Source organism: Balaenoptera acutorostrata, chromosome 16 (genome assembly GCF_949987535.1).
Source record: "Balaenoptera acutorostrata chromosome 16, mBalAcu1.1, whole genome shotgun sequence".
Classification (NCBI taxonomy): Eukaryota; Metazoa; Chordata; class Mammalia; order Artiodactyla; family Balaenopteridae; genus Balaenoptera; species Balaenoptera acutorostrata.
In genome coordinates, this window is record NC_080079.1 from 76,999,403 (window position 1) to 77,143,581 (window position 144,179).

Genomic DNA, 144,179 nt, shown 5'->3' on the forward strand with positions numbered 1-144,179 from the left:
TGCAGCTCAGCCCTTTCATCCTAAAGAGCATTTTGATGGAAAAGCTGGGTGCTCCTTTATGTCTGTTTCACAGGTGAGGATGCTTAGGCTGGAGAAGGGGCCAGATGGTGCCTACCCCATGGTGGGCCCTCAAAAGACATTTATTCTCCTTTATTTTGCTTGACCAAAGCCATGAACAGAATGTAACTTTAGGTTTCTAAGAGCTGATCTTGCTTAAAACCTCATTAAAATCCCTCCCCATTCCCTCCACACTCCATCAAGTATTAAGAAAACTTATTTATATTATATATATAATATATTATATATAATATATATTATATAAAATATATATTATATATTATGTTATTATATATTATATATTATAATATATATTTCTATATTATATGATTATATATTTTATAGTATATATTTAATATATATAATATTTTATATATTATATGGTATGTAATATATATTATATAGTATATATTATATTATATAGTGAATAATAATATATTATGTAATATATAATATATATTATATTATATAGTATATAATATATATTATATTAATCAGGTGACATCAAAGGCCTGTAACCCTTCTATCTTTTTGACCCTTGGCTCTTTGCCCTGTTTGGAAAAGCAAAGTTGTAGTTATCTGATGCTACCAAGTGTGTCTGGTGCTGCATCCCCAAAGACTGTGCAGTTGGGTCCTTTGAGTCCCTCAGTGACGGCTTCGTGGAGGGTCCAGTGGACACTGCTGCCTTGGTTAATCACACGGGGAAAAGCCCGATGATTTAGACGTAACTTCACTGCTAACAAACTGTTTCCCCCGCACAATTCTTGTTCACTGTCAAAAGTGAACACTGCAATCGTGTTCAACTGGGAAAAACTCACTGAGCTGGACCCTTCTGATCTGCACGTTTTTGGTACATATGTTATTTCTCGAGAGAACGTTTACTTAAAAAACAACTTTATAACGACAGATAGACCATGATTACCACTGAAGACCAAAGGATGGTCATTATTTTAGAATACCGGGGTTAGTGGTAACTTTTTTCTTGTGTCTATTCTTCAAGTGTTCTGTAATATCATGAAATAACTTGTATTAAAAATTGGAATAATTTATCTTAGATGGAAATACCCATTTCCACCTCTGTCCACAGCTTGTCACAGATGTGGCATGTATTTGAAAATCAGGGTAAAGGTCTTACTTTAAGATATTATCTAATGATACACAGACACACCTCTTTTATTGCCCTTCATTTTACTGCACTTCAAAGATACTGTCTTGCTTTGTTTTTTTACAAGTTGAAGGTGTGGGGCAACCCTGCATCAAGCAAGTCTATCGGTGCCATTTTTCCAATGGCATTTGTTCTTTGAGTCTCTGTGTCACATTTTGGTAGTTCTCACAGTATTTCAAAATTTTTCATTATTATTATATTTGTTATGATCTGTGATTAGTGATCTTTGATGTTGCTATAACTCACTGAAGGCTCAGATGATGGGTAGCATTTTTTAGCAGTAAAGTTTTTTTTTTTTTTTAAATTTATTTATTTTTGGCTGCATTGGGTCTTCGTTGCTGTGCGCGGGCTTTCTCCAGCTGTGGTGAGCGGGGGCTACTCTACGTTGAGGAGCATGGGCGTCTCATTGCGGTGGCTTCTCTTCCGGCAGCACATGGGCTCTAGGACCGCAGGCTTCAGTAGTTGTGGCGCACGGGCTTAGTTGCTCCGCGGCATGTGGGATCCTCCCAGACCAGGGCTCAAACCCGTGTCCCCTGCATCGGCAGGCGGACTCTTAACAACTGCACCAGTTGGGTGCAGGGAAGCCCAGTAAAGTATTTTTTAATTAAGGTATGTACATTGTTTTTTAGACATAATATGACTGCACACTTGATAGACTACAGCATAGCGTAAACACGGCTTTATATGCACTGGGAAACCAAAAAATTCATGTGACTGCTTTAGTGCGATATTCACTTTATTGGGGTGGTCTGGAACCGAACCCACAATCTCTCTGAGGTATGCCTGTATAAATCTTTCTACTCCAATTGGCTGATATGATTTCATAGTCCAAGATTTACAATGACTTAAGAAAACGAATGTGTTTTATTTTACTTTCCACGAATCCTTGCTAGCATGTAGATTTCAGCTGCTATCTATGGAAACAGGACTTAGAATTCTTTGCCTCTATTTTCAGTTTTCAAAAAGGCTCTGGCATCACTGATGGTAATGGGGGTGATGATACATTTCAGAACCTGCCTGTTACTTCAGTTTTACTTTTGTTTTTTTTTCTCCTGGACCTTTGAGGCAGGAGCCAGACTACACACCTGGGCATGGGGACAAGGAAAGGAGGACAGGAACTCAAGAAAGCCAAGAGAGGCTACTAGCTCCATGCTGAGAACGTCTCAGAGCTGTGCCCTCCAAGGGCAGGAGAGGGCAGGATGAGAGCCGTGAGTGGGTACCAGTCATTCTGGGAGGGAATCATGGGCCAGTCCTGCCCTTTAGCCTTCCTGCAGGGTAGGCAGGGGTACAATTCATAATTAATGCTCATTCAAGGCCTCAGGGATGGAGTTCTAGGAGTCCCACGCTTTCCTGTCCCCCTTAAAGAGTGGCCCATTGTTGACAACCCTGTCTGAGATTCCTGAGTCCCCTGACCCTTGCACATCCTCTTCTTGGTGTCTGGAATGCCCTCTCTTCCTTTATCTGCTTCGCAAACTCCTCTTTCCCTTCAAGACTCAGCTCAGGCCTGGCCCTCCCAATCCTCCTGTTTATCTCTGAATCCTGCTTCTATCCCCAACATCTGGCACAGAGTAGGTGCTCAAGGAATACACAGGATGAACGAACTTTCACGCAAGATGGTTGGATTACGGAGACAGCATGGGTTCTGGCACTGGAGAGAGGTCCATTTGCATGTCATACCTGAAATGCACTAATGGTGAGACCTTAAACAAGAGACTTAACCTTCTTCCTGTGCCGCAGTGCAATCACACAGGAAGCAGGACAGAAGTATTTACACTGCATTTCCCACAGCTTAGCAAAGGTGAAAGCATTACGTGGATTTTTAAAGTGCTTTGCCAAGGTCAGAAATAGCCAACACTTCCCGTGTTCTCGCTGCACACCAGGCACTCTCACCTCCCATCCCAGGGAGCCCCACAGTGACGAGGAGATGGATATTCATACCCGAATTTCAGACAGGTGCAGGGACTTGTCCCAACACGTGGCGGACCCAGGCTTCACCCAGACCCCTCCCACTCCTGGAACGCACGTCTGCTTGATGTACTGCAGGAAGGGGCACCTCCACAAACAAGGACCCCAAAGAGCTCATCTCCAAATGGCTGTAGCCGAAGGGCCAGCAAACCATCCCTCACTTATGAATTATTCAAGCCCAAACCCGAAACCCCAGTGAACCTCTAAACACACCAAACGCTGCTGTTTATCTCAAACTTCATGATCAGTTTATTTTTTTCCCCTCCCGAAGGATCCCACTTGCATCTCAACGGCACAGAGGTGTTTCCTACTCAAATCCGGTTATTTCCCGGTTGGACCAAGTGAACCAGGACACAGAGCAGTTTCAAATCTGACCATCTGCTAAGATGTATTCCATGACTGGCAGAGACGAGGCGGCCGCTCTTCCTCTTCTTGTTTTTCCCTTTGAGTGGAAGGAACCAGTTGTTTCTCGAGAGAGGAGAGCCTGCCTGCCGCTTACAGGTTGTGCTGAAGAGCCACTCTGTGCGTCACCCATGCACGGCAGGGTCAATCAAGGGTTCAAGTTCTGCGGCTGTGATGTGCTGCCCAGAGAGCGGGATCCTGCTTGCTTTGTGACAATTCACATTTTCCAAATAACAAAACTGGGTAAGGGCCAGGGCAGTGCATGGTTTCAGGGCTTTTACTGTCAGTCATCCCCAGCAAATGCCAGTTATCCATTTCTCTGTAACGAGTTCTCCCCAACACTGGGCTGAAAACAATAATCATTTTATTATCATCTCTCGTGGTCATGGGTGTGGACTGGGGTCACCTGGGCTGTGCTCGTGGGATTGCTGTCAGCCAGTGGCTTGGGCTGCACTCGTCTGGGGGGTCTTCTTACCTGCATGTCTGGTAGCTGATGCCTGCTGTCGGCTGGGACCTCAGGATGGGCTGCCGGCCCAGACACGTGGCCGCCCCGTGCGGCCTGGGCTTCCTCGCATCATGGAGGCTGGGTTCCTAGAGAGAGAATCCAAGAGGACCAGATGGAAGCTGTCCCACCTTGCAGACCTGGCCTCAGAAATCACACCGTAGCCCCTCTGTAGTCACAGACGTCCCCCCCACCCAGTTCAGAGAGGGAACGTGGTCCTGCTTCTCAAAGGGAGGAATGTCAACATCACATCAACACAACTCTTTAAGAACATGTGGGATGGGAGACGGTGCTGAGGCCGTCTCGGAAAATATTATCTACAGGGTAGAACCTGGACACACTTGGCCTCATGACTTCTAGGTCAGTGCTTTAACTCTAGTTCACGCTGCTTTGGGAAGATGTGGGGTAGTAAAATTGACTACCTATAGATTAAACCCTTCTATATGGTAAAGAAACCACAAAAACAAAAACCGAAAATCCCTGGGATATATTATTTGCAATATCTATGACAAAAGGCTAATTAACTTTAAAATGTATAGGGCCCTTATAAATCAGTAAGATTGTCCCAATTTTTTAAAAAACTAAGGACTTGAAGACTCAATTTACAAAAGAAATTAAAATAGGAGTATACATTTAAAAAGTTCAACTCAACTAAAAGAATTAGGTTTTAATAAACAACACCCCCGTGGGTATCTTCTAATTGTCAAAGATTAAAAAAAAAAAAAAGAAGAAGAAAAATAAAGAATCACCCAAAGGCAAAAATATAGGGAATGGGCCCTTCCAAACACTCCTGCTGGTGGGTGTAAGTTGGTACAAACTTTCTGAGGGGCAGCTGGGCAGTATTTATTAAAAGCCATAAAATTTCAAATAATAGTGAGTTGGAATTTATCCTAGAGAAATGAATAAGGACACTTTGGTACACCTGAAACTAATACAACATTGTAAATCAACTATACTTCAATTAAAAAAAAGGTTAAAAAAAGAGTGCTGGGGCTTCCCTGGTGGGGCAGTGGTTGAGAATCTGCCTGCCAATGCAGGGGACACGGGTTCGAGCCCTGGTCTGGGAAGATCCCACATGCTGCAGAGCAACTAGGCCCGTGCGCCACAACTACTGAGCCTGCGCGTCTGGAGCCTGTGCTCCGCAACAAGAGAGGCCGCGACAGTGAGAGGCCCGTGCACCGCGATGAAGAGTGGCCCCTGCTTGCCGCAAATAGAGAAAGCCCTCGCACAAAAACGAAGACCCAACACAGCCAAAAATAAATAATTTTTTTAAAAAAAAAGTGCTGTTCACGTGCACATTTAAGTGGAAAACAAAAATACCTAAAAGTATATTTAGCAGGATCCCACTTTTCTTATGTAATTTTTACAAAATATATATAACAATTTTTAGAACATTTCTGGGATAAGATACCAATGTATGAATGAGATGATTGCTGAATAATGAGATTTCTGGTGATTTCTTTTTCTTGTACCTTACGTTTATTTTCCAGTTTTCTAAATGAGAATGTGTTAAATACAAAGAAATAATAAAGTAAGATAAAGTAAAAATAAATTTCCACTTAAAATATTTTGTAAGGGAAAGGTGGGAAGGATGTGAAAGCACGGCCTTTAGAGCAAACCAGATCTGGAGTTGGACTCTGCTCTGATACAAAGTGCATGATCTTTGCCGCGTTTACTTCACTTTGGGCCTCAGTTTCCTGAGCTGACCAATGGGCACAGTAAATTCTACTTCACAAGGTTCTAATGAGGAGGGACCCCATTTCCCATTACATTCAGCAAAGGAAATCTTCTCACTCCGGGATCCCTGCTGAGCCCTCTCCCTTCTTTCATCTCTTTTTTTTTTTTTTTTTTTTTTTTTAGATTAATTTGCTTTTATTTGCCAGTATAACTACAGTAACCTGCAAACTTTTTTATTCTAAAAATCACATTTTACATCACAGTCCAACAAACACACACATATATAATGTGTATACATATATAAAAGTGAAACAAAAGTTTTGCCAATAACGTCTACCCTGAGTGTTAATTCTTTTTAAGACTTTTTTTTTTAACTAAGGCTGAACTGCACTGACACATCATAATCACCAAAGTCCCTAGTTCATCTTAGGGTTCGCTTTATGAAGTGAATAGTGTTGCACGTTCTATAGGTTTGGACAAAAGTATGACGACATAAAATCATTATAATGTCATACAAAGTATTTTCACCGCTCATAAAAACTTCTGTATTCTATGTATTCATCTCCCCTCCCCCCCCAAACTCCTGGCAACCACTGATCTTTTTATTGTCTCCATTGTTTTGCCTTTTCCAGAATGGCATATAGACGGAATCTATTTTTCTTTTTTCCTTGAAGAGAGGGGTTCAAAGCCTTTATGCCTGTAACACCACTCATGGCCCAGCCACACGTGGACCGGACAGGCTCCAGGTGGCAAACAACCCCACTAAATACTGTAGCTTTCCTTCCAGTACTGAGCCCCGTCCCACTGGTCCTGCCCAGCGGCCACGTGGAGGTGAACGGGGGACACGTGTTGGGTATATGTTCACAGGAAGGCCACAAGTTTTGTGCCCCTTGTCACAATGAACCCTGATTCCTGTCGGGTGTGTTGTAAACAGACGAGCCACTTCTTCAGACCCCCTGCTCTGAGCACACCCCCCCTTCTTTCATCTCTTAAAGGCCTGAATGTTGGAACTCATCACTCAGCACCACTTGGTACCCATGTTGACTAAGCAACGAGACACAGTTGTGGGTGAGGACGACGTCTTGTTTGCAAGGGGCCTGCATTGTCTGGAATTAACCTTGTATTCTGTGTCATTCTCCACTGAGGTACACCGGGAACCTGGTCCCTGAAGAGAAGGGTACACTCACGTGTACACAGAGGCACACTTAGGAATACTTCTGTGTGTTCCTCATGTCATTGTGTGTTCCTCATGTCATGTATAGATGTCTATAAATGCTGACTGAATAGAGATGACAGACTCACAGACATAGAGAACAGACTTGTGGTTGCCAAGGGGGGGGTGGGGAGGGAGAGGGACGGACTGGAGGTTGGGATTAGTAGATGCAAACTATTATCTATAGGATGGATAGATAACAAGGTCCTATTGTACAGCACAAGGAACAATATCCAATCTCCTGGGATAAACCATAATGGAAAAGAATATAAAAAAAGGATGTCTATATGTATATAACTGAGTCACTATGCTGTACAGCAGAAATTAGCACAACATTGTAAATCAACTCTACTTCAATTAAAAAAAAAAAAAGGACTCTGGGAGGAAATGCTGGGCTGTTTGGGGGAAATCTGCAATAAAATGTAGAGGCCTGAACACATTTGGGACACCAACATTTAGACTTCCTTTGGTAGCAGGTTAGGCAACTGACTTTTAAGAAAGTTCCTTAGCAGGACGGTGGGAAAGCTTGAACCCCTCTTCTTTCGGAAAAGTTACGTGGGCCGCCAGGCCTGGGAGCCTCAACACCCCGCCCCCCATGCCCAGCAGGCATTGAGAGGTGTATCCTGCCCTCTAGTGGTCTCCTCTGGAATTGCCTCCAAGGAGAAACCTTGACGCAATGGGGCTGGAGAGCTCTCACACTGTCGTCTGGGCCCGTCTACCTTCGCCTGCGCTTCAAGCAACCAGGGCGTCAGTCTCAGAGCCTGTTTTTCAAGGTTTTTTGGCCCTTCCATCTCTTAATTGTGTCTTGTTTTAACAAGGGCCCCTTGTAAGGGTTCTTCTCCAAAGTAAGGGACTCTGTTAGGTATCCTGGCTCAAGAGGGGAGGGAGCAGGCAGTGCTGGACCTCAGAGCCATAGCTGGGCAGTGACCGTTCCACCAGGGGGGCTGGGGCCCTGCCTCCACCTCCTTCCAGCCCTCCTCAACCTGCTTGCTCCAGGATCTGTGAAAAGAATTCTGCAAAACCATGTTTCCTCTTACATTTTTATTCGGAACATTTTTCATCATAGGTTCGCTCAGTTGTGAAGAGATGTAACTTCAGGTGTATTGTCCATGTTGGTATTAAAAAAAATAAAACTGTTACAATCACTCCACACATGTATCCAGTGAACCCCAATACAAGAGCATTTCCGATCTACCACCAGCTGTTGAAAAGAGCTGTGAATAAGCCCTTTAGGACGTCCTTTCTCGCTTTGCACTTGTATTCCCATTCCCCATAAAATGTTATTGTAACGTGATGTGTTTTTGTCCTGGAAAGTCTTTCATTGACTACCTTGAACTGAATAACCCAGACTCGAGGGAAAGGAAAGGATGCCGGAGTGAGGCACCCCACGGGGACGGGCAGGGCACCCTGTCAGGTGGTGCGGACCCACACAGCAGGGGGCAGACAGGGCTCAGGGCCCAGGAGCAAGGCTGAGAGATGTGCAGGGCTGCATCCTCCTCGGACTATTCCCTCTTGTCCTCAATTCCCTTGCTTGCTTCCGGAGGGTCTGTCACCCTCAGTGCAGTAGCTGGGGCAGTACTGTGGAAGGAACTGAGGGGCATGGGGAGGCGGGGTCTGCTCCGTGCAATGCCCTCTCCTCGGAGGCCTTTGAGGAGGAAGACGGCAGTAATGGGCCTGGGAGGCTGCAGGGGGCACATGGGCATCAGCGCCAAGGACACCAGAGGCCCCCATGGAGCAGAGAGGAACACAGACCCACAGGCTCAGCAGCCAGAGGGCAAAAGACATGACAACTGGAAATGCCAGAGGCAGGAGGTATAGGTCCTGATTGCAGCTCCTTCCCAGTACCACCCCTGGCCCCAGAGAGCTCAGTTCCTGAGGGAATGTGCCTTAAAGCCCCTCACCTACTTCTGTTACGAGACCATTCATTTCATGCCTTCTGTAGTGTCAGAAATTCTAAATGTTGGAACTTCCCTTGCTGGTCCAGTGGTTAGGACTCTGCCCTTCCAGTGCAGGGGGCACGAGTTCGATCCCTGGTCGGGGAACTAAGGTTCCGTATGCCACAAGGCGCGGCCAGAAAAAGAAAAAAAAGAAAAAAGAAAGAAAGAAATTCTAAATGTTAACATTTCTATTATCTGAGGCCCAACACCATATGTGCACCTAACAGATACTCAATGCGTGGTGGTAGTTTTTAAACTAAATCCATGAGTGGATAAATGAAATAGTGGAAGCCCCAGCTTCCAGTAATCAGTAATCAGCCCCAGTAATCAGACCCCCAACATTTATTCCTCAGGTAAGAAAAGTTAGCTGCTATAAGTATTAAAATGAAATGGCTTAATAGAGAAGGAGATTCAATTGGCTTTGAGGATTGCTGATCAAAGCAACTATACTTGCATAGTGTGTCTGTCTTTTAAGACCCAACACCTTATTCCCTCTGAAAAGCCTTTCTGGATCAGTTTTACCCTTATTATTTCTTTTTTCTTTTTTTCCTGGCCGCACCGTGCTGCATGTGGGATCTCAGTTCCCTGACCAGGGATTGAACCCGTGCCCCCCCGCAGTGGAAGCACAGTCTTAACCACTGGACCGCCAGGGAAGTCCCATTTTTATTGGTCTCTTAAACTGTGTGTGTGTGTGTGTGTGTGTGTGTGTGTGTGTGTACGCATGCAGGTAAATCAATCATTGGAAGCATCAACCTATGGGGTGTCCTTTCTCTCTACACCCCGACCCTCTGGGACTACATTGGTCCCAGGAGGGCTGTTGTTGGAATAATGGTGAACAAGGTGTGAGACCGAAAAGACTGGCAAGGCCATGCCTGAGGGCAGAGGAGTCCCCACTCTCACCGCCCCCAGAAGAACTCAGAGCAGGGGGTGGGGGAAGGGAGGAGGTCAGGGCACTCCTGACCCGGGAGCCGAGCCTGCGGGAGTAGCGGAGTGGCCCCCGAGAAAGGGCAGTGAGGGAGGAGGGCAGCCCACCGACTGCCTTGTCTCCCTCGGGGAGGGGAGAACAGCGCAACTTACCCCGTCTGCAGAAGGGCCGGGGAGCCGCAGTGGTCCAGGCAGTCGGGATGAGGAGGCTGCAGAGCGACCCCCGAGGATCAGGGGACCAAAGACACCCACGGAGGGAGACCCTGGGGCAAGAGAGCCTCGGAGCACCGCAGCACCCCCGGAGGGCCACTCGGAGGGAAAGGCTGCAGGCATCCTAAAGTAGCACAGCCACAAGCTCCAGGTGTTACCAAACACAAGTTCGCGTGCCCCATGCATAGTGAGGCTAAATAAACCGAACCCTCGAAGTGAAACAGGAGGGAAGCGGGCAGTGCACAACCTTTAAAAGGATGACATAGCCACTGAGGATACAACGAAAACTGGTTTGAACCGATTAGGCCCAAGATGGTGGAAGATTCGACTTCCGGTAGACCTCGAGCCTCATTATGCACTCGTTGTAATATATTAGCATATGATAATGTCCCCCCCCCCACACACACACACAGAGGCGCCATGACAGTTCCGAGGCTGACCGTAAAAGGCCAAAAAGTGGGCAGTGGCCCAATTCCCGGAAATCCCTGCCCCTTTTCCCAAAATAATTGGAATAACCCTCCCACTTGTTAGCCTATGAAATTACGCAGCCCATAAAAACAAACCACTCCATATTTCGGAGCGGCTCTCGTCTTTTGAGACGGACCGCGTTCTGTCTATGGAATGTGTATCTCTTTAAATAAATCCACTTCTTACGTCTCACTTTGCCTCTTGCTGAATTCCTTCTGCGCTGAGACATGAAGAACCTGAGCTTCATTAAGTCCTGACACCAGGTGTGAGATCTCAATTAAAAGACAGTGGGTTAGGGACTTCCCTGGTGGCTCAGTGGTTAAGAATCCACCTGCCAATGCAGGGGACACGGGTTCGAGCCCTGGTCCGGGAAGATCCCACATGCCGCGGAACAACTAAGCCCACAACTACTGAGCCTGTGCTCTAGAGCCCGTGAGCCACAACTACTGAGCCTGCGTGCCACAACTACTGAAGCCCGCGCGCCTAGAGCCCGGGCTCCGCAACAAGAGAAGCCACCGCAATGAGAAGCCCGTGCATTGCAACAAAGAGTAGCCCCCGCTCACCGCAACTAGAGAAAGCCCTCATGCAGCAACAAAGACCCAACGCAGCCAAAAATAAATAAATAAATAATAAAATTTAAAAAAAAAAAAAAAGACAGTGGGTTAGAATCCCATCTGAGTTGTGAGGTTTCAGGAGTTTGGAGCAGAGAAAGGTTTATTGTAGGGCCAAGCAAGGAGAACAAATGGCTTGGTGCTCAAAAACCCCGAACTCCCCGATGGTTTTGGGGGAAAAGTTTTTACAGGCAAAATTTGGGGTGAGGGCTGCAGAGTGTGTTGTTTCTTCTGATTGGTTGGTGGTGAGGTAACAGGGTAATGTTCCAGGAATCTTGTGCTCAGCCTGAAGTTACCATCCTCCACCTGGATGGGGGCCTTAATTCCCGCAGAAGAACTCAAAGATATTATGTATATCCCTTGAGGAGGAACCAGGATCCTGCTTTAATGGCTACACTATAGTTTCTTGACTGGTCCGCTTCTGTTTCTGCATTCCTTTCCTTCCCTGATTAGTAATTGTTTGAATCTGCCCTGTGGTACTCAGGAAGATCTAGGCGGCTGAAGTCTTTATCCTGTAAATAAGAAACTGGGGACACAAAGGTTTTTGTGCCCAAGAGGACCCCATGGGGCCCTGCTCAGTTTCACAGGGAGCTTAGATTTGGCTCTGGGGGAGAACCTGAGGAAGGACAGGGCAACGATGCTCCTTAATATAACTGAGTTTGACCCCAGAGTGGCTGAGCAATTACTGTATTGAACTAGAATTCCCCAGAGTGAGGAAATTAAGTTTTCTGCCTGTTGCAGGCTCTGCGCCTGAAAATCAAAATGAGCTACAAAATAAATAGGACTTTTTGGTACGTTTTTCTGTACATCTGTATAATTCATACCTGCTAGTTACACTGTAACTAACATGTATCCTAATTGGACACAAGTACATGTGAGGTGTGGTTATAAAAAAGCTTTTTAAATTTTTTTTTTTAACTAAACTACAAACATTTAAAAACATACTCAAAAGGAGATCATAGAGTTATAAACTTACGTGTCAGGGTTTGTGCTCGAAGAATGTCACCTGCCATATCAGTAAACAAAGGATGTTGCTGCCATCAGCCACTGCAGTCACCCTGGACCATGCACCCTGAGGGGATTCAGGATGGAGAAAACCAGAACACTGGCCCTAAATACTAAGGTGCATATCAAATGAACAATTTCAAGAAGCCCAGATTCTTGCATCTTCCCATACATAGAAAAGCGCTCAATTCATTAACTTGGGATGTCTGGTTTTCTTTAATTAGCAGTAATCTTTTGATGCTCCGGCTCCCTGGGGTTTTTTTGTTTGTTTTTTGTTTTTGCTTTTTGTTTTTGCAAAAACTCCTATTTATCCAGCTCCTCCCTTGCCTCTTTGGAGCCGAGCTTCAGAGTGATCTGAGAGGCTGTGAAGTCCTCAGTAAGTCTGCTGAATAGGACATAATTCTCAGCTTTTAGGCTGTGCAATTTTTTTTCAGTCGCAGTCTCAACAAAAGCCAGATGTACCCATGTTAGGATAATATGAGGGAGGTTTAAAGTTATGGCTGGGGAGTGAGGAACCTCATAGGGAACAGAGCAGTCCTAGGGGAAAGTGCCAGGGGGCTGTTACCTCCCTGAGGTCCAGAGACCAGGGAAGGGAGTGGTTCCTGGGACCCTAGCAGACAGCATGGGAAGGGGGACACCTGGAGAGGGGCAGTGACCTTCGGTGGTCAAGGGGTAGAGATAGCCTTCAGCAACTTGGCAGGGAGAGGGGAATAAACACTTAGATTCACTCTCCTCTCTCCCTCCCTCCCTCCCTGCTAGGAAACCAGGGGGCAAGGGAGACACAGATATCCTTAGATGGACTGGCCTCTCGGGGTCCAGCTAACCAATAATCTTAATTCCATCTGCAAAGCACCTAGATTAGAATCTTGGAATCTTTAGAATTCAGCCAACTACAACAATGATCAGCATTTTGCCAATCTTAGGTAACTCGCCTTTCTTTAAATTACAGTGTATTTTTAGAAAGCAGGTTTATAGAGATTATAATTCATATGTCATACAATTCACCCATGTAAAGTGTACATTCAATGTTTTTTTGGTATATTACATTAGTAATTTTAAAAATTGTGGTAGAATATATATTACACAAAATTTGCCATTTTTAAGTGTACATGTGGCATTAAGTACATTCACAATATTGTGTAACCATCACCACTATTTATATCCAAAACTTTTTCATTACCCTAAGTAAAAACTCTGAAACCGTAAAGCAATAACCCCCATTCCTCTTGCCCCTAGCACCTGGTAAACTCTAATCTACTTTGAGTCTCTATGAATGTGTCTATTCTAGGTACCTCACATAAGTAGAATATTTGTTCCTTTGTGACTGGCTTATTTCATTTAGTACAGCGACTCCAAGGTTCATCCATGTTGTAGCATGTGTCAGAACTCCATTACTTTTTATGGCTGGATATTATTCCCTTGTATGTGTACACTAGCTTTTGTTTATCCTTTCATCTATTGATGGAATCTTGGGTTATTTTCATGTTTTGGCTATTGTGAATAATGCTGCTATGAACATTGGTGTACAAGTATCTGTTCGAGCTCCTGCTTTCAATTTCTTTGGGTGTATACCTAGGAGTGGAATTGCTGGATCGTATGGTAAATCTGTGTTCAACTTTTTGAGGAACCACCAAATGGACTTCCATGGTGGCTGCAGCATTTTACATTCCCACTGGAAACGCACAAGGGTTCCAATTCTCCGCATCCTCCTCAACACTGTTATTTTCTGTTTTTGTTTTTGATAGCCATCTGCCACCCTAATGGGTGTGAAGTGATATCGAATTGTGGTTTTGATTGGCTTTCCCCTGAAGATGAATGATGTTGACCATCTTTTCATGTGCTTATTGGCCATTTGTGTATCCTCTTTGAAAAAAATGTTTATTCAAATCCTTTGTCCATTTTTGATTGGGTTGTTTTTGCTGTTGCTATTGTTGAGTTATAGTTCTTTACATATTCTGGATATTAACCCTTATCAGATATAGGATTCATAAATACTTTCTACCCTTTCATGGGTTGGTTGTCATTTCACTTCTTTTTTTAAAAAAATATTTATTTGTTTATTTGTTTATTTGGCTGTGTCAGTTCTTAGTTGCGGCACGCGGGATCTTCGCTGCCGCGTGCAGTATCTTTTTAGTTGCAGCATGCGAACTCTTAGTTGTGGCACGTGGGATCTAGTTCCCTGACCAGTGATGGAACCAGGGCCCCCTGCATTGGGAGCGCAGAGTCCTAGCCACTGGACCACCAGGGAAGTCCCTCATTTCACTCTTTTGATGCACAAAAGTTTTGGATTTTGATGAAGACCAATTCGTCTTTTTCTTTTGTTGCTTGTGCATTTGGTGTCATATACAAGAAATCATTGCCAAATCCAATATCAGGAAGAGGTTTCCCTCTGTGCTGGCCTCCCAACAATTAAAAGCAGCAATCAGAACCCACAAATCTGATTTTTGGAGAGCAGTGTTGTTCTTATCGCTCACCCTGGCCCTAACAAGCTGCACCAGGAACGTGGGCTGCTGTCCCCACAGCTGAGTGTCTTGGGGCTGAGGGGTGGGTGATGGTTGCCACTATTAAGAGGAAATTGACCAAAATTTATCAGCCTTTCATCAAGCTCTCTCCTGGGTGCTGCAAGCATTCTACTAGACACAGAGTTCCAAAGTACTTTATTCAGACGTCTCCTGCCAGTTCAACTGCTGTTTTGACAGATGGATAGATTCCTAAACCTTCCTAACTCCACCATCTTCCCTGACATCACCTTTACGATTTTATGACCAGAATAAAACACTGGAAGTTTTAGCCCTCACGTAAGTTGTCCCTGTCAATAAATCCACATTGGCAGGCTGTAACTGATTCCACTCTGGTACCATTTTACAAGCAGGCCCTGACGTACCAGGTCCCTTCTCTACAACTTCAGCTCTGAGCACCTTGTTCCTGCTATTTCTGAGCCCCCTTCACTCTGTCCAAGTCAACGGTCCATTCTCATCCCCCCAGGGGTCAGCACGGGTGGCACTTCCCATCGGTGGCAGCTTCGAACAGAATGGGGGTCTCACTCCGTGGCCAAGGTCAGGAAGGTATCTTTGTTCCGGAGGGGAGAAAAGCACAGCTCATCTTCAGAACTGAATCAGGAAACCCTATTGCCTGTAGCTACAATTTTTCTAAAAAATGAAAACAATGTTTAAAAGGGTGATTTGAAGTCCACAATAGAATTAATTTTTAAGTCAAATATCAGCCCCTAAGTTCAGGGACTCACTTGGGAAACAAACCATCCCTTATAACACTGGGGACTAAATAGGTTTTGCAGATTATTAAATGGCTATCTTTCCATTGTGAATCCGCCTCCCGAGATTAAATATCTTCATTCATACAAGATAGAGGGAGATTTTTTAACAAAAAAAAAAAATTTATTTTCTGCACTAATATTTATACAGCTGTAAACTCAAAGAATCATCCAATACTTGTACAAATCTGGGGAACAGTTAATAAGCACCTTCAATGGTTTCCACAGTTAAAGAATTTATCATTTACAAAATTTTAGAATGAGTCTAATAAAATGAATAAGATAGTTATAAACATTATACAAAGTCATGACAAAACATTTGATATAGAGGGCTCAATATGGAATGATAAATATAAAATTAAACTAATTTATGGGGTTGGGCTATATAAAAGACCCATGTGTTCCCCAAACCTTGTGATTCTTGGGGATATATGTGCCTCTCAAAACAAACTCCAATTATTCAAGGAAAGGCTCTCTTGATTCAGATCTCATGTACTGCAGAAAAGGGGGTGGGAGGGGCTGAGTGTCCTGAGGTTTGCAGATAAGAAGAGGGGTCTCTTCCTTAAGGAGAAAAACAGGCATATTCTTCCATGTCAAGTGTATAAGTGTTCTCTGGCAAGGAACATACCATTTTTTTCTTTGGCGTTATTTAAGAGTTTTTCTCATTGCTATTGTTAAATCCCCTCCTCCACCCTTTCTCTTGGGCTTTCCATTCCTGCTCTTGGTCAATCTCTTTGAGATACTTCTGAGTCTTCTCTACTCCCTTACCCTGATCTTTACTGACTCAAATTCTTTATTCTCAGCTTTAAATCCAAAATTTCTATCATTTTAGGACACTGGGAAGCAGTTGACCAAAAAAAACAAGCAAACAAACAAAAAATCCCACTAGCTATATATAGTCAGGAGAGGTTTTCTAAACAAACTGTAGAAACATACACATGAAATGTGGCAATGGTCCTTTTAATTACACCAATGAGCAATAAACGGTCTGGATCACTAGTATAAATCTTCAGTTTGGCCCTCCTGGATTGTGATTTTGCATGAGAATACAGCCAGCAAGGGCCCTGGATAGAGGGAGAAACAAAGGAGAAGAAAGCTTAGGGTTGATTGTAGATTGGATCTCATGGGTGGAGGCCAGAGGTGAGGGACTATAGGGGTGTCGTCACTGGTACCAGCCCCAGCCTGTGTCTCAGATGGGTCTCCGCTAGGAGGCTGGACACAGGTGCCAGCAGTGGGGCCGTGCCGCCCCAGAGACCGGATGCTAGGATCCAAGTGCTCTGGTAATCTCTGGTATAATTTAAGGCACATCAATAGAATCCCCATCCTCAAACATCTGACTCTACACATTGAAATTCCTACTACTGGACACTCCTCTGATTGGAGCCTTTGACCACCAAAGACTACTGCTGAACTGCCAATAACTTATCTGGGAGAGGCTGCTCAGTATCATCCACCGAATACCCATGTATCCTTCGGACAAGATGGGTTTTGACCAAAAAGCGGGGCTTGCTCTCTATAATGTGGGCCTTGGGCAGGATGCAGGTGGTACAGAACTCAGGGGTTAAAAGCCAGGAGTACAAAGAGGGAAATCAGAGCACCAAGACGAAAGTGTGGGAGGGCTAACTCCCTCCTTTGCTCACAGCCTTGCCTAGACAATCCTGGCTGGTGTGTTCAGCAGCTGACGGGATGATGGGTATCTCAGAGTGAGGCTGAGCTCGTAAGGCCACAGGGAAGGGGCAGCTCAGGCCTGGGGAGGTTCTGCTCACCACTGGGGTGTTAAGGTTGGGGAGAGTTTCCAGCACCAGGATGGGGCATATAATCCTCACTCAGGGCTGTATAAGCTTGTCTGAGGGTTGGGGTCAGAGAGGTTTTCTGTCTTTGTGTAGGAGTAGAGGCTTTCCCATTCCAGAATTGCAGGGCATATGTTTTGGGGAACAGTGAGGGCAATGCTGTTGGGGCTCAGGCTGGGTTGGCCCTGGACCTGGTGGCCACTTAGCCACCAGGTCAGACAGTTTTCAGTCTGGACCCTTTCAAGTAGGGTGTTGCTGTGAAATACTTTAGAGAGGGAACGAGGCACTCTTGTCTTCATTTCCGCTCGATACAGTCAACGCCCAGGGTATTGTCAGGGCAACGGCAGGTCCTGCTTCCTGGGGTGGCCAAGCAGAGGTGGGTGCAGCCACCATTGTTCACTGAGCAGTAGTTGTGACCTGGAAAAGGCAGAAGTCAGCTCAACAGCTAGGAGAGTGGCCTCCATACTAGACCCCTTTTTGGTCTCTGGGAGGCCAAGCTTGTGGGGGCTCCTGGGGAACAGGGAAGGCTGCACAGGGCACTCAGCTCCGCTTATCTATCGGCTGTTTCCTCATCATTAAGGATTTGCCAGATGTGCAAAAACCTTGATTCCTGATCTGGGGGCTATGCAGATTTACCATTGAAGCTATTAAACAGATCTCAGGGAGGGTTTTCCAGCTCTGATCAGAACATGGAGTTGGAATTTTAAAGCACAATGTACTCTTTACCTAGCTTGGCCACGTGAGTGGGGGACAGGAGGGAAGCCAGGAAGGAGGCTGGGTTAGGGGAGAGAATTTGGAGAGGCAACCTAGCACAGACTCAAGCCAGGCTGCATAGCTCATCCCCAGTTCCGCCATCGTGAGCACCATAAGTGACCGTGTGACTCTGGGCAAGTGGCTTCAGTTTCCTTATTTATAAGGTGAGCATAATAATAGTACCTACCTCGTAGGGTTGCTACAAGGATTAAGTGAACTAGTGGATACAAAGCACTTAGTATGCTAAGTGACTTAATATATGTGATGCACCTAGCTCACAGTAAGTATCACATCCATGTTTGCCTGGTAATTATTATTATTATGAATTACTGTTGTTGCTGTCAGGCCAAATGGATGGATTTTAAAGCAGCAGAGATCCTAACACTGATGTTCCTCCTTGGAACCTGAAGACCGCATACTTTTAGACCCAGCCCAAGAGTTGATACTTTTCCTCACCCTTATCCTCTATCCACTTCATTCCTTAACATTTTCTATTGATTCATCTTGGCTCACCTACTCAATAATGAAGACCCTCGACGGAAGGGACTGTGTCTCACCTGCCATGTGATAAGGGCTACGAGAGGCCACATAGGTAGCAGCCAGAGTGTGGGCTCTGAGCCCCAGAGTGCCCCCAGCCCCCTGACCAGTTAGAGCACAGGTGAGTTACCTTCGGGACACTGAGACAGGGCGGTGGTGATGCCATACAGCCGGGTCTGTTTCTGGGGATGGAAGGAATCCGTCTCTTTGGAAATAGCAAGATCCACAGCGACCACGGAATTCCTACAGAGCACCAAAGGACGGGAGGTTAAAATACATCTAATGTCTTGAACTTTTCTCTAGGGGGCAGCCTCTTTTGTTGTTTGGGGGATAATTTGGAGGCCATAAACAGATTCACTGGCCTTGCTTCCTAGCCATCCCTCTCTCTTCCTGGGATGAGACAAGCGTGCAGTTCTCTGGCTTCTTAAAAAAAAAAAAAATGGACAAAGGTCAGCTAGCTCTTCCCTCCAGCTCTAAATTCCAAGCTGGGAAATCGGCTTTCTATACAGATGCCCTTGCCACATCTGCTTGCTTGGTTTAACCCCACCTTCCTGCAGGAAGAGCTGGTCAAGAAGGGGCTTTGGGAATACTGCAGTTTAAGAATTAAAATAAAATAGGGGCATGGTGCCCACCAGCCAAGTGACCGAGGTCGGCTCCTGGGGAGAGAACAGACATGCTCAGGAAGTCCAAGTCTGCACTTGAAGCTGCCCATCAAGGAGCATCCAGATGACACATGGCAACCCCTGCTCCCCTAGAGGCCCTGCCTCCCATTCCTTGCCCTCCTCTCTGACAACCAGAGGGCGAGGCAGAGGGGGCACTTCTGGAGGCGGGAAGGTCAAGCCAAGAGGCCACTTGGGAAGGGCGTGGCCTCCAGAGAGGGCGGCAGGGCAGGCCCCCCGCCCCCCGCGCTCCAGCTGCTGACGTACGTCTTCCAGTCTGTGTAATACAGATTCTTCCCGAAGCTTGTAACGGCGAAAGGATACTGGAGCCCTTCAAGAACCTTGCGTCTGCTGGGCTGATCGGGCTTCAGGCATTCGGCCTGATGGGTGCCTGTGTGGGGCAAACACAAGTCGTCCATTGTTCATATAAGAAATGGCCCCTTTGTGTCCAAAAACGAGAGTAATGAGGGCAAGGGTGAGAGTGAGCGTTACAGGCTCATATCCTAGAGAACACAAGTCTTGCTCTTCTAAACAGCAAAGTTGTCTGTTCATCCTCCCTGGCCCCTCATTGGTCCACACCCCCTCCATCCAGTACCCATACCCGGTTCGGATGGGGAGACAGAAGCTGGAGCAGAAGAAGAGCACCCCGTCTCACCAATTCCCGGGGACTTAGGAACGATGCCATCTTCCAGCTCCTGCTCAAGTCCTTCCTCCTTGAAACCTCTCCAAACCTCCCCTCCCTGCATTCAGAGCCCTTAGAATCGCCAAGCTGCACAGCCTCGCGTCAATACCCGCATCATGACCAACTTAAGGCTTGGGCTTTCACTTGACTGTGCACGCTTTACTCCCTGCATCCCCCGTGGCACCTGACAGTGTCTAGAACAAAGCAGGAACACAAGGGAGACTTGATGGATGACTGACATTCCTCCCCGACCAAGCATCCTGCCCACATCCCTCGCCCGAGGGACACCCCAAATCTGCCCGGGCAGGAGCACACATCAGGGCTGCATTACTTTATCTTCCTTGGCCTCAAGTCCTGCCTAAGCCCTTGGGGACAAGCGGGAGCTACAAGAACGTTAAGTTGTGACTTGCTTAATAGGTATCAGGATGAGGACAGGCTCTGGGGGGGTCAGCAAACTTTTTCTTAAAGGGCCAGTTAGTAACTAGTTTAGGTTTTGTGAGCCAAGAGGCAAAATCCAGGACATTATATAAGCATTTATATAACCTTTTATTTATTTATTTATTTTACAGTATCAATCTATTTTATTAGTGTAAACAAATATTTTACTGAAAATGCCAAGGTTTAGTTTGTCCCCAATCTGAAAGGTGGAGTATTTATATCAAATTATTTGGTCTTTGGGAGAAGACTTGACCGTACTGAAAATGAATATGACTAGGCCGAATGTGTGATTTGTACTGACATTTCTGAGATGTTCAGATTCTTGCACATGAAATATAAAATAAGCCTCAGCAGGAGTGTGAGACTAATACATTTGAGCCAACTAGTTTGTTTGCAAAAAAGTCTATGGATTAAAAAAAATTTTAGATAGCTCTAACGCCAAGTGAATTAAGTTGTCATTGTCTTAAATCTGAAACTCTGAAGTATCCTATAATAAGAAATTTTGCATTACCACTTGAGCTTGCCCAAATAGTCTTATGAAAATGCAAATTAAAATACACAGTGTTTTGGAGGCCTCGGTGAAATCGTATTATGGTGTAGTACTCAGTTAGAAATGACTATGTAGATTATACACTCAGTAAAAATGGGTAGAGTCCAGAGCACACGATGGCATTGGTAACTGCAGGCAGGCCCATCAAACTTTGCTTCCATCTTTTAAAGCATTGTACACAAGTACTATTGGATGTGGAGGAATGAGACACCTTCTTTATATCTTTGAAAGTTCTTTTCCCTTTATTTGGCCCTTCTCTTCCTATGTGAGGTGGGAACTTGCCATGGAGGCTTCCCTGTTTTCCAAGAGGCAAAGAGAATGCATGATCCTGGGCTGCTTCTTTAAGGCTCTTCACTGGGGCTTCTTAAAATGCTTGAGGGAAATGAGTAGGAGAGAGGGAGGGATCGATAGCGCATGGCTGATGGAAGATGCTGATAATTTTGTTGGTGGCAAATAGGAAGCTGAAGCTCCAGCTACATTCTTCTCTCTCCAAACTCCAGAACTCCCCACTCCAGAGGCCCTCCTTTCCACGTGCTGTATATAACCTTTTAAAATGTGAAAACCGGGGCTTCCCTGGTGGTGCCGTGGTTAAGAATCCGCCTGCCAATGCAGGGGGCACGGGTTCGAGCCCTGCAGGGTCCGGGAAGATCCCACATGCTGCGGAGCAACTAAGCCTGTGTACCAAAACTACTGATCCTGCGCTCTAGAGCCCATGAGCCACAACTACTGAAGCCACAACTACCAAAGCCCGTGCGCCTAGAGCCCACGCTCTGCAACAAGAGAAGCCACCGCAATGAGAAGCCCACGCACCGCAGCGAAGAGTAGCCCCTGCTCGCCGCAACTAGAGAAAACCTGTGCGCAGCAACGAAGACCCAACACAGCCAAAAATAAAAACAAATAAATGAATTAATTTTTTAAAAAATGTGAAAACCGTTTATAGCTCCTGGGTTATACCAAGGAGGTTGGATTTGGCCCAAGGCTGTAGTTTGCTGACCCCTGACCTGGAGGATTAAGACCTCTCCCTAGACTGTGTCAAGCCTAGAGAAACAATAAATTTCAGAGCAAAGATATGCAGCTATTGTTTGTGCAGGAAAAAAGCAGTTATCTTATGCTCTCTTCCCCATAACAGATAATCTTGATAGTACAGGGGGTAACAATAATTGGTAAAAAACAAAGCACTGTTCCAACCCCAGGAGCCAGGCCTGGGGCTTTCCTTCACCTGCATCCACCCAGCAGAGTTGAGATGAGTAGGCATCAAAGGTCAGCCCGTTGGGCAAACCCAGGTCATCCTGCACAAGGATCCTCCGGTTTGTGCCATCCATGTAGGAAGTTTCGATTTTGGGGCTATCTCTGTTCCAGTCTGTCCAATAAAGATTCCTGGAGGAGGAAAAGGAGGAGAAAGAGGAAGAAAAATATGAAGATGCATGAGAAAAAGTTCACTTAGAAAACACTTAAGACTCACAGACTTGGAGAATGAACTTATGGTTACCAGAGGGGAAGGGTTGGGTGGAGGGATAGTTAGGGAGTTTGGGATTGACATGTACACATTACTGGTGGCGCAGTGGTTAAGAATCTGCCTGCCAAGGCAGGGGGCATGGGTTCGAGCCCTGGTCCTGGAGGATCCCACATGCCGCAGAGCAACTAAGCCCGTGCGCCACAACTACTGAGCCTGCGCCCTAGAGCCCACGAGCCACAACTACTGAGCCCCCGTGCCACAACTACTGAAGCCGTGCGCCTAGAGCCCGTGCTCTGCAACAAGAGAAGCCACTGCAATGAGAAGCCCACGCACCACAACAAAGAATAGCCCCCGCTTGACACAACTAGAGAAAGCCTGTGTGCAGCACTGAAAACGCAACGCGGCCAAAAAATTAATTAATTAATTAATTAATTTAAAAACAATGGATAACCAACAAGACCTACTATACGGCACAGGGAACTCTGTTCAATACTATCTAACAACCTAAATGGGAAAAGAATTTGAAGAAGAATAGATACATGTATATGTATAACTGAATCACTTTGCTGTACACCTGAAACTGACACAACACTATAAATCAACTCGACTCTAATATAAAATAAAAAGTTAAAAAAAAAAAAAAAAAAAAGTTAAAAAAATAACAACAACAACAAAAAAAACACTTTAAAAGAGGGGAAAATCCTTGGCAGTCCAGGGGTTAGGACGCCACGCCTTCACTGCTGAGGGCCTGGGTTCCATCTCTGGTCGGGGAACTAAGATCCTGCAAGCTGCAAGGTGTGGCCAAAAAAAATTAAAGTTTAAAAAATAAGTTCATAAAGGAAAAAAAAAAACACTTAAAAAGAACCCATGGTGAAGACATTAGCAGACACTGAGACACAGAATGGCTAAAAAGGATCTGCAGGCGTCAAGACATGCTTTCCTTTGCAAAGACCCTTGGATTTGGCTCTTCGCTTGAATCTTTCTGTTACTCACGATTTTACTCCCCTTAAACGTAAGTTACATATTATATCTCGGCAAAACTGTTTAAAAAAACCCAGAACACCATAACTGACATAAACACATGGGAATAATTCCCATATGCTGTCACCACACAGGAAGGCACAGCAGACCCAGGGGATGAGGCCCAGAAGCAAGGCTGGCAGAGGCAGTGGTCAAGGCACCTGCTGTCAGGGAGGTGGCTGAGTGGCCACAGAACAAGAGACGTGGTCTCAAAGGGAAGGAGTCAAAGCGTCAAGGAGACACGGGCCTGGGGTGTAAGATGTAGAGCTTGCAGTAAGGGAAAGGGAGAAAAAGCACTGATACGCTGACAAAACCCATAGGGAGGGACTCCAAGGTGTTCGTGCTGGGTTGGCCCCCAGGAAGGAGCCCCAGGGGGACATTTATGCTACCTTGATACTCTTCTGGGGTCGATACAAGTCAGGTGTTGATTCACATTCAACCCAAGTGGAAATACCCAATTTCTGAGCTGTCAACTTACAAAGGCTCTTGGTAAAAGATTGGAAAGTGGAACATGGTATCAAGTCCATGATCACACGTAAACATACTGCCATTTCACCATGGATATCTGTAAGCCACCAACTGTAGACTCACTCATCCTAAACTCATTCATTTCAGGAGAGCAATGCTGGAGTTACAGCCTAACATTTGAGAAAATCCAAAAGGGCAGATGCAAATAGAAGAGACGCACACACAGATTTACGCAAAGATACCCTCTCACGGAATCCGTTACGATGCCTCTGGGATTCACCAAATCAGTCTCAAACAGCACCCGGCGCTGGGTCCCATCCAGCTTTGCAACTTCTATCCGATCCAGGTGAGAATCCGTCCAGAAGATGTTGCGGCCCAGATGGTCAAGAGCAATGCCTTCTGGGCTTCCAAGATCTAGAAGCAAACACCAAACACTCCTGATTTTTTTTAAAGCAAGCAAGATGAGGTTTTTCTGATTACTCAGTGCTATTTCACCTGGCATCCAATCCTTGCACTTTGAAAAAACAAATGAGAGTGTTAAATGCTTGTTGTTTAAGATAAGTAACACTTAGAGACAAATTGAAAAATGCTACTCATTCCCTCGATGGACATTCACATTGGGAGCCAGGCCCATAAAGATGCTGAAGCTGTGGCCCTGCCTTCAAGAAGCCCACAGCCAATCACAGTTCAGACTGAGTTCCAGGTTCTGTGGGAACATGAAGGAGGGACACTGGACTCAACCTGGGGAGACCAGGGAAGGATTCCTGGGGGAGATTACACCTCCTAAAGCTGGCTCCTGCAGAAACAACAGGACTTTGTCAGGCAAAGATCCTGGATAAAGGTTTTCCAGGTAGTGGGACCAGCACATAGGTCTAAAGGAAGAAAAGACATGGCCCGAAGTAAACCGTATGTCATTTTGCGTGGCTGGAGACCCCGAGGGTGGAGGGTGGCCAGAGATGAAGTTAGGACGCCCGTGTTAATGAGCTTAGCGCTTATCCCTTATGCAAAGGAGAGGCACAGGAAGATCTGAAGATGGGAACAGGACAGATTTACCTTATTCATCAATGGGGAAAAAAGGTCATTTCAGAGAACTAATATATGCTAGAAATCACAGCTGTTATTACTTTTATACAAGTATTAGGATTACAAAGAAGGGGTGTCAGGAATTGTGAATAGCACCCAGAAGTCCTTACTAGGCTATAAGCAACTGATTTCCAAGCCAGGGGTTGCCAGAGCATAAGCTGACTGCAATGGGAACCTTCAGCACCCACCTAACCTAATCAGGAGTTCAAGATTGCAATAGTTTCCTGACTAGAAATACAATCAAGCTAAAAGCTAAAACCCCACCAGGGTTTTACTGGTGTCATCTGGGATGCTTTCCCCTCTGCTGATTATAGAATCGAAGGTCATCTAGTACAGCTGGAAGTGGAAACAGGAAGGGGGAGAGCCGAGGATGGAGCTACCCTGCCCCAGGGGCCTGGTACAAGGAAACCATCCCAGCACTGTTTTTTTTTTTCTTCTTTCTTTCTTTATTTGGTTGCATCGGGTCTTATTTGTGGCAGGCGGGCTCCTTAGTTGCGGCTCGCTGGCTCCTTAGTTGTGGCAGGTGCAGCACTGTGTTCTTTCATCAATAGAGAAGCAATCCCGACCTTCAGCCCCCTCCACATCGGCTTTCACTAGACCCCTAATACAATCATGATTGTGAATGCCGGCAATGTCTAAGCCCCCTCAAAGGACCCCCACCAGAGGAAGTTTATTAAGAATTAAAAACAGCAGTTTCTAATTTTAAACAAGTTCTTTATTGTTCTAACCAAAAGTAAAGATTTATAAAGTATTAAAATATTTTCCATGTCCCTAGAGGCAAAGGGATGGTGAGACTGAACTCCAAAGGCCCCTTTCAACTTTCAGACAATATCAGAAGAAATCATTCTGGGGTATATTTGGAATGAGTACATCCTGTCTGAGAGGCATGAGCTATTCAGACACACACAGAACAGTGGGACCAGGGAAGGCTGTTCAATGAGTGTCTCTTTACAAGTTCCAGGAAGGAACTCCATGTCATGTTGTCTCTTTATAAACAGCCCTGCTCTTGACGTCAAACCCAAGAGCAACCATACCTCCTTCCCCAACCAGGAAAATACTTCTTTATGGGATAAGGAGCCAAAGGAAAGGCCTGGAAAACCTCATCTTTGCTGTGAGTCAGGGCAAGATGGGAAGACGTCAGGGCAATGTATTCCACACTGATTATGTTGAAAGGAAACAGATGATACTTATCAAAGATATTTGGCTAGGACTTTAACTCAAGGAAAGACAGAGAAACCCAGGATTCAGACGTTATGAAATTAGGAAGAAAAGAAAAAGAAAAGATACACACTGCCATTTTCACTCACTAGGAATGTACCAACACATACCATGATGAAGATGTAAGTGGAAGTTTCTTTCTCTCTTTTTGAAATTAAAAAAAAAATGTATCCCTAGGGATCTTTCTTCTACAAAGATCACATTCTGATTTAATTCTGTGTTTTCACAGTGGGCTTTTGTCTGGAATGTTTCTTACTGTGCTTATAGCTTTCTTGGATGATTATCAGTTCCAAAAGCAACAGGAAATAGCAAACGATGACCTACTCCCCTCTTCCACTGGGTTTTGAAGTTAAATCACAGACAATAGCAACAACATTTTTAACAGTGATAAGATACAAAAAGGCATTTTCAAACTTCTGTTCATTAAAGCAAGCCATGAAAACTAGCAGACATTATTTAAATAGCATACTGGATTCCAGAAAAGGATTTGAGGTCTATGTCCAAAGTCAGACATATTTAACTCAACCTCAGTTTAATTCCTGCTACATCATCTCTTGTGAAGGAGTCAAGGAAGGAAAAACATGCCTCAGGGGCTACTTCGCAGGCACAGGGACCCTTCCAGAGTACCAATTTCTAGGGAAATGTTAAATTGGAAATTAGAAAATCTACACTTGGCCCCAAGTAAAAAGAAATACCAAAGAGGCTCATATATTTTAAGGATGTATCTTTGATTTGAGTGTTTTGCAGAGGAAACAAGATGATTTTACACAGCAAATATCATTGGCATGACAATGTCTTTTGATTGAAAATATCTGCAAGTCAGCTGATGAGTCACGGACTTAGTAATGTGTAATATTTGACCTTTTCAGTACAGGAGAATTTTTACAGGTCCTTGGATTTTTGTCATAATGGACTTGAATCTTGAAAAAACATATCCACCTAAAATAGCCTTGACTTGTTGAAGGTAGGTATTAACATAATAGAGTCCTTGGCTTAAATCAGCATCCATAAGTTAAGGAATTGAGGTTAAATGTTGAGGGGTAAGCTGTGCCAAAGTGCCATGTGCTTTGTCATCAGTGATGCAACAAAACCAGAAATGTCTGTAAGAGTTCAGCCTGATTTTCTGTACTCTTCTGGCAATCTGAGCAAGGTCCAGTGGGGGTGAGGTAGAAGAGAGGAGACCCACCCCACCATGAGGTTACAGGTTGAAGTGACAGCCCTTCAACTGGAAAACTGTCTTGGGAATAGACTCACTTCTCAGGGACAATATCTGCCAATATGCTCGTGATCCTCCCATCTTTACGATTCATCTGCGTATTGCCTGATGGACCACCCACCCTGGGGCAGACAGTCTGAGAATCGGTTCTAGGCTCAGCAGCCAGAGGGTGAAATGTATATCCAAACTGGATGGTTGAGTTTGGCCTTTATTATTCCTTAAAACTGGCTACAGAAGCTTGCAGAGACAGGCATGGACACTTACCCTGTTTTAATTTTATTCTCCTCAGGCTAGCAACAAATCCCAGCTAAGATGTTCATGATTTAGTGATGAGTCCTCAGAGGACCCTTCAGAGAAGGCTGGAAAGGGCGATGTTTGAGGTTGAGAACCCAGCCCCTCTCAGATTACCATATCCTGTAAGCAACCATACACTGCACCCCTCCCCTCTCTCCCAAGAGCCACGTGGGCTGCTAGAAGCAAAACCGAAAAGGAAGAATGACATTTGCTTGCCCACCTTGTCGGATGATGGTGCTTGGCTCTCCACCGTGCAGACTGGCTCTCCCAATGGAAGGCTGACTGATGTCGGTCCAGTAAACAATCTTGTCCACACAGTCGAAGGCCAGTCCAATGATGACTTTATCCTGGAAGTGCAGACCAGTGGTGAGAGTGGTCCACCTACTAGTGAATGATGATGGCGGGACTCTCTCCCATGCTTAGAGGCACTTAGATACCTTTTGAAATGAATTGTCTTCAAGTCCTTGTCTTTTTTTTTTTTTTGGCTGTGCCACGCAGCATACAAGATCTTAGTTCCCCGACCAGGGATCGAACCCATGCCCCCTGCAGTGGAAGTGCGGAGTCCTAACCACTGGACCGCCAGGGAAGTCCCTCTTTTGTCCATTTTAAAAATTAAATTATTGAGTTGAAGGATTTCTTTATATATTTCAGATAAAAATCTGTTGTCATACACATATATATATGTATGTATGTATATGTATATTTTTTCTCAGTAAATAGCACTTTTTCATTTTCTTAATGATGCTTTTGGAGAGCAACAGTTTTAAATTTGTATTAAGTGCAATTTTATTTTTCTTTATGGCTAATGCTTTTTGTATATTATCTAAGAAATCTTTGCCCACCTGAAAATCATAAAAATTAAATAAAAGACATAAATATTGGAAAGGAAGAGGTAAAATCACTCTATTTTAAGACTATGATTATTTATGTAGAAATTCCTGGGGAATCTATAATAATATTTTAACTAAAAATTGAATCTAGCAAGGTTGCAGGATCCAAGGTCAATGTAAAATTGTATTTCTACATACCAGCAAAAAGTAGAATTTTAAAATAATAATGTTTCTAATAGCAGCAAAATATTTAAGAATAAGTATTTTAAAATGTGCAAGATTCTATACTGAATACTATAAAACACTGTAGAGTGAAATTAAAGAAGACCCAAATAAATGAAGAGATGTTAGTTTAATGGATCATAAGATTTAATATTGCTAAGATATCCTAAATAGAGTTTAGGCTATCCCTAAATAGAGTTAAAGATCCAGTGGTATCCATATCAAAATCCCAGCAGGCTTTTCTTTTCTTTTCTTTCCTTTCCTTTCGTTTCCTTTTCTTTTCTTTTTGGTAGAAACTTATAAGCTTACTCTAAAATGTATATGGAAATGCAAAGTGAGGCCCTGGGGACCATAGAAGTGTAAGACCAGGATGCTCTTTTACTGGGAGAATCAGGGTTATCAGCAGACACTTGCCCTCCAAAAGTCATGTCATAAAGGAACACAGATCCTTACCATACACCATATCCGAAAATTAGCTCAAAATGAAGCAAAAGTCTAAATGTAAGAGCTAAAAATACAAAACTCTTAGAAGAAAACATAGTTGAAAGCCTCATAACATTGGATTTGGCAATGATTTCTTGCATATGACATCAAAAGCAAAACTAGATAAATTGGATCTTATCAAAATTAAAAACTTTTGTTCAGTAAACAACACAATCAACAAAGTGAAAAGGCAACCAACCCATGGAAGGTGATGAAATATTTGCAAATCATGTAACTGATAAGGGGTTGATAGAATATATAAAGAACTCCTACAACTCAGTAACAATAAGAACAAAACAACCCAATTACAAAATGGGCAAAGGATATGAATAGACATTTTTCCAAAGATATATAAATTGTCCATAAGTATATGACAAGATGCTAACATCACTAATCATTAGAGAAATGCAAATCAAAACCACAATGAGATACCACTTCACACATATTAGGATGGCTACAATTAAAAAACAGAAAATAATAAGTGTTGACAAGGTAGTAGGGAAATTGGAACCTTTGTGCTCTGGTGGTGGGAATGCAAAATGGTGCAGTGCTAAGGAAAACCGTATAGTGGTTCCTCAAAAAACTAAAAATACAATTACCATGTAATTCCAGGTCTTGTTTATATCCAAAAGAAGTGAAAGCAAGGACTTGAACAGATGTTTGTAAATCCATGTACATAGCAACACTATTCACAATAGCCAAAAGGTGGAAGGAGCCCAAGATCTCCACTGATGGATGAATGGATAAACAAAATGTGATACATCCATATAATGGAATATAATTCAGCCTTAAAAAGGAAGGAAATTCTGACACATGCTACAACATGGATGAAATTTGAAGACATTATACTAAATAAAGTAAACCAGTTACGAAAGGGCAAATACTGTATGATTCCACTTATAGGAGGTCCCTAGAACAGGCAAATTCATAGAGATAGAAAGTAGAAGAGGATGCAAAGGGCTGGCAGGGGAGGAGGGAGTTATTATTGAATGGATCCAGAGTTTCAGTTTGGGATGATGGAAAAGGTTCCGGAGATAGATGGTGATGATTGTTGTACTTAATGCCACAGTGGCATTAGCTACAGTTAAAATAGCTAAATGGTAAAGACAGATAGATAGATAGATACATACATACATACATACATACACAGAAGGACAGACAGATAGATGATACATAGATAGGAAGGACGCAGTGAATATTTATAATGTTGTTTCAGCACTCTCCCTCCACTGATCCCATCTCAATTTCCTGCTTTTCATAGCCTCATTTGGCATTTAAGCCTCTCCCCTTGGTCTTGGGGGAAAACGACTTTCACACGGAATTTAACCCACTCCCACTACCCGGGAGTGTGTGCTAGTGGATACGGAGGAAGAATGATGATTAGCCCTTGAGGGCTGTGTGCTTCAGTGAGGCAACAGGAAATCACAAAGATCACTTACACATTTGTTCAGCAAATACTTTTCAAGTGCCAAGCACTGTTCGGGATCTTCGAATACCACTGTGAAACAAACACCTCCATGAAACAGACGGACAATTTCTGATCTTGCTGTGCTTATATTCTTGGTGGGAAGAGATACATCAGACATAGAACATGTACCCTGATATACAATGTTTCGAGTAGTGCTGGGTGCCTGATGAAAGACAAAGCAGGGTAGGTGGAGGCTGCAGTCTGGATAGGGCAGCCAGGACAGGTTTCTCTAAGAGCTGACGTGCCAGCAGAAATTCAAGTGACGTGCGGCAGTGAACCGTGCAAGTGTCTGGAATGAGAGAACTCCAGGCAGGGGGGACAGCAAGTGCAAAGGCCCTGAGGTGGGAGTGTGCGTGGTGAGTTGAGGACCAGCTAGAAGGCCAGAAGGCTGCAGCCGGTGAGTGAGGGGGCAGTGGTAGGGAATGGGGTGGGTGAGGTAGCCGGAGGCCATGGAAAGAACTGGATATTTTTCTGGGTGAAGGGAACCCATCAGAGGGTTTTGTGTTGGGGAAGAACATGAATCCAATCAAGGCTGCTTTGCAAGAGGCTTCTGAAAAGCATTTTTACCATGGGTGGACCTAGAGATTATCATCTCTAGTAAGTTAGTAAGTCAGAAAGAGAAAGACAAATACCATATGACATCATTTATATGTGGAATCTAAAATATGACACAAATGAGCTTAACTATGAAACAGACTCAGACAGAGAACAGACTTGTGGTTGCCAAGGGGGAGGTGGTGGGGGTGAAGGAATGAGAGTTTGGGATGAGCAGATGCAAACAATTACATGGATAAACAAAAGGGATAAACAACAATGGATAAACAAGGTCCTACTGTAGAGCACAGGGAACTATATTCAATATCCTATGGTAAAACATAATGGAAAAGAACATGAAAAAGAATGTATATATATATATATATATATATATATATATATGTATGTATAACTGAATCACTTTGCTGTAGAGCAGAAATTAACACAACGTTGTAAATCAACTATACTTCAATAACATAAATTTTTTAAAAAAGCATTTTTATTTTGCAGACTTTTTTTGATCATGTTTCCTCCCTGGTCAAAAAGAAGAGGGGGTATGGCAGTGTGTAGAGATCCATGCAGGAAGAGAAAATAGGGCAGGTGGGAAAGACAGGGGAGTAGGGAAAGGAAAATGAGAAAAAAGTAACATTTCTACCCGGAATCTTCAAGCAGGCTCTGCAACCAGCACTGAGGGGTAAAGAGGATTCCTGCTGGACTTTCATCTCTAAGAGCTGGTAGCCCACTCGCTGCTACTTCTTCACTCCTTAGAGAACCCTGACGGGCCCCACTGCCCTGGCAACCCTGAGTCCACAGCCAGAAGCCTCCACCAGGTCTCAGGTTTGGTTTCCTGGCAGGAGGTCAGGATCCCAGATAGAAAAGCTTCTCAAAAGTGTCTGACCTGGGCTTCCCTGGTGGCACAGTGGTTGGGAGTCTGCCTGCCGGTGCGGGGGACACGGGTTCGAGCCCTGGTCCGGGAGGATCCCGCATGCCGCGGAGCAACTGGGCCCGTGAGCCACAACTACTGAGCCTGCACGTCTGGAGCCTGTGCTCCGCAACAAGAGAGGCCACAATAGTGAGAGGCCTGCGCACCGCGATGAAGAGTGGCCCCTGCTTGCCGCAACTAGAGAAAGCCCTAGCACAGAAACGAAGACCCAACACAGCCATAAATAAATAAATAAATAAATAAATAAAATTTAAAAAATATTTATTAAAAAACCCACTAGGTTTAAAAAAAAAAAAAAAAGTGTCTGACCTCTAACTAACAGACAAAAATTCCCCGACTCACAAAATGCATCTTTGAAGCTTTGAAAAGCTCTGGTTACTTACTGCCTCTGGGCAGACAGGAGCATCTTGAGCTGAGCGGCTGCCGAAAGATGATTCATGTTGCTAATTTAGCAGGGATGGCAACATCAAACCTGGCAGATGCTCGCAGACAAGAGAGCAAACTCACATGACGCGCCCACCTGAGGGGTCAGATACCAAAGGGGTCTCTCTGGAAGCCCTCCTGTTTCTGCTCCCACCCTCGAGCCTCATGGGGGTGCTTAGGAATACAGTGGCCCCATTTAGAGGTGGACACCCAGGGTCACACAGAATGAAGAGGTCCTGGGTCCAGGGGTCCAGCCCTGGTCCCTGGGCTGACTGCACCCCGCTCGTTGCTCCAGGCCATTGAAGCAGAAATTGTCACCAAGTGCCATCGGCCAGCACTCACCGGGGCGTGAAGCAGCGCCTTGGCTTCCGTCTTGGTCATGGTGCTTCCCTCCAGGGGGAGGTGCTCTATCTTCCCGGTCTGGGCGAAGAGCAGGTGGGTCCCAGGTGGCAGGGGGATCACGGCGGTAGGAACTGAGGGTCCGTGGTGAACCGGGGGAGCCACTGTACTCAGACCTGGGTGGTGGGAGACGGCAGTGAGTAAGGCCCGCGTGCAGTAGGAATGCACAAACGTACGCGTGTGGGCGCGTGCACGGACTCACACACATGCACCCACACCCGGTCACGTCACCTTCATGGCACCACAAACTGCACCGTCACACGTGCACATTTAATATCCGAAAGCACAAGGAGCAGAAAGACCTCAGTCAGTCAAAGGGCATTTGTGATGAAGATGATGCAGGGCCAGAGTTTAACATTAAAGGTCGATTGGAAAGAAACAATGGCTCGGTCTCCCCCTTAATGGAACTAACCTGGCTATCGGTGCCCTGCTCTGCACACGGGCTGCAGCAGTGAAAACAATGCAACAGTAGCAACCCTGAAACCCTGGCCACAGGGAGCTCACACCCCAGCAGGAAGCTGCTGAGTATTTTCATGCTCGAGGAGACCGTCTGAGTGGACTAGCCCCACTCACCCCATCCCACGGGGGTGGGAGGGTCTCAGACGCCACAAACGGGAACACAGGCCTTCTGGGCTTTCCAGAACGAAATGATGGGCAGGGCTAATCCTCCCTCAGACTCGGCCTTGCCTCCTACCTGCTGACCTGGTGGCCCAGCACAGCTCCTGGCTCACCTGACAAGATCATGTCCCAGGAGGGGACAGGCAGCCTGGGCTGCGGGTAAGGAACATGCAGTGGCTGTCGGGAAACCTGGGTCCCAGACCTGGCCCTGCCACTCGCCGTGTGGACACGTCGTGGACCTTCCTGGGCTCGTTTCCTGCTCTCTGAAGTGAGAGAACGGGACCAGGTCATCACCAAGCTCATTTTCAGTTCTTTTCTCTTGTCCATCTTGCCTGTTATACCCAATCAATGATATAAACCAATCTCGTGGACCTTTTTAATATCTCTGGAATCTATCCCTCCAAACTCACTGCCAGCACCTCAGGTCAGACCCTCGCCGTTTCTCACCTGGATTAATTAGAAATACTGCAATTAATTAATTGCACCTGCCTCCCCACCACCAGGGCCTCACTCCTCCCTCTCAGCTCTTCTAAAACTGAAACCTGGTCACATCAGCGCCTGCTCGAAACCCTTCCTGGGCTCCCCTCTGCCCTCAGGACCAATCCAGACCCCTCAGCGGGGCATCTGATGTCCTTACCTCCATTCTGCTCCCCTCCCACAGGACACAAACCCCTGAGGGTTTTTTTCCTGCCTCTCCGCCCGTTCTTGCTGCCTGGACCATGGGCCTCCTCAACCCCTACTCCCCAGCGCAGCTGACTCTGGCCCTGCTCAAAACCTTGGTTCTCACGGTACTGCTCTGCAAAGCCTTCCTGGGCTAGCCCGCAACCCCCCAAGCCACTGTGCTTCCTGGCCCACCTACTCTCTCTTAAGGTTCCTTTCCCTACCCTGCACCTGTTTACCTGTCCTCTGAGGTTCTGGGGCTGGCACTGGGGCTTCCCTCTGTGGGCTGCCAGCACTGACCACACCAATCTGACACTCAGTTAATGCTGGCTGGCTGGTGTAATGAAGTTTGTGAGTGATCACTTCTCACTTCCTTTTTTTTGGCCACCCTTCGCAGCATGTGGGATCTTAGTTCCCCGACCAGGGATAGAACCCACGCCCCCCTGCATTGGAAGCGCGGAGTCTTAACCACTGGACCGCCAGGGAAGTCCCTGTGAGTGATCACTGCTTACTCAGCAGCCTCTTAGCAGCTTTGGGAAACTATCTGGTAGGGGATCAGTTTATGATTATTAGCTAAATGGAGAATGGAGAGGCAAGGACTGATTGTATTAGATTTTGGTAATTTGTGACAATTACCACTTTCTATGCCTGTGACAGAATTTTAGAGCTGAGAAGCATCCTAGAGATTATTTTGCTCGAATCCGATGTTGAGGCCGAGGATGCTGAGACTCAGGCAAGTATCTGTCCAGTGTCACACAGCCTGGCCCACAGCTCGGCACCTTCCCACCGTCATCGACTGTCGCAGAACTATCTTGCAGAAACCTTTGCGGCTGTTTGCTCCTGCCGTTCTAAATGGACCGAGTACCTAAAGGTCCAGGCGCAACTGTGAAAGAGGCAAGTGTACCAGGAGGAGAACAGTTCCACGCCTGAGTTAGCCCCTCCATGCCTGCGGAGGGGCTCCGGTTGGTCTCTCCCGTCCCTGCGCTGTGTGCCAGCGCAGAGCCGCTGGAATGCTGGGCCACCCACGGCAAGGTCTACCTCGGGGACCCCTGAGCACACACCCTCTCTGCTACCAATTGCAGCCTCAATGCAGCGGGTCCTGCCCATCATTTGCACAGAACAGGTTTGCACAAAAAAGAAGAGGAAAGGGTAAGAGGGAGGAGAGGGAAAGTGGGGAGAGAGATGGTGGGGGTGGGCAAGTGATGGGGAGACGGAAAAGGGGGCTGAAGAGGGGAGAAAGGGAGGGAGGGATGGGCTCCGAGCCAGTGGAGCAGGTCAGGATTTAGGGCAGGCAGAAAGTGCCAACTGCACCTTTGGCAAGGGTCCCCGGCAAGGGTCCCCAGCGATGCTTGCAGGTGCTGAGACTTCCTGTCTCCAGCACTGTCCTCTGACTTACACGGTGGCCTCATCCCGGGCGTGGTCCTGGTGCCCTCCACCTCGCGGCCGTCGCGGTCCACACACCAGCAGTAGCCAGTGCTGCCGTGGCACTGGGTGGGCGCGTAGTGTCCGTGCTCATCACACTCGGGAACAAACAGTCCCGGAGGCCGGGGGCGCTGGGGGTCCACCGCCCCGAGGATGTGTTCTCGTTCATGCTGGCATCGGGTCTTCTCCACTTCTATTAGAGAGGCGAGCAAAAGGAGGGTCATCAGCTCAAGTCCCCACATCCCACTCAGAACCTCAGGAGCTGCCGGTTCACTACTGAGTTTTGTTTCATTAACTTAAAAAATTTTTTAATTTATTTTTATTGAAGTATAGTTGATTTACAATATTATATTAGTTTCAGGTGTACAACATAGTGATTCAAAATTTTTATAGATTATACTCCATTTAAAGTTATTATAAAATATTGGCTATACTCCCTATGCTGTACAATATATCCTTATAGCTTATTTTAAAAATTTTTTTAATTTAATTTTTATTTTATATTGGCGAATAGTTGATTTACAATGTTGTTAGTTTCAGGTATACAGCTAAGTGATTCAATTATACATATACATATATCTGTTCTTTTTCAGATTCTTTTCCTATATAGGTTATTACAGAATACTGAGTAGAGTTCCCTGTGCTATACAGGTCCTTGTTGATTGTCTATTTTATATATAGTAATGTGTATATGTTAATCCCAAATGTTTTATTAATTAAAAAAAATTTAAACATCATTATTATTTAGTGAATTTAACGGTCAAGAAGAGTATACCTACATTTTCTTTTCCTTCCTAGGCCATGCTTTTTTTGTTTTGAAAAACTGAGGCAAACTGACATAACATAAAATCAACCTTTTTTTTTTTCTTTCTGGCAGCACCATGTGGCTTCTGGGATCTTAGTTCCCAGACCAGGGATCGACCCCAGGCCCTCGGCAGAGAAAGCACCAGGTCCTAACCACTGGACTGCCAGGAATTCCCCAAATCAACCATTTTACGGTGAACAATCCAGTGACATTAGTACAGTCACAATGCTGAGTGACCACCTCCTCCCTCTAGTACCAACGCATTTCCTCACCTCAAAAGGAAACCCCAGACCTATTAAATGGTTGTCTCCACTTCCTCCTTCTTCCCAGCCCCTGGCAACCATCAGTCTGCATCTGTCTCTATGGATTTACCTATTCTGGTTATTTCACATAAATGGAATCGTACAATATGCGACCTTTTGTGTCCGGCTGCGTTCACTCAGCAGAACGTTTGCAAGGTTCATCCGTGTTGTAGCCATGTAATAGTACTTCATTATTTTATTTTTTTAAGATTTTTTATTTATTTATTTTTGGCTGCACCACGCGGCACGTGGGATCTTAGTTCCCCGACCAGAGATCGAAGCCGCGGCCCCTGCAGTGGAAGCTCAGAGTCTTAACCACTGGGACCGCCAGGGAGGTCCCAGTACTTTGTTCTTTTTTGTGGCTGAATAATGTACTATTGCAAGGCTACACCACATTTTGTTTATCCATTCATCACTCGATGGACAGCACTGACATTTGTTTTAAGAAATTTTAAGTGTTTCTTAAATGTGTCCTTTTTATCATCACCAGCTTCTTGATTACCCACACTGAGTCCGGGTCAAAGATTTGGGGGACCAAAGACCACAGGGCACATTTACCAACATTTGTATGTTTCCTTTTAATTACATGCTAGTGTTTGGCATGAAACATGGCCTTTTGACTGTGTAACTCAGATCCCAAGGCTGGGAAATACTGCTCTATCTTTGGGAAATTGCTGATGAGAAGCTATGAACTGGCATAAACTCCCATGTTTATAGAGTTGTAAGTGGCAGAGTTGTAGCTGCTTCCACACTGGCTAGACTCCAGCCACCACAGCATCCAGCCAGGCCAGCGCTGCCATCACCTCTGCGGCATCCACCACCCAAAGCGATGCCCAGACACTGCCGAGAGCCACACTTCAGCCAAACTGAACCACGTCTGCTGCCCCTCTCCTGCGGGCCTTTCCATGTGCCGTTCATTGTGTGACTCCCCGCCCCCCCCCACCGCCCCCCACCCTCCTGCCCGGTGAATCCTTCAAGCATCAGCTCAGGCATGTGCTTCTTGGGCCCTCCAAGAGCTCCCAGGATGCTCTGGCCTCGCCTGCCCTGTGACTCTCATCACACTGATGCTGAGACTCTAAGGCTGTTCCTGGTCTGTCTCCCTGAGCACATTCTAGGCTCTGAGAAGGTAATGAGGGACTGCATCCCCTTAACCTTGACTTAGGAAGCCCCTCCTGGGCTGGAGCGGGGATGGACATGGGAATAAACCCCAGGCCCCGCCCTCAAGGAGCTCCCAGTCTGGAGGGAAGGGAACAAGCAAACACACAGTAACCATCCAATGAGTCAGTGTCTTGACAGAGGAGCCCAGGACACAGCACATACACACAAGAGGTCCTCTCTGTAGCGCTTGGAGAGCAAAGGCGTGCTGGAGTGCGTTTTTTTGATCTTTACTGGAAGATTGTGGTTATATAATTGAGGGCAGGGCTCCACTGACTTTTCCTGCTAAGGAGCAGAGAATAATTATTTTTGGTTATGTAGGCCATGTGGTCTCTGTCACAACTCAACTCTGTGGATGTGGCATGAAAGCATCCAAGCTTAATACATATTGTAAATGAATGAGTGTGCCAATAAAACTTTATTTACAAACAGCGGGCCAGATTTGGCCTGTGGGTCTGTAGCTGTCAACCCCTGCTCTAGGGCATTGCTAGTTATGTTAGGGAGAAATCTTATATAAATACTCTAATTAATATATTAATGTATATTAATATATTGCTGTGTTCATAATATATATATTGTAATAATAGAGTATATAATAATATATTACATATTTCACAGAATTTTGTGTCTGAAAAATGTTTTTGATGCTCAGTTTCCACCACATCTGGCCCTGTCAGCAATGCTGGTTGACCAGCGATGGCAGGAGTAACTAATCCCACGGTATTATTTGAGGCGTGAGTAGAATGTGATGAGACAATGTAAACGGCTGGAATTTTAAGTCTTGCACTCCAGCGTTCATCTGTGACTGTATCTACACCAGATGACAGAAGGAAAACAAGTCTGTGGGCCACAGGTAATTTCGGGGAGTGAGTTAAGCTAACGTGTGTGTGTCACCGTTGCCATAACACGTTCAGTGAGCAGGGGGTGTCCTAGGCACTGGGCATGTGGGTGCAGAGGGCCCGGGGCTGGGCTAGGAATCCAGAGACCTGGGTTCTAGCGTTCATCTGTGACTGTATCACACAAGAGATCCTCTCTGCAGGGCTTGGAGAGCAAAAGCGTGCTGGAGTGCTTTTTTTGATATTTACTGGAAGCTTGTGGTTATACAATCGAGGGCAGGGCTCCACTGATTTTTCCTGCTAAGGGGCAGAGAATAAATATTTTTGGTTATGTGGGCCATATGGTCTCTGTCACAACTCAACTCTGTGGATGTGGCATGAAAGCATCCAAGTTCAATACATATAGTAAATGAATGAGAGTGCGTTCATCCGTGACTGTATCTACACCAGGCCTTCACAGTGTGTTCGGTGATGTGCTGCCGATCAATGTTTAAAGTGCCTTTGTGCTGCCAGCTTTCACATCAGACTGCTGGACATGGCTGGTCCCTCGATTAGAAACAGCGAGCCTGCCAGGAAAGTGTGTGTTGAACCTGGGAGGGGAAACTGGGTCTGCTTTCTCTTTTGTCCCAGAGGCTAATATAAAAAACAAAAGGCCCTACTGTACAGCACAGGGAACTATATACAATATCCCGTGATAAACCATAATGGAAAAGAATATAAAAAAGAATGTATATATGTGTGTAACTGAGCCACTTTGCTGCACAGAAGAAATTAACACATTGTAAATCAACTACACTTCAATTAAAAAAATAAAATTAAAAACAAAACAAAAACAACAACAACCACAAAACGTATTTGATGTAGGAAGAGCCAAACAAAGACACAAATAATACCATCTGGTTGATGATAAAAATGTTGGTTTTTTGGGCTTCCCTGGTGGCGCAGTGGTTGAGAATCTGCCTGCTAATGCAGGGGGCACGGGTTCGAGCCCTGGTCTGGGAAGATCCCACATGCCACGGAGCAGCTGGGCCCGTGAGCCACAACTACTGAGCCTGCGCGTCTGGAGCCTGTGCCCCGCAACGGGAGGGGCCGCGATAGTGAAAGGCCCGCGCACCGCGATGAAGAGCGGTCCCCGCACCGCGATGAAGAGTGGCCCCCGCTTGCCGCAACTAGAGAAAGCCCTCGCACGAACTGAAGACCCAACACAGCCAAAAATAAATAAATAAATAAATAAAGTAGCTATTAAAAAAAAAAAATGTTGGTTTTCTTCACTCTTGGATGTAGGGCTTGTTTACTTCCTCAGTATCTTACATTTGTACAGGGCTTTAGTTTCTGTACAAGCTGTCTCTGCTCACACATCGTTCACTTAATTCTCACTATAATCCTATGCAACAGGCAACTACGGTTTTTACGTCAAATGAGAGAACGGAAGGTCAGATTGGCTTCCCCAGGCCACGGCACTAGCGAGTGGCTCAGCTCAAGCTAGAACCCGGGTCTCTGGATTCCTAGCCCAGCCCCGGGCCCTCTGCACCCACATGCCCAGTGCCTAGGACGCCCCCCGCACACTGAATGTGTTATGTCAACGGTGACACACACAAGTTAGCTTAACTCACTCCCCGAAATTGTCTGTGGCCCACAGACTTGTTTCCCTTCCATCAACATATGTATATAGTGCTGCCTTTCCAACTAGAAAACAGGCCTGGTATTCTGTGTACTGTCAAGCAAATCAAACTTTTAAGGGAGGAAGGGGTACCTCCCTTGTACGTGGCTGACAGTTTTGGGTTAGCCAATACACAAAATCTCAAGTGATCTAGAATTTCCAGTGGAGCTGTATCTCAACTGTATCTTAAGTGCTGTTATCTTGAACTTATATTAAGGTGGGGGAGACCTCAGCTGTGACTCAGGAAACAGAATTTCAAGGGTGTGTTTGTTTTTTGTTTTTTGGCCGCGCTGCATGGCTTGTGGGATCTCAGTTCCCCGACCAGGGATCGAACCTGCGCCCTCGGCAGTGAAAGCGCCGAGTCCTAACCACTGGCCCGCCAGGGAAGTCCCCAAGTGTGTTTATGGAAAGCTGTGATATCACCGTGTTCCCTGGGATGGCTTCTCAGCCTGGCCCACAGCAGCCCCTGTGGGCGCCTCCTCTGAGGGCTCCAGGCTCCCACAGGGAATGTCCCACTGTGGGTGGGGTGGGGAAGGGATAATAAGGACACGTCGGCCTTGCTTCTGGTTGATAAAATAACTGAGGCAAGATTCTCTTTACTCACCTAGTTTAATCTGCTCGGGGGAGGAAGCATTCGAGACCTGATATTTATCCAGGGAACAGCAGGGAGTCTGGGGTGACTTTTCTCAAATTGGGGACAAAGAGAATGAGAGGAAAAGGAAATAGATGGAGAAGAAAAAAAGCACATGTTTTTGTCTCTTGATTTGCATCCCATTCCCTTGCCTGATTAAACTTTTTCCTAGGTGTTAATTCAAATAAATAACTCTTGTAGCCTCTGATATACTCAGTGGGATGGAGGAACTTGTTGGGGGGGTTCCGTTTATTCAACCTCTTCCTGAACAGTCCACCCCGCTCCGTAAGGGGCCACCTGATCCCAGTGGCACTGCCACACACACGTATCTTGGGATGAGCTAACATGGGCGTGGTGAAACCATGCCTGGTCTCTGCTGGGTTTGAGATTTTTGGCTCCTGGCCTCATCTCCTGAGCTGCCAAATGGACCCTTGTTAGTCCAAGATTGCCAAACTTCCAAGAATGGGAATTTACAAGTAAGAGAACAATACCCATCTGATGTGAGGTTTCCTAAGGACACCACCACAATCTCCACCACCAATGATGACGATGGTGGTAAAAATCTCTCTACTTATGAACTCTCTTCAGGTCCCTTCCCAACATTTGCCCCCAATTCTTACAGGACTGGTGAGGAAAGAGAACGCCCAGAAAGGGGGAAATAAACTAGCAATTAGCAAAGGGCAAAAGGGGAGGGGAAAGCAGAAAGGTCACAAAGCAGCAGGAAGAGAAAATGCACCTCTAGCCTGTGTGCCGTCTCATCGTGTGAAACTGCGTCTTTGGGTTTTACTCCCGTCTCCTCGGTCCACCCCCTGCATCCTTCCTCTCCTGACACCCTATTAGTGTGGGCCTTTTTTTTGGGGGGGGGGGCCTACTGTGCGGCTTGCAGGATCTTAGTTCCCCGACCAGGGATCGAACCCGGATCCCCTGCAGTGGAAGCACAGAGTCCTAACAACTGGACTGCCAGGGAATTCCCTAGTGTGGGCTTTTTAAATTGGTGTACCTCTCAGAACAGGAACCCCATGGACCCTTGAATCATTTATGTATTTGTGATAAGCATTTACTGAAACCTCTGCGAGCCAGGTGCCCGGCAGGTTGTGGGCATCTTCGCTAGATACGAGGGCCCTGGGAGTTCACAGGACCCCACCAGGGTAACGCATTGTGAGAAGTGGCTGGTAGTGGTCGAACAGGCTGCTTGGGAGCCGAGAGGAGGACCACCTCGGTCAAGGGGTCACCTGACACCGAGGGCAATCAATCTGCAGTGTTCCTAATACACCCCTAATACTCCGTGTGGTTGAAGTCCAGTGGCCTGGGTGTAGCACTCACCTCAGGCTGGAGGTTTTCAGGCCATGCATGGAGGAGAATAAAGAAGCCAAGAAATTCAGGATATTGGTGAGGGTGGTTGACATGATGCTCCTTGGGGTTACGGTGAGAGGACTTCGAAAGAAAGAAGGGATGGAGAAGCTGACTTGGAAATGAGGCTGTGTGAGGCTACAAGGCAGGGAGGTGGTGGCCAGAGAGGGCCACGGGCCTCAAGACCATAGGAGCTCTCCAGCCTCTGGGGGCCTGGTTTTCAGGATCCTCTACGCCCTGACCTCACCTGAGCTGCTTAACCGTATCTCGTCCCCACTATTCCTCCCCATCTCCTGTTCAAATCCTACCCATCTTCCAAGGCCAAATCCTACTTCTCACGCTTTCCCTCACTTCCCTATCCCACCTGGATCTCCTCTCCCAGCCACTGGTTACCACTTACAGACTCGCTATAGTTTCAAGCGCTCTCTTCTCCTGCCCAGGGGCGGTGTGAGCTCCTCCCGACCGCAGACATTACTGTTTATGTGCCGAGTACAGTGACAGGCATATCACAGATGCTTAAGAAATATTTAGCAATTGATCCTGGCTAGTTAGCCAGGTGCCTTGGGCAAGTTAGGTGGCTTCTCTAAACCCTCATCCATTCAATGAGGTTAATTGTACCCCCAATGACACATACCAGCCAATGATGGAGAAAACTAAGAGGTGTGGTATCCTGGACACCAAAAGAAGAAAGTGTTTAGGCGGGAAGGTGAGGTCAACTGAACCAAGCGTTACTAAGAAACGGGGGCAGGGCTGAGATCTAACAAAAAGTGAAGGTCATTGCTGACTTTTACCGGAGCAGTTCCAGGGTGGGGAGGGGGGTTGGGGGATGGTAGGGCAAAGCTGACTGCAGTAGTGAAACCGAGCAGGACCCTGTGGGGCTCCTGGGCACAAAAGCCTTCCTGTGTCCCCCCATTTCTTGATTACAGGAAATAGGCTTCATTCAGCCTCCAAGACCTTCCCTGAGTTCCAAGGGGTAGGTTCAAACAGATGCTAATCAGGGAAGGCACGGGATGCAGAGACAAGGGAGGAGTAGTCAAGAAACAATAGCTCAGCCTTGGGGCAGGGTCCTGGTTGCCCCTCAAGGGATACACAGAGCAGTATCTTTGAGCTGTTTTGCAGACACTGAAACCCTCACCAGGTGGAAGAAGTTGACTGTTTGCTGCCCACAAGCACGTAGACCCCAGACAGGCTGGAACCAGAAGGCTGATGACGCAGACTCCCGCTTACCTCACCACCAACCAATCAGAAGAATGTCCACGAGCTGATCACGCCCTCTTTGAACCATTGCTATAAAACTCCTCACTACTCCCTCCAGGTCGGGACACACAGTTTTGAGGGCATTAGCCCACTGTGTCCCCTTTTGCCTGGCAAAGCAATAAAGCTCTTCTTTTCTACTTCACCCAAAACTCTGTCTCCGAGATATAATTGGGTATCGGGTACAGAGGCTGGATTTGGCTTCAGTAGTTCAAGAGGGAATGGGAGGCTCTGGGAAGAGGGTAACTGCCTAGTTTTAGAATCTAATTACAGACAGAATAGCTACAAAAGCCATGGGCAACATTTACAATGAAACGAGGTGACCAGGTTGTCCTATGAACCCCCAAACACAAGCAGGGGTCACAAAGCCCCCCTGGTGTCAGTGTCTGTGTAGAGAAAGGAGAGGGAAGCGGCAGCAGGGCATCTAACAGTTCTGGGAACAGGAGAACCCCAAGAGCTAACAGGTACTCAGCTGGAAAGTGGGCCAATTTGAAAATGGCAGCTAAAACTTTGGAGGGATTTTTCTACTCCAAGGTGGAATGTAAAGCCAACAGCGGCTGGAAGATCTAGCCCCTACTGGGGAGAAAGTGCTGGGAATGGGATCAAAACTAAGGAGGATGAAGATGACACGTACAAGGAAAGAGAAGGTCCAGCGGGGGAGGGGAGCAGAGCCAGGAAATCATAATGTAAGCTGAAATATTTTTAAACACTTCACTAAAAGAGCAGAAGAGGAAGCTCTGTGTCGCTAGAAAAAGCTATCTGCACCAAGCTTCTTTCAGGAAGTTCAGGAAAACTAAAACTCTCATAAAAATGAGCAACAGAAAAGTATGGAGGGCAAATCCAACACAAAGTTACTATAAGGAAAAAGGATATAAAAGGGTAGTCAGGAGTACAACAACCCTACAGATAGTGAAAGCTTGCCAAAAAGATGTGCTAACAGATCAAAACTGTAATCGTCTATTGGGTTGGCCAAAAAGTTCGTTAGGGTTTTTCCGTAAGATATTATGAAAAAACCCAAACGAACCTTTGGCCAACCCAATATTTCAACTTAAGCGAAAAGACAGTAGAAAATGATAAAAAACAGGAAAGAACAAAACGAATCAGCATTTGAAAAACTCAAAAATGAGGCAACAGAATTCAGGAAAGAAGTAGAAACTTTTAAAAAAGAATCATTTCAGAAATGAAGACTCAACTAGATGGAACACAAAGTGAATAAACATAACAGAGTATGCCTTAAGAGAAACAGAAGGTGGAAGTGAGGAAAATGTTTAAAGACAAAAAGAAAGGATATCAGACAAATTTAGGAGATTCGGGCAAATACTGGAGATAGGCAAAGAAGATTCAATATGCAAAATGGAAGTCCCTAAAAAATAACCCAAAGCAAGGAAAGAGAACAAATACTAAAACTAAAATTCCAGAACACTTTCCTGAAATTAAAAGATGTGAAATGACAAATTGAAAAAGCACACCGTGTAACTAAGACCCAGAACAACCAACACCAAGTCATATTCTAGTAAAACTGTTGAACTTTTGAAGGGAACTATGGAAGAGAAAGAAAAACATCCTTTGGGCATCCAGGTAAAAAGGGGAAAATTATCTTCCGATTATCATTTGCCCTTTGGAGAGCCATGCTTTATGTCAGAGGAATATTTGAGATAGTCAAGGAAAGAAAATGAACCAAGGAATACTGTTTTCATGAGCCCTTCCTGAGAAATTTACTAGAGAACAAGCTTCTGACAACCAGATAACTAGAGAGGCATTGACGTAAGGACTGGTAACAAGCAATAAATAGTGACTTGTTGAACTAAGACCAAATGAGGGTTCAAAGTGAGAGAACATAGGGACTTCCCTGTCGGTCCAGTGGTTAAGACTCCATGCTTCCACTGCAGGGGGCGTGGGTTTGATCCCTGGTCAGTTAACTAAGATCCCACGTGCTGCAGGGCACAGCCAAAAACCAAAAACAAACAAACAAACAAAGTGAGGGAATATAGTAGGTGTTGGTTACATGTACATGCCCAGGCAATGTAGATATAACTATAAAAATAGGAGGGCACGTGCAAAAAATTTTAATTGTTCTAAGAAACTGTATTGGTGGTATGTAGTATTTGAATTCTCAGCCTGTTATGTGTGTAATGTGGAATAAAGTAAATACGAACTTATGGTCTATTCTAATTCTTAATCCACTGTGCCCTTGAGAACCAGGATTCTCAGTGTGGAAGAAAGGAGATATGGATATAATCTAGACAGGGTAAAGGAAAAACCCTGTGGTCATGTATTACAATTGGAACTATCAACACGGACACATGAATTCCTAGCTCTGTCTGAACATTTCTACTACTTAGATTGTGGTCCTGCAATGCTATTTCCCACTAAAAGAAACCAGAGGTTCATGGAAAAAAGGCTGGTTCTAGTTCAGAGAGCAAGGAAGATATTAAAGACCACAGTGGACCCTCTGTATCTGCAAGGTTCCACATCCTCAGATTCAACCAACTACAGATCGAATATATTAGAAAAAAAAATCCCAGAAAGTTCCAAAAAGCAAAATTTGAATTTGCCACACAATTTACATAGCATTTTCATTGTATTTACAAATATTTACATAGCATTTACATTATTTTTACAATTTTTTACATACCATTTACATTGTATTTATAATTATTTACATAGCATTTACATTGTATTAGGTATTGTAAGCAATCTAGAGATGATTTAAAGTATCGGGGAGGATGTGGATAGGTTATATGAAAATACTACACCATTTTATACAAGAGATTTGAGCCACCGTGGATGTTACTATCCTCGGGGGTTCTGGAACCAGACCCCCATGGATACGGAGGGATGACTATACTAGGATCATGTCAAAAGGACCAGGGGTCAACTTGAAGAGGTTCCCATGGGCCAAAGATGGGACTCTGAACCACAATGAGAATAATGATTACAACCAATTGATATCCATGAGTCTATAATGCTATTAAAAAACTAACAATTAATTAGCAAACTTCAGTGGCTAATAAGGAATCAATCTGTTATCTTATCAACCAGTAAAAAAAAAAAAAAAAAGGGAAAGATCCAAGCATCTATCCTGCCTTTTCTTTATGAAATGTACCACTGGGCATCCAAAGAGTAGATGAGGGGAAGCATTTCTTTATAAGTATTCCAACTAATAAATGAAAAAAAACAAAAACAAAAACCCACCATGATGATAGAATTAGACTATTGCCATTTTGTTACCCACTAAACATTAATGGACCTAAGCAATGAGCATCAATTCCAATGAATAAAGGAGAAAGAAATGATAGAATTAACGTCTCACCATTTGCCACTCCCTGGAAATTAATGGATCTAGGACATAATCATTAATGGCTCCTAACATCACCTGGAGTGAGACAAGCAGACTTTATGCGCTTCTGATGGAAGGTAAGACCACCACTTGTCTTGCCGAAAGGACTGAACCCAAGTCTGATCAAGCCTCTGGACTCAGCTGCCAGTTTGCAGACGATATGGAGAACAGAGGAACATGTTGAACTGCCCCCGACTGTGCAAAACTACAGCTCAAAAGTCTTGGGTTCTTCAATAGATGAACTTCAAGGACAAGAAAGGGATGGCAGAGGGAACTAGAGGTAGAAAAATGAGCAACTCTCAATCTGTAGTGTCTAGGAATGTACTTGCATGATAAAACAAGAAATGCAAGGAAGTGATTTCTGTGAAGGTGATGTTGGTGGTTACTTTTGGAGAGAAGGAGAAGGCAATGACTGGAACAGAGCACCTGCAGCAGCTTCTGGGGCTGCTGGTAAAGTTCTACTTCTTGACCTGAGTGGTAGTTACAGGGGGGTTCACCTTAGCTATCCATCCTTGAGCTATCCATCTGTTCTATACAACTTTCTGTATCTATGTTTTATCTTACAATAAAACGGTGGAAAAAAGGAGAGAAAATGGGAGAAGAGGAAGCGGAAGTAAAACTCCAGACAACCCTCATGAGGAATTAAACACTATGAAAGGGAGGAGGAATGGGACGGCAGTTGGGGAGGGGTGGAGGCTCAAGGGAAGTCCTCATTTGTGTCTTTTAGATGAGAAATGGCTTCTCTGCAGGCTGATTGGAATTATCCAGTAGAGATGGAAAGAATAACCATCCAGGATGGGAGAGGCTACCGCAGGAAAGACAATTTCATCTCAGACAAACAATAATCTGGCACATTAAATGAATGTTGATTGGAAATTTATGATTTGACATTTGGTTGGTATTTAATTTGTAAATGTGCTTTGCTTTTATAGTTATAAAAGAAGTTGATACCTAGATTTCTCCATAATAATCTAAGCCAACCCTGGAGATCTTAAAAATGTTTTTCTTTCAAAAAGGGTCTTACTCAATTTTGAGAAAAGTTGCTTTAGAAAATTCTTTTCTATAATGAGTTCAAGAAACCTTTTTGTAAACTAAGAAATTATTCGGGCCCCATGTTCCTTATTTACAAAATAAAGGAGATGAATTACGGAATTTCTGGAGCCCTTTCCAGCTCTCAGTGGGAAATTCAAGTTTTCTAACAGCGGGTTTGTTTGAAACAAAGTGCCAACTGTAACACAAACGACAGACACACAGCAAACAAAAAGTACATGTTAAATTGTTCCTCAGTTTTCCTCCCTTTACATTGTATTATCCTAAATGTTTTGTTTTTCTCTTTCCATGCAGCCCTACTTTCTGAACTCTTTAATTATCTGCCTCGTGGATCTGTGGATCTGGAAGCAGTAAGCTGGTAAGCGTGCCTGGTGCCAAGTGTAAAGAAAAGTGATCAAGCATCCCCAGGTTTGGTACTTGTCCTTAAAAATTCGGGCTTTAGGGCTTCCCTGGTGGCGCAGTAGTTGAGAATCTGCCTGCCGATGCAGGGGACACGGGTTCGAGCCCTGGTCTGGGAAGATCCCACATGCCGCGGAGCAACTGGGCCCGTGAGCCACAACTACTGAGCCTGCGCGTCTGGAGCCTGTGCTCCGCAACAAGAGAGGCCACGACAGTGAGAGGCCCGCGCGCCGCGATGAAGAGTGGCCCCCGCTCGCCGCAACTAGAGAAAGCCCTCGCACAGAAACGAAGACCTAACACACCCAAAAATCAATCAATCAATCAATAAATTTATAAAAAAAAAAAAAAAAATCGGGCTTTACATCTCTAGCCCAGGATTCTTCATACTCCTCTTTCATCCTCTAATAAGCTCTCTTATATTCCAAACCTCTACCCATTTCCATTCCCCCAGACCTGTCACCTCCTCATATTCCCACATTTAGGTAGTTCCTTTTCACACTGTAGGAGGGTTGGCCTGTGACTAATAGTATCAGCAGAAGTGACAGCATTGTAATTTCCAAGCTTAGGTTACAAAAGACTGCGGCTTCCATAAAAAAAGAATGAAATCATGCCATTTGCGGCAACATGGATGGACCTAGAGATGATCATACTAAGTGAAATAAGTCAGAGAAAGACAAACATATGATATCACTTACATGTGGAATCTAAAAAAAAATGATACAAATGAACTTATTTACAAAATAGACTCACAGACATAGAAAACAAATTTATGGTTACCAAAGGGGAAGGGGGTGGGGGAGGGATAAATTAGGAGTTTGGTATTAACAGATACACACCACTACATATAAAATAGGGAAACAATAAGGACCTACTGTATAGCACAGGGAACTATGTTCAGTATCTTGTAATAACCTATAATAGGAAGGAATCTGAAAAAGAATATATATATACATATACATAATCTATAACTGAATCACTTTGCTCTACACTTGAAACTAACACAACATTGTAAATTAACTATACTTCAATTAAAAAATGCAAAAAAAAAAAACAACTTAAGAAAAATTTTTTTGAAAAAGACTGTGGCTTCTATCTTGGGCACGCCCCCCTTCCTTGCTTGCTCTGGAGGGAGCCAGCTGCCAGGTCTTGAAGACACTTAGGCAGCCCCGTGGGGAGACCCGTGCTATGAGGAACTGAGGTCCTCCGTCCAACAGCCCATAAGGCCTGCCAACCACCATAGGGATCCTTCAGCCCCAGATGAATCTCAGAAAAGATGGTAGCCCAGCTAAGGTCTTGACAACAAACTCTTGAGAGACCTTGAACCCAGACCACCCAGCTAAGCTCCTGAATCCCTGCCCCACAGAAACTGTGAGATAATATACATTTACTGATTTAAGCTGCTAATTTTGGGGGATAATTTGTTACACAGAAATAGGTGACTAACATGGCAGCTTTCAAACTTCCTGACCACAACCCATAGAAATGCTTCCCACTCTGCAATTCAGGACACACACGCATGCTTACACATACACACGCTCAGCCATGCACTGGACAAGCATCCACAACTATTATTTCATGAAACAATACTTATTCCTACTGCATATACTCGGCATACTCTATTTTCTTGATTATTGTTTTCTTTTTCGTTCCATTCCATTTAAAAGAAAATGGTAATAGTGCCCCACTGAGCTGATTTCACAGTCCACACATGCATTTTGGGCAAAGAGTGCAGAAGGACAGTGGGGAACAAATCATCATTTTTTTGGTTTTGCTTATCATTGGCTGATACTGCAGTAGCCATGACCTTAACTGACTCACCCCTAAAGCTAGTTTAGTTTTTTATTTTTTTAAACTAGCCCCTGTGTATAGAGTAGGTACCAAAAAATGCTCAATGTCTAATCCCTACACTTCATTATGTTTGGCAATAGGAGTCCAGATGACACTATACTTAATTTTTCATTAATATTTCATTAACTATTTAGTCACACAAAATTTAGAAAAATATGATGAAAACCTCAGTGTTCATATTCCAGCTGGGAAAAAAAAAAACATTAGAAATACAAATGCAGCCCTTGTGCAGCCCTTCCCAACCCCAATTCCCTCTCCTACCATAGAAGTAACATTTATCCTGAAGTTTTTGTTTCTCATTCCCATGCATGCATTTTATAGTTTCATTGTATATGTTTATACATATGCAGGTTTCTTTTCATACAGGCTTATATTTCATATAAATGGGATCATACTGCATATATCCTTTTATGACTATTTTTTTTAATATGTAAGAAGTAAATTTATTGAGAGACAGACACACTCCATAGACAGAGTGTGAGCCATCTCAGAAAGTGAGAGTCTTTTATGACTTTTTTTTGCCCAACATGCTGTGGAGATTTATCCATTAACTCTAGTTCACTCAGATTTATTTACTTATTTACTTATTTATTATTTAATGTGTCCATTCATTCATTTATTTATTTGCTGCACCTCGCGGCTCGCGGAATCTTATTTCCCCGACCAGGGATTCAACCAGGGCCCTTGGCAGTGAAAGCGTGGAGTCCTAACCATGGACTGCTAGGCGATTCCCTCTAGTTCACTCATTTTAACTCCTGTATATTATTTCATGGTATGAATTGTACCCAAACTCATTTGTCCATTCCTCCTGTTGGTAGTCACTTAGATTTTTTTTTCTGTTATGAACAATACTCGATGGACACATATATTTCTAGTGTATATTCTCTCTCGAGCATATAAATAGATGTTGAATTTCTTAAGAAAACAGGATTAAATACCTAAATAATCCTAGCAAAGAACTCTGATTGGTTTTATCCTTGTCCCAGTTTTGTATCCCAGACTATAGGTCTGGATTTGTTTCTGTTTAGTCAATAGAGCCTCGAAAAAGGGGCAAGGAGTCAGGTTAAAAGAACAAAAATAAAAAATGAAACATCTGCTTCCTTTTGAACTGGAGATGTGAAGGAAGCCTAAGGAGAAAATGCCTTAGCCATTTTTAATAGCTGCTGGAATGTCTTAACTCAAATGATCATGAACTTTTCTCTATGTAACCTGCCTATCAGAATCTGTGGGGAGAGCTGTGTCTTTTACCCATAATTTCAGGAACAAAAGGTTGATCCTGCCTGGGTTCATCTAGGCTGGGGATCAGCAAACTTTTTCTGTCAAGGGCCAGGTAGTAAATATTTCAGGCTTTATAGTCTCTACCACAACTACTGACCTCTGTCTTTGCAGAATGAAAGCAGCCATAGGCTATTCATAAACTAAAGAGTATGAGTGTTCCAATAAAACTTTATTTACAAAAACAGCCAGTGGACCAGATTTGACCTGCAAGTCATAGTTTGTTGAGTCCTGTCCTAAGCAGAAGAAAACAATTTAGACCAGCAATATGTAGTACTGTATATCGAAATTTAAACTTTAATCTGATATTTTTCTCCTTTTAGATGGTCAATTATCCTAAAAACTGGTCACACCCAGTCCTGTTGAGAGTGCGAATAAATAATTATCAATACTATTATACACTGCCGGTAGGAGAGGTGCATTCATTTATTTCCTCAACAACCATAAAGAGCTACGAGCCCCAACATAGGCCACGTACTCCACAGGATACTGGGGACGTGAAAATAAAGTGCACAGGCACCCTATGCTCAAGGCACCCAAGGCTAGTGAAGGGAGGCAGACATTGGAATAGCTTGTAATTGTTCAAAAAAGTGATGAAATGGAAATTTCCATGTAACTCTTATTGAATCATTGACAGTGGCATAAATATGTTTGGCCAACAAGAGCAGCAGCAATTAAAATAAGTAACAACTCAACTGGCTAACTGCAGTCGGAGGCATCAGATACATCCTTAATCTCATGACAGGATACCATGTGGTTTCGGGAACTGAATCTAGGTTGGGAGTCCATCGGGCAGACCTGGGTTTGAGTCTTAGTTCTAGTACTTACTACCCCCGGGACCTTGATTGTGCTTTTATCTCTGCGTTTTAGCATCCTCTATGTAAATGGTAATAGTAATAGGACTTACTTTAAAGAGATGATTATGAACATTACATGAAATAGTGTCGGTAAAGCACCCAGCACACAGTAGGCTTCAGGCAAATGGCAACTAATTATACGTATTCATTCAACAGCATTTGTTGAGTGCCTCCTAACTTTCAGGATCATTCCAGGTACTGAACTAGGGCTATCATTATCCTCATGATCTAATGAGATACCACAAATGAGAAGCTGCACGGTCCAGGTGTAATAGGTGGTATGTGCAATTCTGCGGAGTCCTCAGCCTGACTCTTCCCACAACTGGTGGCCCTTCACCTTCCCCACCCTCACCCCAGCGCTATTCCCCATGACTCTTAGGAATCTGTGATGGTTAATTTTAGGTGTCAACTTGACTGGGCCACAGGGTGCCCAGATATTTGGTCAAATATTATTCTGGGTTTTTCTCTGAGGGTGTTTCTGGCTGAGATTAACCTTTCACTCTGCAGACTGAGTAAAGCAGATGGCCTTCCCTTAGGTGGGTGGGCCTCATCCAATCAGTGGAGGGCCAGAATTGAACACAAAGGTGGACCCTTCCCCGAGTCAGAAGGAATTCTCCCTTCCTGATGCCCTATGAATGGAACATGAGCTTTTTCCTGCCTTTGGATTCAGACACTGGCTATTCCTGGGTCTCCAGCTTGCCGACTACAAGCCTTGGGACTTGCCAACGTCTGTAACTGTGTGGGTCAGTTCCTTCTGATAAATCTCTTTATATATAAATAAATAGATTTCTCTCTCTCTCTCTCTCTCTCTCTCTCTCTCTATATATATATATACATACACACATACACACACACACACATATACACACATCCATGAGTTCTGCTTCTCTGCAGAACCCTCATACAGATCGGTTCTTACCCTGTATCGCTCAAGTCACAGGGATGACCAGCCTCCAGGCTGCCAGCACAGTTCTGGTCCAGGTGTGGGACCCCCGGAGTTGCACAGTGTGCAACCCGCATGCTCACCACCGCAGCTATGCTCTGATCGCCCACCTCGACTCTCCACGGAGCCCCACCTCGCCTCCTCTCCCAGGGCCATGTACTCAGTACTCATGGACAGGGCAATGACCCACCAACTCCAAACGTCCCCGACACCTTACCTCCAGGCATGCAACGGAAGCCGTCTCCCTGATAACCGGGTTTGCACTGGCACGTGAAGGACCCGGGAGTGTTGTAGCAGACGGCATCAGGGTGACATCGGCTTAGCTGGCATTCATCCACATCTGCAAGACAGGCACCAAGCCCGGGGATAGTGAGATTGCTTCTAGAATTCCTAGTTTACACAATAATATAAGCCACTTGCTCAACTTCTGGGGACTGAGTTTCTGATCTGGGAACAGTGATTTAAGAACTCACCAAACATTAATTATCAGAACACTAACTCCTCAATTTCTATCTAGTGTATTTACAAATGTGTTTCACTTTGATGTTTTCATGAAAAATCAAGCATGCAAAAGGAAAAATGAGAGGATTTTTTTTCATTATTTCCTTCTCATCATAAACGAGAGCTTCAAAAATATCTGAGTTTGGAGACAGATGATTAACTGCTTGACAGAAAAATCTCAAAGACCAGAGAAAATTCACATGTTCAGTAACAAAGAGAAAGTATTTCAGAAATTATAATCTCTTAGAGAAGCTTGGACTTTCCAGAAATACTCCATGGTATAACGTTAAGTAATTTTGCAAACCAGGGGACCGGGGAACGGTGTTCAGAGTTATTTCACTTGAAATTATCTTTAAGAGCACCCTGGCTGCCAACAATGGACTGATCTGAGGTCTGAGAGAATTTTGTGGAACCATTTATTCTCTGCATCTGAAGTCATTTATTCAAAAAGGGGACTTCACTTTTTTTGGAACACAAGATTAGAGCAGGCCAGGTGAATGACTGTATGTATCTTATTAAATAAAAGGCTGGACTTTAAGCTCCATGTGTGTAAGGATTGTTTGTCTTTTCATGCAAGACAAACAATCTCCTCAGTCCCTAGCAGACAGCAGGTGTTTAATTATTGCCTGAACGAGCAAGTGACATGGAACAAAATGGTACGGGGAGGACAAGTGTCTTCCCCAATGAGAACAGCCCCCCAAAGAAAACACATAATTCAAATTACTAGAGATACAAAATCCAGCCCATCTACTCAACAGAGTTGAGAGAAGAATTCTCTCTCTCTCTTTTTTTTAAAAATTTTATTTTATTATTTATTTTTGGCTGCATTGGGTCTTCGTTGCTGTGCACGGGCTTTCTCTAGTTGGGGCGAGCGGGGGCTACTCTTCGTTGTGGTGCGCGGGCTTCTCATTGCGGTGGCTTCTCTTGTTGCGGAGTACAGGCTCTAGGCGCACGGGCTCAGTAGTTGTGGCTCACGGGCTCTAGAGCGCAGGCTCAGTAGTTGTGGCACACGGGCTTAGTTGCTCCGTGGCATGTGGGATCTTCCTGGACCAGGGCTTGAACCCGTGTCCCCTGCACTGGCAGGCGGATTCTTAACCACTGCGCCACCAGGGAAGCCAGAGAAGAATTCTCTTGAATTCGGAGTTGAGTCAGTAATTAGCATATGAAAAGTATCACCCAGGGAATTTTTTTCAGGTTACACAGGGAGGAAAGTCAGAGTGACCACGTACCTTGGCAGGCTCTGCCATCCCCAGAGAAGCCTGGCAGACAGGAGCAGGTGTAGGACGAGCCTCCCAAGTAGATGCACTGGGCCCGCTGAGAGATGTCACAGTCATGAAGGCCAGTCTCACAGTAGTTGATGGGGCGCTGGTCCACGACAGCTTCAGACAAAAGGTTGACACGCAATGTTTGGAAGCGTCCCCTGAGCAGTCCCAGGGCCCTTCCAAGCAGTGCAGTCCACTGAGGTGGACTATGTCTGGACCCCAGACCTCCAGACCTCTCTTCAGGTGCATCCCTGCTCCCCGCTGGGTGGTACCCCGGCTCTCCTCCTGTTTCCTCCCACCTGGATCCCACCTCTGATAAGTCTTTGCAGCCTGCCACTGCAGGGGGTCCATCGGCCTGACTCTCGACCTCAGCTTCGCCCCAGGGCTCTGTCTCAGGCCACTCTCCACACCTGGTCCCCGAAACCCAACTTTCCCTTCATCTGGATGTGGAGGTGGAATCTGCAGGTAGACACGTTTCCTGTGGCACCTCTGTTGGTGGAGTGTTTGGAGCTGAGGATCTGAGACTTCCACGGTATCTTTGCCCAGGGCTCACTGGGCGGGTGGAATATTCACTATGAATGCCAAAGTCACCCACTTCCCACCAAGGAAGGTGAAATAAATTTTCCCAGGGAAGTGAGACGGGGATGGTAGAATGACCGTGGGCCTCTGGGGTGGGCAGCCCTGGGTTTCTACTAGGTGCATATGAGCTCACCATATGGCTTTGGGTAAATCATATAACTTCTCGGAGCCACAATTTCTTCCTCTGTAGAATAGGAATGACTTCCAGCTTGCCAAGCATGGGGAGGCCCAGTAGATGGAACTATTATTTTCTAAAGGGTCCTGATGACAAGACTCATAGAATGAGGTCGTAGGAAGTAGGCATGTGACATAGAGGCTAGAAAATCATACCCCATCTTGTGCTGTTGCCTCAAGATGAAAGTCAAGGACTAAGGTCTAGAGGGTGATTTCCAACAGCTGGTTCAGATACTCTGGGGATTGTAAGGCACTTTAACTTCTGGTCTTAAAGCTCTAAGGCCCAGGTCAGAGTCCTGGCCCTCGCAATGTCAGAACAGAACACTTTCTTCCTGCAAGGAGGCCCTCAGGGTTTCGATTATCCTGGATACAGGAGGACTCCTTATCTTTATCCTCAATGAGTCTTCCCAAGATTAATTCCAGTTCATCCTGCCTCAAGTGCCTCGGCAGAGAGAGCTCCAAGCACCGTCAGGGGACAGGTAAAGAAGAGGATCCTCTTCAAAGGTCTGCACCCATGAGAGGTTAGCAAAGTACCGTATTGGCGGATGGAGGCCCAGCCTGTGGACTCAGCAGTTTAGACTCCTGAAGTTGGACTGTTAACTAACTCCCATGGGACAGGGACCATGGAATCAAGTCGGTGGGGCAAAGGGTTACAGGATTTTAAATTGCTACAAGTGGTCCAAATTTCTTTCTAGAAAACAGTAGCCCAGATTACACTGAACCAGCCCAAGGACACACTCTGTTTCCTTGGACCACTCCTGTTTTCTCTCACTTTTCATCGTTTCTAACACTCTTCTTCTCTCCAGGGTCCTCTTCCCCCCAACTCCTTCAGCTCGCAAAGTGTGAAAGGGACACTCTCGGAGAATTGGGACCGAAAAAAGGTAGGGGAAATATACCCAGACAGAACAAGCAGGAAAGGAGTCTCACTTCTCTTCCATCAAATATTCATGTCATTAGAGTGCGTAAGTGATCATTTTACACATTGTGTCTGCTCCAGCCTCATTGTGCCCCACCCTTGGTAACAGGCGAGGACCTTGCTGCAACATGGGTAGGTCCTAATGTCCCCTGCCCTGCCATCACCTTCACCTTTGCTTCTACTTTCATTTTATTTTTTTGGCCAAGCTGCTTGGCTTACAGGATCTCAGTTCCCCGACCAGGAATTGAACCCCGCCCGGGCCCACGGCAGTGAAAGTGCAGAGTCCTAACCACTGGACCGCCAGGGAATTCCCACACCTATGCTTCTATAATTCTCAAATCCTTTCTAGAAAAAGGCAGTTCATAATTTAATTTTTTAAATCATGTTTTCCTTTATGTAAGACCATTTTTCACACCAGAGCAACTTTCTTCTGAAGGAAGCTTTAGAACTTTACAACTCCAAATAATTTAGTTCTACCTTTTTCATTTTCAAAGTATACAAAGCATTTTTTTTCCTTTTTTCTTTTTCTTTTTTCTTTCTTTATTTTTTTAAACATCTTTACTGGAGTATAATTGCTTTACAAAGGTGTGTTACTTTCTGCTGTATAACAAAGTGAATCAGCTATACGTATACATATATCTCCATATCCCCTCCCTCTTGCGTCTCCCTCCCACCCTCCCTATCCCACCCCTCTAGGTGGACACAAAGCACCGAGCTGATCTCCCTGTGCTATGCAGCTGTTTCCCACTAGCTATCTATTTTACATTTGGCAGTGTATATTTTTAAGCAAAATATACAACAACCCAAAGGAGACCTTTTCACTAATTTACACAAAAGGGCCACCAGCACATCCAGCTGTGCTTCCCTCAAAGGCTCCTAACCCCGCAGGCTGGCAATTTCCTACAATTCTCACCCTGCCTGTCAGCTAGCAGGGGGTGCAGGGTGGGAGGGAGGGGAAAGTTTTGGAAAGGACAGAAGATCAGACTCAAAAATGGGATTTAAAAACAGTATGGAGGTTCCTTAAAAAACTAAAAATAGAATTCCCACATGACCCAGCAATCCCACTACTGGGCATATACCCAGAGAAAACCATAATTCAAAAAGACACATGCGGGCTTCCCTGGTGGCGCAGTGGTTGAGAATCTGCCTGCCAATGCAGGGGACACGGGTTCGAGCCCTGGTCTGGGAAGATCCCACATGCCGCGGAGCAACTAGGCCCGTGAGCCACAATTACTGAGCCTGCGCGTCTGGAGCCTGTGCTCCGCAACAAGAGAGGCCGCGATGGTGAGAGGCCCGCGCACCGCGATGAAGAGTGGCCCCCACTCGCCGCAACTGGAGAAAGCCCTCGCACAGAAACGAAGACTCAACACAGTCATAAATAAATAAATAAAAGACCGTGAATTTCTTTAAAAAAAAAAAAAAAAAAAAAAGACACATGCACCCCAATGTTCATTGCAACACTATTTACAATAGCCAGGTCATGGAAGCAACCAAAATGCCCATTGACAGACGAATGGATAAAGAAGATGTGGCACATATATACAATGGAATATTACCCAGCCATAAAAAGGAACGAAATTGGGTCATTTGTGGAGACGTGGATGGATCTAGAGACTGTCATACAGAGTGAAGTAAGTCAGAAAGAGAAAAACAAATATCGTATATTAACGCATATATGTGGAACCTAGAAAAATGGTACAGATGAACCGGTTTGCAGGGCAGAAATTGAGACACAGATGTAGAGAACAAACATATGGACACCAAGGGGGGAAGTGGTGGGGTGTGTGGGTGGTGGTATGATGAATTGGGAGATTGGGATTGACATGTATACACTACTATGTATAAAATAGATAACTAGTGAAAACCTACTGTATAGCACAGGGAATTCTACTCAGTGCTCTGCGGTGACCCAAATGGGAAGGAAATCCAAAAAAGAGGGGCTATATGTATACGTATAGCTGATTCACTTTGCTGTACAGCAAAAACTAACACATTGTAAAGCAACTATACTCCAATAAAAATTAATTTTAAAAAATTAATTACAATTACATGGTCAGTTGTGGTTTTACTTTTCTAGCTCCTGCATTTCTGAAGAGAACCCTGAACTGTGACCTGGCATGGGCAGGGCCGAGGAACTGCCCTGAGATGCTGCCACCCAATGTGACATTGGTCCCCGAGAGACACCTGCAAGGCTGGCTGGGGCCAGGAAATGAGACAACGCGGAGAAGGGAGGTGATACCAAGAAGGAAGGACAAAACGAGGGACAGAAGCCACGTGTTACAAGGAGAGAAAAGGGCGGGGAATAAAGAGCCTTTAGGGGAGTGGTTTCACAGCCTCTAGTTACTTTAAGTTCTGAGAATAAGATCACAAAGATGAATGATTCACAATAATTTTTCCTAACAACATGACAGGAGAGGGAGGGAGAACAGGAACGCTGGGTGAGCGAGGCTGAGCCTTTAGCCTAAGCCCAGCCCTGTTCGCCCTGACCGATGGGCAGGTGCATGGTGCAGTGCACTGTACAACTCGGGGTCCCAACCTGCCCATGCTCCGTCCAGGCCACGTATCACAGGGGGCAACTGTATCTACACATAAAGGTGATCTGCAGGCCAGCTGAGGCTCTTTTCCTTTGTGTCAGCATACTTTGCACATTCCAATTAACTAAAAGTTTGCACCCAGTGGAAAAGAGAAAGTCACAGGCTTGCAGAAAATGACAAAGATGGAAATCCACAAAGCAGCCCCTCCCCTAATGGATACCCATCCTCATGGAAAGACAGTCACCTCTGGCCATCCACACACCCTGCATGAGCGCGCAGCCCCTCACAGTTGTCAGGACACAGAGCCGGCCTCCTAAACCATCCAGATTCTTTCCTCACCCTTCCCTGCTCTGACCTGACAGACGTCATCATCCCAGCCTGGGCTTCAACCCAGGACGTAGTTTTAACAAGGAATTCCGGGACAGTGAAACTGACCACTAAATTATCCAGTGACGAGCCAGAGTCTTTGTGTGAATGCATTCAGGCAGACTTGGTTTCACCCAGTGAGCCATCTCTCTATGAGGTGAGCCTCAAAGGAGCCAATTAAAAGAGGCAAAAGGCCAAGTAGGATGGAATTGCACAGGGGGCCACAGGCAGAGGGAGAATCAGGAAACCTCGATGCCAGGTCTTGGTGGAACTCAATGATCTTCAGGTGGTTTTCACACTTGCTTCTGAGAGGGGGGAATCCATTATTCAAACAAAATCTTACTCAGAAATTGATATACAGAAAAATGAAATAGTCCTTGTATCCCCACTGGCAGATCCTGGGGCATCTCCAAGGGCTCCACGGGACACAGGAAGCCCATGATGCAGTCTAATCACCTCATTTTACAGGTGAGGAACTGAGGCCCAGAGAGGTTGTCTTCCTCAAAATCAAATGCCTAGGAGTAGACGTTTGCCCACCACCTGTCTTGCACCCCACCCTAGCCCTTCCGTGAGGGTGGATCCCGGGAATGGCTGGAGACAGAAACTGAGGACACAACGTGCCTCACACACGTCTGCCCCAGGACTGTCCACGTCACCACCCAAGGGGTAAAGGATCCACCACCAAAGCTTGAGCCGAAATGTAACGTAGATGGTGTTGCCACAAAAAATAGACCTTTGGATCTCCTTCGTCTCAAAAAGCAGAGAAGGAAGTCAGGCCAAATTCACAGAAGTTGTTGTTCTCTATGGAAAAAAAAAAAAAAAATAAGATGGAAGTAACTTGAGCAGAGCTGAAATCTCAGCTCTGTGCAAAGGAGACTGGCTGCCTCTCAGTTCACAGATGTTTGGGTCACACTCAAAATATGAGAACGGCCTGTTCCCTCCGCCCTCAGGACACCATCTCACCCCGGGACCTTGGCGGCCTCATCTGAGTTTCAAGACAGAGCAAACAGAAAGCATGCTAGGGTTTAGTAAACAGCAAGGAAAGCACAAGGAGATGATGGTTCACTGAGGCAGTAAAAGGAATCTGTTTTAAATTGGGAAGAGATGTTGAGTTCAGACGGCCCCTTTAGCATGCTGCCCTCCAGACCTGGAAATCTCCAAGAACCTTTGAACTTGAAATTCTTGGAAACAACAGGTCAAAGTGCAGCGGTCGGAAAAAGTGGGGAAATTTAAACAATCTGGCTCTTTGGAGTTGGCCCGTCACCATCGTCACCAAAATCATCAGCAACCTAAAGCATAATTAGCCTAATTAATAGCCTTAACTTCTAACTTGGACAGGCTATGAAGTTATGCTAGTACTTGTGGGTTGTAAAATGGAAATCCATAAATAGAAAGGCTCCGAATGGAGTTTTAGATGTAAATCAGGAAGAATTCAATCTAAGGCAGGTAATGACACAAACACCTATAAGGTGTTCCCTCCACGTCAATCCCAAGGCCACTAATTATAAGGAGAAACATGTCTAATTGTTTGAATAGCTATTAAAAGAATAATGAAAAGAGTTAAAAGGAATTTTGTAAGAAGGGAAGGGTATTACCAGTGTAGACAGACAACACTGCTTATTTCTTGTACCTGTGACTCTCCAGGCAGTCGGAGGGAAGGAATGAAGTCTGATTCACCTTTGTAAGCTGTCCTCCCCAACAGAACAGGGAACCTTCCATCTCAGCCAGGATAACTACCTGGGGCAATACCATTCACACAGGTGCTGACATACGTCATGTGAATTACTCGTTTTGAAAAGTCACCCACAGAACTTACCCACACATGTTCCCTCCTCTGAAAACCGGTAACCCTCTACACACTCGCATCGGAAGGTTCCTGGGTGGTTATTGCAGATTGCATGGCTCCCACACACCGAGGGCTGCTCTGAACATTCGTCGATATCTACAGCAAAAAAAATGTTTTTAAGATTTATTTATTGATTTATTGATTTTTGGCCTCGCCGCTCGGCTTGGGGGATCTTAGTTCCCCGACCAGGGATCGAACCCAGGCCCCCTGCAGTGTAAGCGCCAAGTCTTACCCACTGGACTGTCAGGGAATTCCTCCCAAATTTTTGTTTGAATGCAGACTTAAAAAAAAAAAAACCTCTTCAAACACCACTAAACATAATAAAATAGAAAGCATTTTGGCATGCAAATGGATCCACTTTAAAACACCCATTTTTATATTCTAAAAATGATGTTAAAGAAATCTTTTTTTCTGTGCATAATTTGAGAGTGATCCCAAGGCCCTCCTCCTAAATAAATGTGTACTCCTCGCTCCCCGCCCAACCTGCCCTGCCTTTTGGAGTTAGTTGCTGAGCCTGGCGCCCACTGACATCACATGGGCAAATACGTGTTAGAAAGACGTGCAGACAAGTCTCCAGACTCTGAATAAGGTTCCTAAACTACAAAACGTAATTAAATATGCTCTTGTTCAAAAATATTTCCTTTCTCCAACAATAGTGACAAAGCAAAGTTGGACCGTTTAAAGCCTGATTGTGAATCTTGGAATGTTATCCTGAGCTTAACGCACTAACAGAGAAAACCATTAACTCATAAGATTGTGAGTGATGCTCTCCCACAGGACAATACTATGGCCATCGCGTGGGGTGACTGGAACAAAGGAACGTATGCTCTGGAGCTGGACACAGCTAGGTTCAAATCCTGCCTCCTTTCCTTACCAGCTTGTGTGGTCCTGGGCAAGTTGCCTCACTACTCTGCCTCAGTTTCCCCATTGGTGAGTACTCACGCTACTATTCATCTTGAGGGGTTCTACTGAAGATTACAGAAAATGGACTGCTCAAGAAATGTACCTATTGGGACTTCCCGGGCCGTCCGGTGGTTAAGACTCTGCGCTCCCAATTCAGGGGGCACGGGTTTGATCCCTGGTTGGGGAACTAAGCTCCTGCATGCCGTGGGGTGCGGACAAAAAATAGAAATAAATTTAAAAAAAAAAAAGAAATGTACTGATTATTATTATCCTACACTACCAGACGCAGGGATGTTCCGATTCTAGGAACATAGCCGTCAGATGGCCACTGGCATTGGGGGCCAGTCTGTGGTTACCACTACAGGAAGGCTGGTTGGCCCAGATAAGAAATCAAGCTCCTCTGTCATCACCTGGGTTACCTGTCCGCTGATGGATTGAAATAAATACAGTCACACAAGATCCTTCTGTGCCAACCTCACTCTCAGAGTGCACAGGTACTTCTGGCGCTTTTAGAACTCTTGGAGACGCATGTGAGGAAGATTTCATGGTGGCTGAGACCACACAACTCCCCTCCCCCTCTCAGCTGCCCCTCCTCAATTCCATCATGTGAACCTTCCTCGTGCTCTGCCTCCGATGGCCAGTCCAGCCGGTCTCTTCACTGCTGAGGCAAAAGCCCTGCTGGCTTTTTGGACTACATTGCACAAGACAGGCATTTTTGCCACTTCAGCCCCATAGTTGGACCTATACTCAGAAAAAAACCCAGACCAAATGGCATTCAGCTTTTGAAACTACACTGCAATGTAAGTTTCTGTGACGTGTTTAAGATACAAGATCTCATATCACTTATATGTGGAATCTAAAATTTGGCACAAATGAACCTATCTACAAAACAGAAACAGACTCACAGACACAGAGAACCAAGGGGGAGAGGGGGAGGGGGAGGGATGGATTGGGAGTTTGGGATTAGCAGAGGCAAACTATTACATATAGGATGGATAAACAACAAGGTCCTACTGTATAGCACAGGGAACTATATTCAGTATCCTGTGATAAACCATAATGAAAAAGAATATAAAAAAAGAACGTATATATGTGTATAACTGAGTCACTTTGCTGTACAGCAGAACTTAACACAACACTGCAAATCAACTATACTGCAATTTAAAAAAAAAAAGCTACAAGATCTCAGACTAGAGGATGGCTCCAGGCACAGCTAGAAGGTTACAGAACAAAGCCCCTCCCAAGGCAGCCTCTTAATGAGCTGGAGCTGGGATGGGGGGTGGAGGGATATTCAGCAAGTGTGGACCTTCCAGCTCCATCCACCAGCTGCTGCTTCAACAACATGGGAGAAAAAGATCATTCTGCTTCACTGTGTCTGCACTACAGCTCTCAGAGGACACTCCAGGCCCAGATGTCTGGACACACTGTGCAAACTGAAGGGATCCACGGCTGAGACTCAACTGCCAAAGCACAAGAGCACAGAGCAGCAGTTTTCAATCAAAGGGACAGAACACAATCACCAGGGGAAATTTGCCAAGCTTCATTCCACCCCTAGAAGGTTTATGGAAAGGGAAACCGCGTGTCTCAAGAAAGCTTCTTAGGTGATTGGACAGATGCTCATCCTGCACACCTTACCTGGAGAACCACGGCAAATAGGATCTGGGGGCCCGTGGGAGGAGGGAGGGGATGGTCCCCTAGCACTACCCCACCCCCATGCAGGTCTACACATAAAATCCAAGCTGGGCGACTCCTTTTCTTTGAGAGCAAAACCCTAGCCATTTCCCTGCTATTATTTCACGGTCCTTACAGTTTGGAAATTCTTCCTAATGCCTAATTTAAACCCTCCCTTCTGTAATTGGAGGCTAGGACTCTAATCCATTCTTTAGTAGAAACAGTGAACTAGTAGTGATAACGGTTCCTTATAAAAGATCACAACATCTGCTTGAAGATTATTGTTCTTATTAGTCATGATCTGGTCAACGTCTTCACTGGGAAGAGGTTTCCTTTCACATAAATCATTCCCTAACCCAACAGGAAAATCCTGGATTATTCTTGTAATCACTGCTTCCTTTTTGACTTTTTTTCAGAGTGGCTACTTTTCAACAACTCTAAGTTTCTCTAAAATGTGTCCTTTTCATAAACACCAGGCTCTTGTTGGAGAAGAGTCTCAGGATTTATTTGTTAAATGCCTTGTGCGCACTCAAAATTACTCAATAAGAGATTGTGCAAAACCCTCTCTTACAGCCTCCCAACTGAGAAATATAGGGAAGTCATTCTGTCAGGCACCAGAGCTCTTGTGATTCAACTGGAAATCTCCAAATTAGCTCGCAGGGTCACTCTGCAGTGTCTAATCAAGCCCAGCCTTATTTTGAATGTCATCTATCATTATATCAATGCTACACACACTGAATGACAAAGGCTCACCCTCATTCTCTTCAGAGGCACTTTCCAGGTCAAAATAATATGTGAAGTGATCTGCTTAATGCAATTTCCTATCAACAGCCTGGTGTCTCAATGCATTAACACTACAAGGCTTATTCTCGTGACCCAGAACAGAAAGTAGCCTGACTAGGAATATACCCACATTCCATGGTGCAAATCTGCCAGGATGAGGACTAATCACAGGGCAAAAGCAAGTGCACACAAACACCTGTCTTCCTGGGCCAACACATCAGAGGGGTTTCCACGATAGCAATGGATTCCATCCATAAAGCATGGCTGGTTGTGCCTTGGGAAAGTGAAGCAAGCAGTCCCACCACAAGCTCAGGCACCAAAAGCAGAATTAGCCAGAGGTTATGGGTCAGCAGGTTGGGGTAGCTCCATGTTTTACTAATAGAGTAATTCCCCTACATACGAATGAGTTCCATTCCAAGAGTGCGTCTGTAAGTCCAACTTGTTCGTAAGTCCAACAAACTTAGCCTAGGTACCCAAATAACACAATCATCTATATACCGCTGATTTTACACATGCTTCCGGACATCTGGGCTTGAAATAAAGATACTGTACTACTGTACTCTATACAGTACTGTACAGTAAAGTACACAAAAGCACAACCACTTATAGAGGATGCACGCACGTGACAATGTACACCAGACCCGTGAACTAACTTAGGTGACTGGACATGCGAATGCACATTTGCAGCTTTGAAGGTTCGCAACTTGAAGGCTTGTAGGTAGGGGACTTACTGCATTCAGTTGGCTTATGAAGCTGAAGCAGAGCTACATAAAGACTAAGGAGGTATAGGCTTCTGCTGGAGAAATGCGGGCACCTCATCCCTTCGTGGTGTCCATCACCATCACCATGGCCTGGGAGGTCTCTGCTCACACACACACAGTATCACAGTTTCCAAGTGGCCTGAGCCAATTTAGCCATTCAAGACTGTTGGGCTCTTTGGGGAAACACTGGGGAACTCTGATGACCAGAGGTGAGTAGGAACTACGTCCCCCTGCCCAGTGGTATGTTACAAGGGAAGCGAGTCTCAGATTGAATTCTACCACACAGACAAAGTCATCAGCGAGCTGGCTAAACAGTTGTACAAGCTGTTGCTGTAAGCCCAGTCCCTGCTCTCCATCCTTCCAACGAGCACCTCACATAAATTTCACTCTGAAGTAAACGCAGCAATACCCCAGCAGCAGGATCTGCTAAGCTTCACGTGAAATCAGCACACTAAAGCTGCCATTCATTGGAGGCATCCAATGGATTCAATTCAATGGATTCCGGACCCAAGCCATCGTTCCCAAATTCCAAGGCTGCTGGGCTCCCCAGATTCTTATGCCCCAGTCATTCAAGGGGGCTGCTCATCATTCTGGCCAAAAAGACATGTGCACACCACCCATTTCACTAGGGAAGCTTACTTCTAGCACTCCTTACATTTGTTGGTGAGCCCCTGTGGCGGGTTTAGGAAGCTTTGACATTCTTACCCTAGTTGCCTCTGCTGTATGGACTCTTCATTGAGTCAGGAGTCAACTAACTGCCTTTTGGTGGTGGATTAAAATTTAGTAACAAACATAAATATCAAGCTGTCTACGTGAAAGTATTTAAAGTGAAATTATAAGTAATAAAATAAGTACAATGAAGACAGTATAATATATGCACTTGAGTCAGAGACTCAAGGTCCAACGTTCCAATGTCCTCGGCTCATCTGTAAAAACAGGAATAGACCTCCCACCCATTAGGATGGCCGCTATCCAAAAAACAAAACAAGTGTTGGCAAGAATGCGGAGAAATTGCAGCCCTTGTGCACTGGTGATGGGATATAAAATGGTGCAGCTGCTGGGGAAGACAATATGACGGTTCTTCAAAAAAATCACACACAGAATTGATGTGACCCAGCAACTCCACTTCTGGGTATATCCCCAAAAGAGCTGAAAGCAGGGTCTCAAACAGATATTTGTACCCCATGTTCATAACAGCATAATTCACAACAGCCAAAGAATTGAAGCAACCCAAGTGCCTATAGACAAATGAATGGATTAAAAAGAAGAAGGAGTATGTGTATACAATGGAATATTTCGCAGCCTTCAAAAGAAAGGAAATTCTGACCCAGGCTACAACATGGATGAACCTTGGGGCCACTATGCTAAGTGAAATAAGCCAGATACACAAAAGGACAAATACTGTATGATTCCACTTACATGAGTTACCTAGAATCATCAGATTTGTAGGAAGTATTATAGAATGGTGGTTGCCAGGGGCTGGTGGTGGAGGGGAGGGACGGGAAGTTGTTATTTAATGGGAATAGAGTTTCAGTTTTGCAAATGAAAAGAGTTCTGGAGACGGATGGTGGTGATGGTCACACAACAATGTAAATGTACTTAATGCTGCTGAGCCGTACACTTAAAAACAGTTAGAATGATCAATTTTATATTATGTGCATTTTACCACAATTAAAAATAATTTTTAAAAGACAGAAATGAAAGAATCTATCTCGTTAGAGTTGCTGAATTAAATCAGTTAGTGTTTGTGAAGCACCTAACACAACAATGCCTGGGTACGTCGCAGGTGTAGTCATATTATGTGTGTTATAAACAGCGCTGACTTGCCCTTCCTTTAAGCCCATGTATTCTCGACGTGAAGTGGAGTGTGGCCTTATAAATTCTACTCTGCTGCTTAGAGTCAGGGCATCTGACCAGGTGAAGGAAGGGCCAGGACCCCTAACATCACGGAGGGAACACTGAGCGTGGGGCTTCAACAACTCAGCGTGACCACCAGTGTTTATCTCACCGGTGCTGCCTCTCCCTCGCCCCTCTGCTGTACAGGATCTGTTTCCGCAGCCCCCCACCCCGCTGCCCACCACCACCAAGTCAGAGCGGACGGCTGTACCGTAGCAGGTCTGTCCGTCTCCCCGGAAGCCGATGGAGCACTCGCAGGTGAACTGGGTCCCGGGGCCGGGGCGACAGGCTGCATTGGTGTCACACCCATGGGTGCCGATGTAGCAGGGATTCTGAAGCGCATCAGGGGAGCCGTCTGTGAAGGCAGAGACATTGAAACCCAGTGAGCATTCAGAAACCCTTATTCCTCCAGAAACTCCAGAAAGTAAGGCAGGACTGATGACCAGGAAACCCATTGACTCCTGAGTCACCTGGGGGTCAGCAAACTACATCCCTTTGGACTTTTGTCTGTTTTTGTAAATAAAGTTTTACTGGAAACCAGCCACACCCATTCACTTACATATACGGTCTATGGCTGCTTTTGTGCTACAGTCACAGAACTGAGAGAGACTGCACGGCTGGCAAAGCCTGAAATATTTATTGATACTGTCTGGCCTTTTAAGAAAAAATACGCCAACCCCTGATGCCTGGAGCTACAGCTGTCAAAGGAGGGAGACAGACACCTGCCCTCCTTCTGCTTTATGGAGCTGAGGACAAACCCGACTAGCTGGAGAAGTGACCTGGGTACAGAGGGAGAATCAAAAATAACTGAAAAAGAGAAAGACCTTCACACCTAGACCCCAAATATACAGAACCCCTAGGGCTTAAAGATTTGGATGATGTGAGACCTGACACTGGGCTGTCCCACCAGCTCCAGCTCCTTCCACGCAGCCAGAAGCACCCCCAGACTAGATCCCACCTCTCTCAACGTGCCGTCCCCAGGCAGAAAGCTCGTTGTAGGCTCCGTGCCTGACTTTTAGCACATTTGATTTGGATTTCCCCAGGCCCTGAGCACACAGTGAGTATCAGAGTGTTTTAAATGCCTGGCCATCAATAGGCACATGAAAAGATGCTCAACATCGCTAATTATTAGAGAAATGCAAATCAAAACTACAATGAGGTACCACCTCACCCCGGTCAGAAGGGCCATCATTAAGTCTACAAATAACAAAAGCTGGAGAGGGTGTGGAGGAAAGGGAACCCTCTTACACTGTTGGTGGGAATGTAAATTGATACAGCCACTATGGAGAACAGTATGGAGGTTCCTCAAAAAACTAAAAGTAGAACTACCATATGGTCCAGCAATCCTACTCCTGGGCATATATCCAGACAATTCAAAAAGATACATGCACCCCTAGCAGCACTATTCACAATGGCCAAGACATGGAAACAACCTATGACACAGAAACAACAACAAATGAACTTATCTAGGAAACAGAAATAGACTCACAGACATAGAGAACAGACTTGTGGTTGCCAAGGGTGTGGGGGAAGGACAGGGATGGATTGGGAGTTTGGGGTTCGAAGATGCAAACTGTTATATATAGAATGGATAAGCAACAAGGTCCTGCTGTATAGCACAGGGAACTATAGTCAATATCCTGCAATAAATCATAATGGAAAAGACTAAAAAATAAAATAAAAATAAATGCCCGGCCATAGGCAGCTGCAGCCCTTGGATGGTCTACTCTTTAAGGTAACTCAAGGATTATCATTCTTCTCAAATGGAATAATGAGGAGGCCTTAGGTTAGCAGAACAGAGACGGGTAGGTTTTCTAAGAATCATAAATGAAAAGACGTTTATTTCTGTCGGGAGCTATTTCAGCATAACTTTCTTCTTCTTACTGAGAGTAAGAGACGAAAAACAACACGTCAGAAGCACCGAGAGAGCCGTGCAGGCAGACACACACAATGCCCAGCCTGAGCTGCCACCTCTTACCCCTCACAGGACCGATAGAGTTGCTCAGAGCATAGCGCAAGATCCTCTCCTCCTGGTTGTACAGGACAAACACGCTGTCCACCGAGAGCTGCTGGGTTCTGGGCAGGGCTGGCCGGGAGTCGTCGTGGATGCACTCCTGGAAGGTGATGGTCTGGCGCCACTGGTAAGTGTGGACATGAGAAGGGGCAGCGCCGTCCCGCTCAGGTTCCGTCACTGTGTACTCCCGGCTGGAGGATGATGTGATCACTAGACGCGGGAGGGAAGCAGGGACACAAAGGAGAGATCTTGAGGGTACAAGAGGCTTAGTCAAGGGCTCTAAAACCAACAGCAGTATTCTCTGCCCACACTGCTACCAGAAGAGAGATCGGACGGAACAGCATAAATATAACTATTTATTTCAGCATTGGGACTCATTCTGCCACCTAGATTTCCCATACTATTATTGATGTTATTTGCATTAGGAATAGTTACTGCTTTTTCTCATCAGGTGCTTCTCTATAAGTTCCTAAGTCACCCAGAACCAACCCAGAGTTTAAGGTCTGATGGAAAGAGCACGGGCTTGGAGGGAGAGACACCTGAATTCACACCTTGCCCCTTCGCTCACAAGGTGTGTGCTCATAGACCAGTTACTAACTTCTTTACCCTCTGTTTCCTTTCCGACATGGGTTGGGGTGAGGATGAGATAATGTATGTAAAATTTCTGGAATCAAGCAGGCTAAGACTCTTATTAAGACACACTACCATTTATGGAGCATTTATCACGCGACTAGCAGAGTGCTAACTGCTTTTTATGGGTTATCTCACTTAGGATTCAATAAATAGAAGCTGCTATAAATAACCCTAGATTAAACGGTTCTCTGATATATAAAAATGAGACACTAATAGGTTTCAGTAGCCAATTTCTATAGAGCTGTGAGCAAATCTCAATAGAGAAGGGAAACAGTCTTCCCCACTTACAAGACAGCTCGCTTTTCACCCATACGATGAAAATCTCAACTTCCTATTTTAAAAAAAGTATAAAAGACTCTTCACATCTGTGTGCTCTGCTGTAGTTCATAATCAAAGCCAGAGGATACATAAAAGATTAGTGTAAGTTGCCTTCTGTCCAGCTCCCACGTGTCGGGCTGTCAGAAACACCATCTGGTCGTAGCCTGACTTGCAGACCGGGGTGCCGCGGCTCCTTGCACCTCCTACTCACCCACTCGTTTTCCCCAGGGAAGCCGGAGCAAGCCACAGAGCCATGGTAATGGGTACAACCTTTCTGGATGGCCATTTAATAAGAGCCTTTAAAGAGTCTCCATTGTTTGACTTGGCACTTCTATTTCTAGGAATTCGGTCAGAAAAGAATCAGGAATGTGGTCAAGATTTATGATGAAGATGATTATTTCAACTCATTATGAGAAGGAAAAAGTGGAAATAACCTAAGTTTTAGAAAAGAGAATGGTTTACATTGATAGCCATACAATAGAATGGTAGAGATTCATTAAAAAGTGTTTGCAAAGCCTATTTAATGAAACTATCAAGGATTCATAATTTGACGCTAACTGGAAAAGTGAAGATACAATAATGTGGTATGACTGAAATTATGTAAATAGAAACTATATACTTGACTGTAGAGTATACAGTAGTATTGCATCAATGTTAAATTTCCTGATTTTGATGAGTGTACTGGGACCGTGTGAGAGGATGTGCTTGTCCTTAGGAAGAACACGTGAAATATTTAGGGAATGAAGGATCACGGTGCCTACAGCTTACTCTCCAAAAAACCCCATATATATATGTATGTATGTGAGAGAGAATGATAAAGTAAATGTAGCAAAATGTTAACAACTGGTGAGGCTGGGTAAATGATAGGTGGAAACTGCTATTTTCAACTTTTCTGTAAATTTGAAATTTAAAAAGTACATACAGATGTATATTATAATAAAATTATATTATTTTGAAATTATATAATATGATGAGATTTTACGTTGGGATATTATTTGTGTTGGTATATATACATATGTTGGGATATTTTTTATATGGAAGGAAAAGGCTGAAAGGAAATACACTTAATCTAATAATAATTGTGTGCTGGTTTTACATCTGTAAGTTATGCTTATTTTCTTTTCTGCCCTAAATTCTCTCCAATGAGTGTGCATTAGAGAAAAGGTGATTTGTATAAGGTACCCCCTGCACTTCCCTCTCCGAAGGCCAGGAGATAGCATGAGCTCAGGGCTGGAGCCTGTGGGTGGCGTTGCCCCGGGACGCGGCGTTGCCCCGGGATGTGGCGCTGCCCCGGGACGCGGCGCTGAGGCTCACCCTGGTGGGAGTAGTGGTATAGCTCCGTGTAGGGCTCGATGTGCACCGAGGAGCCGAAGGCGATCTGCGGCACTCGGCCCTCCAGCTCCGTGTCGATGGTCAGGTGTCCGTGCTCATCGATACCGCTGAACTGCTGCTTAATGAACAACTTGCCCGGGTGCCCCACAAAGGTCACCTCAGCCTGGCGGGTGAATTCGCCCCCTGCAAAGCAAGGTCAGTCTGTCACATTGCTGTCAAGGAAGCCACCCTCATGCCCACCCTGGGCTCACTGTAGGGACAGGCTCACACCTCCTCTGCAGATGCTTTAGTCTGGTTAGTAGAAATGGGGCTGTTGACACCAAGGACAGAGCTGGGACATCCATATGGCCCAACTGAGTCACGCGCAAGAAACAGAAGTCGCTTGCCAGCTGCAAACCAGCATCTGAGACGGGTGGGCTCATGGCTTGGGCTGGAAAAAGCAGGGGATAGGAGTTGGACTCCCAGCTGTACTGGGTACTGGTTGGGTGAACTTGAACAAGTTACTTAACCCCAGGGAGCCTCCATTTCCTGATGATGAAAAAGGGATACAATCTGTCTTGTGGAAATTAGACAAGTACGTTAAAACGTCCTCTGCCAAACATCAAGCACTCCAGGACGTCGGCTGTGGGAATGACTACTGTAACAGCTAAGCCCTGGTCAGGATGGGCCAGTTGTTCAGGGCAAACTATCACCAGGCCCAGAAACCATCCTAGGAGCACATACTAAGGTGCTGGCTCAGGACCTCCCCTTGGTCTGGGCAGGGAAGCAGCCCCCGACAAGCAGGAAAAAATACCCCCCCTTCTTCCAGCTTCCTCCCTTTGCCACCTTTGCAGACTCCCGATAGCACAGCTGGCAGCTATTTCATGATACGTGAGAAGTATATGAAATTTACATTTCAGTGCCCATGAATAATTTCATTCCAACACAGACATGATCATTCATTTGCATATTATGTTTGGTGCTTTCGCTCGACGACGACAAAGTTGAAGACAGTTAGTCCCCTACATACGGATGAGTTCTGTTCCGAGAGCGCATGCTTTAAGTCCAATTTGTTCGTAAGTCCAACAAAGTTAGCCTAGGTACCCAACTAACACAGTCGGCTATCTAGGACTGTACTGTAATAGGTTTACAATACTTTTCACACAAATAATACATAAAAAACAAACACAAAAATAAAGAAAACATTTTTAATCTTACAGTACAGTACCTTTAAAAGTACAGTAGTACCAGCTACATCACCGCTTTTACGCTTGCTTCCAGACATCCTGGGCTTGAAATGAAGATACTGTACTACCGTACTCTATACAGTACTGTACAGAGAAGTACACAAAAGCACAACCACTTGTAGAGGATGCACTCACGTGACAATGTACGCCAGACACGTGAACTAACTGACGTGATTGGACATGCAAACGTAGGTTCGCATCTTTGAAAGTTCGCGACTTGAAGGTTCGTATGTAGGGGACTTACTGTAGCTGCAACAGAGCCCGAATAGCCTAAAACATTTAGGCAAAGCTTAAAATATTTACTAACTGGTCCTTTGCAGAAAAAGTTGGACAACTCCTGCTTTATAACCCCCAGGTCCCAGGCAGATATCCAGCTGATAACACAGGGGCAGTTAAGAAGGACCATTGTAGTAACAAAGATTCGCTGTTGTAGGGAATTTGTAAAGACTCCCTCAGCCTCCCTGAAGTTGATGTAAGTGACAAAGGACCATCCATTTAAGTCAACTCATAGTCAAGGCAACACCAATATGAAATGCTGTGCAGCCAAGGAGTAGGACCTGTGGATCTGGCCACAAAGCTCAACTACGTCCGCAAAGGGAAGAGCATGTGTTTGCAAGAGAGCCCGAACATCATTATGCTACTCAGGGTACACATGCCTGTGGGAAAGGGAGAAAAAACACTGAGCCATAAATAAGGTATCTTATACCCTTTTCAAACGTTCTTAAAACGTCCACATTTCAGGAAGTTAGGTATTTATGCTCTGTAACTTTGGGAGGGGTGTCTATGCAAAGCCCACAGACCCTGCTCTCAGCAGTGTTTTCACGATAAAGCCGTGGCTGAAGCTCCAGTGAGGCTAGGGGTGTTGGAGAAGGCAGGTCTAGGTAGTCAGAGGCAGCGGCTATGTACCTGTGCCCCAGAACAGCAGGCTCCAGGTCCTGGGAGCGGCCAGAGATGAAGGATGCAGGCTCCTCCACCCAAGCAGTTCCAGGAAAGGGCCTCCAGCACAGCGGGGCCAGCCTCGGCCAGCATGGGAGAGGCCACCACTGCTCCAAGGAAGCATCTCCTCCGCTCCCGCCCACCGACAACCTGCCCACATGTCCCTAAAGACTGAACTGTCCCCGACGGGACACGGTCTCTGAGCAGCTCCAAGGAAACTCAGGTTTCCTAAGACTCATGAGGATTATGTTTATCAGGCTGAATTTACCAGCTAGAAATGACAGGTTCCTTTTCTCCAAGCAGATACTGAGGAAATGTCAAATATCAGTTTCAGATTAGTTGGGAATTTGGAGGCAGGCTGGCTAAATAGAAGGAGCCCCGTACTTTGGGTTGTGAGGATATAGGAGCAAGCATCATTTGCTCTGCCTAAATCTAAATCTCCACCCTGAAATCGCTCCCTGATCACAATGCAATTCTAGACAGTCTTAGTTAATGTATATTAATTGAAAAACTTCTTGATAAGTTTACCTCAACACCTTATTTCCAGAGCCACAAAATGCTTATTGGTAAGTTATCTGCAGACATGGATTTCCCTTTCCATTCACCCCAGCCCATTAATTTTAAGGTCTGATGTCAGTTACCTGTGATGCTGAACCCATTCTTGAATCCATCTTGCTCCACGGCAAACATCCATCCAATGATGCCTCCAATAGGGGCCAGAGGAAGCAGAGAGTACCCGATGGTCTCAGGAATGGTGCTGATGGCTGTGTAGGAGCGCCCATGGTTCATTACCACGTAGGAGTGGAGGTCGGTGTTCTCAAAGACAGTGGGAACTTGGCTGTTCCCCACAAAGACCTTCCCTTTCACCTTGCCGTTAACTCTCTGGGGGGTACCTGAGTGAGAAACAAAGAAAGCAGCCAGCCCTTCAGAATAGAATAGTATGTCTGGTAGGACTAGTATGTATAAAAGCAAAGAGCCAAACAGTGCTGGGGTAAAGGGCTTTGGGGTAAGTGAAAGCAGCTGTTCTTCCCAAAAAGGCAGTTCCTATGGCTGTGTCTATGAGCCTTACAAATTCCAATTTCTTCCTCTCTTCCATGCTGATGGATAATGGACAGCAGAAAAGTGAGACCCATTGTTTGATGGAGGAACGTCTGAGGCAAATAAAACCATCTCATAGAACAGTATCATGGATGGTCTAGAACTAGGTGACATAAATGTCTCACTTTTGAGAGTATCAGGGACAGAATCAGTCATTTCACTGGGACAGCAGGGCTAAACTGGATGGGACATTTGGTTGCCTGATCTGTAACACATCTTAAAGAGCATATCCGGCTCAAACATAGGACTGCCACTCTGAGTCCTGGACCTTCACTCAAGCCAAGCCAGACAAAGTGGCCACAGCGGATATCGCAGGCCACACAAATACGCCCTCTGACCCAGAACCAGCTTGTGGGTTGGGGTGTGTTTGTTGTTGATCGTTCCATTTAGCCAACTGGGAAAGATGTGAAACTTACTATGGCATACTTAAAAGCTTTCTTCATAAATTGCTAAATAGTATATGTATAGGACACCATTTTTAAAAATCACATTAATGATAAATGTTAGCATACACTTAGGGGCAAATATCTGAAGAGATGTACACAAAACTACTACCAGTGGTTAACTCAGGGCGATATGGTGAACTTTCATTTTCTATACTAGATATCTCTATAATGTTCATATATTTATAACTTGCATATATTCATTATTGTTTAATCAGGAAAAGATAAGCTATCAAGAAATTAAGTTGTTCTTGCATTTGAATAAGAAAACTGAAGGTTACCACATGACCCAGCAATTCCAACTCCTAGGTATATACCAAGAGAACAGAAAACATATGTCCACACAAAAACTTGTACACGAATGTTCTTAGCAGCATTATTCATGATAGCCAAAATGGGAAAGCACCCAAATGTCCATCAGTTGATGAATGGATAAACAGAATGTGGTACACCCATGAAATGGATATTATTTTGCTAGAAAAAAGGAATGAGGTACCTGATACACGCTAAAACATGGATGCACCTTGAAAATATCATGCTAAGTGAAAGAAGCCAAACACAAAGGTCCCATGTTGTAAGATTCCATTTATATGAAATATCCAGAACAGGAAAACCCGTGTTGACAGACAGTAGATTAGTTGTTGACAGAGACTGGGGATGAGGATAAATTGAGGGTGACTGCTAAGAGATCCAGAGTTTCCTTCTGGAGCGATGAAAATGCTCTAAAATTAGAGGTAATAGTTGCACAACTTAGTTAATATACTAAAAAGAACCAAATGGTATACTTTAAGTGAGTGTGTTACATCTTTAAAAAAAAAAAACTGAAGGAAGAGGTAAATGTCACCTTGGACTGTTCAGGTTTGATGTAGAATTAAATTCTATCACTTACTGATTGTGCATATCGTGTTTCTCTTCCTAGATTATAAATGTCTAAAGACAAGACTTTCACACCCAACTCCCTGGCTCCGTCTTAGCAGAGGTTTCTGTGCACCGTAAGTTCTCAGGAAAGTTTGTAGAATAACCTGAGACAAACGAGCCCTCATCTGAGCATGGTCATCAGTGTTCTGAAGACTTTCTGCTGTGTTCAATATGCCTTAGCTGCTAAACAGGGTCACTGAGGGACTTCCCTGGCGGTCCAGAAGTTAAGACTCCACGCTCCCACTGCAGCGGGCATGGGTTCCATCCCTGGCCGGGGAACTAAGACCCTGCATGCCGCGCGGTGCGGCCCCCAAAGATAAAATAAAAAAATAAACAGGTTCACTGACAAGCCAAGGCAGACTCGACATAGCGTATTTCTGCAAATAAACTATGTCATTACACTGGGGGATGCTGTGAAGTTAGAAGACTAATATCAAAAAATGCCTCCCCCCACAAAAAAAAAAAATGCCTCCCCCAAACAATTACAGAAACAAGCAGGAAAGCCAGGGGAAGGAAACCAAATTTTTTCCACCAAACTTGGAGCTAGAAAACTATTTCAAAAGTAGCAAGACTCCAAAAAATATTTAAACCACAAAACTATGACGGGGCGTGTATAGAAGGTCAAAAAATGTAGCCCAGCAATCTGTCACATCTGAGCTTCCTGCCAAATGCAACCTATCAGCATTTCCAGTCTGATATTTGGCACAGAAAGAGCTAATGAGATTGCTCTTTGAGAAGAAAGGTTCACTGTAGATTTTGGAAGCTGCTCCCAGGGTGAGAGAAATATAAAAGCCAAGCCTAAAACAAAGCAGCAAAGGTACACCATCCCTGGGGCGGTGGGCTTTAGAAGAAAACAGACAACACATTTATAAACGTTAAAAACATCCCCCCAAATTAATATGCAACGTATACAAAATTTTCTTTCGTTGCTGCAGATAGTATTTAACTATCTAATTGTGACCTAGGAGGGAACTTTTTTATTTTAGCAAATTAAAATAACTGATTTAACTTTAGCTATGGCAGGGGATCTGAAAAACAGAAAAGCATTCCTCCAACTGAGTTTTATTTAGTTGTATTGTGTGAAGCAGTTGAGGTTCCTCATTAAACACACGAGGAAAATGACAGGTGACAAGTGAGGTGACTTGACATCTGAAGGAACAAATGTTCAGTATGGTCGGTTTTGGTTTTGTTTTAATTCTGGTTTATGGCCTCAGGTTCCCATAGGTCTCCCTCTCTAAGTAAACTCTTATCCGGACCCTCTAGACTTTTGCAGAGAAGATTCTTCTGACCATCTGAGAATGTCAAGACTGGTTGGTTCTTTTCCGGGGGCAGAGCTCAGAACTGATGCCACCCCACTGACGGCAGCTGAGTCCGTTTTGGAGTGGGCCCACAATGGGTCTGGGCTCCAGAGCTGTGATGCACCCCTTATGCTCCTCCATCACCATGTTGGGATTCCAGGGGCATGAGGACAGGAAAGTCTTTACCCGCTACACACTTTGGTTTCCACCAGCCCACTGTGGCCTTGCTGGAGTTGAACCACCATTAGGATGGTGTGAGTGATGCCAAAAGAAAAGGTTTGAAAGAAACGGAGGAAAATGGGGGGCACTGACAATTCGTGGTCCAGGCTGCATAATTTCAACACTTCAGCCTTTGTCTCACGCTAGGGACAGTTGTGAAGATGGGCTCCTAATGGCCGTCATTTCAGAGATGGAGAAACAGCACAGGAAAGAAAGAGACCTCCCCTTATTAGAAAAAAAGGACACTCCCCAGGACCACCACCCCCAGTAGAAAAATACGGGCAAGAACGGGGAATGAGAGATTAACTATCATTGCCCGACTGAAAATACCACCCCCGTTTAGAGATCTGGGTAAAGGAAAGATTTCAAAACAAGCACCAAAACAAAAACTCCACTCCTCCCCCTTTCTCCCCCTTCAAACGGAACAGACAGAAGCAAAGTACCTTCTGCAACACATTGCCGGCCGTTCCCCGTGTAGCCGGAAACACAGCTGCAACAGAAGCCGGTGGCAAAGTCCCTGCACTCTGCGTGCACGGAGCATTGGTGTCTGTTGTTGGCACACGTCTGGCGGGAATCTGTGTTGTAGCTGAAAACTGCTTGGAGAGAACACAGCACACCTGTAAGCGCTTCACAGGGCTCTGGACCAGGAGGCTCTCTGACCCTACGCCCTCAGCTGTGCAAGGCTTGACATCTGCTCAGGCAGTTCAGACCCAGGGCTTCCTACCTATAGCCACTTAAATAGTATAGTGGTTCCATTATTCAAACCACCAAAGCAAATGGGTCTAAAGGGAGTTTGAGAAATCACGAGGGTGAAGTCTTTAAAAATGCTATAATCCAATGTCCTCAGTATCATGGAATCAATATTAGGTGACTGCCACCCAATGTCAATCTTAATATGGCATCCATCTAATGTCGTCAGAACCGCTTCACATTTTGGGCAGGAGGGACCTTAAAATTTTTTTAAATTATCTTTTATTGTGGTAAAATATCTATAACATAAAGTGCCATTTTAACAAGCTTAAATTTTTAAAAAAAATTTTGACCCTTTCTTCTTACCAGGGGATAAATCAGAAGCTCTTGAGTCAAAAGTTGGTTAGAAATAATTCCTCAGTCATACCTGGTCTAAAAGCCCTTGACCCAAGAATCAAGAAGAATTTCTCCCTATTTTAAATGTCTCCCTCCCACGTTCATTTTATTGGATGATGAACTAGCTCATTAAACTCAAAAATCCAGAGCAAATTAATTTCAGATGAAGTTCAAAAACACAAGAGGGGATGAACTTTTAGAAGGGATAACGACCCACTTTATAAATGACTGTTATGAGTGAAGAGAAAAGTAAAGTTTAACTCCAGGTAGACTCCATGAGTCCTACATACCCAGAAGGGAATTTCCTGTATATATAAAGTTGGCGTTTGGAGCTGAGAATACTTGGGCCCTGAGCTGAACGCATGTGAGGCTACTGATTGCTTAAGCCCAGCTCCCAGTGGGTCTGTTATTGTCGACGTATCTGTGGGTGACTATTCAAATCACACTAGGAATGCACTGCTGGCTACAGAAGACTGACCTTTCTAATAAAAACAGTGAAATAACTGGGATCGAGGGCAGAAAAACAACTCTTTTAAACACCGTTGGGGTTCAAATCTAGGCTTTTCTTTTTACTAGTACCAAGGAATATACTACCATAAGTTGCTGGGGCTAGCTATGCTCTCATTTAAGTGATGGCTTCACAAATGAGAATTTCAGAGACACCTATGTGGGGTGAAAGCAGGATGAGACTCAAAACTCACCCTGCAGGTAAACATATGTGCAGGTAAACATATGCAATCCATCTTGGGGCGACCACTGTGAGACCCAGCTATAAGAGCAGAGTGCAACGTGCTAGGTGTCAGCATTACCCCAGGAAATCCAGGGTGCCGTGTGTGTAAGGGAAGCCCTGAGACATGAACCACATCCTTATCATGTCACTAAGGGCAGCTTCTCCATTTCTGTGCCTCAGAGGTTAAGTAAGCACACTACCCTGGCCACCAGATCCTGTCCATGCTTTGGGATACTCGATAAGAACAAACATCTGACTATTGCTACGAGACAAATCACAAGTAAGGAGAAATAAAAAATGGGTGAATAATGTGGAATTGAGTAGATGTTTTGAGGGCCTTATGATAACTTCATAGTTGAAGCAGTTGTGCGTCATAGTAAACATCATTTAAAGGCTTGGACCATCCCCTTGATAGGAATCTTAATGGATTATAGGTCAACCTGAAGGGCAAAAAAATAATGAACACAGTCTAGTTCAAATGTCTTTTATAAGACAAATCAAAGCATGCTGGGGTTCCAGTGGTTTTCCCTGAAAATGTAGCAAAAATCTGATATAATACGGTTGATTAGAAGATATTGTACTTTAAAACCATCCTCAAAAAGGGGATCTACTTATTTTGTAGCTTTAAATGCTCACAAACTAACTCTGAAACTGATAGGGCCCGGGAGGAAAAATAATCAACCATCCTCCTTCCAAAACAAAGAGGAAATACATTTCAAAGATAAACCGTGTCAATAGCCAAAGGAACTTCTAAAATGTTTGTTCAGGTGGGTGAATATATTGCTGATCTCAGAAGTCACAAATAAGGAAGGAAATCTGACTATCAGAATAATTCTAAAGCACTTTTCTCTTTAAAACGGAAAAAAAAAGAAAGAATAATAGGAGACTTGAAAGAGGACATGTTCTACAGTCTCCATAACCCCAGCCCTAATGGCCAGATCCCTTGGAGTCTCTGAAGCCTTCGGGCCCATCGACCGATGCCCTGCAGCTATGAGTTCCACCCCTCCTTCCCCAGGAGCTCATCCTTACAAACCACCAAATAATGCACACAGCTGACACCCCGCCAGCAATGCTCCCCTGTCTGGAAACCCAAGTATCCAAGAAGGTACCACCTGCAACGGAAATGGCCTTACCAACTCCTGTTTCCTCAACTTCATCCACGTCTATGACCTGTGGTTGCTGCTGGGGAAACCTCTCCACTGGCAGCTGGAAAGATCTGGTCCTCTCCGTGGGAGGTCCTGGGGGTCTCTCAGTAGCCAGGCGGCGGGGGGAGAGGTCACTGGGCATGTCGTATGTGCCAGTGTCTCCCCTTCCCCGGGCCTCATAGGGGAAGGATGTGGTGCCCGTGTCCTCCAGGCTCAGAGGTGTCACCGAGTCATAATCGTCATCATACTCTGCTCCGTCGTCCAATCCCAGGTTCACGTCCGAGGGCACCACGCCACTGGCCGTGGCCGGACTCCCAATCTCAAACACCCAGATGCCCTGCTGCCCAGAGTTGCTGCTCCTAGGGGGAAGGACAGGCTTCTTGGAAACAGGCCAGCAACCCACAAACAGCCCCCAGCAACCAAACAGAAGGAGCCCTGGTAATGAGATGGCTGGTGGCTGGGGACCCTGGGTAGCTTCAGGATGGGGGCTGGTCACTAGGAAAAATAAGGCTTGATTACAGGGTTGGAATTTTCTTCCCTACGCCCTGACTTCCAGGGAGGGGGGTGAGGAGTGGGGTTGGAGAATAAGTGAATCACCAATGGCCAATGGTTTAATCAATCATGGCTATGTAATAAAAATTCCTAAGTGATGAGATTGACAGAGCTTTTGGGCTGGTGAACACATCAAGGGGCTAGGAGGGTGGTGAGCCCAGAGAGGACATGGAAGCCCCTCACCCACTCTTCCTCCCATACCTTGCCCTATGCATCTCTTCTATTTGGCTGTTCCTGAGTGTATCCTTTATAATACACTGGTAATAGTAAGGAAAGTGCTTTCCTCAGTTCTGTGAGCCATTCTAGCAAATTATCGAACTTGAGCAGGGGTTCATGGAGACCCCCGATTTATAGCTGGTTGATCAGAAGTGCAGGTGTCAACCTGGGACTTGCAAGGGATGTCTGAAGTGGGGGCAGTTTTGTGGGACTGAGCCCTTAACCTGTGAAGTATGTGCTGACCCCAAACAGTTAGTGTCAGAACTGAATCGAATTATAGGACACCTAGCTGGTGTCTGAAGAGTTGAAGAATTGGTTGGGGAGAAAAACCCACAAATTTGGTGTCAGAAGAGTTATGAGTGAAAATAGTACAGAGTTGGTTTATTAGAAATCCCAACACTGTTAGTTGTGGAACCTTGGACAGGTCTCAGTTTACCTTTTTATGTTCAAAGGGTGTAGTGAAATACAAATGATATTGAGAATCTAAAGGCATTTTATAGTTATAAAATACAATAGAATAACCCTAATCTCTACTTCCTGCACCACCATTTTTACTGTTCTTCTGTGTGTGATTAGAAGTGTTCCTATAAGTAATTATGTAAAATGACCAGCTCATACAATGGAAAGAAGGGACATACACTACTTGGTAGAGAATACTGAGCAAAAGATTGGGGTTGGACAGGGAATGAGGAATCAAGAAAGTCCTGCAGAAATTGGACGTCTAATCAATCTGTCTGCTTGGGACTCAAATAAAGGCAGTGATATGCAGGAGGAGCTTGCTTGAACCAGCTTGTAAAAAATTAAATTATATAAACTTACAATTAAATAATCTATATTAAAAGCAGAGGCAATCAAAAAGATACATATACCCCAGTGTTCATTGCAGTACTATTTACAATAGCCAGGACATGGAAGCCACCTAAATGTCCATCGACAGATGAATGGATAAAGAAGACGTGGTACATATATAAAATGGAATATTACTCAGCCATAAAAAAAGAACAAAATAATGCCATTTGCAGTGACATGGACGGACCTAGAGATTGTCATACTGAGTGAAGTAAGTCAGAGAAAGACAAATATCATATGATATCGCTTATATGTGGAATCTAAAAAAAAAATAGTAATAAATAAACCTATTTGCAAAACAGAAATAGAGTCACAGAGGTAGAAAACAAACTTATGGTTATCAAGGGGGAAGGGCGGGGATAAATTGGGAGATTGGGATTGACATATACACACCACTATATATAAAAGAGACAACTAGTAAGAACCTGCTACATAGCGCAGGGAACTCTACTCAATACTCTGTAATGACCTATATAGGAATAGAATCTAAAAAAGAGTGGATATATATATGTATAGTTGATTCACTTTGCTGTACAGCAGAAACTAACACAACATTGTAAATCAACTATACTCCAATAAAAATTTAAAGAAATAAAAGCAGAGGCAATAAAGACTTGAAACTCATCCCATCTGTATTATGTTACTATTAGCTATGTTCTTCAAGTTATTTGAATCTACTGCACCTCTATGGTGAGAATACTATATAATGGTTCACCTTTTCTCAACCCCAGGTTGAGCGACATGATGTGAGCAGCTGGAAACTGGCCATGGTAGGAGTATTTACACCACGGAAATAGGCAAATGCTATAAATGAGGGCTTCCCCAACCCGCCTAAAGCCAGTTGCTAAGCATTTACCAGCACACCGTTAAAGTTAGAGGAGTTTTAGACTCAATTGGCAATATGAAATTGGGAGGGGTTTTCTCAGCCTTGGGGTCATAGCAGGAGATAGTTTTGAATAACTTGTATTTCTAACTTTATACGTATAGAAGAGATGGTAAAACTGTCTCAAATGAGAATGGTATCTAAAAACTTGGATACCTGTTCATTCTAAGAGTATATTCCCTTGAGTTCATCAGAAAAACAAAGTACTCCATAATATAAAAATTATATACAAAATTTAAATCCATGGGAACATTTTTAGGTAATGCTCTATATTGCCCATTTACATTATTCTTAATTTAATAAGACAGTAAAATGATAATCTTATTAAGGGGAGGATTTACTGAAGAACAAAAAAAAGCATACTTGGCCAAGTTTCCAATTGATTCTCTGTCATTAGCAAATACATTATAAGCTCCGTCACTCTTCCATATTAATCCTACTAAACCTTGGCTGAAAGCAACCACTGCGGGAACTTGGTTCTCGTCCTTCTTTGAGAATGTCGTATAGAACTGCAGACCATCTTCAGGATAAAGGAAAATGGCGTAGGTGCTGGAATCAGAGGAGGCCAGAACAGCCTGGAATGTGTTTCTCTGTGAAGATGAGTTAAAATTCAGTTACTCAGGAAAATATCTACAGATCTTAAAATGTGCTCTTCACCAGATCGTATCTAAAAAGCACAGAGATGGCAGTATTTACACCTTATTCTAAAGAAATACTTTTGTAACAAGGACCAAGTATTCCAGGATAATTCCACTTAAATATCTCTAAAGCTATGTCACCATGAAATTTTCTAATTAATCAATGAATACTTTCTGCATAACTGTGACCCTAAGGTTAATGAAAAATTATAGAGGTGGCACCTCCAGGTAGTGGCCTAAATCTCATGCAACTTAGCAAAGTCTTACCCACAGAATTTGTTTCCACGGCCATTAAACATATTCAACCACATTTCATTATTTAGCCGATTGAGCCCAAGCACCGTGCAGTAAGAAAGAAAATGAGCTTTGACAGAAAACAAATCTGGATCCAAATCCTGCTCTACTCCTCACTGACTGTGTGACCTTGGACATGTTACCTAACCTCTCTGAACCTTGATCTGTGAATCTGTAAGATGGAGATGAAGCCACCTACTGCATAGAAATGTTAGGAGGACTACGTGCACTGGCATATGAAGGGCCACAGAGAACATATTCCTAATGTTAGTACCTCTCCTACGCACCAGGCATTGTCCTGAGCACTGTGAAGACGAATAAAAAGTACGGGATCGCCGCACTTGAGAATTTACAGTCTAGGTGGGAAAACTGACATGTGAACAAAACATTGCCAAACTGGAGGATAGATTCTGGAATGGAGTCGTGTGCAGGTGAAGTGCCCGATGCTGGGAGGAGCGGGGGCAGAGGAGGCGGAAAGAACAAGCAGGAGCTGGACACGTGCAGTGAGGGTCACGGAGAGGCCATCGCAAGCAGAGAGCACAGCTAGTGCAAGAGATTGTGGGTAAAACAAACAAGCAAAAAGCCTCAGCAGGGAATTGCAAATAATCTGATACAGCTGCTGCAAGGGGGTGCAGAGAAGTAAGAGTGAGGGGAGATTTGGCCCGTGAAGCAGGCAAGGGCTCTGTACAAGAGGCTGGGCAGGTATCACTCAAGTGAAAGGGATGCACACTCGAGAAATTGAAGGTTTTAAACAGTTTTCAAGCACAGCACTCAGGCAGATACAGGTGGCAAAGCAAAACGTGTCAGACAGACTTCTCCAAAGTGTGCTCTATGGGATGCAATGTGTCTTATTTGGAAGGGAAAAGGGTATGGCCAAAAGGTTTGGGGATGGCTAAGTTAAACAAAATTAAGCAGGTTTCTGTACTATCGGACTTTCCAGAGTGAGTCACCATGAGGGAGATATAGTTTTAGCGCTTCCCAAACTTATTTGGTCCAAGGAGTCCTTTTCCTCAAGGAATGTCTGTGGGACCAGTGTTCTGTGGTACACACTTTGGGAACCACCAGCTGGGAACATCCCCCATTTAAAGGGAGTGCTTTTGGGCCTTTCAAGTTGCTCTCTACCCTGTAATGCTATAAAAATTAAACAATGGTGGAGCAAATTTATTTTTCCAAGGAGAAATCGAAGCATGTCCTAAAGAGTCACCTCAGATCTAGAGATGGCTTCTTCAAATATTCCCCTTCCTTCAAGGGCAAGTCCAAGCTCTACACACCCTAACACCTTTCCCAACCACTGGATCCACAGAGACTCCCATCCCTGGTTACGATGAAACTTGTTTGCTGAACCATCCACATGGTACAAATGGGTTTTGTCCCCCCCAACTAGAGTGTGGGTCTGGTCTTTATTTCTTCACATCTCTTGGGACTGCTTTATTAGTTTAACCTATCACTTCATATTAATAAATTCTCTATTTATCTAGAAGCCACCTCCCACTATCTACCACCCAAAGTAAGAGCAGCTAGGGCTGTAATTTATCAGCCCTGTTCTTGCCATGTGGCAATCTTCTCAGGAATTGGCTTTCTTTACATCTAATCATCATTACAGCATAGATTTATGTAGCCCTGCAGATAAGGTTTTGGAAGTTTCAGACCTGCAATAAACAGCTAACTAGATTTTGCTTTGGATGTCTGTCCAGTCTTTATCAATCGCATGGGAGTGGTGTACATCAGAGTAGCACAAACCAGAAGACCAAAGTGTACAAAGCCAACACGTTAGACTACTTGCCCTTGTGCCTGGGTGGGTGCTTACCTTGCCTTCCTGGGCAGGGTCCTTGCTGGGCCCTTGGTAGGGAGCCACGGATTCCCAAGTGACAACCACCACGCTACTGGGCTTGAAAGAGACTTCCGGGAACCCTCTCTGGACACACTCCGCTGCCAGCTGAGTGACAGAGGGAGATAAGTCTTCCCGATAGTAAACCTTCCCAAGGCCGTCTGTCGTGTCCAAGTCCGCCAGGAAAGGGGCGACTGCTCCGAAGGTCGGTGGGAATAGCCCAGGATGGGATTCTTTGGCTGGGGGCTCACTCATGGCAATAATGCCGTTTGTGGTAATCTGTACAAAACCAAACATCATTAAAAGGAGTGCAGAAACTTACAATCAAAAATTGGGAGCAGGGGCTTCCCTGGTGGCGCAGTGGTTGAGAATCTGCCTGCCAATGCAGGGGACATAGGTTCGAGCCCCGGTCTGGGAGGATCCCACATGCCGCGGAGCAACTGGGCCCGTGAGCCACAATTGCTGAGCCTGTGCGTCTGGAGCCTGTGCTCCGCAACAAGAGAGGCCGCGATAGTGAGAGGCCCGCGCACCGCGATGAAGAGTGACCCCCACTTGCCACAACTAGAGAAAGCCCTCGTACAGAAACGAAGACCCAACACAGCCAAAAATAAAATAAATAAATAAAAATTAAAAAAAAAAAAAAAATTGGGAGCAACCCAAATAAATACCCATCAACAAGAGAACAGGTAAATAAATTCTGCCCATTTCATACAATGGAATACTATATAGTAATTTTTAAAAATACACAAAACAACATGAGTGAATCTCACAAATATTAAGCCGAGCAAAAGAATCCAGACACAACAATAGTACACAGTATATGATTTCATTTATGTGAGATTCAAGAGGAAAATGGTGTAGTTCAGTTAACTGCAATTAATCTCAAATGTACACAAAAGTTGCACTTGTAGAGTACGTAAAGATAAAATTATCTCAGCTCTTTTTTCCTTGAAAAAAGAAAGAAAGGAAAGGAAAAAAAAAGGATGTGCAGAAACGACATCTTCTTCAGGGAGACTGAGCTCCCGTTCACAGAATGCTGTCATAGTGTATCAAACATGACAGTGTGTCAAATACAAAAAAAACTGGAGAAAGACATGATCCAGAACTGTAAAACTCAGCATTCTTTTCCTAGGGAGGACGGCCTGGTAGAAGGAACAGGGGCAAGAATCACAGGACCTGACTCTGGCATAGTCACCAGACCTTGGGCAAGGGTCTTAAACTTCGCATCTTAGGCTTCCCATGTGTGTGGTTTGTGGCACACGAAGGACCATTCAAACATAAGTCATCATCAAAGACTGTGTTAATTTACTCAACAGAGTAATCATTACAAACCAGGGCTGTGCTAAGCACTGTGGGTCCACAAATAAGTAGAACCCAGGCTCTGCCTTCAAGGCACCCACAGTCCAGAAGGACATGGAGATGGACTAACACAGATGATAAGACAATAAGCAAACAAGTGTCAAGGAGTAAATGTGAATGGGCCACGATGGTGGCGTTATTTTGAACAGATTAATGAATTAGATCAATAGCTAACATTTACTGAATGTTTACCATGTTCCAGACCTCTTATTAACATCTAATCCTCAGAAGAACCCCGTAAAACTAGCTATTACTAATATCCACATTTTTCTGAGGTGGAAAATGAGGTAAGTTAATCAATTTGTCCAAAGTTACCAATAAGAGGCCTCACCGGGATTTGAACCCAGGGAGCCCAACTTCAAAGTCGGCCCTCTTAATCACTACATGTACAGCCTTCTTGAAACCAGTTATCAGTTATCACTTCTTGGAACCAGTTTATAGCCTATGAAAAGATTTCACTGTTCTTATCCAGCTGAAACCCACATTCCCTGGGAAAATGGGGAAGGGACTACAGCCCCCTGGCGGTGGGCGTGCTTGGGCCTCCTGCAAAGCCATGCTTAGAATGAGGTTTTGAGCCCTTCCCACACCCTTGTTAGTGCACAGTTCAGAGAACACCACGCCAGTGATCTCCTTACTTCTGGAGTCTATGAATTAAAAACAAAAAAATCCCTACTCCAATGGGAGCGACTTTGCATATGGCCCTAGTTTGCACTTCAAGAGGCTACAGATTGGAAGAACACAGCAGCAAAGGGAGTTACAATTAATTGTTCAGGAGTTCATTAGAAGGCCTGTGGGTTTTCCAGGTCACTTACTTCCCTCCCTCCTCTTCCCACGGCCTTATCCCTCAGTCACTTCAGACCTCATTCCTAGAGAAGGGGGCAGCGGCCGACAAGAAGGAAAGGAACTTAAGACCAAACTCTACAACATGCCAAGAACCAGGTAAAAAGCTTCGATGTGATGGAGACAATTTGGGAAGGGAAAAGAACAACAGGTTTGAGTGTTAAGTGTGGACCTAGCAAGATCCTTCCTTCTTACCAAGTGTCACGGTCTGTTAACTGTTCGGGTGACATATTTTCCATCATCACCTGGCACCAGCAATGATTTTCTAGAATGCGCGGACAGGCTGCAGAGAAGGGAGTCAGGGAAGGAGCCTCGTCCAGCTGGTCTCCTGCCCTCTTCGCCTCCACCCCATCCAAACATCTCCCAGCACAAACATCCTGATTGGGTTGCCGTGTGAGAGCGTGGGAAACGGCTCACTTTCTCAAGCCGCCAGAAGTTGGCAGTTACCAGCTGCCAGTGGGAAGTGATCACATGGAAGCCACATACAGACAACTCGGTTTTCAAATGCTGTTTTCCAGTGAAATTTAAATCAGGCCAACAATTTTGAAAATGTTCCCGGTGCCTTACATTATTGAGAATCTGGGCACAGCAATTTCTACTTTCACAAGGAATGCTTTAGGAATTGAGTTTTTAGACGAGAAGCATGACGCCCTGCCTGCAAATGCTTTGGACAAAGACCAGATAACCCTCATTAGTATTAGTAGGAAAATTATTTTTCAGGCAGTTTTATGGCATATTCAACTCACTTGTCTATGATAATGAAGAAAAGATGTCATATACAGAACACCCGGAAGTTTCATTTGATTCTTAAACTTCTTAGTAAACGTTTCCAGTTTTTTGGGGGTTTTTTTGTTTTTTTTAATTAATTAATTTATTTTTGGCTGTGTTGGGTCTTCGTTTCTGTGCGAGGGCTTTCTCTAGTTGCGGCAAGCGGGGGCCACTCTTCATCGCGGTGCACGGGCCTCTCACTATCGCGGCTTCTCTTGCTGCGGAGCACAGGCTCCAGACGCGCAGGCTCAGTAGTTGTGGCTCACGGGCCCAGTTGCTCCGCGGCATGTGGGATCTTCCCAGACCAGGGCTCGAACCTGTGTCCCCTGCATTGGCAGGCAGATTCTCAACCACTGCGCCACCAGGGAAGCTCACGTTTTCAGTTTTGTTTTTGTGTTTTTCCAAATGTAGCAATTAATGGCAGACTTGATGAACGATATTCCTTTACATTTGGGTGCCAGGCTAATTCCACAAATCTGTCCAGCTCATGATGCTCCTACTGGCCTGGTTCCTTTTCTCCGTCTTGTTCAAGTCGAGCAATTCAATAGAAGGGCAGGCGCACAAAGGGAAGGGCCTAAAAGGCACTTAGGAGGCCAGGAGGACAGACCTGGGTACCACTGAGACAGGCTGGGACCTGGGACCCTCTACCGGAGCGCTTGCACTTGGACCTGGACAGACGTCTCCTCCAGCAACAGAATACAAAGAAACTATAGGGGACTGAAAATAACTGTGTCCATGCGCAGTTGGGACAAATTATGAACAATAAGATACAAAAAGGCCACAAACCAATAGCCACTTCTGAGGTCCCTGGAGCAAAAGCAGGGTATTATGCATGCCCCCTGCACAAAGCACCACCAAGGGGGTGGGCAGGCCACCTAAGCCACCCCTCAGGCCCGACCCACCAATCCGCTCCCACCCTCACGCCATTTAAGGGACCAGCTCACCGCGCCCCCCCCACCCAGGAGAACAAGCAAGGGCACCTGTTTCTTGTTTTTACCCCTCATGCTGCAGCACGAGTCCCAGTAAAGCCTTGCCTGAGTTTCTTGTCTGGATTCTTATCAATTTCTATTGACTAAAGAATCCAAGGACCCAGGTCGGTAACACCATCGCCAAAGGGACTAGACTGGGGACCACAGAGAGAGTCACGCAGCCTGTCCAGCTGCCCAGGGCTGTCGCCATAACAGCTGTTCACCCAGTTGCTTAATTAAGCCAGGAAACCTGGCAGTCGGCCTTGATTCCTTGCTCTTTCTCATCCCATGTCCTGTGTGTCCGGCCTCCAAAGTATACGGGCACTTTCTCCATCCCGGCGACCACCAGCACCCCTCTTCCCCACCTCCTGCACCCATATAACGGGCTCTTTCTCGCCTCTTCCAGGGCTCAGCTGAAATAACACCTTCGAAGGGAGCCTCCTCCATCCATCCAGTGTGGGGTCCCCTGGCTGGCCCCTCCTCCTCCCTTCCCTCACGCCTGGCCCCCATTTATATCTCCGCCTCCTATTTGTGTCCTTCCGGGCACAGACCACAGTGTGTAGGGATCTCACTGACTCACCTGCCAGCTCTGGCCGCTCTCCCCACCGCCACAGTACATCCCTTGTGGTCCAGGACCAGGTCCGTCTTGGTCTGTACCATAGCTACACAGCTTATCCCCTGCCTGGCACGCGGACGCTCCCTCCCTTCCCGACTCCCTCCAGGAAGTGCAGAGGGGAGGTTCATAGGGATAAAGCCTCCCACCAAGGGTGTTTGAGAAATACTGCCCGGTGAGCTTCGAGGAGGGCCACAGCATTATGTGTCCGCGGTTTTTCCGCTGCAGGGCGACACGATTTACTAAAACACTTTGCATAAATGTGAACCGATAACTCAAGTCTGAACAAGTCTCTAGATCTAACTACCACTTTACAGGAAATACAGGGGACAGAAGCACATTTAGAGGATACCATAGGGATGTGACCAGCAACATCCAGAATATGGGACATCCTGAAGGACAAATACTCAGTTTCTTTAATACATGCATGGAAAAAAGGTGAGGGGAACCTGTAGATTTCAGAAGTCGTGAGGTATATATCTACTAGACGTGATGTGTGGTCTTCACCTGGATCCTGATTTAAACCAGTCAACTGAAAGGCAAATAAAATATTTTATGAACCTATGTGATATTGGATGACATTAAGGAAATATTGTTAACTTTTTAGGTGTGATCATGATTTTGCAGGGGTTTTTTTTGTTTTTGTTTTTATTTTTGGCTGCGTTGGGTCCTCGTTGTTGTGCGCGGGCTTTCTCTAGCTGCCGCGAGCAGGGGCTCCTCTTCGCTGCGGTGCGCGGGCTTCTCATTGCAGTGGCTTCTCTTGTTGTGGAGCACGGGCTCTAGGCACGCGGGCTTCAGTAGTTGTGGCACGTGGGCTCAGTAGTTGTGGCACGTGGGCTCAGTAGTTGTGGCACAGGGGCTTAGTTGCTCCGTGGCATGTGGGATCTTCCCGGACCAGGGCTCGAACCCATATCCCCTGCATTGGTAGGCGGATTCTTAACCACTGCACCACCAGGGAAGTACCCGTTTTGTTTTTAAAAAGTCATTTTTTTAGAGATACATTCTGAAATATTTACAATGAAATAAAATGTTTGGGATTTGTTTAAAAACAATTCAGTTTAGGTAAGAGGGGAGAATATTAAGAATAGGTGGGGATATAGGTGAAACTAGACACACCATAAATGGATACATGTTGAAGCTGAGTGATTCATGAGAGTGCATCATAATATTCTATTTGTGCATATGTTTAAAATTTTCAAAATGAACTTTAAAAAACAGATAATGAAGTGATTAATCTAAAGTTTAAAGTTTCTAAAGAAAGGAAGTTAACTTTTATAGCTAAGCCCACATGAATGCTCTCTGTGAGGAGAAGGGCCCATGTTCATTGTCTGAATTCCTCCTTCCCCAGACTGGTCCACCCCTTCCCTCACAACCCCTGCCTCTCCTCTACCAGAGATTTTCAGGAATGTTAGTTGCACTGGGCGAGCTAGATTGTGTTAATTAGTAGAAGGTGCTGGTGAAAGCAGGTTTAGTAATTAACATGAACCAAAAGTTGCAGACGCTTGAGGCTCCAGGTGCAGGGCCTGGAGTCCAGAAAGAAACAATTATTAAACATAAGTATTATACAGCAGTCACCAGTATTATTTTCTGTTCACCACTTTGTGCCAGCTGAAAAATTACGTGGATTATAGGCCCAGGTTTTAGTTTTGATACGAATGTTGGTGAGGAAAAGTCTAGAGTAGAAATACATGTGCTGGAATTTTTTTTTTTAATTGCTTACACTTCTCCAAACTCACCATGGTGTTTCACCTACTTAACACTGCGTGGTTTTGCATTTATGGTCCCCTCGGCCTCGAAGACCCTCACTCAGCTCCTGTCTGTGGCAAAGTCCCATTTCTCCCTGTGAAGCCCTCCTGCCCTCCCCAAGCAGGGTTTACCACCAGCTCCTTTACATCTGCACCTCTCTCTATCTTTTGTTAAAAGACAGAACAGGCCCAAAATGGAGTCGCTTATGCTAAGCCCCACATCACCAAACTGAGACTTAATTATAGTTTCCACTCTCTATGGAATCTTAAACCAGTCAATCAGAAACCACCTGATCAGCACTAGTGACATCATCTGCTGGGTAGACCCCTGCCCTCCCCTAAAGAAAAGTAACTTTGCAATACTAGGACCTGCTTTTTTGGCCAGATAACTTCCCTGCTCCCACTCCCTCCTGCCTATAAAAGTCTTTCATTTTGCATAGCTCCTCGGAGCTCCTTTCTATCTGCTAGATTGGATGCTGCCCGATTCGAATCGATTTTTGCTCAAATAAACGCTTAAAAATTTTAATATGCCCCAGTTTATCTTTTAACAGTTCGCAATTAGCGCCTTGGAGTCCTGACTCAGGAGCCCTGAGTCCCAGTGGCACCAGCACATTCCTTGCTGTGGATTATGTAATAGGGAAGAACAAATCTAACTCTATAGTGGATCTGTTTCTTTTATTTTAACCTTGAAGCAATTATACTCCAATAAAGATGTATTATTAAAAAAAAAAAAAAAAGAATGTTGCCTGTAGCCTGAAATATACAGGACAGCCCATTCTCAAGGCTTTGAATTTTAAAGGTATAACACTTCTCCATTCATACAGAGATAAAAAGTTGCAGAACAGAGAATAACATTTGTCCTGTTGGACGTTTATAGGAACATGGTCACCAGACCTACATGGTCAGCTGCAAGAACAAGGGATTCTGGCACCAAGAAGTGTGCACCAACCAACCACACCCCCTTGCCTTTTGGTATAAAAGAAGCCTGAACCCTAACACAGGGAAGATGGTTCTTTGGGACACTGGTCCCCTATCTTCTCGGTCTGCTGGCTTTCCAAATAGAGTCACTATTCCTTGTCCCAACACCTCTCTCGATGTATTGGCCTGTCATTCAGCGAGCAGTGTGAGCTTGGACTTGGTAACTATAACATGGCAAAACTCTTGTGAAATTTTTTTTTTTTTTTTTTGGCCACAGTGCACGGCTTGCAGGGTCTTAGTTTCCCAACCAGAGAGCGAACCCACGCCCCCTGCAATGGAAGCTCGGAGTCCTAACCACGGGATCGCCAGGGAAGTACCGAAACTCCTGTGAATTGAGTGCATTCCTGAGAAAGTCTGTCTGTATTATTGAGGGCTAAAGTAATAATAATGATGATGATGATGATGATGTTATATTGTTGTCTTAAGGTAACTCTAACCAAATATTGCCTCACTGAGGCTTTTGGTAGCGTAATAATACATTGCTTCTTTATTGAAAAACAGCTACATCCAGCACACTGACCAAGGTAAATACCGCCCTGAATCTTGCTGACAGTTCACACTGGGAAAAAGAAGTTCCTTCAGCAAAGTTAATGTTCAGCTCAGCGTGTTACTAGCGCAACTTAACACCCCTGTACAGAACACACCTATTCACTCACCCCAAGGAACCCACCAAACAATAGGCTCTTCATCCAGCTGCACCATCAGTTACATCACAAAACGCCCCCGGGTGAAAATGCAAGCCTCACAGGGCTAACAGTTGGAGCCACTTACTTAACAATTGTTTCAACTCAGCTGACAGTAAGAAGAGGTGGGACAGAGCACTAACTCATAATGAGGAAGTGGCCCGCATTTAAAAGAAAAAGCACTCCAATCTCCTGTGCATCTTTAAAGTGAACTTACAGGCAAATGAAGCCTGGAGAAAGTCTAAATGCAGATACTCTATACATTAAAATTATGTGTTAGATTCCTTATATACAAGCAAATCTTTTTTGACGTCAATGAGCCTGGTAGCAGGCCCCAGGGCAGAATGCTCTTCCCCTGCAACCGTGAGGGGAAAGCCTTCTTTAAAACAGATGTGGTTAAGAATACTTGAGGTAGGCACAAATAAGAAACAAATGGGCTCCTTTTAGAAATGCAAAGAGCGGTGCTGGAAGGACAATGAAATTGCTTGCAGTTGCAAAAGCAAACTCCACGGGTGGGAGGAAGCAGGAACCTAAGGTAAAATAATTTAGGCCAAAGAAGGAAAGGGAAGTAAACGCTTACGGCTAGGTTTGAGGCCCTTTACTAAAGCTGTTTGCATTTTTTTTAAATTTAATACAACCACCCCTCTTTTCACGTGTATGAAACAGACAAGGAAATGACAAGAGACTTAATTTAGTTTCATGTCACACAGCCAGCAAGTGATGGGACCAAGATTTGAACCCACATCTGGTCGAGTCCATTACCGGTGCTCTTTCTGTTATACTCAGTTTAGAGAAATGGGGAGCAAAAGTCCTGGAAGTTGCAAAGCTTCATGGGATGGCTCCATGGATAGAGATTGGGCAGCTAGAAAAACCTAGAAAATGAAAAGGGCCTCAGAAAAGAAAAACTTGAGAAAGAAGTCCCTGAAACAGCCTGAGCTAATGATACAATCAAGGTGGAGGTTAACTGATTCCAGCCTAGAGCCCAGGGGGGACCTGGGGCCTGCCCCACTTGAGTGGTACTTGACAGTTTACAAAGCCTTTTTACTCCAGTTATTGTAGTGAACCTAGTAAAGCATGCATTAATATCATCTTCATTCTCCATTTGAGAAAAAAATGAGTTTCCGTTTATAGGACTTGCCTAAGATCATACACCAGAAGTGCCAGAACGAAACTCTTGAGTCTAAATTGCAAATATTTTCTATTAACTCCACAGAGCCAGAGAAACGACTCTGGCTTGAATTAGAAATAGAAACAAAAGGATTAGCAGATAAAAACAAGGGACAACCTGGCAGTAATAGTTAAAAGATGAGTCAGGGGGCTTCCCTGGTGGCGCAGTGGTTGAGAATCTGCCTGCCAATGCAGGGGACACGGGTTCGAGTCCTGGTCTGGGAAGATCCCACATGCCGCGGAGCAACTGGGCCCGTGAGCCACAATTACTGAGCCTGCGCGTCTGGAGCCTGTGCTCCGCAACAAGAGAGGCCGCGATAATGAGAGGCCCGCGCACCGCGATGAAGAGTGGCCCCCGCTTGCCACAACTAGAGAAAGCCCTCGCACAGAAACGAAGACCCAACACAGCCATAAATAAATAAAAAATTAAATAAAAAAAAAAAAGAACCGTGTGCTCTGACATATCTCAAAATGGTTCCTTTAAAAAAAAAAATCTGACATAACAATAATGCAATAGGGATTTAACAAGCAACATTTCAAAGCTACTGTTACAAGAAGCTGTACTTAAAAAAAAAAAAAAAGATGAGTCAGTGTTTTAAACTTAATCCAGTTAATGTCTAATGAGAGACTCAGGATAAGTTACCCATCTCTTCTGCAGGAAATTTCTACCTGAGATTATCTGCCAACATTTAAAAATGGTTGGGAGTCTTTAAATTTTAAACTCTGGTGTGTCTATCAAAGAAGAGGTAGAAGTGTCCTTCAGCATTCCAGAACAGGAGGTGATCAGGAAAGGCAAGAGAAGGGCCTTGTCCAAACCCTCAGTCTCTACGGAGAAGTGTGCCCCTCCTTAACACCTTGGATAGAGATATCAGTTCACCTGTGCTGACTAGGGCACCAGGACTCCCTGAATTTGGATTATACCAATCCCTTAATTGGAACACCAGTCCCTTAATTTGAACATCAGAAATTATAGGGAAAGAATTAAGCACTTATCTGCCTTTCCAGAACAAACCATGTCAGTGTAACCCAAAAGCCCCAGTTGATGAGGGAAAGCTCTTCTTTACAGGAGTATGAAAGCTAATAAATGTAGAAAGAATGCTAGAAACCAACAAGTAAACAACAAGACAAAATAAGACACAATTTGGCAACCGTTAATTTAATAATTGATTCAGGCAAAGATCATCAATGGTTGCTATGGACATTAAGTGAAAGGTTGGTGGGCAAGGGGACAGCTGCATAAGGCCAAACAAAGTATCACCCCATAGCTTGCTCTCTGCTTACAAGGGGAAAAATGTAACACGACAGACATGATCTAGCTGTCATCACCTTAACACGAGCAGCTAGCAGAGCAAGAACTAGATATCACTTACCTCCTGATATTATACACTATGACATATATGGCTTCATTCATGAAGTATTCTTGTTAAATAATGTTTAACCTACTCAACAATAAAAATACTGATAACCCAATTTAAAAATAAGCAAAGGATGTGAACAAACATTTCTCCAAAGAAGATATGCAAATAGCCAATAAGCACATGAAAAGATGCTCAACATCATTATCATCAGGGAAATGCAAATCAAAACCACAATGAGATACCCCTTCACACCCACTAGGATGGCTAAAATCAAAAAGTCAGATAATAACAAGTGTTGATGACATGGAGAAACTGGAACCCTCATACATTGCTGGTGGGAATGTAAAATGGTGCAGCCCCTTTGAAAAACGATTTGATAGTTCCTCAAAATGTTAAATATAGAGTTACCATATGACCTAGCAATTCCACTCCTAGGTATATACCCAAGAGACCTGAAAGCTGATGTCCACATGAAAACTGGGACACGGACATTCATAGCAGCATTATTCATAATAGCCAGAAAGGAGAAACAACTTGAATATCCGTGAACTTATGGAAGGAAAAATAAAGCCATGGAATATTATTCAGTCATAGAAGAACTAGGAACTGCTAAGTACTGCAAAGTGGAGGAGGCTTGAAAACGTTATGCTCAGTGAAAGAAGCCAGTCACAAAAGGTCACATGTCGTATGATTCTATTTACGTGAAACATCCAGAGCAGACAAGTCCATAGAGACAGACAGTAGATTAGTGGATTCCAGGGACAGGGGCAGTGGGGAGGTGGGGGAGATGGGGAATGACTGCTGAAGGATACTGGGTTTGTTTGGGGGGTGAGCAAAATATTCTGGAGTTAGACAGTGGTGATGGTTGCACAAGTCCCTGGGTATACAGAAAACATTGAACTTTAAAGGGGTGAATTTTAGGGTATGTAAATTATATCTCATAACACTGTTATTTAGAAAATCAAGGAGGTGTAGAAAGCAAGGGGGAATGTGTACATATATATGTTTGTACATTTGAGACTCTCTCTGCAAGGAGATAAAAAATTCATGAATAGTGATTGTCTCTGGGGAGAGAACGATGGGCCTGGAGGCCAGGGTAGGAAGGAAATGTCCCTTAACACTGTTTTTACAAGTTTTGTTAACCATTTGCATTGTCTTACTATTCCCCAAATTAATTTAAAAATAAAATTCTACGTGTTTTCTAAAGAAAACAATGTTTAACCTGAATATTTTCAAAGTTACCAGTTTTCAGAAAATACAGAGATGGAAAAACAGGCTAGACTACATTACAAAGAAACAGTCAAATGCAGAAGGTGGGATATTCTACAGGACATTAAGCAGTGACTCTTAAATAAAGTGAGAAATAAGAAGGGGGAGCGTATTTGTCCAAATTAAAAGAGACTAGCGACTTCCCTGGTGGTGCAGTGGATAAGACTCCGTGCTCCCAATGCAGGGGGCCTGGGTTCAATCCCTGGTCGGGGAACTAGATCCCACATGCATGCCGCAACTAAGAGTTGGAATGCTGCAACTAAGGAGCCCACGTGCTGCAACTAAGGAGCCGACAAGCTGCAACTAAGGAGCCTGCCTCCTGCAACTAAGACCCAGTGCAACCAAATAAATAAATTAAATTAAAAATTAAAAGAGACTAAAGAGCCAAATGTAATGCTTGTCATCCTTTGGGCCCCAGTCTGAATGAGTCTAGCTATAAAGGACAGCTTTGTGGATATTGGAGAGATTTGATATGGACTGGGCATGAATTGATAACAGGAAATTATTATTGATTTTGTTTAGTTTGATAATAGTATGCTGGTTAGGTAGGGAAATGCTGTTACTGTCTTAGGAATGCATAGTAAAATATTTAGTGGTGAAATGTCATGAGGACTGTAATTTATTGTTACTTTGGATACACGAGTAAAGAGAAATTAAACAAATAGGGAAAATGCTAACCACAGTTACCTTTATGTAGTGTGTCTATGGGTGTTCATGATACTAATTTCTCCCCTTTTGTGTGTGTGTGTGAAAACATTTCTAATTAAAAATTAAAGGGACTTCCCTGGTTGTCCAGTGGTTAAGACTCCGCACTTCCACTGCTGGGGGCACGGGTGCAATCCCTGGTTGAGGAACTAAGATCCCACATGCGGCGAGGCCAAAAAAAAAAAAAAAAGAAATTTAAGAAAAAAATTTACCTGAGGACAAAGCAGTTAAGAAACCTGCTCCTTAAGGGGTAAGAACCAACTTTTTTCACAAGCAGTGCAATGGTGAGTGATGTGATGCAGTGTGAGTTCCGTGAGAGCAGGGATCATGTGTGATATCACTCATCATGTGTGCCTCACACACCTGGCCCCAAAGTCTGTACATTACAGTGCTGATGAGGGACTGTCAAATGAATAAATGAATGAAGGAGGGGAAGAAGTCGGTATCCAAGGTGGCATAGTATAAAGACCGCAGAACTAGGAGTGGGGAGATCTGAGTTCAAGGTCTACCTCGACCCGAGCTGCGTGTATTTTGACAAGGCCCTTAGCTGCATGTGTCAGTGTTCTTCTGTATAACAGGGGGCTCATCCTATCACCTGCCTGAGCGACTTCACAGGGCTGCTGCGTGTCTCAGATGAGATAACACATGAGCAAGCCTCATTGCACTCACCTCCAAATAGCTCTAGAACCCACAACCTGTGTCCACACACCATCACCACCCTCCCCTGGACCCTGGCAACAGGTCTCTAGCTGTGGAATTCACTCTTCCTCCTCCACATCTCCCCTAAAAGTCCTTTACACACAGGCAGTATAATTTTTTAAAAACTTTTTATAATTAGACTACTTTTAAGGGAGAATTTTCAAACACACACAGAAGAATCACTAAAATTATCCACACACTCTAGTTCTTGCTTTATCTGTTCCTTCCACACATGTGCATATTTATTTTTTTCTTTTTTGAAGTATTTTAAATGAAATCCCAGGCATCAAATTATTTCACCTGTCCATATTTCCATATGTATCTCTCCTAGAAAAGCAGTTTGTCTCAAAGATGTGTTTTACGGCCACTTTGTTTCCATCAGGATCCAACAAAGTCCTTACCTTACATTTGGTTAGCTTGTCTCTTAAGCCTCTTTTAATCTATGCAGTTCTCCCTCCTTTTTCTCCCATGCCATTTATTTGTTGAGGAAATGGAAATCTTTTAAAAATAAATCATATCGGGGTAGGGGGAGGGATAAATTAGGAGTTTGGGATTGACATATACACACTAATGTATTTAAAATAGATAACCGACAAGGACCTATTGTATAGCTCAGGGAACTCAATATTCTGTAATAACCTAAAATGGGAAAAGAATTTGAAAAAGAATAGATACATGTATATATATAACTGAATCACTTTGCTGTACACCTGAAACTAACGCAACATTGTAAATCAACTATACTACAATATAAAATAAAAATTTAAAAAAAAATCATGTCACTCATCTAGCTAGAATCTCTAATGCTTCATAGAATAAAGCAAGAAATACCTAGCGTTCATTCATACCTTCATTCATTCAACAGATCATAACAGAGCACCCACTATGTGCCCCAGACCCTACTCCTGGTGTGTACCTGGGAGACAGTGGTGAATAAGGCAGGTCAGACGCTGCCTTCAAAGGATTCAGACTCTAATGGGGAAGATGAGCAACACACAAGTAAACAAATAAACTAGTCTTAGGTGGCTATACATGCTGGCATGAAATCAAGACGGAATGCAACAAAACAACACGCACGGGCGTCTGCATGTGAGCAGAGACCTGCGTGACGGGACGGTGCAGAGGGGAGAGGAGTGTCTACCCCTGGGTGGGACAAGCTGGCTGTGGCCGAGGAATAGAAAGTGGCTAGTGAGGCTGGAGCCCAGCACGTGAGGACAGCAGGGTAATAAGGGATGAGGATGGAGAGCCAGCGTGGCTGTACCATCACCACACGTGGTGAGAAGCTGGATGTCATTACGTGCAAAGGGAAACACTAGGAGGGCTCTGAGCTGCAGTGTCCGGGTCTGACTTAGCTCCCCCAGTTCTTGAACCACGGCCCTCACTCACACTGGCTTTCATTCCGTCCTGAAGACATGCCAAGCTCCTCCCCTCTACAAGCTCCTGGTCTCACACTCAGTAACGAGGCACCCTTCTGCCCCTTCCCCTCTTTTCACATGGCTAACCCCCTACCCATGCGTTAGTTCCAGGTCGAGAAGGTCCTCCTGACCCTCCACCTAGCTCAGTTTCACCACAATATATGAACTTCTTCCTCACAGCACTTATCACAGTGTCATTACTAGTTTAATGTCTGTCTTCCTCACTAGACTGTAAAGATCAGAAACAACACTGGTCTGGTTTCAATCTCTATCTCCAAAGCCTAGCGCTGGTCCTGGCATGTTAGGCAACAAATTAAATATTTGTTGAATGACTAGATGATGTATCTCAACATTGCACTGCATTATATGAGAAATAATAGCCAGTGTCCTGTACATAGTAAAGGTATATACTCAACAGCTGGTCACTTGATCAGAGAATACCAAAGATCCACGATAAAATGAACCTTAGAGATAATCTTATCAAACCTCTTTGTTTTATAATAAAAGAGATCTGGAATAATAAGAGGGTGAGATATGAAGTGACTGGACCTCAATTATAAGTTGGTTGGTTAATCAACATGATTCACCAATTTCACTTTCGCCCCCATTAGAAATTAATACTCTATTAAGTATTCTGTGACTCAGCCAGGGCCACTGTTAGACCACAGGGCGCCTTTGGGCAAATTAGAAGCAAGTACCCTTTCCTCTGAATGGCCCCAGGCCCATGCTGAGGTTCAGGGCTTGGTGAGTGGCCTGTGGGCTGGACTTTAGTGGGTTTGTCCCCTCAGTCAGAGCCTTGTGCTGCAAACCACCTGCATAACCATGGGTGGTGGCCCCGGGCTTAGCCATAAACTTCCTATGTGCCAGTAAGTGTGGCAGGTCCACGAGTGATGTCAAGAGGAATACGACACAATCTCAGGGAGCCAGGCCGGCCCGCAGCTCAGGAGTAGGACGGGGCCGCATGAACCCTCCCATCAAACCTGCGCCTCCCCGAAAAGTCATGGGACCATGTCGAATATGGGGAAACGCCTATTTAACTTGTAGTTTGCTGTCAAAGAACTTAATAGCAATGCCGAGAAATATGAGAGAGAAGAAAAGGCTGGAAAGGCCAAGATTAAAAAGGCCATTTAGAAGAGCAATCCTCACGTAGTAAGCACTCCATACATATCCAGTTTTTAATTTTTAATAATATCCTTATTATTATCAGTGAAGGTTAGTAATCTGGTAAATTGTGAAGACAGTTATCCCCTCACCAATCTGTTAGTGAGTGGAGAGAAAACATTGTGTATTAAATGAATACTTTACGTGGCCACTGTTTAAACTTAATTTTTAAAGGATTAAAAATTTAAGGAAGGCGAACTATTATTTACAGATAACACAAACATCTAGATATCATGGTCATTATTGGGAAAATCTGAATCTGACTAAATATCATCTCACCTGGTATTATTAAATACTTTCTGTGGCTGTAACTTCATGGAAAAACTATATAAGCTATTATTAACTCCACAATCATTTCACCAAAGTATGTTGGACTTGATCACCTCATTTATACACTACTGACAATGTCATTTATTATTCATTGATATGATGAGGCAATTTATAAAATAAGAAATAAAGGTGGCCAGTATACATCTGAAAAGGTGTTACATAAGCAACAATCAGAGAATTGTAAATGAGAGATTATTTTGGACTATCTTGGCAAAGTTTAAAAAGATGGATAGGGTGCTATTGAGGGGCTGGTGACACTGGCGTTCTCATACATACATTGTTAGTAGGAGCAGAGATTAGTACAACCTTTCTAGAGGTCAATTTGGCAATACAAGTAAAAACATTTAAAAATACGTTCTTTGATTCAACAGTTCCACTTCTTGAATTTTATCTTAAAGGAATGTAATCAGACAAATACACAAAAATGCTTGTATATGCATGCTCACTGCAGTGTTGTTTATGATGACGAAAAATTGGAAACCACCTAAATGCCTGCCAGTAGAGAAATGCTTAAATAAATGACGGTAGAGCTATACACTGGGACTCTATGCAGCTATTAAAAAGATAAGATTGGGCTTCCCTGGTGGCGCAGTGGTTGAGAATCTGCCTGCCAATGCAGGGGACACATGTTCGAGCCCTGGTCTGAGAAGATCCCACATGCCGCAGAGCAACTAGGCCCGTGAGCCACAACAACTGAGCCTGCGCGTCTGGAGCCTGTGCTCCGCAACAAGAGAGGCCGCGATAGTGAGAGGCCCGCACATCACGATGAAGAGTGGCCCCCGCTTGCCGCAACTAGAGAAAGCCCTCACACAGAAACGAAGACCCAACACAGCCAAAAATAAATAATAAATAAATAATAAATAAATTAAAAGAAAAAAAAAGATAAGATCTATTTGTGTTGACATGAAAGATGTCCATGATCCATATCAGATACCATTTTTATATTAAAAAGGTATATGCATAGAAAAAAATTTGGTCATCTATAACTTTTTAAAAGCAGCTTTATTGTGGTATAATTTACATACCATACAATTCACCCATTGTAAGTCTACAATCTAATGACTTTTGGTAAATGCATACAGTTTTGCAAGCATTACCACAATCCAGTTTTAGAACTTTTTTGTTACCATCCAAAGTTCCCACCTGCTCATTAAGGCTTAACTCTTAACAGTGGTTAGGTTGGGGGTGAAGTCTGGGAGGGTGAAGGCAGGAGGGGAGAATTATAGACAGCTTCCTAGTTTATCATTTCTGTCTTATTTGAATTAATTTACGACAAGGATATACTATCTTTTAATTGAGAAAACAGTAAAGGTTTTTCTATTTTGAGAAGAACAAAAAAAGGAAACAGACTTATACCCTTTGACCGAAATCTACTTCTGGTAATTTACCCTAAGGAAATAATCAAATATGTGGAAAAGGATCTGTGAACAAAGATATTTATCAATGTTTTATCTGAAACAGAGAAAAGTTGTTAAGCAATCTAAATATCTCATGATGGAAGAAAACAATTATTAATCACACTGAAATATGAAAGGTACAGGACGCAGACATTTATATGCAATCTTTATAATTTCATCCATGTAAAAAAAGTTAATGCACAGCCAGAAAGTCCTGTCTGGAAATATAATGAAATCTTGCCAGTGGTTATCTCTGGATGGTGGAATTATAGCATTTTTAATTTTTTTGTGCATTTCTTCATTTTCCACAATGAGTATGTATTATCTTTACATCTAAAGCCAACTACATAAATGATACTAATTAAAAATAGATTAATTATGGTAAAAAAAAAAAAAAAAAAAGAAGAGCAATCCAGAAGTGGCAAGAACACACATTGAAAATGCAATCCACCAGAGGAACCAAGCAATTAATTTCTGGAGTGTGAGCAATGGGGCTCCTCTGTGGCAGCAGGAGTTCAGACTACGGGCAAGGTGACAAAGTTCACGGCCGTTGGTTGGCTCTGCAGATGCTACATGGAGGGGTATAAACCTCCATGAAAAGATGTTTGCCCCGATGGACACGTGTAAATACCAACTGGAAATGCTGAAGGTTCAAACGCAACAAAGGGAAGACACGATGAGTCACTCCACAACCCTAACAATACCACAAAACCAAGTGGATATGTTGCTCCAAGAAATGGCAGATGAAGCTGGCCTTGATGTCAAAAGCAACTACCACGGGGTCAGTAGGTTCTATAGGCACAAGTGTTGCTTCAATGGAACAGGATGAACTCTAAGAGACTTGCTTGTCGGCGTGATCAAGAGTTAAGTTACAGAACTGGTACTTCTGTTTACTTTACTTGCCTCTAAAATATTTTGTGTGTATATACAGATAAGTTGCAGTCCAATTACACTAAGAACACTATGTATGCCAGAATGCTTAAACACTAGTTGTATGTAGTGCTTTCTTTTGCTTTGCTGTACTTCCCAGTACATTAAGAAATTGCAGGGGGAAAAAAAAAAAAGAAATTGCAGGGAGTTCCCATTTTGACATATTTTACGGTTCTGTATATTATGCATAAAAGTACGAGGGATGTCTTTTTGTCCATGTCTTTGACAGAGTAGCATTAGCTTGTTGTGTATGAAACATCTTTCTCAAAAGTTAACATCGAAAATCTAGCACGAGGGACTTCCCTGGCGGTCTAGTGGTTAAGACTTCGCCTTCCAATGCAGGGGGTGCAGGTTCAATCCCTGGTCAGGGAACTAAGATCCCACATGCCGTGCAGCGCGGCCTAAATAAATAAATAATTTTTAAAAAAAGAATTCTTCCTTGGTAAGGTTGGTGGAATGAAGCAACATTTTCTTTCTTTTTTTTTTTTTTTTTTGCCGCGCCTTCCCCATCAGGAATTGAACCCACGCCCCCTGCGATGGAAATGTGGAGCCTTAACCACTGGACCACAAGGGAAGTCCTTGAAGCAAGTTTTGAAGAAAGTCAGTGGCCTGTATTGGCAGAGAAGGTAGGGTAAAAATAGGAAGAACGTTAGAAGATCTTAAGAGTTAAATTTACCTTACTTAGGGAAAGATGCCTATATGTAAGTGGTATAATGAAAATCAGTTTGTGGAAGATGTATGTGGTGTGTGTGTGTGTGTGTGTGTGTGTGTGTGTGTGTGAGAGAGAGACAGACAGACAGACAGTCATGAGGAAGGGAGATGAGGAGATGAGTCAGGAGAGCAGTATACAATCTTTTTGCTTCCAAGGATATCCTTTTATTATTTTTCCATAGCCATAAAGAATTTTATTTCCCAAACTGAACTTATTAAACAATAACTAATTCACTTCTCCACGTTTATGAATCAAGACATGAATAACATCATATGTAATCAAATCATGTACTAGATTTAAACACTGGCCCACTCCCCTCTCATTACTCAGGATGGGGTCCAAAGAATGACTGGCTTCATCACTGGGACTGAGTTGATTTAAAAATAAAGAGATTACTCCACGTGGAGAATCAGATCTTATCATGCAATGGCCCACAGTATCAAGTCAGGAAACCAAGATGGCCCCTCGCTCCACCATGGAATATTCCCCAGCAATACCATTTGCCTTGGAACAGCTCTCAAATTAAGGCAGAGGCCTACGATATCTAGATACCATCAAATCAGCAGCTCTTTAATATTTTTGTCTCAGGACCCCTTTATATTCTTAAAAATTATTAAAGAACCCCTAGAATCTCGTGTTTATATAGGTCATATTGATCAATACTTATCATATCAGAAATTAAAATTGAGAAAAATTTAAATATTTATAATAAATAATAATGAACTCATTACATGTTAACATAATTTTAAAGAAAATAAAACCCAAAAGTTGTTGTACATTTGTGCAAATCAATTTGATGTCTGGCTTAATGGAAGATAGCTGGATTCTCCTATCTTCTACATTCAATCTTCTGTGACAAATAGCACAACACATGTAGATATCACATATCCTATAGCCTCTAGTGAGCTCCACTATATACACATGAGAGCATGGGAGTATAAAAAGCAAACAACAGGGGCTTCCCTGGTGGCGCGGTGGTTGAGAATCTGCCTGCCAATGCAGGCGACACGGGTTCGAGCCCTGGTCTGGGAAGATCCCACATGCCGCGGAGCAACTGGGCCCGTGAGCCACAACTACTGAGCCTGCGCGTCTGGAGCCTGTGCTCCGCAACAAGAGAGACAGCGACAGTGAGAGGCCCGCGCGCCGCAATGAAGAGTGGCCCCCGCTCGCCACAACTAGAGAAAGCCCTCGCACAGAAACGAAGACCCAACACAGCCAAAAATAAATAAATAAATTAATTAAAAAAAAAAAAAAAAAAAAGCAAACAACATTTTCGTATTACCAGGAAAAGAGTTTTGACCTTGTGAATTTCTTGAAAAAGTCTCCAGGATGCCCAGGAGTCCCCAGACTGCACTGTTAGAACTGATGAGTGGGGTCATTACTAATGGTACCCTTTCCAAGGGCTCCAAACCCAGCTCTCAGCTTGTTCCCTGCTTTCCTACTTCCCCTTGTAAACCAGTGTCAAGGCTTCCATTCACCTTCCAACCTAACTGGTCGTTTGAAGGTCTACAAGCTCCAGGGCATCTCCATGTTCTGGTCCCCTTGTTGGTCTCCAACACCACCGAGTCAAACCTGGACTAATGCCTTTTCACTCAAGTCAGCTCTGCCAACCATCTCATCATTCTCTCACGCCTCAAGACCAAGAACCTCTCCCTCCCTGCCTTCTCCTCCGCGTTCCATATGTGACTGGTCAGAAATCTTGCTGATGCATCTTAGATCAACTCAGGTTCACCCACTCCTCTCCTTGCCCCATTCCTGTACACTCTAATTCCTGCATATCTGATAAATCAGTAACTTATGGGACTGGTTTTCCTGCTCCCAAACTCTTCTTGTCTGTTTGTTCATGCTGTCTTGCAAACCACTGCCAGACTTATCTTACTAAAGACGGGCATGCCTTGTGACCAGCTACAGACAGTATAACCCATCAACCACTAACCTTCCAGGAGCCATCTTTCATGACCCTCCATGTAATGTATTGCATCGTTTGGCTCCACATCTTCAGCTCTCCCTGTATCCATGCCTGTTACCACCACGGCGGGGGGGGGGGGGGGGGCGCGGGGATGACCTGCCTCACCCATTGACTCTGGGCTCAGCCATGAGACTTGCTTTAGTCCCTGAGACGTTAGGAGGCATGACCCAAGGGAAGGCTTGGAAAAGCACTATGCATTTCCATTACTCTCTTATGCTTCTGACATCTCCATGTAAAGGAACATGCTTAAGCTGGCCCTCTGAAGCAGCACCATCCAATAGAATTTTTAGTGGTGATGGATACATTCAACAGCAGCATTGTCCAATCTAGTGGCCACTAGCCACTAGTGAGGGTGTTGAACATTTGAAATATGGCTAGTGTGACTCAAAAGCTGAAATTCTATTATTATTTCATTTTAATTAATTTAAAATAGCTATACATGGCTAATGACCATATTAGGCAAAACAGCTGTGGAGGTTGAGAGACACCCCCCCTCCCCCAGCACCTCCCAGAGCAAAACCAGATCATCCCAGTTGCTCCTGCTGAAGCTGCCCTAAATCAGCCCACCACCTGTGGAGTCCAGACACATAAGCAACAAGTGCTTATAGTTATATGCCACTGACGTTTTTGTGGTTGTTTGTTACACAGCAAGAGCTAACTGATACATTTATCCCCTGACCCCACCTGCCTATCCCAGACTGAACCCTCCTATTCCAACAAAAACACTCTGCTCCAGTGGGGTCATATTCCTCACTTTCCCAGCATATACCAAGCTTGTTCCCATCCTCATGTATTTGCCCCTGCAGTACCTCCCACCATGAATGGCCTCTCCATTTCCCCCTCCGCCTACTGAAAATGGACCTGTCTTTCAAGTCTTAAATGTAACCTCCTCTGTAAAATCTTTCCTCACTACTCTAACTCACAGCAATCCCTTGGGTCCATCACATGTTTTAGGTCCGATGCTTGAAAGCATTATGAGTCAGACACAGACGGGCTGAAATCCTAGTTTGGGTATTTTTAACTGATGCTATGGCCTTGGGTAATTACTAATTATTGTTATTATTTCTTCATCTGAAAAAAAAGGGGGCACGTTGTCTTGAGGATCAAATAATGTAAAACTAGCAAGTCCCTGACACATGTAGATGTACTCATCCAGTAATCATTTTCCTTCTCAGTGGGTTTCCTTTCATTTTCTTAATCTGATGTCCAGGACAGTACAGACCATCTAGTTCATGCTCACACGTCCTGTCAATTCACCTTTTCACTCAGGGCCATGTGAGGGTTTCCATCAGCTCAAAAGAGCATCTACAAAACTGCAGACACTGGTGGGTGCTGTGACGTGGCACCAGATCCTCATTCAGCTCCTGGGGATGCAGTCCTCAGCCCTCCTCTTCGATAACGGCCTCCGTGGAAAAAACTGCCTCACCCGAGGGTCACACCTCGGTCCAGGGCAGCCCTTATGGAACCACGGATCACCGTAAGGACACGGAGGTCCATCCCCCTCAGGAGACTTGAGAGAGCTCTGAAGGGCCATCCCACCTCCAGAGCTCCCAGGGGACCGGCTGGATGCCCCTGCTGGCCTGCACTGCAGCTCCGCCACTCCGCTCAATCTTTCTTCACTGCCCTCCCGCCTACAAGTGTGGATCTGAGACGCTCGCCCTAATGAAATAATCTACTTGCTAATCTCCATCTCAGAGTCCTTCCTGGGAACCCAACCTGAAGCACAGAAATAAGATGCAAAGAGACCTCTGGGAGTCTTTCTCACTCAAATGCAGATGAGAAACCCAAATTGGCTCAGAAGGTGTGGACTGACGGGAATCACTTTTTAGCAATCGATTTTCTAGGTCTTTAGAACGTAATGTGGTTAGTCTGATGCCACAAGTAAAGAAGGGCAGGAGGGCCCTAATTTAACATAGGGGTTCATGAATAGAATTCAGTGGGTCTGTGAACCTAGAGAGAAAAAGAAATTTCATTTTAATTTTCAGTAACCCGTAACTGGTATTTAGCATTTCCTTCCATTATAAATGTAGGCAACAAAACACGGTAGTATTAGCACTTAATGACCTTGCCACTAACAGCAGTCACAGATATTCTCCTATCACATTATAGTCACAGTAGGTGTCTCTGAATATTGTTTACAGTCCCCATGACCTTGAAAGTTCCGGCATTAGCTGATCGTACACTGGATCCACTGCTACACCTTGCTATTTAATACGGTTAAAAAAAAAAAACCATATATATTACTTAATACAATTTTTAAAAAATATTTTAACTCATTTTTCAACAGAATTGATCTCCTTGGCAATCCTGTAGATTTTATCTTATGCATTTAAAAACCTAAGGCAGGGTCTTACAGGCTACAGCAGACTGCCCAAGGAGGTCAGGGCAGTCAGCCAACAAGGGGACACCCTCTGTCGGTGGAGACTTCAAGGACTCATTCTTTTTGGGCAAAGCCGACAAGCTCCACGTGGGTGTTGTCCCGGGCGAAGTCTGACCCGGCCAGAAGACGAGCACAGCCATTTCACCGGCAGGACAAGCTCCAGCCGCTGCTGGCGTTGTTCCCTCCACTTCTGGAATGCACACAGCTTTATATGAAATCCACATGGTGCGCGGCAGCGGCAGGCGGCGGCACGAAAGGACTTTACCAAGTTGACAGCGTCCCCAAGCCCGGCCAGTTCAGAGAAGGATCCAGAGAGCGAAAGGTCCCTGTCCCGCTCCCCATCTGGCCGCCCTCCCCCCGCCCCCCATGGTGACAGTGCTCGGCTACAGGAAATTGGATCACCGGGGCGCCCTTTCCCAGCCCTTAACTTCGGACTGAGAGCAGAATCACTGCCAAGGCACATCCGGAGTCCACACACACAAATGCAGGGGCTGTCGGCTACATTCCCGGGGCGGAGAGCCCGGTTTGGCGGTCTTTTCCTGCCCCGGCACCTACGGCAGTCGCAGGGCCCGCGCGCCGGCTGCAACCCAGCTCTGGCCTTTGCCCTGCGCCCGCGCCTGGTCCCAACCGCACCGGGACCTGTCCCCAAAAGGCAGGGGACAATGGCGAGACGCGGACCGACTTCTCGGAGGCGACGCGGTCACACAGCCGCCGGGGTGGAAACGCCGCCCGGGTTCCGGGGTCCGGGGTCGCGGGGTCCCGGAGTCGGGCAGGGCGCGCATGGGGCGGCGCAGACGGGACGAGCTCCCCAGACCCGAGTGCCCCTCGGGCGACAGTGACCAGGCGGCGGGGAGGCGTCGGCGGGCCGGGCGGAGGCGGGAGCCCCCTTGGGCTTGGAGACCGAGCGCCGCACCCCGCGCCCCGGCGGCCTGCGGGTCCGGGTCCCCGCCCACGACGCTCACGTCCGTCCGGCTCCGCGGGCGCCCCCGGCCCGCCCGGGCCTTCCTTCCGACGCCGCGTCAGCCCCCCGCGCCCTCCCAGACAACTGCCCCCGTCTCCCGTCCGGGGTCGCACTCACGTAGACCGAGTTGAGGTCGGATTTGTCGAAGAAGCGGAGCGCAGTGCTCAGCTCCAGGGCTGGGGAGACGCGGTCGTCCCCGGCCTCCAGCTCCAGGTCGCCCTGCCCGGGGCCGAAGGGGAAGAGCTCCTGGCGGCTCAGGCAGCCCCCGGGCCCCGCCAGCAGCAGCTGCAGCAGCAGCGCCCGCGTCCACGCAGCTCCGCTCCGGCGGACCGCGGCCAACATGTTCCCGGACTGCCGTCCCGCAAACCGAGGGGCTCTGCGGCCGGAGGCTGAAGAAGGCGGAGATGTAACCGGACGCCCCTCGGCAGCCCCTCCGCGTCTCCCGCCTCCCGAGGTTCCCACCCCGGGAAGCAGGGGAGGGGAACCGAGGGGAGATGGGGAGGGCCCCGCCCCGTCCACAGGGCGCGCCGCGGAGGCTGCCCAATGGCCGCGAGGGGGAGGGCGAGGGGCGACACCTAATCCCCCAGCCGTTCTGCCCGCGTCGCCCTCCTTCCCCGCGGGGTGATGGGGGCTGGTGGCCCCGATTCCCGAAACCAGCCTAGTTCCCACCGAACGGCCCCTCCGGGATTAGGAGCGGAGGGCCGGGCTCTGCAGCATTATCCTCGGCCCAGGGCTAAGTCGTGGAGATCGGGCTACGCGGAAACGCTCAGGATTCGGGGGCACAGTCCACCCCAACGCTGTTTGGTGGCGTCCGGAGGTCGGACATGGTCAGACTGGTAGGAAGAGGGGGTAGTAGGTGATGAGGATCAGCAAGAAGGGACCGGGCCAGGAGCATGGCCATTTACTCATCCCTCCATTCTTTCAGCTTAATTATTGAGTGTGGGAGCCTATGCTTGGTAATGGGAACTTCGGCCAGAAGTCGGGTCCAACCCCCAAAGTCATGAGTGTATCACAGTGTTAGGCGGGGTGGAGCCCCCAAGTGATAAAGGACATCGGGAGTGGAATAACTGGTCAAGGATAGCATCTTTGGGGATATGGAAATCAAACCAGGTCTTCCGGAAGGGATAGACTTTCACCAGGGCTGCAGAAGGAACTTTCTAGAAGCTGGAGGGCTGAGCTGTGGGTGGATTCAAGGTGCCATCCCCCGGTGGAGAATTCGGGAAAGGAATTCCCGAATTCCAGTTCGAAGTAAGTTTAATACCAAACCTAGGAATTTGAACTCGCTCTAACCCTCACAGGAGAACTATTGAGAGTTCTTGACAAAGGGAGATAAGCGACGTAAGTGGTATCCGAAATAATCCGTTGGTCATTAATTTGGCACTGGGTTGAAAGAAGAGACACAGAGGTCATCAGAGGATCGCTGAAAGAAAAAAAAATAGGGATGAGGAAGGAAAAGTGGAAACCGAGAAGAAATGAATCTAAAAGGCATTACAGTGAAAGAAGGAATAAGACCTGATTATAAATTTGATATGGGGGATGGGAGAGGAGAAAAGTTTAAATTGGGTGGAAGGTTTTGAGCCTGGAGGATTGCAAAACCTGTGTTGCCTTTTGAAATCAGGGAATGGGAGCTGGGAAGTTGGGAGTTGGGTATGTGTTTGATGCCAGACCTGTTAACCTGGAGGGGTCAACAGGGTATCCCCCGTTGCCTGTTGCCCACTAAAATTAAGGACCTGGGACCCAGTTTGGGAGAATCCTCCCAATAAACAGCAAGTTCTGTATAATGTTTAGGGAGCATGAGTCCAGTAGAAAATATGAAGAAAAAGCCAACGAAATACACCATCGTTTTGCAATCACAATAACCCTAGGAGACAGAAACCATCCCCACTTTACAGAAGAGAGACAGGAACCCAGAGAGGTTTAAATCACTTTGCTAAGGTCACACAGCTGCAAGCCTGCCCGGGACCCAGGGTGGCCTGGTTCCCCTTTCACCACTACACTAAGTGGAGGCATTATTGCTACGTTTGTTTCTCTTGATGTTAAAGAGCGACTAACGCTGCCTGCCTGCAATCTGTTGCCAGATCCAGTGGCTTTTCTTTCAGTTCCCTCCCAGAATTGCAGCGCCTGGAGCCTGGAGCCTCCGTCCTGCCCCAGAAGGACTTCCTACTCTACCCCATGCCATCCGTAGCCTCAGCTGCTGCACCGCCCATCTCTGGGCTTCTGGGCCCCAGCTCTGCCCGTTCCAACAGAGAGAACCCCATACAGAGACTCTTCTTTCTTCCTCTGTGCTCACCTGCACAGGCCCCAGTTTTCCCAGTGTACGCTCAGCCAGCCCCATCCGGCCCGTCCCTCAGACTCACCCCCTTCCAAACCCCCATCCCACCTTCTGTCTCACATCAGAGCTGGCTCTGAAGCCGCTGCCTGTCCCTGGAATGCTCTCACCCCCTCTCCCGAATTCTCTGCCTTTTTAGTACGCAGACAGCTTCTGAAACTCCTATTGGTCCGTGGAATTTTCCTCGGCTAATACAGAGCAAGAGCTGTTCTCCACTCAGCGGGTAGCTTGGAGTCCAGTCTGGCTGAGGCCTGGGCTCTGCCATTTACTAGCCCTATGAACTTGGGCAGGTTTCTATATCCTCCTCATTTGCATGGGATGTTCATTCCCACAAACAAAGGATTGTTATGGGAATGAAATAAGATGATCCATGGAATGCTCCTAGCACAGAATCAGAGCATAAAGGAAGCACTCAGTTAATATTAAGCCATTATTATTATCTAAATGTATGTTTTTCATGATTCTTATTATTTCCACAATTAATAAGAATCCACTTTGTGTCAGATACTGTAGTAGGAATTCGAAATACAAAGACCATTAACTCATAATCCCTTTTGTAAGCAGCTCATAGTCTACTGGGAAAGACAGACACAACATTAACACAATGGGATGTTTAACAGATACACAGAGAACAACAGCGAATGCTCCTTGTTGAATGCCTGCTTCTGCTAGATGCTTTATGGAGCATTGAATTTAATACTAATAACAATTGCACAAGCTAGTAGCTTTATAGTAGATGTAGGGAAAATGAGGCCTGCAAAAGTTAATGCGCCCAGTTTCACACAGTTAGTGGAAGAGCCAGGATTTGAATCCCAGTGTATCTGAAACCAAAGTTGATATTCTTTCTACCACACCCTCCTGCCTTTCTGTAGAAGGAGAGCTTTCTCCCTCAATTTCCATCCACAAAACATATTTGCTCCCTTGTTTATACACAATGTTCACACTCTATTTATGTATGCTTCTGTTCCCTAATTTCATTAGTATAGTCTTGCTTAAGTTAGTTTGGTATATACTGTAAACTATCTGTCATTTCCTATTTATAGCCCTGCCCTCACCACACATTGCCTGGTGCTCTGGGGACATGACATCTATACTGTGCCTCCCGTTAGGACAATGTGGGCCAGGTGCCAGCCACTCCTTTAGAATTTATAGTTTCAACTACATTTAGCATGTAATCATAATCTTCATCATAGAATATTTAATTTCATATTTTGCTCTGGTCATTTTCTAAGTGTATTTAATACCTAGATGTTTTTCTCTAGTTGTTTTATGCGGGGTCTTTTTCCCCAGATATAAGCTCTCTGGGGCGAGGATCATGTATTCTGTTTCTTTCCCAAAGTTCACAGAGCCTAGCACAATGCGGCATGCACGTTAATAAAAGTCAACAGTTTGAGAATTCAATAGTACTTTTAAGAATCACTTGAGGGACTTCCCTGGTGGTCCAGTGGTTAAGACTTCGCCTTCCAATGCAGGGGGCGCGGGGTTAGATCCCTGGTTGGGAAACTAAGATGCCACAGGGCAACTAAGCCTGCGCGCCACAACTACTGAGCCCGCGCACCTCAACTAGAGAGCCTGCGTGCAGCAAACTACAGAGCCCACGCGCTCTGGAGCCCGCGCACCACAACCGGAAAAGAGAAAACCCGCACGCCACAACTAGAGAGAAGCCAGCACACAGCAACGAAGATCCCAAGTGCCACAACTAAGTAAGACCTGATGCAGCAAAAAAAAAAAAATCATTTGATATCTGCAGTAGCAATATGCACCCACAATTAAATGACTACACCAGTTTTTTTTTTTTTCTTTAAGTTAAACCCTACTTTTGAGACATGTACTCTTTCATTGACTGCTGTGATGGGATAAGGCAAGAAGACAAAATTTAGGAAGCAGACTATACCTATAAGAAGCCAAGGTAACTTTTCTATTTGACTTATTTCAGACAAATGTCCAGGCAACTGAGTGGAAAAATAGCTCAGTTGTCTATTTCACTGAAGGAGACATCTGTTATAATCTAACTCTCCTGTGAGGTTTGGCCACTGACCGCATACGGCCATATTTATTCCTTTATTTACCAGATGTCATGCAGAGTTCAGCGTATCAGTGTTTCAATTCCAGGGGAATTCACTTAACTCGTGAATAAGGTGATTGCTATTTTAAACAACTTAAGCTCAGTTGTTATAAGGTTATCCTAAATTAAGAGACCATCCCTACCAAAGGATGAGAATCAAGCAGGATTTGGTGCTCAATTTATTGTATTTTCAAAGGAGATTTGGATAAAAAGTACTTGGGGGAAACACATTATGTCCTTCGATGTGTTTGGTTTGGAAGATACCACAGTGTTCAGGATAAAGTTTAATCCTTCTATTTCTACATCCTGTTTTCATCTGGACATTTTGCTGGTTCATTAACATCAGACCTCCAGCATAACCTGCCTTTTGTTGTTGTTTTAATATTTTATTTTGATTTATGTAATTTGCAGACTTACATAAATGTTGCAAGAGAAATACAAAAAGTTCTCATATACCCTTCACCCAGATTTCTTCTTAAAGTTTTACCATAATTGCCTTAATTCTGTCTCCTTTCTCTCTCTCTCTCTCTCTCTCTCTCTCTCTCTCTAGATAAATAGATAGATAGATATACACACACAAAAATTTTATCTAGACTATTTGAGGATACGTTTTAAACATGATGTCTCTTTACCTCTGAATACTTTAGTGTATATTTCCTAAAAACTGGAACATTCTCTTACATAGCCACAATACAGTTGTCAAAATAAGGACATTAACACTGGAGTTAACTTTGATCAGTTGATTAAAGTGGTGTCTGCCACATTTCTCCACTTGGTTTTTTCCTAAAGTAAAATTAATTAGTAATGTTTCCTTAAGCACCAGAATTATTACTCTTATTATTAATAAAGACTTATTATCTTTCCCATTTTCAGGGTTTGTAAAGCATCTGTATATATTGAATTCCATTTCCAATCACTGTTTTTCAAATTTTTCACTTCATACCATTTTTCTTCTATATTTTTTTCTCTCCAAAATAATTTGTGAGAGTATTTTTATAACTACGTCATGTTCCAAGACAATGTTCATCCCAAGACAGTACTACAGAAAACTTAGGAGATTAATCCAAAACGCTTATATTTATGGCTTCTCAGCTGCAGTTCACAATTTTCTTATTCCAATAATGGATTTTCATATGTTAATTTAATCACCTTTATGAATTTTTCTAGCTTTATTGAGATACAATTGACAAAATTGTATACATTTAAGCTGTACAATGTGATGATTTGATATACATACACATTGTGAAATAATTACCATAATCATGTAGTAAACACATCTGTCACAATTATCATAATTAACACACCTGCCATTTCACATAGTTACCATTTTGTGTGTGTGTGGTGAGAACACTTAAAATCAACTGTTTTAGCAAATTTCAGGTCTACAACACAGTATTGACTATAGATAGTCACCATGCTGTACATTACATCCCCAGAACTTACTCATAACTGAAAATGTGTACCCTTTGACCAACGTCTCCCCATTTCCTCCACTTTCCCGCCCCTGGCAACCACCATTCTACTCTCTGTTTCTATGAGAGAATAGCAAAGATTTTTAATATTGTATGTTTCATTGAAAACAGTAGTGACTTGTGATAGATCACACTCATGGCCTAAGATTGTTAAATATCACTCAGAGTCAAGTGCAAGTAAAGGTATTATTTCTTCTTAATTTTCTTTTGTTAATAAACCTTCATAAGGTCCCATTTCCATGTGGTAAACTTTATTGTAACAAAAATAAACAGATCAAATTTGCATAATTAACTAAATTCAGCATAAATTGTGACGACTGATGGATTATAATGTAGTTCACTGTAGCTGACTGTACTCAGTCACAGCAAGAAGGTCGTTAAGACCACAATGACTCATTACTTTGTGTTAGCTAATTAGATGAAAAATAATTACAAAAGTATGTTTGTGAAAAATGTCTTTGTTGGAATGGGATTAAGCAATCATCGCCATTCAGCCTCTGGTTCTACCTTTGATGCTGAGACAAGCTAACCACTGAACAAAGTGAGTGGGGAACAGATTTTCTAAAAAAAAAAAAAAAATTGTAACATGTTTCCATATGACATCAAGTATGCTTAGGGAAATAAAGTAAAAAAACATACATTGAACTAGAACTTCTTTGAACAATCTAGTTCTGTGGTATGGGCTACATGTCAATTCCTTAGTGCTTAGATGCTGTGCTTAGAATCTGTACCTCCTGGGCAATATTGCATTGTAATTTCTTCTCTGGATATTTTATCTTTCTACAAAATAGACTAGGCAACTGCCTTCATGGAATTATTTTAGAGGGTACAAAAAACTCCTCCAATTCCTATTTACCCACTGGTTTTAATTTTGTTTGTTGAACTTGAGGTTTTCCTTCCAATTAAAATCAGAGGCCACTCAGGCTGGTGCAACGTCACGCCACGGTGGCCTCTGCCGCCGCAGGCTCGCCCCGCATCCATACCCCTCCCTCCCCCCGGCCTGAGTGAGCCAGAGCCCCCGAAGCAGCTGCTCCTTTAACCCCGTCCTGTCTGAGCGAAGAACACATCCCCTCAGGCGACCTACATGCAGAGGCGGGGCCAAATCCAAAGCCGAATCCCAGGAGCTGTGCAAACAAAGAGGAGAAAGGGAAATCTCTCCCAGCAGCCTCAGGAACAGCGGATTAAATCTCCACAATCAACTTGATGTACCCTGCATCTCTGGAACACCAGAATACACAACGGATCATCCCAAATTGAGGAGGTGGACTTTGGGAGCAACGATATATATATATTTTTTCCCTTTTTCTCTTGTTCTGAGTGTGTATGCGTATGCTTCTGTGTGTGATTTTGTCTGTATAGCTTTGCTTTTACCATTTGTCCTAGGGCTCTGTCCGTTTTTTTGTTTGTTTGTTTGTTTTTAGTATAGTTTTCAGCGCTTGTTATCACTGGTGGATTTGTTTTTTGGTTTGGTTCTTCTCTTCTTTCTTTCTTTTTTTTTAATTACTTTAAAAATATTTTAATAATTATTTCTTGTTTTTTATTTTAATAACTTTTTTATTTTATTTTATTTTATCTTTTTCTTTCTTTTCTTTCTTTCTTTCTTTCTTTCTTTCTTTCTTTCTTCCTTCCTCCCTCCCTCTCTCCCTCCCTCCCTCCCTCCCTCCCTCTCTCCCTCCCTCCCTCCCTCCCTCCCTCTCTCTCTCTCTCTCTTTCTTTCTTTCTTTCTTTCTTTCTCCCTTTTATTCTGAACCATGTGGATGACAGGCTCTTGGTGCTCCAGCTAGGCCTCAGGGCTGTGCCTCTGAGGTGGGAGAGCCAAGTTCAGGACATTGGTCCACCAGAGACCTCCCAGCTCCACATAATATCAAACGATGAAAACCTCCCAGAGATCTCCATCTCAACGCCAAGACCCAGCTCCACTCAATGACCAGCAAGCTACAGTGCTGGACACCCTATGCCAAACAACTAGCAAGAAACGAACACAACCCCACCCATTAGCACAGAGGCTGCCTAAAATCATAATAAGGCCACAGACACCCAAAAACACACCACCAGACGTGGACCTGCCCACCAGAAAGACAAGATCCAGCCTCATCCACCAGAACACAAGCACTAGTCCCCTCCACCAGGAAGCCTACATAACCCACTGAACCAACCCTAGCCACTGGGGGCAGACACCGAAAACAACGGGAACTACAAACCTGCAGCCTGCAAAAAGGAGACCCCAAACACAGTAAGTTAAGCAAAATGAGAAGACAAAGAAACACACAGCAGATGAAGGAGCAAGGTAAAAACCCACCAGACCTAACAAATGAAGAGGAAATAGGCAGTCTACCTGAAAAAGAATTCAGAATAATGATACTAAAGATGATCCAAAATCTTGGAAATAGAATAGACAAAATGCAAGAAACGTTTAACAAGGACCGAGAAGAACTAAAGAGCAAACAAACAATCATGAACAACACAATAAATGAAATTAAAAATTCTCTAGAAGGACTCAATAGCAGAATAACTGATGCAGAAGAACGGCTCAGTGACCTGGAAGATAAAATAGTGGAAATAACTACTGCAGAGCAGAATAAAGAAAAAAGAATGAAAAGAATTGAGGACAGTCTCAGAGACCTCTGGGACAATATTAAACACACCAACATTAGAATTATAGGGGTCCCAGAAGAAGAAGAGAAAAAGAAAGGGACTGAGAAAACATTTGAATAGATTATAGTTGAAAACTTCCCTAATATGGGTAAGGAAATAATTAATCAAGTCCAGGAAGCACAGAGAGTCCCATTCAGGATAAATCCAAGGAGAAACATGCCAAGACACATATTAATCAAACTATCAAAAATTAAAGACAGAACAAATATTAAAAGCAGCAAGGGAAAAACAACAAATAACACACAGGGAATCCCCATAAGGTTAAAAGCTGATCTTTCAGCAGAAACTCTGCAAGCCAGAAGCGAGTGGCAGGACATATTTAAAGTGATGAAAGTGAAAAACCTACAACCAAGATTACTCTATCCAGCAAGGATCTCATTCAGATTTGACAAAGAAATTAAAACCTTTACAGACAAGCAAAAGCTAAGAGAATTCAGCACCACCAAACCAGCTTTACAACAAATGCTAAAGGAACTTCTCTAGGCAGGAAACACAAGAGAAGGAAAAGACCTACAATAACAAACCAAAAACAATTAAGAAAATGGTAATAGGAACATACATATCGATAATTACCTTAAATGTAAATGGATTAAATGCTCCAACCAAAAGACATAGACTGGCTGAATGGATACAAAAACAAGAGCCGTATATATGCTGTCTACAAGAGACGCACTTCAGACCTAGGGACACATACAGACTGAAAGTGAGAGGATGGAAAAAGATATTCCATGCAAATGGAAATCAAAAGAAAGCTGGAGTAGCAATTCTCATATCAGACAAAATAGACTTTAAAACAAAGACTATTACAAGAGACAAAGAAGGACATTACATAATGATGAAGGGCTCAATCCAAGAAGAAGAGATAACAATTATAAATATTTATGCACCCAACATAGGAGCACCTCAATACATAAGGCAAATGCTAACGGCCATAAAAGGGGAAATCAACAGTAACACAATCATAGTAAGGGGACTTTAACACCCCACTTTCACCAATGGACAGATCATCCAAAATGAAAATAAATAAGGAAACACAAGCTTTAAATGATACATTAAACAAGATGGACTTAATTGATATTTATAGGACATTCCATCCAACAACAACAGAATACACTTTCTTCTCAAGTGCTCATGGAACACTCTCCAGGATAGATCATATCTTGGGTCACAAGTCAAGCCTTGGTAAATTTAAGAAATTGAAATTGTATCAAGTATCTTTTCTGACCACAATGATATGAGACTAGATATCAATTACAGGAAAAAATCTGTAAAAAATACAAACACATGGAGGCTAAACAATACAATATTTAATAACCAAGAGATCACTGAAGAAATCAAAGAGGAAATCAAAAAATACCTAGAAACAAATGACAATGAAAACAGGATGACCCAAAACCTATGGGATGCAGCAAAAGCAGTACTAAGAGGGAAGTTTATAGCAATACAATCCTACTTTAAGGAACAAGAAACATCTCAAATAAACAACCTAACCTTACACCTAAAGCAATTAGATAAAGAAGAACAAAAAAACCCCAAAGTTAGCAGAAGGAAAGAAATCATAAAGATCAGATCAGAAATAAATGAAAAAGAAATGAAGGAAACGATAGCAAAGATCAATAACACTAAAAGCTGGTTCTTTGAGAAGATAAACAAAATTGATAAACCATTAGCCAGACTCATCAAGAAAAAAAGGGAGAAGACTCAAATAAACCAAATTAGAAATGAAAAAGGAGAAGTAACAACTGACACTGCAGAAGTACAAAGGATCTTGAGAGATTCCTACAAGCAACTCTATGCCAATAAAATGGACAACCTGGAAGAAATGGACAAATTCTTAGAAATGCACAACCTTCCAAGACTGAACCAGGAAGAAATAGAAAATATGAACAGACCAATCACAAGCACTGAAATTGAAACTGTGATTTAAAATCTTCCAACAAACAAAAGCCCAGGACTAGATGGCTTCACAGGCAAATTCTATCAAACATTTAGAGAAGAGCTAACACATCCTTCTCAAACTCTTCCAAAATATAACACAGGGAGGAACACTCCCAAACTCATTCTACAAGGCCACCATCACCCTGATACCAAAACCAGACAAAGATGTCACAAAGAAAGAAAACTACAGGCCAATATCACTGATGAACATAGATGCAAAAATCCTCAACAAAATACTAGCAAACAGAATCCAACAGCACATTAAAAGGATCATACACCATGATCAAGTGGGGTTTATCCCAGGAATGCAAGGATTCTTCAATATATGCAAATCAATCAACATGATACACCATATTAACAAACTTAAGGAGAAAAAACATATGATCATCTCAATAGCTGCAGAAAAAGCTTTTGACAAAATTCAACACCCATTTATGATAAAACCCTACAGAAAGTAGCCATAGAGGGAACTTACCTCAACATAATAAAGGCCATATATGACAAACCCACAGCCAACATCGTCCTCAGTGGTGAAAAACGGAAACCATTTCCACTAAGATCAGGAACAAGACAAGGTTGCCCACTCTCACCACTATTATTCAACATAGTTTTGGAATTTTTAGCCACAGCAATCAGAGAAGAAAAAGAAATAAACGGAATCCAAATCAGAAAAGAAGAAGTAAAGCTGTCACTGTTTGAAGATGACATGATACTATACATAGAGAATCCCACAGATGCTACCAGAAAACTACTAGAGCTAATCAATGAATTTGGTAAAGTAGCAGGATACAAAATTAATGCACATAAATCTCTTGCATTCCTATACACTAATGATGAAAAATCTGAAAGTGAAATTAAGAAAACACTCCCATTTACCATTGCAACAAAAAAATAAAATACCTAGGAATAAACCTACCTCAGGAGACAAAAGACCTGTATGCAGAAAATTATAAGACACTGATGAAAGAAATTAAAGATGATACAAATAGATGGAGAGATATACCATGTTCTTGGATTGGAAGAATCAACACTGTGAAAATGACTATACTACCCAAAGCAATCTACAGATTCAATGCAATCCCTATCAAACTACCAATGGCATTTTTCACAGAACTAGAACAAAAAATTTCACAATTTGTATGGAAACACAAAAGACCCCAAATAGCCAAAGCAATCTTGAGAAAGAAAAACGGAGCTGGAGGAATCAGGCTCCTGGACTTCAGACTATACTACAAACCTACAGTAATCAAGACAGTATGGTACTGGCACAAAAACAGAAATATAGATCAATGGAACAAGGTAGAAAGCCCAGAGATAAACCTACACACATATGGTCACCTTATCTTTGATAAAGGAGGCAACAGTATACAATGGAGAAAAGACAGCCTCTTCAATAAGTGGTGCTGGGAAAACTGGACAGCTACATGTAAAAGAATGAAATTAGAACACTCCCTAACACCATACACAAAAATAAACTCAAAATGGATTAAAGACCTAAATGTAAGGCCAGACACTATCAAACTCTTAGAGGAAAACATAGGCAGAACACTCTATGACATAAATCACAGCAAGATCCTTTTTGATCCTTTCTGACACCTCCTAGAGGAATGGAAATAAAAACAAAAATAAACAAATGGGACCTAATGAAACTTAAAAGCTTTTGCACAGCAAAGGAAACCATAAACAAGATGAAAAGACAGGGCTTCCCTGGTGGCGCAGTGGTTGAGAGTCTGCCTGCCGGTGCAGGGGACACGGATTCGAGCCCTGGTCTGGGAGGATCCCACATGCCGCGGAGCAACTGGGCCCGTGAGCCACAATTACTGAGCCTGCGCGTCTGGAGCCTGTGCTCCGCAACGAAAGGCCACGATAGTGAGAGGCCTGCGCACCGCGATGAAGAGTGGCCCCCGCTTGCCGCAACTAGAGAAAGCCCTCACACAGAAACGAAGACCCAACACAGCCAATACTAAATAAATGAATAAAAAATAAAAATAAAAGGAATTCCTTTTAAAAAAAAAAGATGAAAAGACAACCCCCAGAATGGGAGAAAATATTTGCAAATGAAGCAACTGACAAAGGATTAATCTCCGAAATATACAAGCAGCTCATGCAGCTCAATATCTAAAAAACAAACAACTGAATCCACAAATGGGCAGAAGACCTAAATAGACATTTCTCCAAAGAAGATATACAGACTGCCAACAAACACATGAAAGAATGCTCAACATCATGAATCATTAGAGAAATGCAAATCAAAACTACAATGCGATATCATCTCACACTGGTCAGAATGGCCATCATCAACAAATCTACAAACAATAAATGCTGGAAAGGGTGTGGAGAAAAGGGAACCCTCTTGCACTGTTGGTGGGAATGTAAATTGATACAGCCACTATGGAGAACAGTATGCAGGTTCCTTAAAAAACTAAAAATAGAATCACCATATGACCCAGCAATCTCACTACTGGGCATATACCCTGAGAAAACCATAATTCAAAAAGAGTCATGTACCACAATGTTCATTGCAGCGCTATTTACAATAGCCAGGTCATGGAAGCAACCTAAGTGTCCATCGATAGATGAATGGATAAAGAAGATGTGGCACATATATACAATGGAATATTACTCAGCCATAAAAAGAAACGAAATTGAGTTATTTGTAGTGAGGTGGATGGACCTAGAGTCTGTCATACAGAGTGAAGTATGTCAGAAAAGAAAAACAAATACCGTATGCTAACACATATATATGGAATCTAAAAAAAAAAAAAAAGGTCATGAAGAACCTAGGGGCAAGACAGGAATAAAGACTCAGACCTACTAGAGAATGGACTTGAGGATACAGGGAGGGGGAAGGGTAAGCTGGGACAAAGTGAGAGAGTGGTAGTGTATGGACATATATACACTACCAAATGTAAAATTGATAGCTAGTGGGAAGCAGTCACATAGCACAGGGAGATCAGCTCGGTGCTTTGTGACCAGCTAGAAGGGTGGGATAGGGAAGGTGGGAGGGAGGGAGACGCAAGAGGGAAGAGATATGGAGATATATGTATAACTAATTCACTTTGTTATAAAGCAGAAACTAACACACCATTGTAAAGCAATTATACTCCAATAAAAACATTAAAAAAAAAATCAGAGGCCACCTACGTTTGTGAGTTATGAAAAGTATGTTTTGGCATAACAGAGAATTTCAAGGGGTTAAAAGAGGTATGAGAGGGCACCATTGAGGACTGAAAAATAAGAGTCTGGAAGAACCAGAGTGCTTAAGACACAATTGGCCTATTTCACAGGCCCACTGGGGTCAGCCAGGTGTATCCATTCAAATACTGAGGACACGGCATACTTTTTATTTTATTTTTTTTTAAAGGATTTTCTTATTTATTTATTTATTTATTTATTTATTTTTGGCTGTGTTGGGTCTTCGGTTCGTGCGAGGGCTTTCTCCAGTTGCGGCAAGCGGGGGCCACTCTTCATCGCGGTGCGGGGACCGCTCTTCATCGCGGTGCGCGGGCCTTTCTCTATCGCGGCCCCTCCCGTCGCGGGGCACAGGCTCCAGACGCGCAGGCTCAGCAATTGTGGCTCACGGGCCCAGCTGCTCCGTGGCATGTGGGATCTTCCCAGACCAGGGCTCGAACCCGTGTCCCCTGCATTAGCAGGCAGATTCTCAACCACTGCGCCACCAGGGAAGCCCCGGCATACTTTTTGATGGGTTCATTGATGCCAAATAATTTTATCTAGCATTTATAGTTACACCTTTAATAAACTATACTGATCACTTATTCATCAATTAATATTTACTGAGCACCTACTATGTACCTGACACTGTTCTAACAGTGCTGTGAATAAAAATAAATTAGGAAAAAAATTAGGATAAGAATTTACATGGGTGGGTGTAAGAGGTAGTTTTATTTAGGGTGATCAGGGAAGTCCTCTTCAAGGGAAGTCCTCTTCAAGGAAATACCTTTGAAGTCGAGGCCTGGGGAAGCGAGGGAGTGAGCCACATGTGTGCAGGGTGAAGGAGCATTCCAGGCGAATGTCTGGACAAGGTTGGGCTGCGGTGCAGGGGACCGCAGATTTAAAGTTCCTGAGCAAGAATTTAAAGTTCCCTCCGCACCCACCGACACATCACGCTGTGGCCCCGCTTTACTGAGTCCGACGGGGTACTACGCGGCCCCGCTCCTGCGGGATGCAGTCGCCTCCTTTAGGTGACTGGGCCAAGAGTCACACTGCAGCCTGAGTGTCTTCCCACCCATCCTCCTGCTTCCTCCCTCTCGTTTCACAGGTGTGAGACCTGCACTGAGTCCGGTCCTCCTTGCCCCCTCCAGCTCCCTTTATCCTCCCCAGGCCGAAGAAAATGGATGAGGTTTGGGGACTGGCTCACTCACCACCTGGTGGGCAAAAAGGATGGTTACATCTGTGCCATTTACAAAGTATGTATCATATATGTGATGTCATCTAATCACTACAGCAGCCTTGTGTCTGTTCCACTTTACTCGTGAGGAAACTGGGACTCAGAGTATTTAAATGGTTTCCCAAGGTCTCAACAGCTAATAAATGTTATAGCTGAGGCTAACGTGCCTTCTTCTAGCTCCAAACACAATACTCTTTCCACCCGTGTAATGATATTCAAGTGTTTGTGTAAACATTTTTAAGGCAACATAAGACTTACTCAAATGCAAGTATTTTTTGTGGATTCGAATCTGTTCAAATATGCAAATATTCTATACAGGGCTGCCACTAGAGTATACATACACCACTTTATTCCGCAGCATGTGGGATCTTAGTTCCCCGACCACGAATGAAGCCGCGCCCCCTGCAGTGGAAGCATGGAGTCTTAACCACTGGACTGCCAGGGAAGTCCCATACACTTAGATTCACTTTTTTTCAGTTAACATGATAAAGTCATGACGTTCCATGTTGTGACATAGCTTTCATAATTATTACTTTGCAAACATTGCATTTATTTGAGCTTAATTTATCTGACCATTTCCCATCTGTTAGCATTTAGGCTGTTTCCTTTTTCTTTTTTTTGGCTGCTATTAAAAAACATCTGCAGTGAATATTGCTCTTTCTCTCTGGGGATTATTTCTTCAAATTTTTTACCCCAAATAGGATTACTGGGTCAAAGGATGAGAACATTTTTTATGGCCCTTGATAATGTATTGCCGCTGTTGGGAGTGAGGGGTAAGGCGAGTTGAGAGGTAGAATGTGGACAAAATCACCACCAACATTGGAGAAACAAGGCCTGTGCCTTTTAACCTTTCTACAGAATCAGCTCAAATCTACCTCCTGCAAAAATCCTTCCCAGACCCCTCCCCAAGAGAATCCATCTCTCCCTTTCCTGCACCCTATTAGATCAATGATTGTAGCAATATCTCATCTTGGTTGAGAACTCTTTAATTTACAAAGTATATCTACAATCTCATGTAATCTGCAGGAGTATTTTAATCCTCATTTTACAGATGAGGAAACTGAGAGTCAGAGTAAATACCTTGCTCAACGACACTCAATTAGCAAAAGGCAATGCTAGGTTTTCAAAGGCAGGGCTCTTCCCTTTACAGAGCTGTAAAAGAACAATTCAGATCAATAGTGAACTTTTTGTCTTTGTCCGAAGTGGTTGCCAGGTTGCCATGGGACAGCAAGGTGTGGGGGGAAGGGGCTGGAGAGATGGACAATCATTGATCAAAGCTGATGATCTGCTGACTGTCGGGATTGGGCTGTCTCTCCAGGCTCCATTCGGGATCATTCCCATCGCTCCATTTAATTCTGATTACAAACAGTCCATTCCTTATGCACAAAGTTATAAGAAAAAAGAAAATTTAAATCCAGACAATGGAAACAGATCACGAAAGGACATTTCAACCCTCTCTTCCTTCTTTTTTTTTTTAAATTTATTGAAATATAGTTGATTTCTTTTTCATATTCTTTTCCATTATGGTTTATCACAGGATATTGAATGTAGTTCCCCGTGCTATACAGTAGGACCTGGTTGTTTAACCCTCTGTTCGTTCTAATGCTAGGAAGAAACATACAGCAGTTTGACCCATGTCCTACTAATGGCTGAGTGGCCCAGTGGGAAAAGACCTGGCCTAGAAACTGTGCATGCCAATGAACTTGAAAACCAACAGATTCTGTGATATGAATAGTTTTGTTAAAAGTATCCTCCATATTTACCTTGTGAGAGGCTTCTGGGGAGTTCTTCTTCCTTCCTTCATCTGCTGCCTGGGATGCAGATGTGAGGACTGGAGCTCAGCAGTCAACTTGAATCACGAGGCACACCCAGGGAGGGGGCTGCACTGAGCTGCAAGGGCCCCCAAGGATGCGTGGAGCTGCCCCGCTGCCTGAAAGGCCGGCCTCCGGACTTCTATTATGTGAGAAAGGAATCACAGAGAAGGGCCAAGTGCAACACCGTTAGGGGACCAGTCACAGAAAGAGAGGCCCTGTCTACAGGGTAGAAGAACCCCAACCTCTCACGGCGGATGGTGCAAGCTTCCCCTGCAGGGTCCATTCTGATTCTCCGCTTTTCCAGTGCTTGCACGTTGAATCCGGACTTGGCTGTGACAGGAGCTCTTTACAGGATCTGGTCCAGAGTGAGGGCTGGGAGCCCCTGAGGAGAGAGGAATCCATGCCCACACTGTGACTGATGATCTAGTGCAGGAGCTTGCCCGGAGGAGTGCTTCTGGGTCTGCCTGAGGTGAAGGAGCAGTCTGTAAATGTCCACTCTGTCGTGGACTGATACTTTTGTAAAACACAATTAAAATGAAAATTCTAAAAAGACAGATATTACATTTGTAATGATTAGATTGGATGGACATAAAATTACTCTGTCAAATTGCTATAAAATTTCCAATCACTGTTGCTCTCAGGTTCTGTACTTGTCTCGTTGGGGACTGGTAACAATCCACAGACCAGAGCTGGGTAGGATGGACCTTTTAACCTATACCCAAAAGGGGTATTGTGTGCGTAATATGTATATTAATAGAAATGTTTAGATAGAGTGAATAATTCTACATTAGGTAATTTTTATGCTGAACAGTCCTACAATATAAGTAAGTAATTTGGAAATGTTACCACTGGTTAGTTTTCACTAATTTGTTGGAGACAATGAAGTGAGTGGAAGGCACTTCATTGGAGGTCTTAGACCCCCATAGCTAACCACATTGTTGGGCCACTGAATCAACCAGCCCTGCCCCTGGATTTCTGGTCTTGTGAGATAATGTAAATTACCTTTGGGCTCAAGCCATATTGAGGGGTTTCAGTTACTTGTAGGCAAAAAGTCCTAAAAATTCCAGATGCAGGGACTTCCTTGGTGGTCCAGTGGTTAAGACTCTGAGCTTCCACTGCAGGGGGTTCAACCCCTGGTCAGGGAACTAAGATCCCACATGCTGCACAGCATGGCCAAAAAAAAAAAAGAATAAAAATTCCAGATGCTGACCCTCAATCCATAGGGTGATCCTTAAAGAATGTGGCTCTGCCCTTGATCTGTAGCACTCAATGCCTGCTTATGGTCTCTCCTGAAGACTGATTTGCTGTTTAACAGTCAGCAAAGCCTGGCTGAAAGTCAAAGTTTTAAGGCTGGTTGTTTGAAACATGTAGTCTACTCATCCTTCTGATGACCCTGGAACATTCTGGAACATCAGAAAGATGCACACCTCGATCAGGTTATTTGGCCCCATATAGAGTTGCTCACACTGTCTTGTGCCTCGGCTCATGTAAAGTTGCTCCTGGCTCACAAAGGGAGATCTTAGAAGAGACAGCTGCAGGAAATACTCTCATTTATCACCTGTAGATTGTTGAGGACCTTGCTTGTAATGTTATCCAGAGTCTTAGATTGTCTTCAAATCCAAGTGCCAGGAGAAACTTCACCCTCCCCAAGAGACTGCTATGAGTCTTCCCCTGAGAAGTTAACTGACTGATTTTCTCTTTTGGTTTGTCTGCTCATGGAACTCTCAGAGTAAAATGTAAGGTTCACCTTTAATAGCTGTGCAGACCCTATGGACTGTAGTAACTCCTTTATCACTTCCACAACTTTTTTTTTTTCTTTTTGGCTGCACTGCGTGACATGTGGGATCTTATTTCCCTGACCTGGGATTGAACCCATGCCCCCTGCAGTGCAAGCGCAGATTCTTAACCACTGGACCACCAGGGAAGTCCCTCATTTCCCCCATCTTGATCTTCTGCTTCCATCTATATTAATCTGTTCTTAATTTTTAAAATCTGTTGTCATTTTAATTGTACGTCTCCTCAAATCCTTTATGGAAAGATACCAGAGGGTGTGGGATCAACACATAACAGCTGATCCACTTTTCAACATCTGACTACAGATTAAATCAGATGGATATGAGACTCAAGGGCAGGCGTGAAAGAAAAAGTAATTCATAGGCACAGGTCAGCCTGAAGGGTGTGTACAAGGGCCAAGGAATGATTTATGGTCATGGGAGGGGTATGGAAAATAGATGTCAGGTGACAACTTGAGCAGGTCCTCTATCAAAGGATTGGAGTCCATCTGATGTGCAAATAGATTTGTTGCCTTTAATGAAAGTTGCAGGTTTTCTCCACACCACTCCGGTGTTTTGAATCATTCCTCCCTGATGAGGAGATACAAGCCCAGTGGTTCTCAAAACATGGGACCAGCAGTAGCATTTGGGAACTTGTTGAAGTGCACATTCTCAGGGTCCCACCAAGACCTACTGAGTCAGAAACCCGGGAGGTGGGCCCCATATCTGTGTTTTAACAAGCCCTCCAGGGGATTCTGATGTTGATAGTTTGAGACCCACTGCACAAGACCGTCAGATCCTGGTCAGCTGGCATTTATATGATCGTTTCTGAATTCTCATTAGGGAGCTTGGCGTAAGGCCTTGCATCCATTAGTTGGTCCATGAATGTCTTTGGACCAAACGGAACAGACACTTTTCTTCGCTCTGGTTGTGCATCCAGACTCTGTGAGGAGCAGCGAGGTACGTACCACCCTTCTGTGGGTCCCTGGTCTCACACGCTCCTCATTTTCTTCCCTTCTCCTCCCTCTCCTTCCACTTCTTTCCCTTTCTACTATTCCCTTTTTATTCTGCCTTTTACTTTGTCCTATATATACCTTCTGTCTCCTCTGACATCCTCTAACAAACAAGAGAGATACCCACGTTCTCCCCTTCGATCCACGTAATTCCGAAAATCAACTTCCTCCTAAATACAGCCACGTAGTTCCTACTTGAGTCCTTTATTTTTTTACTTTTTAATTTTTTAATTGAAGTATAGTTGATTTACATTGTTGTGTTAATCTCTGCTTTACAGCAAAGTGATTCCGTTATACATATACATATTCTTTTTTATATTCTTTTCCATTATAGTTTATCACAGGATATTGAATATAGTTCCCTCTGCTATACAGCAGGACCTTGTTGTTTATCCATTCTATATGGAATAGTTTGCATCTGCTAACCCCAAACTCCCAGTCCATCCCTCCCCCTCCCCAACTTGTGGCAACCACAAGCCTGTTCTCTATTCAGTTCTTTAATTAAAAGTAAAACGGTGGTCATTTATTCATTCATTCATTCGTTCCTTCTTTCAGCATCTACTATGTGCTGGGCATTGTTTTAGGCTGGGGTAGGTGAACATTTTCTGTAAAGGGCCATATAGTAAATATTGATACTTTAGGCTTTATGGGTCAAGAGATAATGTCCTCAAATCTTGAAGCAACTATCTCTCTGAAAAGCTAATAGTGGGTTTTTGTTGTTGTTGTTGTTTTGTTTTTGGGTTTTTTTAAAAAAACATTTTAAAATATAAAACATTTCTGAACTTGCTGGCTATACTAAAACGAGGGTAGGTGGGATTTGGCCTAGTGGCTATTGTTTGTTGACCCCTAGATTTAGGCATTGGCGATACAGCATTGAATGAAAGCGATGACCATTCCTTCTGTCATGGAACTTACATCCTAGTTGAGGGAGAAAAAATAAATATGATAAGTAAATTATCTCATATGTAAAAAGGACCAAGTGCTGTGGAGAAAATAGAGATGAGTTGGGGTTTGGGGAATGTGGTGGTGGAAGGGAAGTGTGAATTTTAAGTAAGGTGGTCAGGGAAAGCCTCACTGAAAAGGTGGCAATTGAGTAAAGACTAAGAGGAAGCCAAGGAAGCAGCTATGAGTGTTCCAGGCAGAGGGAACAGTCAGTGCAAAGGTCCTGCAGCAGGAACCAGCCTGGTATGTGAGGCTGTCGACGTGGCTGGAGCCAGGGTGAGAGAGGGGAGTGGTAGGTGAGGTCAGTGTGTAGACTCACGTGTTGTGTGTGTGCATGCACTTGGGGGGTGCTTGTGTGATGTTTGCAGAATGAGGAGAGGAGAAGCTGCCGAAAGGGGCACTACCTGGTCTCTGAACTCTGTCTCATTTCCTGAGCCTGATTCCGGTCTATCCTCCCAATGAAACCAGAAAGCATCTGCTATGAGCCCCTTCCCAGGGTCATTTGCCTGACCTTCTGCAGTCTGTGCCATGGCTTGACCCAGGCCTGCCACTTCTCCTGGCCAGTGGGGAAGAGCCAGAGGTAGGGATATACGCTGATTAGCAGGGCATCCAGTTTCAGGGGGAGTTGAAAACTCACTAGAACATTCAGGTAACCTCTCAGATTGGAAACTAAGGGAAAAAATAAAGGATTTCCTATTAGAGATGAAAGGACCAAATGGGAGGGGGTGGGATGTTCTGGGTGGTTGTTTTTCAGGATCTGTAATGGAGGAGGGAAAATGAACCACTTCCTGGGAAAGGAAAGACCCCTCCCACACCCCACCCCCAGCCTAAGTACCAAGAGGAAGGGAACGCAGGTGGCTGGCTCTGTTTTAGGGCATCCCCTGGCGAATCCAGACCAGGTGGGACTTGGATTGACTGAATTCAGGCTGAAGAGGGTGCTTTCTACGAAGAAATACAAACAGAAATGGACCTTGGGAGCTGTGACCTCATTACCTCTTTTTTTTTTTAAATTTTATTTTATGTTGGAGCATAGTTGATCAACAATGTTGTGTTAATTTCAGGTGTACAGAAAAGTGATTCAGTTATACATATACATGTATCCATTCTTTTTCTTTTTCTTTTTGGAAGCTCAGCTCGGTACTCTATGATGACCTAGATGGGTAGGATGGGGTGGGGAGGGAGGTCCAAGGTCCAAGAGGGAGGGGAATATATGTATACATACAGCTGACTCACTTCGTTGTACAGCAGAAACTAACACAACATTGTAAAGCAATTATACTCCAATAAAAAAAAAAAGATAGATTAGTGTTTTGGGAAAGGGATAAAATAATTGGATTGAATACAACCTTGTGAGGGAAGGTACCATAAGACTTGTGAGATGTGTTATTCTTTTTCAAATTCTTTTCCCATTTAGGTTATTACAGAATATTGAGCAGAGTTCCCTGGGCTATATAGTAGGTCCTTGTTGGTTATCTATTTTATTTAATTAATTAACTTATTTATTTTTGGCTGCACTGTGTCACACGTGGGCTTTCTCTAGTTGCAGTGAGTGGGGCTACTCTTCGTTGCGGTGTGCGGGCTTCTCATTGTGGTGGCTTCTCTTGTTGAGGAGCATGGGGTCCGGGCACACGGGCTTCAGTAGTTGTGGCATGTGGGCTCAGTAGTTGTGGCTCGTGGGCTCTAGAGCGCAGGCTCAGTAGCTGTGGAGCACGGGCTTCGTTGCTCCGCGGCATGTGGGATCTTCCTGGGCCAGGGATCGATGGAACCCGTGTCCCCTGCATTGGCAGGTGGATTCTTAACCACTGCACCACTAGGGAAGTCCCCAAAAAGAGTCTTTTTAATTGAGTATGGTTGACTATGAAACGTCCACTTTATATAAAGAATATAGGAATGTATACGTGACTACATATGTGTGTTTATATATATAGTTTGTAATTATAATACATGTAATTTTTAACAGTTTTACCATGGACTAATGAAAGCTTTGTCACAGAACAAAGCTGACCCCAGGCCCCTGCTTGGGAGCCACGGCCGACGCAGGAGGTGCAGGATCAGTGATGGGGCCCCTGAGGCCCTCCCTGGCCCCCTCACTCCCCACCTCATTCTTCGCGCTCTGGCCACTCCACACCCCTCGCAGTTTCCTGAGCTTCACCCCTTCTCCCCTCTTTTAGAAAATAGACTCTATCACTCGTGCCTTAGAATAGTATCACTTTCAGACTTCTGTCACTGTTAGTCTTTTTTCCTTACCAGACCCTGAATTCCTTGTTCACCTCTGGGTCCTCTCATAGGAGGAAACACATAGTAGGTGCTCATGAAATACTCACCAAACTGAACTGATTATGAGCAGAAACTGTTGTTCAAAGCAAAGTTTCCTTAATGAGAACAATTCAGACAGGAGCCAGCTGGATAACAAAACCACCTCCATGGGGGTGTAAACATCAAACACTGCATGGGAGACTGAGTCATTGGTCCCTGTGTCCAGGAAGGTCCTGGGGAAAATGATAGGTGTAGATGGGTTTAAAACAAATATAATTTTAATCATCCTCTGATTCACTTTGTTGAAAACTGAAACTAACACAACATTGTAAATCAACTATGCTCCAATAAAAATTTTAAAAAACAAAAATAAAAAATAAAATGATAGCTCTCAGCATGGAGTCTTCATTGGTCCAGATAACCTTATTCCACAGATACTATTGAGGAGAAAATACAGCCGATTATTATACTGTTTTTTAAAAAAAAGTGCAAATGAATACAACAGCCATTATGAAGCTGTAACTAATACATCATCTTTGGGACACATTGTACTGTGGGTGGATTTCTTTTTCAACCTAAAACTGGTTCAAATATTATTTTCTATAAGTAGTCTAACTGAGGTGCAAAATACCCTTTTAACTAAAACCTGTCAGCTTGGGGCTCCCATGGGGTTCTGTGTAATGCACAAGAATTTCCTCTCAGCCAGGAAGCCCTGCAGATAAATAAATGGACAGAAACCCCTGAGTCCGTTTATTCTGGGTGAGTGTACAGACCTACTATCCATATAGTTTATACAGTTTATTTATGTCTGGTAACTGCATGGACCTAATAGCTTTCGTTCGAGTTAGAAGATCTGAAACTAAAACCATCAGCAATCTACTCATTTCAGCCCAAATATGGTGTGACATTTTGGTTCAGAACACACACCCCACGGGGTTGTCCTGCAGCCCAGGGAGGTTTAGGAAAGTCAAGTACTTTTCTTCTTCCAGGAACTCTAGTGCTAAATATTTACAAACGTAAGGAGAGACAGTACTCCTGAGACCCTCTCAGGGCAGGAGTGTTTGGCTGAGAGGGTTTTTTTCCCTCCTAGGTTTACACTGAAGATAGATTATGGCAAAACAAATGATGAAAAATGAGAAGCATGTTGAACTGGTTGTTTGGACAACATCACACCAGCTGATGTGTTTGGCTCATCTACGGGACAATTCAGTCCCATTCTGATCGTCTTAGCATCCAATCCACCCTTTACTACTGTCCTGTTACAACATCAGGGCTTTCCACCTGCATCCCTGCTCTCTCTGAGGCTGAGGGGACCATTAGCCCCAGAAGTGAATTGTCTTCTTTTTTGAGTTTTATTTTAAGCAAATGTTACCTCTCTCCATTGTGTTTACTTTCCCCTAAAATGTCTAGACCTAAAAAAATTTCCTTTTCTAAATTATGAAAGCAGTGCATGACTGTAAGAAAAACTTCAAACATTCAGCCATGTACAGTGTCAAAAGGAAAGTTTCTCCTTTCCCCTCCCTGCATCCCATCCTCCAGAGGTCAATTGGGATTTCTATTAGGACATGGACTCTGGAGTCAGACTACCTGGGTGCAACTCTGTCACTCTCCTCCTTGGAAGACCACGGGAAGTTCCTCGACCTCCTCATGCTTCAGTTTTCTCATCTGTAGAATGGGGACAATTATGGTACTCACCTCACAGGGCTAATGTAAGGATTAAACAAGTTATCACATGTAAAGTGGCTGGAGCAGAGCTTAGCACCTAATAAGCACTAGGTGTGTGTTAATTATCATTATTAGTAGTGGTGATACTATAGACACATACCGTATTACTTAGAATATAGGATTAGCTGCTGTAACAGAGGTCCCGAACTACAGTAGCTCAAACAAGACAGATGTTTCTTTCTCTTTCTAGAAGTGTTTGGAGGAGTGGGACAGGGCAGGTAGTTGCCTCTGTTCCATGAAGTTTCATCCTCTAGCAGGGGTCCTTGACTGCATCAAAGCCTTATCTCTGGGGTCCAGCTGCAGGAAGGGGACAGAGGAAGTGAACCACTAACTTCCTCTAGAAGGATGTGACCATTTGCTTGCACACATCACTTCTGCTCATCCCACTGACCAGAATTTAGGCTCTCTGCTAAACCTGGCTAAAAGGGAGGCTTTGGCCGTCCACTTAAATATAGGATTGGCTACACTGCCCCCTGGCATCTTCATACCCACCCAAGCTAATGCAGTCTTTAGCTGCCCTCTTAAAATAGACAGGAGTTGGGGGAGACCAGAATTCCATTACTAAATGAAATAAAGAAGGGATACTGACAGACAGCTAGCAATCTCTGTCCCACACATGTTTTCTCTAATGGTATCATTCCAGACATACTGCTTTACACACAGATTTTCCATTTGGCAATATATTGGGTAGGTCCCCCTATGTCAGTATAAACATATCTAGTTTATGCTGTCTGTCAGCTCACTGTATTCCAGGGAATGGAAGTCCTGTAATTCACTGAACCAAGCCTTAGCGATGGGCACTGAGGTTATTTTCAATCTTTGCTCTTACAAAGCTGCAGTGTGCATCCTTCTACATAGATGTTTTTTGCAATTTTTTAAAAAAATAAATTTATTTATTTATATTTATTTTTTGCTACGTTGGGTCTTCGTTGCTGCACGCAGGCTTTCTCTAGTTGTGGCGAGCAGGGGCTACTCTTCGTTGTGGTGCGCGGGTTTCTCATTGTGGTGGCTTTTCTTGTTGCAGAGCATGGGCTCTAGGCACGCAGGCCTCAGTAGTTGTGGCTCACGGGCTCCAGAGCGCAGGCTCTGTAGTTGCGGCGCGAGGGCTTAGTTGCTCCGTGGCATCTGGGATCTTCCCAGACCAGGGCTCGAACCCGTGTGCCCTGCATTGGCAGGCGAATTCTTAACCACTGCACCACCAGAGAAGTCCCGCAATTTTTTTTGCTAGCACTTCTATATCATAGGTTTATAGAAGTGGGTTGCTAAGGAAAAGAGCATGTGCATTTAAAATTTTTTACATACTGTGAAATTCCACTCGGGAAATACTGTATCTATTTGTGCTCCCCCAACAGTATAGGAGAGTCTGTGTCATTCTATCTAGAGAGGGGAAATCTCCCCTTTGGAGAGACAACTGTCTCCATCTGAAGACCTTGGAGATAGGGTATGCAGCCACGATGGCCCTCCCCACCCATCAAATGATCATCGTGATTTACGGTTGGTCCCGTCTGGTGGTATGGAAAAAGGAAAAAAGGAAGGACAGGAGGCAGAAACTTGACATTCATTGAAGGTTGGGTATTATTATCCTTACTTTCTAAGTATGAAAATAGAGGCAGAGAGCAGTTATATACTTTGCCCAGTTCCCTTACCTGGTAAGACCTTGTTCCCTTCTCTTTTCTGTCTTTTTGGAAGCTTTCCTCATTCATTCTTCTCTTAGGTACTACTTACATATAATACAATTCACCAACTTTAAGTACACAGTTGGCAAGTTTGTTGTTGTTTTTTTTCTGGCCGCGAGGCACGCAATGTCTTAGCTCCCCACCAGCGATTTAACCTGTGTCCCCACCGGCATTGGAAGCACAGCGGAGTCTTAAACTCTGGGCCGCCAGGGAACTCCCCGCAATTGGCAAGTTTTAACAAATGGATCCCATTGTAACCACCATCACAATCATGATATGAAACATCTTCATCCCTCCCCAGAGACCCATTGTGTTCCATTACAGTCAATCTCTTTCCTCCACCCAGCCCTGGAAACCACCCATCTGCTTTCTGTTGCTATAATTTTGTTTCTAGAATTTCATAAAAATGGAACTATATAGTATGTGATCTTTTGTGTCTGGCATCTTTCACTTAGGCTACTGCTTTTTATTTAATTTTTTTAAAATTTATTTTTATTTATTTATTTTTAGCTGCGTTGGGTCTTTGTTGCTGCACTCGGGTTTTCTCTAGTTGCGGCGAGCGGGGGGGCTACTCTTCGTTGCGGTGCACGGGCTTCTCATTGCGGTGGCTTCTCTTGTTGTGGAGCACGGGCTCTAGGCACGCGGGCTCTAGAGAGCAGGCTCAGTAGTTGTGGCGCACGGGTTTAGCTGCTTCGCAGCATGTGGGATCTTCCCGGACCAGGGCTTGAACCCATGTCGCCCACACTGGCAGGCGGATTCTCAACCACTGCGTCACCAGGGATGCCCCCTACTGCTTTTTAGATTCATCCATGCTGTTACAAATATCCGTAGTTTCTTCTTTTTTAACTGCTGAGTATCATTCTATTGTATGGATATACAAAAATTTTTTCATTCACCAGTTGATGGATAATTGGGTTGTTTCCAGTTTTTAGCTATTACAAATAAAGCTACTATGCGTGTTTCTTCCCAGTTTTACATGAACATATGCTTTACTTTCTCTTGGGAAAATACCCAGGAGTAGGATTCCTGGGCTGCTTGTAGGTGTATATTGAACTTAAGAAGAAACTTCCAAACTGTTTTTCAAAGCAGGTGTATCATGGTGCATTCCCACCAGCAATGGATGAGAGTTCCGGTTGCTTCACATCCTTGCCAGTTCTTGGTATTAATGTCTTTTTCATTTTAGTCATTCTCAGTCAGTTTCAATGGCTTCCTAACCTGTCCTTGATCTCCCCCCACCCCCGGACTCCCTGCAGACCCAGGAAGTATGGCCTCTCTGCCTTTCCTCTGGAGGATGGTCTTGAACACAACCCCCTCACACTGACGGAGTTGGAAGGCACAGTCCAGGTGAAGTGATTGAGAAGTTACCTGCCGGAAGGGGGAACATTAGAAAGAAGGAACCAGGAAGCTAGGGAACCAAAGGCCAACGAGGCTGACCAGAAGGGAAAATACATGTGAATTAGCAAGGGGAGGGGCTAGAGAGAGCTAATTATCAGAAAGAAGTGAAAATGGGAATAGGGACAGGATAAAAGAGAGTTCTGGAGACTTCCCTTGCAGTCCAGTGGTTAAGACTCAGTGCTTCCAATGCAGGGGGTGCGGGTTCAATCCCTGGTTAGGGAACTAGGATCCCACATGCCATGGGGTGTGGCCAAAATTTTTTAAAAAAAGAGAGCTCCATTTTGAAATAAAGTTTTGTGACGCTGAGATACGTGAGATGATGCAGAGATATAGCAATGATAGTGTCCGAGAGCACGGACTCTGAGGCAGGCTGCCTAGGTTCAAATCCTGGCTCCACCACTTGCTTGCTGTGCCACCTTGGGCAAGTTACTTAACTTCTCTGTTTCCTCATTTGTTAAATTGGCTAAAAATAGCACCTACCTCATGGTTGTTGCAAGTGAAACCGCACAACTCAGGCTGGGACTTGAACCCACTGTCTTTTAATTGAGATCACACACCTGATCTCGGGACTTAATGAAGCTCAGGTTCTTTATGTCTCGTGGCAGAAAGAATACAGTGAGAGACAAAGTGATAGATAAGAAGTGGATTGCTCTGCCCCCTTCCCTCCTGTTTCACAAGGATGGAGCTATTATCAATACATGTAAAGTACTTAAAATAATGTCTGGGTCCATTTTAAGAATTAGGGATGGGTTTGCTATTCTTTCCCCATCATCCTCATCCCTTGTCACTACAGACCTAGAAGTCAACTAAACTGGATTTGTTTCGCATCCCAAGATTTCCTTGCACAGTATCCAAAATAACTGTTCAGATGATACTCAGAGTCTGTGCACCCTCAGCAGAGTGGGGGACACGAGCCACCCTAGGGCAAGCACCCCAGCCTTTGATTCTGGGACACAGTTGTCTAACCCATGGAGGGAGCTCTGAGGAGCATCTTTTGCAGATTTGCACTGGGATGCCGTTTCATCACGGTGGGGGGAGAATTTGACAGTCAGTGGGTCAGGAGAGGTAGAGCTCCACACTAACCTGCTGACAGTGGGAGCAACTATTAAGAGTTCCCATCCATTAGTTCCCACTCAGTCAAACTCCGAACATGTGGTTATACTGATTAAGTATACATAAATAGAGCTTCTTGCCTACCCTAGACATGTATGGCATTGTCACAAAACGAGACAAGTTTTAAAGTTAATTTGAAATGCGTGTGTCTTTTGCAATGCCAAAGATGGTAAAGCAGCTGCATTACATTCTCACGGACCTCCAATACTTCCTTCCTTCCTGGCTAGGGTATTTAACTCGCTTCTCAAAGTACTGACTGTCGGGCTGGAAGGCAACATGGGACATCTGGTCTGCCTGCCCCGCCCATCTAATGCGTTCAGCAGACCTGTCCTCTACATGGGGCCTTGCACAGCCTCCATCCTATAAGCAAGGACAGAGATGGGCAGAGAAATGGCAAGTGAAGATTTTTTATTCATAAGGAAGGAAGAAGAAAGAAAAGAGCCAACTGAAACAGAATTGCAGCCCATTAAAGTGAGGTTTGGGGGGCTCCCGGAGCCTTTTTGTAAGTTTCTTCTTGTAAGTGTCTGCCTTACCTGTCTTTGTGAGCTGCCCAGCAGAAAGCAGGAGCCCAGTGGGTGGGTTCTGGGTGATCTCTTCTCCCCTGGCAGTGCTGCTTCTGGGAGGCCTCTCTCTTCCATCTGCAGCTATCCCGGCATCCTTGTTGGGGGCCCTTGTTCCGCCCCCTCTGCATGCTGGTGTCCTCTGAGATCTCTCCTCTTCCTACTTGAAGGCCTTTTCCTAAACGATTTCATGTCCTGTACTGGCTTAAACTTCCTCTTTTATGCTGTTCATCCCCCAGATTTCCAACTCCAGCTCAAATCTCTCTACTGAATGCCCGATGGACATTTCCATTGCTGTCCCATGGACATCTTCAATTCAACATTTCCAAAACTGGAACTCAAAATTCTCTCCCCCAAGTGTGCTCTTCTACCTGGATTCCTCACCTGGGTCCAGGACACCACTTTTGCCCTACTTGCTCTGTCTAGAAGCCTGTCTCCTTCAACTTCTCAATTTTCATCTCCCTCCACCCCATGTCAAATCAGTAGTAATCATTATAGCTAATATTTAATGGGCACGTTCTGTGTGCCAGACATTATACTAACATTTTCATTTGATACACCAATTATACGAGGTAGGTACTCTTATTAGCAGTGCTTTATAGATGAGGAGATTGAGGCACAGATTGCTTGCTCAAGGTCACAGGGCTAATAGACAGCTGGGCTGAAACTGGAATCTGTTTAATTCCAAAGCTTGAGTTCTTCATCACCATCCTGCACCTTGATCACTCGTTCTAAACACTTCTCACCTCTGCATGCTTCTCTCCATCTCCTGGGCTGCCCTTTTTTGTGCTTGCATCATTTCTCACATGGACCAATGTCGCCCCCTATTAATTCTCCACCTTTGAGCCTGCACCTCCGTGTTGCTAGCACAGTGAGATCTAAAACCTTTCTCTTTTTTTTTTTTTAAATTATTTATTTAATTTATTTATTTTTGGCTGTGTTTGGTCTTCGTTTCTGTGCGAGGGCTTCCTCTAGTTGCGGCGAGCGGGGGCCACTCTTCATCGCAGTGCGCGGGCCTCTCACTATCGCGGCCTCTCTTGTTGCGAAGCACAGGCTCCAGACGCGCAGGCTCAGCAATTGTGGCTCACGGGCCTAATCGCTCCGCGGCATGTGGGATCTTCCCAGACCAGGGCTCGAACCCGTGTCCCTTGCATTGGCAGGCAGATTCTCAACCACTGCGCCACCAGGGAAGCCCGAGATCTAAAACCTTCCAAGGGTTTGCCACCACCTATAAGAGAAAGCCTGACCTCTAAAGCATGGCCAAAAGAAAACACATTCCTTTGCCGAGATTCTCAGCATCGTCTCTCTGCTTGCCCACACATATCCTGTACTTCCACCTGCTCCATGATGGGTCATGATCTTTCACTTTTTAGGGACTTTGCCTAAGTTATTTTCTCTCTGGGACCTCTTTCTACTTTCTGTGAATTCTACTTGTCCCTTAAAACTCAGCTCAGCTGGCAACTTCCCTATGACGACATCTGTGATTCTGTGATGTATAATAAGAAATATCTGTTTGGTCTTTGTCCAGATCCAGTTCCTGGCACAAAGCCCCTAAAACCTTGGAATTTCTTAAGTGATAAGAGAATTAAAAGAAGTGTCTTTTGTATTCATCAAAAGCCCCTTTCAACCACAACCGCGTTTATGTTAATGAGGTGACTTTTGGAAAGTCCCTCAGGATAAGGGCTGGTTGCCAGGGTACCAGTCAGTGATTAGAGAGTTGGAACTTTCAGCCCCCAAACCTCCAGGGAGAGGAGAGGGGCTGGAGGTTGACTCAGTCACTGACTGACCAATGATTTATCAATCATGCCTACGTAATGAAGCCTCCATAAAAATTCCTAAAGGATGGTGTTCAGAGAGTTTCTGGGTTGGGGGACTCACAGAGGTTCTGGGAGGGGTCCCAGAGAGGGCACGGAAGCTCTGCGTCCCTTCCCCCATACCTAGCCCTGTGCATCTCTTCCTTCTGGCTGTTCCTGAGTTGTATTTTTAAATTATAAACCAGCAATCTAAAAACAAAACAGAAAACACAGAAAACAAAAAGCAAAAAACAAACCAAAACAAACCCCAGTAATCCAGTAGGCAAACTGTTTTCCTGGGTTCTGTGAGCCATTCTAGCCAATTATTGAACCCAAAGAGGGGGTCGTGGGAACTCTCAATTTATAATCGGTCAGAAGCACAGGTAACAACCTGGACTTGAGGTTGGTGTCTGGAGTGAAGGCAGGGGCGTGGTCTTATGGGAATGAGCCCTTAAACTGTGGGATCTGATGCCATCTCCCGAGATAGTGTCAGAATTGAGTTGAATTGTAGGACACCCTGCAGGTGTTGGAGAATTGTTTGGTGTAAGAAAATCCCCCTCATATTTGGTAGCCAGAAGTATTGAGAGGAGAGTGGTAAGTAGAAGAGAAACACGGTGAGTTTTCCCTTTTCAACATCCCAGTTCTCCTAGGCAGAACTAAATGTTCTTTCCCCTGTGCCCATGTTATTTTATTTTATTCCTTAATAAGCAGTAGTGATCATTCCTTTATCTGTGTGTTACTTACCCTAGAGTTGCCATTTCTCTTCTCAAGCGGATTCACTGCCACTGTTGCAAGTAGATTCTTAATCACTGGCCAATTAGTCGTTCAATAAACCCTACCTGAGCTCCTTCACTTAAATCTCAGACACTGTGCTAAGCGCAAGTGATGGAAAACGAGTGAGAGAGGGACCCGGGCATTGAGGAGCTCTGGATTCATGTCAAATACACTTTTAGGATATAGCTTATCCCATAGGGCTGGGACCAGGTTCTAATCACACATGCATTTCCAATGCTTAAGATAAGGCGTGCTCAGGGCAAGTATTAAATAAATGTCAAATGAATGAACAAACCTGAGTTCTATTTCTGATCCAATTTATGGATTGAAAACAGAAGTGAGGAGAGAATAAAATCTCTGTTGAGAGACCGACCTCCTGTTCTCCAACTAACATCCACAGAGGATTCCAAGAAAACCCCAAAGCATACTTTGGGAACCAGCACTGCACTGACAGCAGTGGGTCCCCACATGATCTATTTAAGGGCCCCTGGCATGAGGCCCAGATAAAATCACTGTTATCGTGCTGCCAATGGGTAGAACTTTTACAGGCCTAAGAAGGTAGGATTTTGCTTTCTTCCTAATGATAGAACCTATTATTGACCTCAGTGAAGCCTTTAACATCAAAATGGAACCTGCAGTTCACTTTTTTTTTAAATTTTTATTTATTTTTTTAAAGTATTTATTTATTTATTTATGGCTGCGTTGGGTGGGTCTTCGTTTCTGTGCGAGGGCTTTCTCTAGTTGTGGCAAGTGGGGGCCACTCTTCATCGCAGTGCACGGGCCTCTCACTATCGCGGCCTCTCTTGTTGCGGAGCACAGGCTCCAGACGTGCAGGCTCAGTAATTGTGGCTCACGGGCCTAGTTGCTCCGCAGCATGTGGGATTTTCCCAGACCAGGGCTCGAACCCGTGTCCTCTGCATTGGCAGGCAGACTCTCAACCACTGTGCCACCAGGGAAGCCCTGCAGTTCACTTTTGAACACCTGAAATCATTTCCTTGCTTCTCATGTTCTAAACACTCAAAAGGAATCACTCACAGTTGTTTGTGGGAAACTCCCACCAAGGTTAACAGTCATCTCAGAGGGAGGAGCGGGGATAAGGGGCATGAGGGTGACAGCAGAGCTCACTGGCAGAGTGTCCCCTAGTTGGAGAGTTCCTGCAGTGCAGATGTACAAACTCCACCATGGACCAAATTCAGTGACCGCCGTCCCATCTCCAGGAAGGACTGGAGACCCCAGGAAACACAGACATAGCTGCCAGGCCTGTAGTTCACCACCAGGCCCCCTGGTTCCAGAATCAAGGCAAAGCTGCCCCACTGGCCCAAGCCAATGACACTGTACAGCCCCCCGGCTTTGCACAGCCTGGTCCCAGCAAAGCCAAAACCAAGTCCATAGTGTGGAAAAGTGGAGAGAGCCAGTCCTCTGCCGTGGTCAGTTTTGGAGAAAATCTTCATGAATTTCAGCCTCATCAGTACCTGTGTGACTTGCTCCTGGAGATTTCATGTGGATCCCCTGGGAAGCCTGAGGGGCGGACAGGGATTGGAGGGCCGCCTTTGTTAACGTGGGTGTGAGTGTGTGGTTGAGGTGTGGGTATGACTGTTTCTGATCTCACACCAGCCCTCACACCTACTCTCCCATTTCCAGGCCCCATTTGGCCACCCGAGCACTCCCCGGCGCCCTCCCACCCCGTCCACCCCCCGCTGGCCCGGCAAAAGGGAGCCTCTTCTCTGAGGTCTCCGGGCACGTTCTATCTTACGATAATGACCGCTGCCTGCTTTCTATCGGGATCATTTGTACCCCTGGACAAATGGACAGCTCGGGACCCAGCCCGGCTTCGGTTCCGGCAGCAGCAGCAGCTGGTAGGTGCTCACGTGACTGTGAATCGCTCCCACGCAGCTCAGGTGTTCTCAGCGGGTCCCCGGATGCTTTCCTCCCTCCCTCCCTCCCTC

The 144,179-nt window shown here is 44.5% G+C and overlaps 1 protein-coding gene and 1 non-coding gene across 3 annotated transcripts; both read right to left on the minus strand.

Annotated features, from left to right (window-relative positions):
- Positions 1-6,612: 6,612 nt before the first annotated feature.
- On the minus strand, positions 6,613-6,742 carry LOC114236375 (small nucleolar RNA SNORA11). The gene has a single exon (XR_003622354.1). It is a non-coding gene; the product is annotated as a small nucleolar RNA SNORA11 (small nucleolar RNA).
- A 9,609-nt stretch (positions 6,743-16,351) lies between these two features.
- Positions 16,352-111,013, minus strand: NID1 (nidogen 1). Of its 2 annotated transcripts, none has more exons than XM_007170773.3 (20): positions 110,651-111,013; positions 86,106-86,405; positions 83,730-83,956; positions 80,855-81,225; positions 78,349-78,498; positions 74,571-74,822; positions 71,750-71,950; positions 69,449-69,694; positions 67,682-67,825; positions 61,427-61,552; positions 55,009-55,158; positions 53,496-53,618; positions 35,548-35,766; positions 32,817-32,989; positions 27,792-27,918; positions 24,003-24,174; positions 22,036-22,193; positions 19,414-19,537; positions 18,618-18,730; positions 16,352-17,614 (listed from the first exon to the last, which is right to left on the minus strand). In XM_007170773.3, exons 1-20 carry the CDS (start codon positions 110,873-110,875, stop codon positions 17,493-17,495), a joined length of 3,723 nt encoding a protein of 1,240 aa, XP_007170835.2. In that variant the 5' UTR covers positions 110,876-111,013; the 3' UTR covers positions 16,352-17,492. The 2 variants fall into 2 exon arrangements, with proteins under 2 accessions (XP_007170835.2, XP_007170834.2); XM_007170772.2 differs by having other exon boundaries at positions 78,349-78,501.
- Between the last annotated feature and the right edge of the window lie 33,166 nt (positions 111,014-144,179).

Coding starts and splice junctions, on each gene's coding strand:
- NID1 (XM_007170772.2), bottom strand. CDS start 110,875: ATGTTGGCCGCGGTCCGCCGGAGCGGAGCTGCGTGGACGCGGGCGCTG. Junction 74,823..78,348: donor CCGGCAATGTGTTGCAGAAG/GTACTTTGCTTC, acceptor TTTCTCACTCAG/GTACCCCCCAGAGAGTTAAC. Junction 19,538..22,035: donor ACTCTGCTGGGTGGATGCAG/GTGAAGGAAAGC, acceptor TGCCCCACACAG/GCACCCATCAGGCCGAATGC.